The 104,288-nt window shown below is 44.1% G+C and overlaps 3 protein-coding genes across 13 annotated transcripts; 1 reads left to right on the top strand and 2 right to left on the bottom strand.

Annotated features, from left to right (window-relative positions):
• Positions 1-18,639: 18,639 nt before the first annotated feature.
• Positions 18,640-72,957, bottom strand: OFD1 (OFD1 centriole and centriolar satellite protein). Of its 8 annotated transcripts, none has more exons than XM_080794811.1 (23): positions 72,854-72,957; positions 62,933-63,031; positions 59,070-59,270; positions 55,557-55,625; positions 55,442-55,469; positions 45,040-45,147; positions 42,897-43,033; positions 42,411-42,584; positions 40,263-40,369; positions 38,620-38,739; positions 36,724-36,797; positions 35,843-35,934; positions 35,243-35,432; positions 34,149-34,279; positions 33,526-33,637; positions 31,250-31,852; positions 30,625-30,748; positions 26,182-26,282; positions 25,070-25,180; positions 22,154-22,311; positions 19,681-19,827; positions 19,077-19,144; positions 18,640-18,783 (listed from the first exon to the last, which is right to left on the bottom strand). In XM_080794811.1, the coding sequence occupies exons 1-23, from the start codon at positions 72,878-72,880 to the stop codon at positions 18,741-18,743; spliced, it is 3,024 nt and encodes a 1,007-aa protein (XP_080650937.1). In that variant the 5' UTR covers positions 72,881-72,957; the 3' UTR covers positions 18,640-18,740. The 8 variants fall into 8 exon arrangements, 7 of the variants coding, with proteins under 7 accessions (XP_080650937.1, XP_080650941.1, XP_080650940.1 ...); XM_080794815.1 differs by lacking the exon at positions 72,854-72,957 and adding an exon at positions 63,535-63,608; XM_080794814.1 differs by lacking the exon at positions 72,854-72,957 and adding an exon at positions 63,414-63,557.
• On the top strand, positions 63,688-75,844 carry TRAPPC2 (trafficking protein particle complex subunit 2). The gene is made up of 5 exons (XM_080794818.1): positions 63,688-63,781; positions 70,142-70,253; positions 72,866-73,010; positions 73,461-73,546; positions 74,775-75,844. Exons 2-5 carry the CDS (start codon positions 70,161-70,163, stop codon positions 74,871-74,873), a joined length of 423 nt encoding a protein of 140 aa, XP_080650944.1. The 5' UTR covers positions 63,688-63,781; positions 70,142-70,160; the 3' UTR covers positions 74,874-75,844.
• A 3,980-nt stretch (positions 75,845-79,824) lies between these two features.
• RAB9A (RAB9A, member RAS oncogene family) lies at positions 79,825-103,611 on the bottom strand. Of its 4 annotated transcripts, none has more exons than XR_013966281.1 (4): positions 103,446-103,611; positions 84,925-84,955; positions 81,090-81,249; positions 79,825-80,921 (listed from the first exon to the last, which is right to left on the bottom strand). XR_013966281.1 is itself a non-coding variant. In XM_080794809.1 (4 exons), exon 4 carries the CDS (start codon positions 80,889-80,891, stop codon positions 80,286-80,288), a length of 606 nt encoding a protein of 201 aa, XP_080650935.1. In that variant the 5' UTR covers positions 80,892-80,921; positions 84,925-84,955; positions 89,906-89,991; positions 103,446-103,585; the 3' UTR covers positions 79,825-80,285. The 4 variants fall into 4 exon arrangements, 3 of the variants coding, with proteins under 3 accessions (XP_080650935.1, XP_080650934.1, XP_080650936.1); XM_080794809.1 differs by lacking the exon at positions 81,090-81,249 and adding an exon at positions 89,906-89,991 and having other exon boundaries at positions 103,446-103,585; XM_080794808.1 differs by lacking the exon at positions 81,090-81,249.
• Between the last annotated feature and the right edge of the window lie 677 nt (positions 103,612-104,288).

Here is a 104,288-nt window from a genome sequence, read left to right as displayed (position 1 = left end):
AGAAGCTCTCTTCCGTGTAGAACAGTTGTTCCAGAATAGCTTGTTTTGTTTTCCTGTTGCATGACAGACTTAAATTTTTTTTTTCCAGCAGTGGAGGTGCTGTTAGAGTCCAGTGTTCTAGAACAGGCAGTGTCTCAAGCCTAATTTTACTTTTCTAATTCTGGTAGCTATTACCAGGACTTTTTGAAAGTTTTTTGTTTAAGTAGTCTAATATTTTTTATGTAAAGAGCATTAAATTTTGCTATGTATAAATTTTTGTAACCTAACAGTGAATCAATATTTTCTATCAGTGCCAAGGGCTTCCTGTAGTTCTATTCAAGTGTTACAATAAATATTTGTAGATAATAGTCAATACTTGTGTATGCTTATTTTAAAGATCTATTTAGGTGGAAATAGTTGTGGATGTACTAAGAGTAATGCAATAAAGGTATAGCTTCACTCACTTGCCTTTTTACCATACATAAATACTCTTCTTTCTCTGGCTGCAGTACGGTGTCATTTTTCAATAGTATGCATGATCAAGATTTCACATGTGTATGGAAATCATGTTTCTAGGAGGATGCCGCCCCCATCTCTATAGTTGTGTGAAGTATGGAAATTTTCTGACTAGCGTCGGCAAAGAAAAGCAATTACAGGTACGGGATTAACATAAAGCTTAAGTGCAGGGGAAAGTAAAAAACAATGCTGAACCTTCCCAAGGGACCATGTTCCACTGGCTCCTTTATGAACCCAAGGTAGAAAAGATCTAGATCTGGGGAGGGGGAAAAAACAACAAACAAAATGCTCTAGATCTAACAGTTAACTCTCAAAAGCAGCAGAGCTAAGTTTGTTACTTAGGATCTTGTTTCCCTATCCGTTTACTTACCTGTTAGCATGATCGGGCACTGGGATTTTCATCACCTGAAGTTTCTGAGTAAGGACCACCAGCCCTTGTCACTTACTGAGCCATGGCTGTTGCTGAGATGCCACCTCGGGATCCTTGGCAGAAGAACAATCAGGACCCCAATTAGTATGCTCGTTGTCGCACTACTTAAAATCTTCTGCTTTTGTAGCATTTTGTGCAGCTGTTTAAGTTACATAATAGACTGAGTATGTCTAGATGAGATCACATGCAGTCTCTCACTGACAGTAATCTGGCCACAGAGCACAGGAACCTCTAGAGGGCAGAGTAGCAACCATTCATTTCTCTAGCTCTGCCTTGTGAACTTTGACTTTCAAATTGGTAAAGAGATGAAAACAAAGTCACAATTTAAGTCCATTAAAAAAATGACAAGTAAAGATTCCACAGTAAAAAACTTGAGAAAAATCCTTTCAGGGCTTTTTAATGCTGGGATAGTCCTACTATTAGAAGATTTAAAAGAGACGATTCCCTTGTTAGTATCTATTCCTAAAGCACGACCTCTTGCTCTAGCCAGGGCGGGGCGCATCTGCTTTCAGTGTTTGTGCAAAATCTCAAAATGAATATTAGGATGAATAAAACTACACAGAGTTTTGAGGAAACAAAAATACAAACACAGTTAAGTCAGGTTGGGCCAAGAACATCCTTTTTCCAACCTGTGCCCCAGCCTTCCTCGCTGTCTCGATATTGGAACTTGACCCACCTGGGGAAGGTGTGAACAGAGATGCGTTCAGGGGGTCTCGTCTGGGGGGAGCGGGCCGGGGACTTCTCACGTCACACATCACACATCCATAGCCTTCTAGAGGATGCGGCCACCTAAAAAGGTACATAAGCATCTGATCTTTAAATGGGATCTGTCCTGATGTGGAATGTTAAGTACCGCTTAGAATTTAAATTGACTGAAAAACGAAGCTATCAAACTCCAAGCTCTAAAACAATATACTATGAGTTACTTAGACGAGGTCTTTGAAAATACAAGGTGGGGAAGAACTGAGTTATATAAAAACGTGTTAAGAAGTAAGCTGAGGGTTCTGGCCCAAGATGGGGACACAGGAGGCCCCTGAACTCCTCCCCAGAACACAGCAAATGCACCACTACACCCAGATTCATTTTTGATGAAAAAAAAATCCAACTGGCTGAGCTACTCTTCTACACACTGAAATGGGCAGGAAAAGCTGAGCCAAGCCCTCACCATAAACCCCAACCCTGACCCGATGCCGCACAATCAGCCGGAAGCTGCCAACCCCAAGGTTCCCCCCGAACAGATCCGACCCCACATTTAGTGCCTCAAGTTTTAACACAGACATGGGCCCCTAAAATGGTTTTTTTTTTTTTTTTAAAGATTTTATTTATTCGTTTGAGAGAGACAGAGACAGAGCACAAGCAGGGGGAGAGGGGGAGGGAGAAAGAGACTCTGCCGAGCTGGGAGCTAGACATGGGGCTCGATCCTAGGACCTGGAGATCATGACCTGAGCCAAAGGCAGACGCTTAACCCTGTGAGCCCCTGAGGCGTCCTGAAACACCTCTTTTAAGCCAACAGGGCTCGTAGCCATGAGCCCAGGCCCAGAAGACTAACAAGAAAATGGTGCTTAACCAGCCCCAGAGGACTATCTCTTGATCTTTCCCTGAAAAGGTTCTGTTTGCATATATTAAAAACTGTTGTCTCGGAGTCCAGCTTCTACATTTAGCACACATCTAGGGGCTGCCTGCTAAGCCACCAGAGAACAGGGAAGCCAGTGGATGCCTGCTCTGTCCACTCCCCTCTAGCCCACTCCAAAGCGCCTGTATCTCCCCGGAAGGAGCTTATACACGTCGGGCCTCAGTTTTCGTGGCTGCCACCCAACATATCCCTGGAGCACCTGGCTTGACAGCCCATGCTGCTTGCACTCAGGAGTTCAAAGGACCGCAGCAAAAAAAAAAAAAAAGAAAACGCAGTTTTTAATGGGCGCAGGATCAACACTCCCCCAACTCCCCCACCTCCTTGGCCAAGTGCAGAGGAACTCGGCCTAGGGAAGATGGGAAAAACACCCATCTCACAGCTGACCTCAGAAAGAGGCGTAACTTCCATACCTTCCCAGTGGCTGAGAGTCTGGCTTCTCAGACTGCGTGTGTGGGGGCTGTGATCTTCCCTGCAGGGACACTATGCAGTCTTGACAAGCACTCAACTAGCAGCAAACACCAAGAACAAAACAACTGTCTTGGTCCCAAAAATTTAAGAAGCAACCAAGAGCTTGGGCCAGCCCGACTGAGGAGGTTCACCTCCCACCCAGGACCACTGTAGCCTAGGCTAGGTGCCTGGTCACAGGCTAGAAGCCAACACGGCATGAAGGAAAACAAAGAGACAGTGGAGTGTGGTCCCGACAAAAGTCAAACTCCAAAACCAAACCGTAGTGAAATAGAAAGAAGTGACTCACCTAAGAGTGTGAAGTAAGCGCTACAGATGCTCACGGAGGTCAGAGCCACATGAACAAACCGAAAATCTCAACAATGAGAAAATTAAGTACCAAATCATACAGCTGAAGGACACAGGAACGGCTGAAAAATTGGGGAGACAGGTCAACAGCAGACTAGATCAAACAGAAGAAAGGATCAGCAAACTTGGAAAACAGGCCAGTGGAATTCATCCTGTCAGAGAGTCAGGAAGCCGGAAGAGTTCCAGAAAGAATCAATCTACAGAAACGCACACGGACACAGCACAACTGAAGTGGCCAAAGTAAAGAATCTTAAAGCAGGAAGAGAAAACCTTGCAACATACAAAAGACTACCAACAGATCTGTCAGCAAAAACTTGACAGTCTATTCAAATTGGTAAGAAGAAACTGCCAACCAGGAATAATACCACACTCGCAAAGTTGTCCTTCAGAACCGAAGGAGAGAGAGTTTATCAGACAAGAGCTAAAGGAGGTCAGGACCACTACACCAGCTTTACATGTTAAAGGGAGTTCTTCAAGCTGGCTAATGAGCAACAGGAAACCCTATCAAAGTATAAAACTCACTCATAAAGGTAAACATACAGTTAAATCCAGAATACTCTAATGTTTTAACAGTGTTGGGTAAATCACAACTCTAGGGTGAAGATTAAGAGACAAAAGTACTAAAAATTAACTATAATTTGCAAATGAATATCAAAAACAAAAAGTGGAAGCAATGTATAAATGTAGAGCTTCTGTAGACGTTCAAACATAAGTTGTTATGAGCTAAAACTAGACTATTACAGGGGCGCCTGGGTGGCTCAGTCGGTCAAATGTCCAACTATTTTGGCTCATGTCATGATCTCGGGTTGTGGGACTGAACCCCGCATTGGGCTCCACGTTCAGCAGGAAGTCTGCTTGAGATTGTCTCCCTCTTCCTCTGCCCAGCCCCCTGCTCACTCACTCTCTCTCTAAAAAATAAATATATCTTTTTTTTTTTTAAGATTTTATTTATTTATTTGTCAGAGAGAGAGAGGGAGAGCGAGCGAGCGAGCACAGGCAGAGGCAGAGGGAGAAGCAGGCTCCCTGCCAAGCAAGGAGCCCGATGTGGGACTTTATCCCAGGACCCTGGGATCATGACCTGAGCCAAAGGCAGCTGCTTAACCAACTGAGCCACCCAGGCGTCCCTAAAAAATAAATATTATCTTGGAAAAAAAAAAAAAAAAAAGACCGTGTTACATACCTTGTATGTAAGCTCCATGGTGATCACAAAGCAAAAATCTGTAGTACATACACAAAAGATGAAACCCAGCGCCTGGGCAGCTCAGTCAGTTAGGTGTCTGCCTTCAACTCAGGTCATGATCCCAGGGTCCTAGGATTAAGCCCCGTGTCCATTCTGTTCAGTGGGGAGCCTGCTTTTCCCTCTCCCTGCCACTCCCCCTGGTCTACTCTATCAAATAAATAAGTAAATTCTTAAACAAACAAAGATGAGACCCCAAGCATACCACTACTGAAAATCATCAAAATACAAAGGAAGAGAAAGAAACAAAGGAATTGCAAAACTACCGTAAAACAACATGGTGATTGTAATCTTGTACCTATCAATAATTACTTTAAATATAAAAGGACTCAATTCCCCCAATCAAAAGACACAGTGGCTAAATTTGGATTTAAAAAAACAAACAAACCAAGATCCATAAATATGCTGCCTACAAAACACTCACTTTAGGTTTAAGGACACCCCAGGCTGAACATGAAGGGATGGAAGAAGATACTCCATGCAAAGTGCCCAACAAAGTAGGGGCAGATATACATAAATCAGGGAAAGTAGATTTTAAGCCAAAAACTAACAAGAGACAAAAGGAGCTCATCATATAATCATAAAAGGATAAATTCATCAAAAAAATACAGCATTTGTAAATACTGATGCACCCAACATCAGAACACATAAACATATAAAGCAAATATTAACAGACCTCAAGGGAGAATTAGACAGCAATATGATCACAACGGGGGACTTTAAAACCGCATTTCAATGATGGAGATCATCCAGACAGAAAATCAATCAGTAAGGAAACACTGGACTTCAACACCGCATTGGACCAGATGGACTGAACCGACATTTACAGAACATTCCATCTGTTAACCTTAAACATAAAACAGCCAGTTATTTTATCAGTACAATGAGCTTATTTAGGACTAGCAGAGGAACTGCATTTGAGCCACGCAAGCTACAGCAAACCACAGGCAGAGTCTGGAGAACAAAGGAGAAGAATCTTACAGAGAAAAAGGGAGGAAGAACAGAAGTCTCTTAGAGGAACGCCAGAGTTCGGGTGGTGACAGGGTTTCTCACCAGCTAGACAACTGCGGGCAAGGAGAAACCTTCCTCCTGCTGAGCCCATAAAGTGACCCTCTTCCTGCCTGGGAGTCTGAAGTAAGCGGCGATAGAAAGCTCGTGCGTGAGAGCGTCCCCTCCAGGGCGTGCAGACTCCATTCTAAATCAAGTTTCCTTCTATTTTCACATTTCCCCCTTTTGATCAAGATCTTTCTCCAAAAGCCTAACCGATCAAGAGTTGAGTTCTCTGTATTCACGGCTTTTGTCCCTTGGTGCCATGAAGGGCTTCTCCCGGTTGTCACGCCCCACGACAGAGGCAGAACGCCGAGCAGTGACAAGCCATTTCAGGCCCCATTTGAGTAACGAGGAGGTTAGGAGGGAGGACGTCCCGGCTCTTCCCATCCAAAGGCTCTATCTGGCCACAGCTGTACACACGAGATCGGCTCGAAGCACTCAGCCAGCGTCTCCTTGCTGGGTCCATCATTTCCACAAAGGTTTGACAGGCCACAGGCACAAAACCTAAAATCATAGAGTAGAATTAAAAGTAGCAGGACGGGGCGCCTGGGCAGCTCAGTCATTTAAAGCCTCCAACTCTTACTTCGGCTCGGGTCACGAACTCAGGGTTGAGACTGAACCCGGCACCGGGCTCCGGTTCAGCAGAGTCTGCTGGAGAGTCTCTCTCCCGCTCGCTCTGTCTCTCCCCCTGCTCGCACTCACTCTCGAAGGGGACAAAAGGTAGCATGACAGTTCCGAATTGTGTTATGGCTCCGGACTAGGACCCTCGGCCTGAAGGTAGCCGACTGAACAGATCAAGGGACCATGGAAAATCAGGTGGAACTTGCTGCAGCCACTGTGCTCGCTCCCGGACTTTTTACAGTTGGATTCCGACCTGTCCGGAGGCACCTACCCATGTGCCGTGGGGGCGATCCGCGATTGCACAAGCTCCTCCGCGCGTATCAAGTAGCTGTGCAAGGGCCATCCAACTATCCGAAACCACTTCAGCCAGTGAATCAGGTGGTCATCTCCGGACGGCTGCTGCTCCGGCCGTGGAGCAGACCGGCCCTCCCGAGGGCGGCCTGCCTGCAGCAGCCACGCATGCCTCCTGGAAGTTCCCGTTTCGGGTGGCTTGGAGGTTTCACGGGGCGGACTAACAGGGAAGGCTTCTGATTTATTATGGATGTTGACACGGACAGTTAAATATCCCGGTAAGGACTGACCTCCGACTTGCCAGCTATCTAAACGCTCACACCCCCATGGGAAATGCCACCCAGTGTGGACCAAAATGAAACGGGGGAGTACAGAGGGCCCCAGCTGAGGTCTGCTCAGTGATAGATCCATTTGCTGGAATTCCCTGATTGACCACTTTTTTTAAAAAAAATATTTATTTATTTATTTGAAAGACACAGAGAGCATGAGTGGGGGGAGGGAGAAGCAGACTCCCCACTGCGCAGGGAGCCCGACATGGGGCTTGATCCCAGGACCCTGAGATCATGACCTAAGGCAGACACTTTACCAACTGCGCCACCCAGGCACCCCCGACTGACCCTTTCACGGCAGGAATCCGAGGAACCGGCATGACATTCTGAGGGACCACCCCATCCTGAAAGGGTCTTTTCTGAAAGTCTTGCAAACAGCAGGCAGCCATCTGCAGCCCCCTTGCAGGGGAATGGATCGTACTGAGAGAAGGAAAAGAATGTGGGGGGTGCCACCGTCAAATGATTGGCAAAGGTGCAGGTGTTGGGCTGACCTAGTCCAGTTAGGGCTGGAGGAAACATGAAACAAGGAGTGAGAATCCCCGCTGTAAATGGCCTTGTCCGACAGGTAACGCCCACAAATGCGCCGGTATAATCAACAGTGGCATCTGGGACTGAGACAACTGGTGACACAGAAGACCGAGGGATGTCTGACATAATGAACCTGTCAGTTTCTGGACAGATTCGACAGTCACAGAGGTTTCCCTTTTTGGCAACAGACTGGGAAATACGGGTCAGAACGTTGTCATCCCGAACAAGAGAGGAAGAAATTAAATAAGCAGCAGCAAGAAAAAGGCATACAGGCCCGGTCTGCTCACCTTGGGAAAGCGGTCGCCTTTAGCATCTCCGTTGCAGCTTCCGGAACCTTTACTTTCAGGTCACCAGACAGTGTGTGCCCAGTCAGGGTTTGGCACTTGCTTAGATGTGATACCTGGATCCAAGGGCATGTTCCGAGAAGTCTGCCAGCACGAGGGTTGAGTAACAGTCCCTGACAGGGCCTGTCCATGGGGTTGAAGTGTCTTTCTGGAGGTATCTTTCTAATGACAAAAGTCTCTGGCCTGCAGATGATGACAATGCTTTCATCTACCAAGAGCACACTGTGGAAGATTGTCCCACCAAAGTGTTATTATTCCCTATGGCTTTGTTTGGGCTTTTGCAAAAAAAAAAAAAAAAAAAAATCCCTTTTTACCAACTGTGGATCAAAGGAAGCAGGGGGCTAGGTGTACTAGACATCCTGATACAGAAAGAACAGATTCTCACTGAGCTGATGCAAATATATTGTCATGAAAAAGGCGGCTATTTAATATGAGTTCCAGAATTCTGGACAGATCAGGTGAAGATAAAAAGATAAAGGAGCGCCTGGATGACTCAGTCATTAAGCGTCTGCCTTTGGCTCAGGTCATGATCCCAGGGTCCTGGGATTGAGTCCTATATTGGGCTCCCTGCTCAGTGGGAAGCCTGCTTCACCCTCTCCCACTACTCCATGCTTGTGTTCTCTCACTGTCTCTGTCAAATAAATAAATAAAATCTTTTTAAAAAGAAAGAAAGGAAGGAAGGAAGGAAGGAAGGAAGGAAGGAAGGAAGGAAGGAAGGAAGGAAGGGGTGCCTGGGCGGCTCAGTGGGTTAAGCCTCTGCCTTTGGCTCAGGTCATGATCTCAGGGTCCTGGGATCAAGCCCCGTGTCAGGCTCTCTGCTCAGCAGGGAGCCTGCTTGCTTCCTCCTCTCCCTCTCTCTCTCTCTCTCTCTCTCTGCCTGCCTCTCTGCCTACCTGCGATCTCTGTCTGTCAAATAAATAAATAAAATCTTTTAAAAAAGAAAAAAAATGCTTCAATCATTGGTACAAATTATTTTAAGTTACAGACAGCTTAAAATGAGAAGGGGAAGCGGGGAGGGTCTTTTAGATCTAGAAAAGAAAGCATTAAAGCAATCAGTTTTCCTTTAGAGTTTGAGAAATTCTTACCCAGTTCAATGTTATGGTCTTAAAGTAATTGAAAACCTGTATTCTAGAGCACCTGTCCAATTCCTTTGTCATCAATCTCTTTGAAGATAAAACACTTTTGTAGAAATGTGTTGTAAAAGCATCAGATTAAAACAACAACTGTAGGGGGCACCTGGGTGGCTCAGTGGGTTAAAGCCTCTGCCTTCGGCTCAGGTCATGATCCCAGGGTCCTGGGATCGAGCCCCGCGTCGGGCTCTCTGCTCAGCAGGGAGCCTGCTTCCCTTCCTCTCTCTCTCTCTGCCTGCCTCTCGGCCTAGTTGTGATCTCTGCCTGTCAAATAGATACATAAAATCTTTAAATCAATCAATCAATCAATCAATCAATCAATAAAACTGTAAAGGACAAAAGACTTAAAAATGGCCACAACTGAAGATCTGTAAGAGTTCACATACACATACCAAAGAGACCAGTGATGCAACTGACAAGTACATTTGCTTCATTTTGTGACATACATTTATTTTAACTAGTTATTAAAGCTTTTGACAAATTAGTCACTATTAATGCTAGTATTAATGCATTTGACATACTAGTTATTAATGCGTTTGACAAATCAGTTACTATTTTTTAAAAGTTCAATTAATTAACATACAGAGTATTACTAGTTTCAGAGGTAGAGTTCAGTGATTCATCAGTTGTACAGAACACCCAGTGCTCATTCCATCAAGGGTCCTTCTTAATGCCCATCCCCCAGTTACCCCAACCCTCCCCCCTCTCCCCTCCAGTAACCCTGTTTGTTTCCTATGGTTAAGAGTCTCTTATGTTTTTTCTCCCTTCTCTATGTCTTGTTTTATTTTTCCCTCCCTTCCCCTATGATCCTCTGTTTTGCTTCTTAAATTCCGTATGAGTGAAATTGTATAACCGTCTTTCTCTGATTGACTTATTTTGCTTAGCATAATATCCTCTAGTTCCATCCACATTGTTGTAAATGGCAAGATTTCGTTTTTTGATGACTAATATTCCATTCTGTGTGTGTGGGTGTGTGTGTGTGTGTACACACACTCCATATCTTCTTTATCGTGACATACATTTTAAAATAATGATGGATAACACTGTACCAGGACATACCAGAATTTTTAAGTTTCATATAATCCTTGGAACACGCATATTAACACACAACTATACAAACACAAACTAAAGAAGTCTTAGTATTCCCAACTAGACAATGCTTCCCATGTAATTTAACATATCAAATAAGCCTAGTTAGCGTAAGATCGGTTTTTATAAACAGAGAACATTTTGAGATGTTCCAGGGACCCACTAGAAATTCTTATCGTGAGTTTGAGGCCAAAAAAAATTTCATTAAAAATTATAATTTTGAGAAGTTTGTCAAGAATAACAAAAGGTTTGGACACTTGGGTAACAACAGGGCTACAGAAAATTAAAAGATAATACTTAATTATCTACTTACCTAAACTGACAAGAAGATTCCAACTATAAATACAGATCACACAGCTGCAAAAGCTGTAACTTTTTTTGAATAGAGAACACTCAGCTTTTCTAAGTAATCAACGATCTGATCAAGATAAAACAGAGGGTGAGGAATGGGCTAGATGGGTGATGGGTACTAGGGAGGGCACCTATGATGATAAGCACTGGCTGTGAATACATTAAGTGATGAATCATTGAATTCTACTCCTGAAACCATTTTCACATTATATGTTCACTAACTAGAATTTAAATAAAAATTTGGGAAGAAATTGCCAAAAATAATAATAAATAAAAAAGTCAAGTGACTTCCAGAAAGGAAAAAAAGAAAAGAAAAGATAAAACACAGAACCTTTGTTTCCTAGGCAGATTACATTAAAAGCAAAGAAACTTTGTTTACAATTTCTTACTAAGAACAGATCAAGGGCACCTGGGTGGCTCAGTGGGTTAAAGCCTCGGCCTTCAGCTCGAGTCATGATCCCAGGGTCCTGAGATCGAGCCCCTCCATCGGGCTCTGTGTTCAGCAGGGAGCCTGCTTCCTCCTCTCTCTCTGCCTGCCTCTCCGCCTACTTGTGACCTCTCTCTCTCTCTCTCTGTCAAATAAATAAACAAAATAAAATCTTAAAAAAAAAAAAAAAAGAACAGATAGATAACGTACCACAGTTGTTCAGCATGGTGCTAGAAGTCCTAGTCTCAGCAATCAGTCAACAGAAAAAAGTAAAAGGCATCCAAATGGTCAAGAAAGAAGTCAAACTTTCACTCTTCACAGATGACATGATATTCTATGTAGAAAACCCCAAAGACTCCAGAAAAAAAATTGCTAGAACTCATATATGAATTCAGTAAAGTCACAGGATATAAAATCAATGAGCAGAAATCTGTTCCATTTCTATACACCAATAATGAAGTAGCAGAAAGAGAAATCAAGGAATCAATCCCATTTACAATTGTACCAAAAACCATAACATACCTCGGAATAAACCTAACCAAAGAGGTGAAAGACCTGTACACTGAAAACTATAGAACACTTATGAAATAAGTTGAAGATGATACAAAGAGATGAAAAACATTCCATGCTCATGGATTGGAAGAACAAATTTTCTTAACATGTCTATACTACCCCTAGCGATCTACACTTTCAACACAATCCTGATTAAAAGAACACCAGCGTTTTTTACAGACCTACAACAAACAAAGCTAAAATTTGTATGGAACCAGAAAAGATCCTGAATAGCCAACTAATGTTGAAAAAGAAAAGCAAAGTGGGAGGCCTCACAATCCCAGAATTCAAGCTCTATTACAAAGCTGTAATCTTTGAGACAGGATGGTACTGGCACAAATAAACATAGATCCATGGAACAGAACAGAGAGCCCAGAAATGGACCCTCAACTCTACAGTCCACTAATCTTTGACAAAGCAGGAAAGAATGTCCAAAGGAAAAAAGACAGTCTCTTCAACAAATGGTGTTGGGAAAACTGGACAGACACATGCAGAAGAATGAAACTGGACCATTTTCTTACACCACACACAACAGTAAATTCAAAGACCTAAATGGGAGACAGGAAACCATCAAAATCCTAGAGGAGAAAACAAGCAGCAACCTCTTTGACCTTGGCTGCAGCAACTTCTTATTAGACACATCTCTGGAGGCTGGGGAAACAAAAGCAAAACTGATCTATTGGGACCTCATCAAGATAAAAAGCTTCTGCACAGCCAAGGAAACAGTCAACAAAACCCAAAGACAACCAACAGAATGGGAGAAGATATCTGCAAATGACATAATGGATAAAGGGCTAGTATCCAGAATCTATCAAAAACTCACCAAAATCAACACCCCAAAAATAAAAATAATCCAGTTAAAAAAATGGGCAGAAGACATGAACAGACGTTTCTCCAAAAAAGACACACATAAGACTATGACACATGAAAGGATGCTCCACATCACTCGGCATCAGGGAAATGCAAGTCAAAACCGCAATGAGACACCACCTCACGCCCGTCAGAATGGCTAAAATTAACAAGTCAGGAAACAGATGTTGGCGAGGCTGCAAACACTTTTGCACTGCTGGTGGGAATGCAAACTGGTAGCCGCTCTGGAAAACAGTACGGAGTTTCCTCAAAAAGTTAAAAATAGAGCTACCTTATGACTCAGCAATTGTGCCAGGTATTTATCAGATGAATAAAAAATGCTAATTCGAGGGGCACATGCACCCAATGTTTATAACAGCACTGTCAACTATAGCCAAATTATGGAAAGAGCCCAAATGTCTATCAACCAATGAGTGGACAACAAAGATGTGGTATATGGGGGCACCGGGGTGGCTCCGTCGGTTGAGCATCCGACTCTTGGTTTTGGCTCAGGTCATGATCTCCTGGTCATGAGATGGAGCCCTGTGTCGGGCTCCCTGCTGGGTACGGGGCCTACCTAAGAGTCTCTCTCTCTTGCCCTTTGCCGCAATCCTGCTCCTCCACCTTAAAAAATAAATTCTGGTATATATACAATGAAATATTGTAGAAGAATGTAGACGAATGAAATCTGGGACACCTGGATGGCTCAGCTAGTTAAGCAATTGCCTTCTGCTCAGGTCACAATCCGGAGTTCTGGGATCGTGTCCCGCATCAGGCTCCTTGCCTGGTTCTCCCTCTAACCCTCTCCCCACTCACGCTGTTCCTCTCTCTCTCTCAAATAAATAAACAAAATCTTAAAAAAAAAAAAAATGAAATCTTGCCATGTGCAATGACATGGATGGAACTAGAGTGTATTATGCTAAGTGAAATCAGGGAAAGACAAATATATGATTTCACTCATATGTGGCATTTAAGAAACATAACAGATGAATATAGGGGAAAGGAAGGAAAAACAAGATAAAAAAACAAGAGGAGGAGGCAAATCTTAAGAGACCCTTAACTGTAGAGAACAAACTGAGGGTTGCTGGAGGGGAGGTGGGTAGGGGGATGGGCTAAATGGGTGATGGTTATTAAGGAGGGCACTGGTTGGGATGAGCCCTGGGTGTTATACGAAAGTGATGAATCACTATATTCTACTCCTGAAACCAATACTATACTATATGTCAACTATAATTTTAAAAAAAGAGACACCAATAATGTAAGAAATATTTTCCTTTTAATAGTCAAAACCCCATAAATTGTTAACTATGTACCAGGATACTTTTGATTTTTATTTTTTAAAAGATTTATTTGAGAGAGAGAGAGAGAGAGAGAGAGAGAGCAAGTGCGCAAGGGAATGGGCAGAGGGAGAGAATATCCAAGCAGACTCCCACTGAGCATGGAGACCTATACGGGGCTTGATCTCACGAGCCATGAGATTAGCACCAGAGCCAAAATCAAGAGTACAACACTTAGCTGACTGAACCACCACGGAACACCAGGATACTTTTGATTTATTAAAACTCCTTTTTTTTTTTTAAATTTTAAGATTCCATTTATCCATTTGAGAGAGAGAGAGCACAAGCAGGGGGAGTGGCAGGCAGAGGGAGGAGGAGAAGCAGGCTCCCCACAGAGCAGGGAGCCTGACGTGGGACCCGATCCCAGGACCCTGGTTTCATGACCTGAGCCGAAGGCAGATGCTTAACCGACTAAGCCATTCAGGCGCCCCTTAAAACTCATTTTTAAATGAATTCATTTTAATCTTAGCTTGATTACATATAAAATACTTTTCCCAAGATCCCTTTTCCACAAACCTTCTCCAACTTTCCTTGTCCACTTCGGTCTGCCCTTTGCTCTTTTCTTTCCCTTTCCGAAACAGCCAGCTTTCCTTTAGGAGAAAATCATTTTCATTTTCCTCAACAAAATACATGTCCATTCCTCATACCTTCTTTTACCAAAAACACATATCCTACTTTCTTTGCAAGCTTTTCATTTGTAGTTGTTTTCTTTCATGCTTATTGTTTCTAGCAGTTGTATCTTTACAGGTATTTAGAATTCTTAACGCTCAGAATCCTTAATTCCCAGCAAAAACGAAAATGTAAGCAATTACGGACTAGCAAATTTATAAATACATTTTATCATTTTTAGAACCGTGCGTTTTTCTCATAGAACAGCTTCTCAGAGTGGCATAAAGTGTGTTTGCTAATAGACCCAAATACCTTTAGTTTCTCTGTAATAAGAAGCCAAAAATGGATCATCTATGTTCATTACTGTTTTAGTATTTTATCTTGTTTAAAAAATTACCCAGATACCTAAAGAAATTCCATCATTTAACTTAACTCAGCAAAACTCTTCAAATTTAGAGTTACCCAAAAAGATCTGGGGAAGCTATTTTTAACCACACAAGCCATAAAAACATAATTACTACACCTAAAAACTCTTATCTCATTTCATTCATCTAGTCATGTTGTTCCCACATATTTAGGTCACTCACGAAAACTTCATGATAGTAGACAATGCCAGCCACCATCTTAAGCAAATTTTCTTGCTGACAGATTTTGCAATAGAGATAGCATAAATATTGACTAATAAACCCAGGTAGAATAAAAGTTCTATGTCTGCATTATAGTCAATGTTGATAATTCTAAGACATGTTTGTCTTCATTAAATCAACAAATTAGCTTTTATTTACTGGTTATCCGGGAACATGTGAACCCAAGAGACATCTGGGTTAATTTACTTAATTTATATATGCACTTGTTTTTCTTTAAGCCAATTAAATGGAGCTCTCTACAAATTAATTTTGGCAGCACTACCTGTAAATAGAAAAATACAGACATATGGAGACATATATAAACAGACAAACACAGAGTACTTAAGAGCTTTTGTTTAAAAAAAAAATAAAAACAGTGGCACTTGGGTGGCTCAGTTGGTTGGGCTTCTGCCTTTAGCTCAGGTCATGATTCCGGGATCCCCAGATCAAGCCCCCACATCAGGCACCCTGCTCAGTGGGGAGTCTGCTTCTCCCTCTCCTGCTCCCCCTGCTTGTACTCTGTCAAATAAATAAAAATCGTTTTTAAAAAATAAAATAAAAAAACAAAAACCTTAACCTTAACCATGTCTCAAGTACAAAACTCAAAGAACAGCTGCATCCAAGTTAGGTTTCGGGCAGACAGATCAAGGAAAGGTTACCTGCTTATGGCCGATGTTTGCTTTGCCTTCTATTTGCATGCTGTTAAGAATCCTTTTTAGAGATGTTTTTAAAAATCATTTTGTTGTTCAAAAGCTTCTGCATACCAAAGAAGGCATCCCATTGTCTCTGAGAGGGTTGGGATCCTCTCTTTATAAGGGTACCCCTTAAGGTGGATTTATCTAAGTCGAAGTTTCCGAGAATGGCCACTACAATTCCAAATTATCCAAAAGTTTGCCTATTTTTCCACAAAGGCCAAGAGCCTGGTCCAAGGACTAGGGCAAACCCATCTTGCCTTTAGAGTCCCTAAAGTGTCTTACCTTCAAGGGACCCTGTTTTCTAAAAGCTGTTCTGAAACACCGGGGATCGTGGGTTTCCCCCTTCGGAACAGGACGGGTCAATTACCAAGAAGGCGCAGCGAACCAAAAGAGTGCTCACCAGGTCGGGGGAGGGGTGCCTTCATAAAAACCAAACCAGATGCCACATAAAGTCAGACAGCTCAACCAAGGGAGGGAGCTTGAATCTGGGAGGAGATTTACCCAACGGAAAGAAAAAAGACGAGTCAGGGAAGCAGGGAGCACGGAGGGCTCGAGTGGGTACCACACACGGTTCCGAGGCTTGTTATTTCCGCAGGCGTGCATCTCCTTCAGATCCCACTTTTGAGCACCAAGTAACATGAACTTTAAAAATAAAATAGCAAGTTATGTTACCAGTAAAATGAGTTTCTTCAGGAATAGCAGAGGAATGACAATTCCGAACACGCAAGCAAACCATAGGCAGAGTCTGCAGAACAACGGAGAGAAATGTTACTTTATAGAGAAAAAAGAGGAAGTTGGCGGGGGCTGCTTTGAACGAAACTGAGGGTGCTGATGGTTACTTACTGTCTGAACTGTTTCTCATTGGCTAGGCTGTTGCTGGGCTAGAAAATCTTCCTTCCCCTGCTGGAGCAATCGAGTGAACTTTTTCTGGCATAGGAATGAAGTAAGCTGTGACAGAAAATTCATGTGGGGGAGAGCTCCCCTGATAGGGCTTCCCAACACCATTCTAAGTAAGATTTCCCTTTATTAATTTTCACACATCCAACAGGAGCAGACTACACATTCTTCTCAAGCATGCACGGAACATTCTCCAGGATAGATCATACAGTTAGGCCACAAAATAAGTCAAGAAATTTAAGGAGACTGAAATCGTATCAACCACAGTGGTATAAAACTAGAAATCAATTATAAGAATAAAGCTGGAAAATACACAAATACATAGAAATTAAACAACATGTTCTTGACCAACAAATGGGTCAAAGAAAGAGAAATAAAAAAATCTCTTAAGACAAATGAAAAGGGAAATATAACATACCAACCCTTATGGGATGCCACTAATGCTCTTCTAAGAAAAAAGTTGACAGCAGTAAATACCTACACTAAGAAATAAGAAAGAACTCCTGGGTGGCTCAATGGGTTAAGCCTCTGTCTTCGGCTCAGGTCATGATCTCAGGGTCCCGGGATCGAGCCCCGCATCAGGTCTCTGCTCAGCAGGGAGCCTGCTTCCCCCTCTCTGCCTGCCTCTCCGCCTACTTGTGATCTCTGTCTGTCAAATACATAAATAAAATCTTTAGAAAAAAAAAATCTCAAGGAACTACAAAAAGAAAAACTAAGCCCAAAACTAGCAGAAGGAAGGAAATACAAAGATCAGAGCAGAAGTAAATGAACTAGAGACTAAAAAAACAGCAGAAAAGATCAATGGAAGTAACACCTTGGTTTTTTGAAAAGATAAACAAAACCTTTGGCTAGATTAACTAAGGGGGGGAAAAAAGAGGACTCAATTAAAAGTACAAATGATAGAAGACATTACAACTGATACCACACAAGTATTATTATGTGCAATTATATGCCAACAAACCAGACGACCTAGCAGAAATGGATAAATTCCTACAAACCTACAACTTACCAAAACTGAGCCATGAATAGAAAAATCTGAAGAGACCAGGACTTCTGGGTGGCTCAGTCGGTTAAGTGTCTACCTTCAGCTCAGGTTATGATCCTGGGGTCCTGGGACAGAGGCCCAGGTCCAGCTCCCTGCTCGGCAGGGAGACTGACTCTCCCTCTGCCCCATCGCCCCTGCCGCACCCCCCGCAGCTCACACTCATGCTCTCTCTCAGATGAATAAAATCTGTACACACACACACACACACACACACACACACAGAAAAGAAAATCTGAAGAGGCCAATTAGTAGTAAGAAGATCAAATCAGTGATCAAAACTCTCCCCCACAGAAAAGCCTGGACCAGATGGGTTCACTGGTGAATCCTACTAAACACTTCCTAAAGAATCAACTCTAATTCTTCTCAGACTCTTCAAAACAAGACAAAACAAAACAAAACATCAAATTAAAAATCTTCTGTACAACAAAGGGCACCATCAACAAATAAAAAGGCAACCTGTCCACGTGGAAGAAAACTATTTGCAAACTGTGTATCTGATAAAGGGTTAATATCCAAAATATAGAAAGAACTCATATGACTTAATAGCAAAACACAATGCAATTTAAAAAATGGGCAAAGGAACTGAACTTTTTTTAAGATTGTGTTTATTTATTTGCGAGAGAGCATGTGCACAAGCAGGGGGAGGGGTGTATACATCCTGGCTCTGCTACCTGATGGCTGTGAGACCACGATGGAGCTACGAAACTCCTTGTGCCTTGTGTTTCTTCACCTGTAAAATGTGGGTGGTCAGAATACACATGCTTCATATGGATGATATAAGAATTAATACATATAAAGGTTTAAAATTGTACCTGATACACAGAGTGCTCAGTAAATGTTACTTTTTATCATCATCTAAGAAGGGGTTGTGTTCATTTTCAAGAAAAAGATGTGAGAAGTAAAGACCAGAAGTGATACTGTATTATTTCTAACACCTGGGATGGAAAGACCCGTGTCCTTATTTTCAGGGACAGATCAGACGGAGAGTGTTGGGGAAGATGAGACTCCTAGTGGACAGTGGGTAGCCCAACTCTGGAGAGGAAAGGAACGCAGCTGAAACTTCCAAAATATAGGCCTGGAATTTGACCAAGAGTTTTTCAAGTAAATACAACCTATGACAAAAATGGGGGGGAAAAAACCCCCGTTCTAGGGTCATGCAAAGCCTGAAAAGGAAAAATTCTAAAGAGGTGTTACCTGACTAGATGATTTCTGGTTTATACACCATGAAACCAAACAAAATTATGAAAAACAGAATCGTATAGGATTACACATAAAATTTTTATTGAGAATTTTGTCTTGTTACAAAGAATTCATAGGCCATTAGTTATATTATATGGGTAAGATGTTGGACAGCAAACATGGTTACCAAAAGTCATCTGTTTCTTCGTGAGAAAAGCCCGTGAAACTAAATTAGGGAAAGATAAAAACAATTTTAATTTATTAAATTCTTGTCGAGTTTATTCAGGGATCCTTATAATGTTCGCATTCTTTCTCTGTAGGGTTTCCGTCCTCGTTTAAAATTTCTCTCGGAAGCAATTTCACAAATTAAAAAATGAAACAGATTTATCTTTTTGAAGTCCTTAATTTTGATTGTTTCACTAATTTCTCACAGGGAGACTCAAATATCTGAACATTTCCCTTGGCCAACACCGGCAACGTAATGGTTTGTGTAGGAACACCGCACTGAGGAAACCATACCTTTCGTCTTTGTCGCTAGATGGCAGCGTGTCCACTTCTGAGGCTTCTCTGCCAACTTTCTTCGAACTCTGACACAAAGAGGGAAAAAGAATTCTGAAATTACGTATGTATCAATCTTATTCAACACTCTGATTTCTCTCAGGACTAGTCTGAGATATAGATGCAATTCAAAAGTCTAAGAAAGAGGTGACTTTTAGACATGAAATTCAGCAAGCACATCCAAAAAACCTATCTGGTACCCATTCTCAACACCCACGGTGTGACGGAAATAAAACACCAGGGCTTCGGACAGTACTCAGGCATTCATTGTTCACGAATAGACCTTCATTATGGTCTTTCTTGTTCTTAAAATGATAGACATCCTAAACTTTTATAAAATATGACAAATCAAAACCTCGTCAATCTTCACCCAGGCAAAGCGAGGAAATTTTGTCAAGAGTCTCATGTATCAAAAAGACTCAGGGCTCTATCTGAACTGCGGGTTTTCTATGCTTCCACCTTTTGGGCTCCAATGGAGAAGGCAGATCTGGGTCCTACAGTTTTGGAACAAACGAAAGCATCTTGGCAGCCCCCTCCACAGAAGGCCGGTCCACAGCATCAGCACCTTTTCTGCCGTCTCCTGGTCTTGATCCTGCTGAATAATTTTCATGTATTTCTCCAAAGGATTTTCACCACAAACGGACTGGCCTTTCATTTCCTCAACACTGATTTCTTTTTCCATTTCAATCTTCAAGGACTCTTCAATCATCCTCTGTGGAATTACAGGTGCCAACACAGGAAATACACAAACACATTAAAACAACCTATAAGTGTTTAAAAGGGCACAATAATATAATCTTGGTCCTGTAAGTACCACCTGCATGCCAAAGAACTGGTTTTTGTTGAAGTCATTGCTATCAAAGGGGGACAAACAGGTCATCTCAATGAAGGAAGGCATTAATTTGCCTCAAGTGTCCTGTGCTTTACGCCAGATGAACCAGGAGTCCAAGGAACATCCATATGGAAGATAAATTCTGGTAAGACTCAGCAGGTATGTGAAGTGGCCAGAGTAACCCATGTGCCTGGGACCAGAAGCAGGACCAAGAAGGCCAGAAGAGAACCAGAGGAAGGAGGAGAGCAGGGGGGCCCCTGAAAGCCACTGCTGACCAGCAGTCACCTCCGCAGAGTTACCCTAGTTCCAGCTAACTGACATTGGATGTCTTCTTTAAAACCCATTTAAAAAGGGAAGACCTAGAGCAAAGCCAAGCCCACCTTCTTTACGGCTTGTTTCCAGGACCAGATGAGAATGCACGAGAACGAGCTTGCAAAAGCTCCCCGTTGCTGCTGAACTCCTAAGGTCTATGTTACACACAGGCTTTCTCAGTGCTCTTAAGCAAAGAAGACCGGGATGCCTACCGCAGGCTTTTAATACTAAACTTAGTAATAACTAAAATTTGCATGGCACCTCAAAAGACCCAAATAGCCAAAGCCATCTTGAAAAAGAACAAAGCTGGAGGTATCACAACGTCAGATTTCAAGATATACTACCAAAGCTATAGTAATCCAAACAGTATAGTACAGGCACAAAAACAGACACATAGATCACTGGAACAGAATAGAGAGCCCAGAAATACACCCATGCTTATATGGTCGACTGACTACAACAAAGGAGGCAAGAATATACAACAGGCAAAAGACAGTGTCTTCAGTAAGTGATGCTGGGAAAACTGGGCCACTTCCTTAAACAAAAATGAGCTCAAAATGGATGAAAGACCTAAATGTGCAACCCGAAACCACAGAAATCCTACAAGAGAGCACCAGCAGTAACTTCTCTGACATTGGCCTTAGCAACATTTTTCTAGATATGTCTTCTGAGGCAAGGGCAACAAAAGCAAAGGAAACCCCCCCCCCCAAAACAACAGCAACAAAAACCAAACACAAACAAAAACCTACTGGGACCACATCAAGATAAAATGCTTCAGCACAGCGAAGGAAACCATCAACAGAACGAAGAAAAACAAACTGAATGGGAGAAGATATTTGCAAACGACATATGCAATGAGAGGTTAATACCCAAAATATATAAAGAACTTACACAACACCAAAAAACCCAAACGATCCAATTAAAAGCGGGCAGAGGACCTGAATAGACATTTCTCCAAAGACACATCCAGATGGCCAACTGACACATGAAGAGATGCCCAGCATCACTCATCATCAGGGAAATGCAAATCCAAACCACAGTGAGCTCTCACCTCACCTGTCAGAACGGCTAAAGCCAAAGAGACAATCGACAGCAACTGTCGGTGAGGATGTGGAGAAAAGAGGAACCCTTGTGCCCTGCTGGTGGGCACGCAAACGGGTGCAGCCGCTGCGGAAACAGTATGGAGGTTCCTCAAATATTAAAAGCAGAATAACCCTATGATCCAGTAACTCCACTACTGGATATTTACCCAAAGAAAACGGAAACAGTAATCTGAAAAGATACACGCACCCCGATGTCTACGCAGCATAGTCACAACGGCCAAGAGAGGGAAGCAGCCCGAGTGTCCGCGCCTGGGGGAGTGGGTGGAGAGGGGCTGTACACGCGATGAACTAGTGCTCAGCCACAGAAAGGAAAAGGATGGGGTCTTGCCATCTGTGACAACACGACGGACCCAGAGACTATTATGCTGCGTGAAATAAGTCAGACGCAGACAAATACCATATGATTTCACTTATGTGTGGAATCTAGAGAACAAAACAAACGAATAAAGAAACAACAAACGCAAAACACCCAAACTCAAATACAGACAACAAACTGGTGGTTGCCAGGGAGGAGGGGGTAGGGAGTGGGGGAAATAGATAAAGGGGATTAAGAGGTACAAACTTTCAGTCATAAAAAGTATAAGTCACAGTAATCTGGAGTACTCCGTAGGGAACATAGTCAGTAACACTGCAATAATGTATGGTAAAAGAAATCCCAAACCAAACAAAGTTACCTGCCACTCCTGTGACTTCGGGACACATTAAGGACTCATGTCCCGGGGAGCGAAGTACTTACGGGAGGCGCACCAGAGGAAAAGCAGCATAGAGAATTTGTGTGTACTCAGCATTACCCGCTCTTGATCCAGTTTTTCTAGTTCTCTTCGTTCCCTTTCTAAGGCTTCTTGCCGCTCCCTCTGCCTTCTCTCTTCTCTCTGCCTGCGTTCTTTCACATGCTCTTCCCACACTTCTTCTTCTTCCTTCTGTTCTCCCATTTGTTTCTGATCCACGCCTAACGGGACAGAAAAGAAAGCGTACAAGGGTACGTAGTTTCCGGCATCGGATTTTTCAACTATACGCACGACTGCTTTGCAGGGGCCCTTGCCAAGGCCCAGGAAGACTCCGCGTGGTTTCTCATGGACTCCTGGCCTGCTCCATCTTCAAGCCCCCAAACCCACTCCCAGCCCTGCACCTGCCTTTTACTTTGCTAAGATGAAGACCGGTCACCCTTCAGATGAGGACTCTAACTGCCTCCCACGGCCCCCCCAATCGAAGCTTCTTATGCTCTTTGCTCACTTCCGCCCTTCCCAAGGCAAGCTGTGCCTCTGGTTAGGAGCCTGCCCCCAGCTTTAGGACTCAGAGTTAGCCGTCAGCCCCTCTTCTCTTCCCCAGCACTTCCCCAGCTCTTCCCCTCGCTCCCGTGCAGGCATCCCATCTCTCCTGCCGCAGAGAGGACGCCGCCACCACGCTCTACCGCCCCCTCCCCGCCAGAGCCAGCTCACTGCCACCTCCTCCAGGCTGATCCCCGACCCTTCCCACACCTCCTTCTCTAGGCCCGACCTCTCTGTTTCCTCACGCCCTGGCTTCTAACAGGCTTCCTGCCATCAACACTTGGAGATCCCACAGCCCTGGCTCCCTTCCTGGACTCCTCATTCCTGCGGAGGATTCCGTAATCATGCTTAATCACAGAGCATGCCTCCTTCCCCATGCTCTTCCCATGCTCTGTCCACTCGGCCAGCAGGGCTCACAGGCCCCTCCTCCTGCTGCACTGAGGGGCGTTGGCTCCATTTACCAGGGGCTGCCACCACCTAGTTAGTACTCTCCGCGACGCTGGTCTCTTTGCCTGCAGGCAACCCACCTTCACCACGTGAGCGCGCGTCACTTCCTGGATCTGCTCCGCACACTGTCTGCTCTGGGGGAGTCCAAACCCATAGCGGTTCAGGCTGACAATCTGTTTTCTTTCCAGACTTCCTCTATCACCGTAACCTTCACATTCGAGACCTGCCATCCACCGAGCGGCACGCCCACCATCCGCCGAGTACAGCCGCACTGGCCTCGCGCCACGCCCTTGCTTTCACGGCCTCCCTAACCTGAGGTGCTCCCTCCCTCCCCCACAACCTTACCTGCCACGCAAGCCCCCACTTAAATGCCACTTCCTGGGTGGGGTCCTCCTTACTCCTAAAGTCACACCTGGCTCCTCCAGCACCATGTTCACACACACACTTTGTACCTGCCTTGTCACAACCCACAGGCATCGGTCTTCTCTACTTGTATTCCTTCCGGCCAAGGACCGTATTTTCATCGGTTGTTCCCTCAGCTTGCGACACAGGCCCCCATGCCTCACATGCTGAATTCAACTTCAAGTCCACAGATGGCTGTGCTGACCTTCTCCTCCAGCCCCGGCCTCTAACCTCAACCTTCCCCAGCACTGCTAAGCAACGGTAAGCGCACAGGTTCACCATGGGACTTCAAACCTCACAGCCATGCCCTGTCCTAAGTCACTAGCAAAAAGTTAGTTTTACTAATAGGACAGAAGCAACAATACTCTCTCAATCCTGGTCATGAAATTCTAAGAGCGGAGGAGGCACCGACCACTTCCCTAAGCAGCGACGCAGCCTCCTGCCTGCTGGGGGAACGCGGGTTACTCCCCGACGCACCAGACTCTCACACGGAGCAGCAACCCCAGAATGAGAATGCTGTTTGCGAGCTAATTTAAACAGATGAAAAGGGCTGCTTCTTCCCTGGGAGGTGTACTTTGTAGCTGCCCAGGCACAATGAAACCGCCCTGGACCTTAAGAACAAAGAAAAGAAGCGTTCCCACTGGCACAAAGGTATTGAGCCTGGGGCCTTTGCGTCTCCCTGTGCACTCCAGATAAAGAAGTCAAACAACAATGTAAGCGACTTTCTCAATGATTGCAACGGAACCACACTACTTAACAGTCATTTAAAAAGCCATTTACTCTAATCTACGTTGTGTGTCCGAAACGGAACACCGGTCTGCTCAGTTGCTTTCCCTTATTCCATCGCGTTGTTGTTCTTCCCTCCTCACTCAGATCTTGGCCAAATGTCTGCCCATCAGACCCGCTCTCGGGTGCCACGGTCCCTATCGGTTATCTATCCCACCGGAGGTCCTCTATGGCCTGACGACTTCCTGACTCTCCTACTAGAAGCTCCAGGAAGCAGGGGCCTGGGCTGGTATACTGCTGTCTGCCCAGCCATGAGGAAAGTGCCCAGCAGAGAAAAGGCTCAATGAATCTCTAGCATCATTTACTCTGGAATTGGCAAAAATCAACCCTTTCCAAGTCTCATGCCTCCGTCAGCGACTGCTCACATTCCCAGCCGTGTCTCAAACCAAGAAACTGGTTGTAACAGGCTCTGTGGACGTTTTGGGGAGGATGTTCTCCCCGTGTTTGGAAAGGACCAGTAGCCAGTTTTACTCGAGGCATTTCCTTCCAACTCTGAAGCTTCAACACTTCGGTCCAAGGAGAAAAGGACCTGGCTGTTGGCTGAGCCCTGGAGCAAAGCCCCAAGCTCCCCACTACACCTTTCTTCCACGCTGGGGAGGGAGTGGGTCAGCTGGAGGAGGCAAGAGGAAAGACAAACCTCATGGCCAGTTTCCCTGAAACGTCACCAGCTTTTCTGTAGACTGAAATATATCAAGGTTTCGCTTGTCCTACTTTCTTAAGGCATGGAGGAATAGAAAACACAGTAAGATTCAGCACTACTAATTCGTTAATCTACTTTGTTCATTAAAACAGAGGAAAACTTACTCGGGTAGTGACAGGACACAGGTCTGGCTGCCGCGGCGGCATCCGCGTGAGGCATGTCGCCGGCGGGATGGAGGCCATCCGCTTCCAACTGCCTTGCCGCGCTCCCTGCATCTACACGAGGTGCAAACAAGCGTCCCATGAGTCCTCCACAGTGAGGGCAGGAGAAGGGAGCGTAGCGCAGTGTAGGGAGAACTCACAGTGAAGCGCTCGAATTTTGGCCCAGGCAACAGGGCCAGCTCTTTGCCTAGAGAACTCTAGAAGTCTGCATCGGAGCCGCCTGACCATGGTACTCACTTCTCCCAGTGTTGTTCTGCTTTCGAGAATTAGATTCCTTTATAAAATCTCATTGGTTCCCTAATACGAAAATCTACCAAGGGAAAGAATTCACCTGGCTTGCGGATGAATCACTTGAATTCTACTTGAAATCAGTGATTTAACAAACTTAGTCACAAGAATTTTAAAAAGCTTACTAAGCCTTATCATTTAAATGTTCAAAACCTGATACTTGCACACTGGCCATGAGGCTCATGAAGCAAAATGGCAGGTTGCGCAGAAATATAAAGACTGCCAAGCTGGAAAGAACTGCGGGCATGAGCCGCGCTATGGCTCTGTCCCACTTACCCTTCCGCACTGGGCTCCGGGGCATGGCCACAGCCAGGATACCAATTCCAGACTTACAAGCTTATATTATTTTACCTCCATTCTTGAATTTTAAAATTGGGCTTTCTAAATCTTAGGCAGTCAATGGGATCAATAAAAGTAACGGCATACTCATGTTCCATAAAAGGGAAAGAAGAATTCTTGAAAATCACTTATTTTAAATCTGAGGCAATCCCAAACTTGGTAAACTGAGTTAAGGACTCACTTACAGGCTCAGCTCCAACTCTGACATTGTGAGCTACCCTGAAATGCTTAATGGAACTCAGAATGCAGCCCTGAAAATCTTCGTGATGTAAAGATGAGGCAATATATCTGTATTTGTGGTTTTATCACAAAATAAAAATGTCATAATCTGTAACTTCTCTGCTCTTCATGACAATGAGTATGTTTCACCAAAACTAAGCTTTCTCCATTTTGAGCTTATAAAAACCAGTACTCGTATTTGAACTTACATTCGAAAGATGATTCAAATTCCTCATTGTCCTTAAGAGGAAGCTTGGCCGGATTTGAAAATTCACTTTTGTCCTGAAGCTCCATTTGTCTTTGACAAAGACTAGAATGGAAGAATAAAAGTCAAGAGCGTCAAGTTGTAGGAATATAAAATCCAAGAGCACAAGGCGATGAAAACCCTTTGGGACTCAAGAAAATGCTTTCGGAAAGCAGCTGTTCCTGGGCTCTTGGAAAATAAGAGCTGGGCTGCCGGGGGCACCTACCGCGCACCAGGCGTCCCTCTAAGCCTCTGGCTCGGTGACCCCTCAGGCCACCACACGCCACAAGACAGGCATTACCACCATTACCACAGTGCTCCTATGACGAGTTAACTTTCTCAAGAACCAGAAAGCATTTTTGAGAAACCCGAATTCTGCACACCCTCAGCACATGTCAGCTGAAGAGGTTATACTACAAGCCCATGTGCGTCAAAGGGCCCTAACTCAGCTTTCCTCCTGGCTTTATTACGACAAAGAATGGTATAAAACACCATTACAGGCGTTCGGATCGTAACAGGCACATGTGGCAGTTTTCGACTCTGCACAGTGTAACGGAGTCAATACGCTGAAGCCCAGACCGGAGCCCAGAACTCAGGAGCCAGCGGCTCCAGCCATGGGGACCAGGAACAAACAGGGGTCCTCTGTGTGACTCAAATTCCAGACTGGGCAACCCACTGCTGAGCTCAACACGCCCACTGCCTCCTGCTTTACCAATCGCACCCCAGGACCCACTGCCTGGAATTTATTTCAATGATCAATAAACTGGAACCTTATACGATCAGGAACTAGACAAGATGTCCACTCTTGCCACTTTTATTCAACACAGTACTGAAAGTCCTAGCCACAGCCATCGGACAAGAAATACAAGGCATCCATATTGGAAAGAAAGAACCAAACTGTCACCATCTGCAGATGACATGATTCTAAACATAAAAAATCCCAAAGACTCCACCAAACAACTATTAGAATGCATGGATTCAGGGAAGTCGCGGCTAGAAAATTCATACCCGGAAATGGGCTGCATTTCCACAGAATGATAACAAAGTAGCAGAAAAAGAAATTAAGAAATCAATTTCATTTACAATTGCACCAAAAAATAACACCTAGAAATAAACATAACTAAGGAGGGGTGCCTGGGTGGCTCAGTGGGTTAAAGCCTCTGCCTTCGGCTCAGGTCATGATCCCAGAGTCCTGGGATCGAGCCCCACATCAGGCTCTCTGCTCAGCGGGGAGCCTGGTTTCCCCTCTCTCTCTCTCTGCCTGCCTCTCTGCCTACTTGTGATCTCGGTCTGTCAAATAAATAAATAAATAAATCTTAAAAAAAAAAAAAAATGAACTAAGGAGCTGAAAGACCTGTACTCTGAAAGCTGTAAAACACTGATGGAAGAAATTGAAGATGACACAAATGGCAAGATATTCCATGCTCACGGATTGGAAGAAATAATGTTAAAATGTCCCTGCTACCCAAAGCAACTGACAAATTCAGTGCAATCCCTATCAAAATACCAAAGGCATTTTTCACAGCGCTAGAACAAATAGTAATACTAAAATGTGTATAGGACCACAAAAGATCCCCAAACAGCCAAAGTAATCTTGAGGAAAAACAAAGTGGGAGGTAGCACAAGCCCAGATTTCAAGATATACTACAAAGCTGTAATAATCACAACAGTATGGTACTGGCACAAAACCAGACACATAGATCAATGGGAACAGAACAGAGAGCCCAGAAAGAAACCCACACTAATATGGTCAATTAACAACAAAGGAGGTAAGAATACACAATGGGGAAAGGACAGTCTCTCCAACAAATGGTCTTGGGACAACTGGACAGCTACATGCAAAACAATGGAACTAGACCACTTCCTTACCTCCCCCCCCAACAAATCAACTCAAAAGGGTTAAAGACCTAAATGGGAGACCTGAACCCATAGAAATCCTAGAAGAGAGCACAGGCAGTAATGTCTCTGATATCAGCCTTAGCAACATTTTCCTAGACAGGTCTCCTGACACAAGAGAAACAAAACAAAATTAAACTGTTGGGACTACATCAAAATAAACAGCTTTTGGACAGCAAACAGAAAGCATCACAAAACAAAAAAACAACCTACTGAATGGGAGATTTTTGTAAATGATATATCCCATAAAAGGCTAATATCTAAAATATGTAAAGAACTTACACAACTCAACACCAAAAACACAAATAAAATGACAAAAATGGCCAGAGAACCTGAATAGATATTTTCCCAGAGAAGACCCACAGAAAACCAACAGACATGTGGAAAGAGGCTCAACATCACTCATCAGGGAAATGCAAATTAAAGCCACAATGAGGTATCACCTGACACCTGTCAGAATGGCTATAACCAGGGACGCCTGGGTGGCTCAGTGGGTTAAAGCCTCTGCCTTCGGCTCGGGACATGATCCTGGGGTCCTGGGATCGAGCTCTGCATCGGGCTCTCTGCTCGGCAGGAAGCCTGCTTCTCTTCCTCTCTCTCTCTCTGCCTACCTCTCTGCCTACTTGTGATCTCTGTCTGTCAAATAAATAAATAAAATCTTTAAAAAAAAAAAAAAAAAAAAGAATGGCTATAACCAGAAGGACAAGAAGCAGCCGGTGTCGGTGATGATGTGGAGAAGGAACCTTCGTGCACTGCTGGTGGGAATGCAAACTGGTGCAGCCACTGTGGACATTATGAAGGTTCCTCAAAAAATTAGAAACAGGGCGCCTGGGTGGCTCAGTGGGTTAAGCCTCTGCCTTCAGCTCAGGTCATGGTCTCAGGGTCCTAGGATTGAGCCCCGCATCGGTCTCTCTGCTCACAGGGGAACCTGCTTCTCCCTCTCTCTCTGCCTGCCTCTCTGCCTACTTGTGATCTGTCAAATAGATAAATAAAATCTTTAAAAAAAAATTAAAAACAGAAATACCATATGATCCAGTAATTTCACTACTGGGTACTTATGCAAAGAAAAGGAACGCACTAATCTCAAAAGATACGCGCACCCTTATGCTTACAGCAGCATTATTTAAAACAGCCAAGATATGGAAGCCACCCAAGTGTCCACAACTGATGAATGGTGAAGAAAATGTGGTGCATACATAGCTACCTAACGGGGTATTACTCAGCCATAAAAAAGGATGAGATTTTTGCCACTTGCAACAACACGCATAGTTCTGAGTATTATGCTAAGCGACATAAATCAGACTGAGACAGACAAATACCACGTAATTTCACTTACATGTAGAGTCTGAAAAACAAACGAACAAACAGGCCACTGGCTGGCTCAGTCGGTTAAGCACCCAACTCTTGATTTCGGCACAGGCCACGATCCCACAGTTGTGAGACGGAGCCCTATGTTGGGCTCCACGCTCAGCGCAGAGTTTGCCTGAGAGTCTCTCTCCCTCTGCCCCCCCCCACCACTCAAGTGCACTCTCCCTACAATGAATAAATAAAATCTCTTAAAAAATGAATAAACAAAGAAAAAGCAGAATCAGACCTATAAATACAAAACGAACAAAATGATGGTTGCCAGAGGGAAGGGGGTAGGGGGATGAGCAAAATGGGTGAAGGGGACGGGGAGGTACAGGTTTCCACGTATGAAATGAACATGCCATGGGAATAGAAGGCACAGCACAGGGAATACGGTCAAGGGCCAGTGTTGTAACACAGCAGTGTTGTACGGTGACAGGCCGAGCTCCAACTGTGGGGAGCAGAGCGTAACGTGAGCAGTCCACTCACTACGCTCTATACCTGAAATGAATGTAACATTGTCTGTCAACTATGCTCAAGTACAAAAAAAGACTGGAACCTTGTTTGTTTATATTTAAATGCCAAAATATTTTTATATGACTTTTTAGTGATGTGTGAAATTGTTTTTAAGTTTAAACTGAATTTGTTTTCGCAGATTTGGTCCATTTGTTTTATCTCCGTTAACCGGGTCTATTCTTTTTTTTTTTTCTTAAAGATTTTATTTATTTGAGAGAGAATGAGTGAGAGAGAGCATGAGAGAGGAGAAGGTCAGAGGGAGAAGCAGACTCCCCAAGGAGCTGGGAGCCCGATGCGGGACTCGATCCCGGAAGTCCGGGATCATGACCTGAGCTGAAGGCAGTCTCTCAACCAACTGAGCCACCCAGGTGCCCAACCGGGTCTATTCTGAAGTACGAAGCTGTTTACTGATAGCAGAGTGTAGATCCTACGTGCCAAGTTTAGCAAACAAATAGAAATCACTTCTTTACTAAAAAGAATGTTCCTCCCCACCCCCAGCCCAGGTAATTTAGATCATTCCCAAAGATCACACGTCATCTTACAACCTGACTACCGCTTCTATACTGCCACAGGAAAGCCCAGCAAGTCCAGGGTGAGACCCCGAGCAGCTCAGCAGACTCAGCTGAGGCCCAGCGGAAGGTGGTATTACCTGGCCTGCTCTGGAGGGCTGGGCAGCGGGTGGAGGGCAGCGCTGTGCCTGGACTCAGCAGATGAAGGCCGGGGCGTTCTGTCGGGGCAAGGACTGGGGTCAGCCGCATGGGATCGGCCCAGACCTAAGGAGCAGAAGGCTTGACTTTAAGAATTGCAAGGAGAAGACAGCAACATGGTCTCCAAACAGTTCTATTACTCTGACAATGAGTTCTACTATCCTTGTGAATAGCTGTGTATGACGCCTAAGTGATCTCACCAAACTAACGAACAATTCAAGCCCCTAAATGAAACTACAGTAGGAACAATAAAATGTACCCAACTAACCAGCGGTAAAGGGAAAGCCACTGTCGCTCTGCACATGTCTGCACGCCCAGGAAACTGCTAGAAAAGGACACTACCCCACCACTGCCCACAGCAACCCCGCAACTTAAGGGGGATGCCCCTATTAACCAGGAAAGGCAGGTCAAGAGAGAGGACACCAGTGCTGGGGCTCAGACGACCCCAGGCTCGGCTCCTGCTCCTTCCTGCCATCTCGGGCAGGCTGCACTTGGACTCGGGTAAGAGGCCTTCCGAGGACGAGAGCAAACCCAGAGCTTCCCGCAAACCTCCCGGCAGCCGCTCACCTTCCAGATACATTTCACCATTGAGGTTCCTTTTTGCTTTGGGAACGGGAGTGGAGGAGAGGCGTCTGGAGGCGGTGCCCCTGTGTGGCCGCGAAGCCACGCTGCCCGCCCACGCGTCCGAGGTGCTGCTCTTGTCCTCTTCGGGGGTGCCCACAGGAGGCTGCTCAGAGACAACTCTGTCCTCGGCACAAGTGCGTCTTTGGGATGAACTCGAATGGATGCTCTGGAGTGTTCCTAGCAAGTGCAGGGGTGGTGGGCTCTTGGCTGCTAAAGAGCTTTTAGCAGGGAGTTGACTAACTCTTCGATGGTAATCTTGGAAAGCTTTCTCCAAACGTTCGGTCTCTTGCTCTAGCTCTTTCATCCTGGCCTTGGTATTGGCTACAAACTCAAGGTCAGAATCGCGGGAACTGCTCTCTGTGCTTGCATTTGGGTAACTTATGATCCTTGGTATAACCACCATCGGCCTTTCCTGGTCGAGATTTTTAAAGAAATCCCTGCCTACATCCACATCACAAGGCACCGCCGTCTTGCCACTCAGTAGTCTGCTGACGGACTGCTCGATCAGAGACTGCTTGGGCTTGTGGTACACTTCGTTCTCGAGCGCTGCGGGTTACAAGAAGACCACGTGAGAAAGGACGGGAAAAGGCAGAGAAGAGAATTAAAATAGATCAAGATCATGATTTTTCAAAAACGAAAGGCGGTATTAAGGACAAGCTTCCACATTAGTTTCTGAAGCTGCAATCATGACGGTAATTATTAACATTTATCAAAAGATTATATGTACCTTTCATTATGCATGATATTACTTCACAATCCATTACACACAATTGTGAAATCTAAAAAGCTCTGAAAACTGAAAATACATTCCTAATATATTTGCTGGCAAAGCCCAACTGATTTGGTTGAAAAGCTTGACCTGAACCAATATAAACACATTTACAATCTTCACTTATTCTACTTAGCATGAATATTCATCCATTTGATTACGAAGTAATTACTGTGTTTCACTGCAGGATGCTACGCAGAACCCCCAGGGCCATGGCAAAATCCACAAGCCACAGCCCACGGCCTGAGTTTCCAATAAGGGAAGGAGGACATGCAGTCATGACAACGCTGTAGGCTAAGAACGCTCACTGCTCCCATTTTACGGATGGAGGGCAGAGACTACTGAGGCTGGCTCACACGGTGAGCAAGGTGGAGAGCCACTGGCACTGCCCAGGGCAAAACCGGCACTCAGGACCACTACCTCTCCTGCAACGCCTCCTTGAGGACGCCGCCGGACAGAGGCTCGCAATGTGCAACGCGGGGGTTCAAAAGGTTCTACCTTCTTGAAGTATTTTTCCTGATATGAGGTCACCAGAGTTCCAGCTGTGGGCAGTGCGGCGAACAGAATTATGGAGAGACAGTGAAGAGCAGGCAAGAGTAGAAATGAGTAAAGGGAAAACCTGTGTGGGTAGAAGGGAACAAGGGCCTAACCAGGACAGAGTGCGAATGGGATGGAGGGGGTTTCGGAACAAAGAAGCGAGAAAGCGGGCCCACCGGTAACACGGAGGAACCCGCTTTGCGCCTGCAAGCGGCGAAAGAAGGTGCGGAAGCTTCGGCGTCCCCGTTACGAAGTAGGAAGGGGCGGACGTCATGCACAGCAGTGAAACTGGAGTAAGAAAATGACAGCAGCAACCATCCCCTCGGTGTCATGTGTGTCCCAGGCCCCGTACTGCCACCCATCTCGCTTCATTTTCATCCACACGGCCCAGCGCCACTCCTAGCCCTATTACACAGTGAGGACACTGAGGCCCAAGGAAGTTCAAGGGAGTGTGCCCAGGGTCAGAGAACGGACTTCACAACGGGAACCCGAAACAAGGAGCGCTTGTGGACTCCGCTCACAGTGGTGCTTGTTTTTCTGACTGCCCTGCTTCTCGCACACGAGTACACATCTGCCCAGGGACACGTCACACCAGGGAACAGTCAACTGGTCTCTGCGGCAGGGTCACAAACAAAAAAGGAAAGCCTAGGTTCGGGATGAATCTGGGGATCTCTGTGTCACTACCACACCTCTCCTGAGTCACGGGGCATCTGTGAAAGCAAGTCACTATAGCGGAGGACCTGGTTGCTAGTCCTGAAACAGAAGTTTTACTTCTCAGCTGGCACATATTTCTATAACTCTTCCCCTGCTATGAGAATTACTAAAAATTCACTGAGTAATCATCATTACACTTTCACAAACATCAGAAGCTTTACACACACACACACACACACGTGTTAAAAATGTCTTTGACCTGTCTGGGTTTGCTTCAGTTGCAATTTCAAATCGGCAACCTGTATAGTTAACCTCTTTACGGAGTCGTCATAATCAAGTATCTGGGCCTTCAGCTGTGCAGAATGTTCGATCTGAAAAGATTTAGGGAAGGAAAAGAAATGAACATAAGACAAATCACAGTTTATTTCAAAAGGACCAATTCTCTCCTCTGGCTTATTCTTTCTCTTTTTTGCCAATTCTGAGCAGGTTTATACCTATGAAACCACAGAACACACTAACAAGTTTTCTAGTTCCTTCTTTACTCGTCTCACACAGCAGCTACTCCAGGACAGGAGACAGATAGTATTAAGTCGCAGGGTGAGGCTCAAGGGATACTTTGAACAATGGGCACCATCAGGACTTGGAAAACCACGTGTGTAGGGGAGTTTACTTTCCTCTTGATTGTATCACTATTATGAATATAATGTCACAATCACTCAAGAATTTTCTCAGATGAGAAAGAACACTGGGGGAATGATTAGCATATGGGGGAATTTCTTATGTTAAAGTAGATCTGATTTATGCTGGTGTGACACACACCGAGTTTACACACCCACAAAGTGCACCGCCCTGACACCCGGATAAGCCCAGAGCAATACTCACTTCACTCTGCAGCTGTTTCTGCAAAGCCTGCTTGTGGCTTTCGAACTCCTTATGCTCAAATGCGATAGCGTCTTCTGCTTTCTTGAGTTCTTTCTGAAAAACCACCAGCTCAGGAGATGGCTGAGCTATACCTATGAAGGTAAAAAAGCCTGGTCATCACCAACCTGAAGTTTTCTCATTTCCCTTCACAAAAGCAGCTAAAGAGGCTTTAAGATGGTTTTGCCCCTTCTTTGTATGCACACAATTAACATTAGTTTTACTAAATGGTCCAAGAGCAATCCCGAATCACCAATTTCAGAACAGAAGAATTTAATGCACGTAACTGCAGACTCCACCACTCTTCAGAGTCCCGCTCCCAGTACCAGAATTCCTTCAAAGCCTCAACTGAACGTGAATGGCCACCTCCCTCCTCTACTATGCACAGAAGCACAGAAAGAATGCTCTGTGTCAAAGCCTGCCAGCGACAGTCCCTAGGTCCAATGCAACCTGTGCCTCTGTTAGCGGCACTCAGGGTCCAGAAAGAAAGCAGATGGTGTTCCCAGTACGGGCCATCAGAAGACCCTTTAATAAAGAGACACTTACACGGGGCAGCCACAAAGGGTGGTGCAGTTCCCTGAGCTGGGACTGCGGCCATGCGGTCACCAGTCCTCAGGCCTGGAGGGTCGGGAAGGGAGGCACTCCCAGAGCCGGACAGAGCGAGCAGGCACAGGGCGCTGGTGAAGCGTCAGGGATCTCACTTTGCTGAGGCCCAGGGCCAGCCCAGGGCTCCTCCGCAAGGAGGAGATGGAGAAGGGACCACGATCACCTCGACCTCGCTCTTCCCTCCTTCCAAGCGCTTGATCGTGTCCCCACTGGCCGGACACCAGCAGTCTGGAGGGTTCAGCGGGCAAGGGGAGCCGGGGACCCTCTTGTGTCTTAGTGCCACGACTACGCAGCAGCAAGCAAAAACTAACTTCGATTCGAGAATCTTAATGTTATAAAGTCTTCCCAATCGAAGCTTCCCTGACAGGACAAAGCGCTTTCAGAATACCAAGCTAATAACAATTACAAAGCCATGCCAAGTAAAAAAAAAAAAAAAAAAAAAAAAGACCTACGGTTTAGGAGACGCACGTTTTCACTTCTAGTCTCTTCGAGTTGTTGTTTAAGTAATTTATTTTGTGCCTGAAGCTCCAGTTTCCCTTCTTTCAGGAGCGAATAGTCACTCATCTCTTTCACCTTTGCATTCAGCAGATGGTTCTGCTTGGTTACTGCCAAAGACCGGGCTCTGACAGACTCTAACTCAAGCTGCAATTGAAACAGAAAAACTGGTACGTGAACGGTGACTTTACAGGGTTGCCTCCGTGAAAGCTGGCGGGCCGCCCAGAGCTGGGCGTCACGACTGAATTAAGGCCCCTTGACAGAAGCCTCGTTCTCCGCGACGAGACCCCAGCTCCCGCAGTACAAGTCATTTTTTGCCCTAGCGCTGGGGCAGGGGCAAGTTCATCCAGCTGCTACTGGGTACAACCCTGTCCTGCAAAGCTAGTGCTGCTGATCATTACCCCATTTTCCAGATGCAACTAAGGGCTCAACCAAGTCACGGAATAAACAGTCCAAACACATCAAGACGATAAATGAAGATAAATTACGTATGACTAAAATTGAAGTTTCATACATTGTCTTAATGTCTGTTTCAAAACAACAGGCTTAACAATTACCTCAAGCTCTTTGACACGATTTATTGAACGATTAAGTTCTTCCTTTTTTGAATTAATAGCTGTGAGCTCCTCTTGCAAATGTATAGCTTTTTCTGAAAGAAAGAGCCAACCAATTAACATCATCATGTTTTCCTAGTGAATATAAAATCATTTAGTAATTTATGGCCCATAGATCAGCTCTAATGACTACTATTTCATTATCTAAATAAGCAGACGTCAGGGCCAAAAAATAAATAAATAAATAAAAATCAGCAGGCAAGCATGAAATAAGCCCTGTTACGCAATAGGTGATGGGATGTTAGCTGCAGCTGTCAAATATGCAGCAAATGCCCTCCTGCTACCCATATATTAAAATGCAAAATACCTCAAACACTGAAAAATTATCCAACTGTCCTAGTTTCGTGCTAATGTCTACAAGAGTTTAAGAGGTTATCGATCATGTGAAAATATCACGAAACAGAAAAATACACTAGAAGTAAAAGAAATAAGAAACTAGGTCACAGGGACAGGGAAGTCAAAATTTTCCTTAGGAAGAAATGAAGTCTCTTTCATGGTTAAGAGTGGCATTTAAGGGATGTCAATAAGTTGCCGCCACCTTCTTGACAATCACATTTATCAAAATACACTGAAATCAAGTTGGATAAAATCCTGCTGATAAATCACTGACCTTTGTGAATATACAAAAGGTTGAACACTAAGGTTCACAAAAATGTAGTAAGAGTATTTTTTTATTTTGTGAAATTAAGATAACAAAAAACATGTAACTTTTGTAGTAACAAGGATGTGTTAACTCTGTCTTTTTTAGGATACAAAAGAGGCCCAACTAGGAAAGCTAATAGCCTATATCAGTGCTGAAAAATACAGCTTGCCCCCAGAGTCACCTTTATTCTTCCTTTCCTCTTCAATCAGCCTGTTAGCTCTGGTGATATAGTCGTCCTTTAGTTCAAGTTGATACCTGCCAATCAGAAGAACCAAAAATGAGCTCCTGGTCGCTTTCCTGGACAGACTGCCATCAACACATGAGCTTATCTACGGCACCGGGGACCCCAAGGTGACAACAGGTAAAGTAAACCTCAGGCTCTCTCAAGACAAAAGCCAGGGATCTGAACATAGAAGGTCCATAAAACCCGGCTGTGATCCTGTTAATCAGGTCCCAAAACTTAATCACACAAAAATCAAGGGTCCCGATGTTGTTGTGAGGTTACTGAGAGCAATTATTTCTCAGTTGGTCTCGACTGACACGAGGTAGTAAATTAAGGTCAACATACAGTGTTCGTGACACTCTAGATCCCAAATGATAACCAAGTCCGTCACTTGCAATCCAATTCACCTATCCTTTCTCCCCCCTCTAAGATACGCACTTTTGCCCTTCAAGGTGGAGCACAGTATTGAGAGCCAACTGCCAACGGCATTAGACCTGAATTAGAGATACCCAAGGCACAGCTCATGGGGCTTCAGCCACCTCCACCAGCCGTTACCAGCTGACTTTCTGGTTCAGAGGCCAGAGAAAGGAAGGAGAAGCAATCCTGTGATATTCTACCAACTTCAACACCTGCGAAAGTCATCCGAGGACACCCAAAGCCCAACAAGCGATACCAAACAGTTCACTCTATCCATGGCTGGGCAAAGCTAGCAAACTGTGAGGAATAAGGGAAGAAAAATGTGTGTAACAACTAGATTTACTTCAGTGCTCACTGGTATGTTAGAGGAGCAGACATAATACATAGATGAGACTCATCATTTCAAAACTGATACAATGAAAAGGTGCTACTTTTCAACAGAATTCTTTTAAAGAATAACCTCCAGAAACTACAGAGTGGAATACCCATGACAAATTACGGGCAAGGCAATAAGGTGAGGCCAGTGGGGGGCACCTACATCATTCAGTCAGTTAAGCGTCTGCCTGCAGCTTAGGTCGTGAGCTCGCGTCCTGGGATGGAGCCTGACATCGGGCTCCCTGCTCAGCCATGAGTCTGCTTCTCCCTCTCTCTCTAACCCTCCTCCCTGCTTGTACCCTCCCTCTCTCATCCTCTCTCTCTCTCAAAAATTCTAAAGAGGCCAATGACCAAGACATGGCCAGAGGAGCTGAGCGGAGCCATCGCTTCAGTCCACACGCACTTAGTACTAAGAGAGCACTCGGTGCACGCCAGCTGCCCTGCCACACGGGAGGGAAAGCCACCATACGGGCTTAATGTCTTTGCACGAAGACACTATTCACCGGAACACAAAACGCAGGCTACAGGAAAGCCCCGGGGACCACATCTGTCCATCTTCTCCTCTTCTATGCTGTGTTTTACTTCACAGAGCTAACCCTTTTTCTGGATTCAGACTTGGCAGAACCTTGAAGGAATACTGGGCACACGTTCAGTGACAAACGCTGTACCCAGGAAGAAGGCCACGGGCGAAATCGTGGCCTATCCCCATCTTCGTGCCAGCATGAGGTGAGAACGGAAAGCGATCGTACTTCCGACTTTGCAGCTGCTCAGCCGTGAAAACCGAGCAAGTCCTAATGTGCCCTAAAAACTGAAGCAAACCCTAAGCCTCCAGTCAGTGTCAGAGAAGCTACGAGTAAGAATGAGCAGAGGATGCCATTCTCTGTACCTTTTTAAACCCATCTTAAACATTCATGGGAAAGGCATGACTACCAATGAAAACGTGCATTTTTTTAAACACCAAATGTTGGCATAAACTGCCCATCTTATCTATTCCGTCAGTGTTGCTGTGTTTCTAGCAACTTAATGGAACACAGGATTCCTTTAGCAGTGCCAAGCAATTACTTGAGAAGTTCGTTCTTGAGCTTCTGGTCATAGCTCTCCTCAATGTCCTTTATACTCAGCTCCTTCTTCCTAAGTGCGTCAGCTATGCCTTTATTTTTTTCCTCTTCCAGCCTCTGAGCCCTGAAATTAGCAAAAACAGAGAAAGCAAATAAGAAAACCACAATTTCTGAAGTAACAAATTTAAGGGGAAAAAAAATCACCTGTGTTTTAGTTCCTCTGTCTACTTAATGAACTGACTTAGTTCATCAACTAGCAGGTGGAATGAATTATCCAGTGGCTCCTGGCTATGGGGAGGGTGAATGTACTAAGATCAAAGTGGTCTCTTACTACACTCAAAAAGAGGTTCCAGCGAATCGATGGCCATCATCAATTTAGGGATGAAAGAGTGATGTTTTTAGTCACAAAGCTACAACCCAAACTCTAGTGTACTTAAATGCTTATTTTTTCCAGAATATTATTTCTAACTGTGAGACTTAATTGATGAGCCCATAAGAATTATAGGTAGAAGATTCGTTTTTGGCATTTAATAATCCATCAACTGAATGTCGAAGAGTGTCAAAAGAAAGAGGAAACGATAGATGGGTGCTTCAGAACCTCCAAAGCCGGAGAATGGAGTGCTTTTCATGGTGAGACACCCCCCCATCACCCACAAAACCAACTCTGGAGCCAAGAATCAGGTTCACAGGTACTTAGACCAGACCACAGTGAGACCTATGAACACCGCCTGTTGCAAGCAAAGGATAAATCCTTTGTGTTAGAGCTCCCTCTGCTGGCTAATCTGGAAGGCAAAGGTGCATTAAATCCACTTTAGTTTAACACGCTTAGACGGGAGGAGTCGGGGAGGTGGAGGTAAGGAAATGATAATATAATCATGATTATGTAACCAATAATCTGCATACATTTTGTCCCTTTACTTTTCTCTCTCATTATCCATGTGCCACTTCCGTACCGCGAAAAGGAGAGTAAGAAAGGCAGAGAGAAGAAATAAAATGACAGAGCCTATGAGAATGAAAAAACATTAATGAAGATGGAAAGAAACTTAAATAAAATCGGACTCCTGGAGTATCTATGATGTCAAGATCCCAAATGGGAAAGAAAGCTTATTCCACCAACTACAGACTGGTGAGCCTGGTATTAATCCCAGGTAAGATCTGAAGGCTGATATATCCATAAGCACTTAGAAAAGTAACACAACACCAGGAGAGACAGTTTCACCCAGTACCACTCAAGAGTCAGAGCTACCATATTTCCTTTTTTTTTTTTTTTTTTTTTGACAGCAGAGCAGGTAAAGGTGAAGGTCTGGGTGTCTGGGGTTCAGCGGCTATGTGCGCGTGCAACTATGAGAGCTGAATAACGGCCGGTAAATGATAAACATGGGATTTGTCAAAGCATCATTAGCTTCTTCAAATTATGTGTCTGGTCTTACTGTAGCCCGATGATGGTGTCTCATTCTGCTTTCACCCTCATGTCTAATATTTCATAAATGAAACCCTAGTCTTTGTTTCTCTTGTGCCTTTTAAAACCAGGTGTTGTCACTTTTACATCCAAAAACTTGGCAATTAGCATCGGACTATTAAGACACCTATTGAGTTCTTTAAAATCTCATTCATTCTGAATATGCGAAACAAATCCACGTTACTCACAATTCAAAAGCTTCCATTCGTTGCTTCAGCTCCGCTTCTCTGCCTCTTAGCAAATCTATATCTTTTAGTAGAAGCTGCCTCTGAGCATAAATTTCTCTGGTTTCCATCTGTGTAAGAAAGCATTAATTTTCAGTAAGCAAGCTAAAGAAAATAAAACAGATCTGAACTAACATCCTGTTTCCTAAGTTCTGGAGAACAAACTCCAGACATTTAGTGCCACAATTTCCCTTTCAAGAGGTTCCGACTGAAGGTAGGCTTTTGCCTAATTCCTTACCCAAACATGTGCTCCCTCCTTCAATGTCTGTGAAACTCCGTTAGCCTGTATTCCTAGCATCCCTCGTCTATTTATTCTACATACTATCTCTCAGACACTTAAAATTTGGTAAGTGCTTCAGCAAGGAAAGGAATGACCAAATGCGTATTTAGCAATAAAGCTCCAGAAGGCTAGAACGCTCCTGGTTCTGCTGCTGTTGGAGAGTTTCCGTTCCTAAGTCATTCTGACTCCGCAGTAGCAAGCTGAAGGAATGGGCCACCCTTCCATCTGTGTGTTCACCGAGCAAACGGCTTCACAGAATACCTAGCCTATGTCAAACAGCACTCTTGGAGCTGGCCAGAGAAAGACGCAGAGATACAGGTCCCATCTTTCCAAAATGCACGGTTTAGTCACGGAGAGAGAAATAATCAGACGACGCCATGAGAATGTTATAACCGAACTACAGAAAGACTCCGGCCGGAGCGGCAGCCGAATGGGTGAGTAGACCAGGGAAGGTGTCACAAGCAGGTAAAATTCAAGCTGGATTTTGAAGGCCAAGAGCGTTTCATCAGAGACAGAAGGAGAAGGGCACTCGGGTGGTGGAAGAAAGACACAATGCTGTGCGTGAGGAAGGCCCTCCTGTCCAGAGCCCTCAGAGCACCAGTTGACTAAATGAACATTCTGGTCTGGTAACCGACTGGGCTGAACGAGTCAGTCACCTGACTTGAGGATGCCCTTATTTATCTAAACGTAATCCGATCATCTCAAAGACAGCCCTGCCCACATTTATTTTTGGAGGAGCCCAATCACCAGAAACGGTAAACAAAATCACACAGGGGTGCGGTCAGCATGAGCCGACTGGGTGTGACCCCGAAGGCCCGATCAAGAGCTCCCGACAGCAGCTGCAGCCGGACGCAGGAAACAGTGGTCCCAATCCAGGCAGGTCGAAGACCGCCCCTCGAGAAAGGAACTGGATCTTCCTACAAGAATGGACCCATGCCTCCTGCCACGCCACAACCTTTCCACCTCCCGTCCCATCACTTTCCGCGAGAGAAGATCAAACAGCCACCTGGCTGACTTCTGCAGGCCTGCACTCCGCTACTTGGGGACCCCGCGCTTTGACCCAATGGCAGCACACAGCGTGTTGTTGCCAGTCGGCCTGAAACCCTAACCTCTTGACCCACACTTATCCGTCCTCCTGTCGGTAGCCCCAGACCTAGTCCTTGAGGTCTCGGACATTGCCACATGGCCCTCCCTTCTCCCCTGGGTTAGCAGCTTCCCTACTGGCTCCCTTCACCACCCCACTGAACCCCAAAATCGTCAATTAAACAGGCTGCCTTTGTCAAGCCAAGTCACTTCAGCTCTATAAAGCTCCACTCCACAAGGGCCCCTTTCTACCCTCACTGACCTTACAAGGCCTCCCAAGAACTGGAACAGGACAATCGCCCACAAGCGCCCGGTTTGGTCGATATCAGGCGCAGGCTGCCCATCTCAGCTGGGCCCTCAACACAGCGCCAGCCGTCCTGTCTGCTTTGGGGCGTTGCTCTGCCTCTCCCCCCAACACAGCCATTTCGCAACTGCTGATCCTCTTCTGGAAGCTGCCCCCTAACCCTCAAACCTGCCCGAGAGGACGGAGCTTATTCAGTGTGAGTTTCTCACAATCCCCACATGGATGTTCGCACTCACAGTTCTTTCCTTCCAGCAATTTCGGAGGAATGAAGTCTGCATATCGCTTATAGGCCGATCCTTCTACTTGTGCCCTTGAGCCCAATCCCTAGCACTCTCGTAGGGCTCTGTCCTGTCTGACTGACTGCCCCATCCCAGTCTCGGACCTTGAGCCCCTCTACTAAGAGCTGCAGGAAACAGACACCCAGAAAATAATTTGAAAATGTTACCTCTTGGTGCTTTTGAATTCTCTCAAGGGCCATCTTTTCCCGAGAAATGAGGACTTCAGATTTTGCTTGACAAGCTCGCTCCAGTTCGTTCCGGAACTCAGCTAATTCCCTCTCAGCCTTTCTTTTCTCTTCCATTTTAACTTTTGCTATTTCCGTATCTTTAAAATACTTAAACTGCCAATTGATTACAAATAACTGTAAATACCAATAACTATACTAAAGAAATAACTTCTCTCTTGATGGTTAGGGTTAACATGAATGCTGCGCTTAAATACATTAGTTTAACTCATCTTTAGTTTCCTCTCATTCACTGTACCTGTAGCGTTCATTCAAAAAGCACCAAAAAATGACATTAGATAGAATATGTGCAATAGTTTATCACATTCATTGTAAAGATTCCACATTTTCTCCCTTACACCTAAGACTAAGACATTAAAAGACAAGCACCAGTATCACCCTTGCTAAGAGCAACAAGATACAACTTACCTTTTGACACATTTCTTCCCGAAGCTGCTGTTCTATTTCTCTCTTATACGCATTTAACTTTAGTTCTAAAGATTCTAACTTGGGATACCGAGGGTAAGCATCACCAAACTGGTCATCAATGAGCTGAAGCTTTTTCACTATTAAAAAAACAACAACACGGGAAGTTAGGATAGAGAGATGCGGTCAGGTGAGCAAGAGGCTAAAGCTCTGTTCAAAAGCGAAGAGTATACTTAGAGGGAAGTATAGGGATCTCTGCAACTGACTCTGAAACATCAAAAAATTAAGACGGATTAACGGATGGGACAGACAAGGGCTTGAGCAAGTATCACACAAATTTACTGGGAGAATCTAGGTACACGAGTGTTCAGCATCTAACTGTTTCAACCTTTCTGTGTGTTGGAAATTTTTCATCCTCAAATGTCAGGGGCGAAGAAAGCAAAGTGTACAGTATAAGCCAGAAAACACTGGCTTCTCTTTCCAGTCCCTAAGTGCCAAGGCAGAGAGCACTTTCAGTGGACTTTGGTTAAAGGTGTGACTCACACGTTCAGAACACTGACCTCAAAATAAAGATCATGTACTTCGACTCCTCTGCTTTCTAGGAAAGGCAAGTGGCCCCTACAGTTTAAGTGAGTCCTAGAGGGCTAAGCAACTACGTAACGGCCTAACGGGGACTAAGACCAGGCCCACGGACTGTCCCGCAGTCTCCTGCCATCTCCAGTACCCACAGCCCTCAAACCAACTGCAGATCAGCATGAGCCACGCAGCATGCAAACCTCGACCTAGAGGACCACCACCAACACCCACCAAAGAAGATACACAGGGTAAAAGGCTGGCAGAGGTACCAGCAGTGTTCGTCCCTTTAGAGAATTTTAGACATACTTTCCGTTGTCCTTTCTGTATTTTCCAAATGCTCTGTAATTGTTACTGTTCAATAGAGGACGCATGAGCCCACTGAGCAGACAAAATGTGACCATCTGAACTGACATGTGCTCTAAGTGTAAAAGATACACCAGATTTTAAGGACTGAACATAGAAATTTTATCTAAACTAATCTCATTAGTCTTTTTTTAATATTGATTAATATTGATTAATTTTTTAATATTAATAATATTTTGGTCATATTGAGTTAAATAAAATAGGACTATTTTATAATCCTATTTTATAGGACTTTTTTATTTTATAAAATAGTTAAATAAAAAAGGACTGAACTATTTTATAGTCCTATTTTATAGGACTTTTTTATTTTATAAAATAGTTAAATAAAAAAGGACTGAACATAGAAATTTTATCTAAACTAATCTCATTAGTTTTTTTTAATATTAATATTGATTTTTTTTAATATTAATAATATTTTGGTCATATTGAGTTAAATAAAATATATTAAAACAAAGTCACCTGTGGGTTTTTTTGTTTTTTGTTGTGTTTTTTTTTTTTACTATGGCTACCAGGCAATTAAAAATTACACACGTGGCTCATATTATTGGACAGCACTGCTCTAGAATAAGCACATACAATGTTCCCAATGGAATAAAACCTATGCCAAAATAAATTAAAGGCCTCGTTATACAGTGTAACTTTTACAGATTATAGGCTTATCTTCTTATAGGTTAAAAGCACCATTACTCCTTAAGACTCGGGAAGGGCCAAGAAATCGATTAATCACATAATTTCAGAAAACTTGGACTCTAATATCAGTTCTGCCCCAGACTTCCTTCCAAGTTGCTCTTCCCCTGTGGACCCCCATTTCCTCAACTATAAACTGAAGTGATACACCACTAACTTCTCTAGTTTTCTACAGTGCAAGTAGTCTAGGATATTCTCAGGTAGTGGCTATAAAATTAAGTTACAGGGAAGAACCTACCAGTTAAGAGAGGTTGAATGCAACACACAAGGAAGAACATGGGCCTTTGGGGTCCCCTTGAGACGTGGAAGGTGTAGCCTTAGCAGTCACAAGGGGAGGGAGCAGTACTGGAGAGAAGTTCGGGTCCCTTCCCAGAGTGATGCCAGAGGAAACGAGCCCCCCCACCACCTGTGGGTTGCATCCCTCCCGGTCAAGGAACAAGCTCAGAAGACAGTAAATCAAATCATTGTCATTTGAAGAGAAAACAGAACAATTAAAATTCTGAAAGAAGGCTACAGTTACCAAGAGAGTCTTTGCTAGGAAAAGTTGAATTTGTCTGCGTTTCCGTATCACGGCTCACTTTGGACTGATGATATTCTGCCAATTCTCTTAAAAACTGCATGAGAAAACCTAAAAGACACAAAGCGTATAATATCGTTTCACGGCACAATTTCTTTCATTTAACCATTGCTCAGTCACTGTTTATATAATCTTGGTTTTAAAACATTATCCTTGGGGTGCCTGGGTGGCTCAGTGGGTTAAAGCCTCTGCCTTCGGCTCAGGTCATGACCCCGGAGTCCTGGGATCAAACCCTGCATCAGACTCTCTGCTCAGCGGGGAGCCTGCTTCCCCCTCTCTCTCTGCCTACTTGTGATCTCTGTCTGTCAAATAAATAAATAAAATCCTAAAAAAAAAGAAAAATTTTTTAAAAATGAAATAAAACATTATCCTTTTCTCCATTCTATATCTTTTAAGAATAATTTCTAAGGAAAGGCCTTTGCAAACATGGCACAAAACCTAGAAGCAATAAGGATAAATATCAGTCTAGCAATGTAAAAATCAGAAACCTATACAGCATGAAATGAAGTCAAAAGACAAGTGATACACTGGAAAAAAACATTTGCGGTAATAATATGGAAACAGAGGACTAATTTTCATAATATCAATCAGCTCTTAGAACCAGTAAGAACAAACGGAAAAATACAACAAGACATGGACAAAGTTTACACGCAAAAAATGTTTAACTGTCAAACGTGAACAAAATTATAAATAAATGCAAAATATTACAACAGAGAGACTGTATTTTCCCAGTAAGACTGCTAAGATTAAAAACACAGGCACAGGGGTGCCTGGGTGGCTCAGTGGGTTAAAGCCTCTGCCTTTGGTTCAGGTCATGGTCCCAGGGTCCTGAGATCGAGCCCCGTGTTGGGCTCCCTGCTTCCGCCCCTCCACCTGCCCGTGCTCGCTCTCTTTCAAATAAATAAATAAAATCTTTGAAAAAATAAAGATAAAACTATTACCAAAAACAGAGGGAAAGGGAAGATTCCAAATTCATTCTACAAGGCCAGAATTACCGATACCAAAATCAGATAAAGACACTACCAAAACAAAGCAAAAACCAAACAAAAAGCCACAAAAGACTATAGGCCAATATCTCTGATGAAGACAGATGTAAAAATCCTCAACAAAATATTGGCAAATCGAATCCAACATTATAAAAATTATTCACTATGATCAAGTGGGATTTATTCCACAGATACAAGTGTGGTACAAATATCTGCAAATCAATCAAGGTGATATATCACATTAATAATGGAAAAGATAAAAACCATATGCTCATCTCAACTGGTGAAGAAAAAGGATTTAACAAAGTACAACAATTCATGATAAAACACTCTCAACAAAGTAGGTTTATTTTTTTTAATTAAAATAATGGCATTTACAAGAGCACCAAAAATAAAATACCTAGAAATAAACTTAATGAAGGAGCTGAAAGACCTACACTATGAAACTATAAAATACTGATGAAAGAAACTGAAGATGACACAAATGGAAAGGTATTTCATGCTCACGAACCGAAAGAGCCAGTACTGTTAAAAGCTCCATACTAACCAAAACCTACAGATTCAATGCAATGTCTATCAAAATACCAACAGCATTTTTCATAGAATTAGAATAATCCTAAAATTTGTATGGAACCACAAAAGATCCCCAAAGAGCCAAAACAACCTTTAGAAAGAAGAACAAAGCTGGAGGTATCACAATTCCAGACTGCAAGATATACTACAAAGCTGTAGATATCAAAACAGTATGGTACTGACGTAACATCACACACATAGATAATGGAACCCAAAGGAGAGTTCAGAAATAAACCCATGCTTATCTGGTCAATTAAGCGTGAACTCCTACAACAAAGGAGGCAAGAATATATCATGGGGAAAGTAAAGCTCTTCAACAAATGGACAGCTACATGCAAAACAATGAAACTGGACCACTTTCTTACACCACACACAAAAAATGGCTCAAGATGGATTAAAGTCTTAAATGTGAGACCAAAACCATAAAATTCCTAGAAGAAAACACAGGGTGTAATATCTCTGGCATCGGATGTAGAAACATTTTTCTAGACAAGTCTCCTCAGACAAAGGCAACAAAAGCAAAATTAAACCACCGGGACTACATCAAAATAATGAGCTTTTGCACAGCAAAGGAAACCATCAACAAAACAAAAAGGCAACCTACCGAATGGCAGAAAACCCTTGCAAATGATACACCCAAAAAGGGATTAAAGTCCAAAATCTATAAAGGCCTTACACAATTCAACACAACAGAACGATCTGATAAATAAATGGGCAGAGGACCTGAATACACATCTTTCCAAAACCATCCAGATGGCCAACAGACAAATGAAAAGATGCTCACCATCACTCATCATCAGGGAAATGCAAACAAAGCCATAAGGAGCTCTCACCTCACACCTCTCCGAAGGGCTAAAAGCAACAGCACAAGAAACAACAAGTGTTGGCAAGAATGTGGAGAAAAGGGAACCCTAGTGCACTGCTGGTGCAAATGCAAATGGGTGCAGCCACTATGGGAAATAGTATGGAGGTTCCTCAAAAAATTAGAAACAGAATCACCATATGATCCAGTAATTCCAGTACTGGTGTTTTACCCAAAGCATACAAAAGCACTACTTTGAAAAGATCTATGCACCCCTTTGTTTACGGCAGCTTCATTTACAACAAGCAAGATACAGAAACAACTTAAGTGGCTTTCTTTTTTCTTTTCTTTTTTTTTTTTTTTTAAGATTTTATTTATTTACTTGACAGAGAGAGAGATCACAAGTAGGCAGAGAGGCAGGCGAGAGAGAGGGAGAAGCAGGCTCCCTGCTGAGCAGAGAGCCTGATGCAGGGCTTGATCCCAGGACCCTTAGATCAGGACCTGAGCCAGAAGCTTTAACCTACTGAGCCACCCAAGCGCCCCTCAATAGATGAATGGATAAAGAAGATAGGCATACAACAGAATTGTCACTCAGCCATTAAAAAGAATGAAATCTTGCCATTTGCAATAACATGGACGTACAGGGTATAATGCTAAGTGAAATGTCAGAGAAACATCATATGACTTCATTTGCATGTGGAATTTAAGAAATAAGTGGAAAAACAAAGGAAAAAGAGACAGATTCAAATACAGAGAACTAATGGTTGCCAGAGGGGAGGTGGGTGGGGAGATGAGTGAAACAGAAAAAGGGGATTAAGAGTATACTTGTTACAATTAGTACTGAGAAAGATACAGAATTGTTGAATCATCATACTGTATACCTGAAACTGATATACCACTATATTAATAATTGAATTAAAAAATAACAGCATACTCAGGCAATGAAATAATACATAGCAATTAATGTGAACAAACCAATGCTGAAGCAGTCTGAATCAATGTCATAACGCTGAAAGAAAGAAGCCATACTCATGACATATTGCAGGAGTCCATGCATATAAAGTGTAAAAACAGGCATTAATAATCCACGGTGCTAGATATCAGAATAGCAGTGAAGGCTGGGAAATAGGGAAAGCGTAGTGATGCTGGCATTGTTCTATTTCTTGTGCTGGGTACATTTATTTTTTGATGGTTTCACCAAGCTATAACTTCTGCATTTTGTATTATTATACAAATACATTTTTATTGAAAAATGTATGTGTATATATACATATACACATATATACATGTGTGTATATGCGTGCGTATACATATACATACACACACAAAATAGTGTTCACGATTGCATTGTCCATAATGCTGCTGGATTCATCAATTATGGCATTAAATTAAGTGGAGCACATCCATTAAGAACAAACAGGAATACCTTCGTGATCCTGCCACTTCAGTTTCAGACCAGTGCAATACAGTGAGTATCACAATGAATCAAGTCTAATGAATGTTTCCCAGTACATACAGAAGTAATATTCCCACTATACTCAGGTCTGCTAAGTGCGCAACAGCATTCATTATGTCTAAAAAAAGCAACATACTTATCTTAATTTAAAAAATACTGCTAAAAATGCGAGCCATCATTTGAGCTTTCGGCCAGTCACACACAGTCTGGCTGGTGGAGGGTCTTGCCTTGGTGTTGATGGCTGATAACTGATCAGGGTGGTGGTTGCTGGAGGTGGGGTGGCTGTGGCCAACAGCGGGACAGCACTGAAGTCAGCCGCACTGACCCCTCTTTCCATGAGTTCTCTGCAGCACATGATTTACTCAAAATAGACCCGCTTTCAAAACCGGAGTCAATCCTCTCGAAACCTGGCACTACATGTATGTAATAACGTAAACCCTTTGTTGTCATTTCAACAACCTTCATGGCATCTTCGCCAGTAGATTGCGTGTCAGGAAACCACTTCCTCTGCTCATCCGTAAGAAGCAACCCACCTGCTCAAGTCTGACCCTGAGAATGCAGCAATTCCGTCCCATCGTCAGGCTCCGGCTCTAGTCGTCTCGCTATTTTCTACCACATGTGCACTGACTTCCCCCACTGAACTCCGGAACCTCTCAAAGTCATCCATGAGGGTTGAAGTCAACTTCTTCCAAACAGGGGAATGGGGAAATAGACACGCTCGTTCGCTTGGGAGGGAATTTTGTCGGGGTCTGTATATGCTCAAATGCACATGCCCTTTGACCTCAGCATTCCGCTTCCCTAAGTTTACACAGCTGTACTTCCAGAGGCGCACAAACAGTGTGCTGTACACACCGAGTGCTTCCAGTGGCAAAACAATAAACAATAAACTCTCCACCGATAGGGGTTAAATACGTTCTTTAAAATAATTAGTCTGGGGCGCCTAGGTGGCTCAGTGGGTTAAAGCCTCTGCCTTCGGCTCAGGTCGTGATCCCTCGGGCCCCGCATCGGGCTCTCTGCTCGGCAGGGAGCCTGCTTCCCCCTCTCTCTCTGCCTGCCTCTCTGCCTGCCTGGGATCTCTGTCTGTCAAATAAATAAATAAAATCTTAAAAAAAATTAAAATAAAAATAATTAGTCTGAATATACAAAGAAGTGTTAGTGAATAAACAAATTGCCAAACAGGATAATATGATCCCATTTATGATTAGGTGTGTGTTTTAATCACACAGACTTTCACATTCATGAACAAAATTCTGGCAGGATAAACCATTCTACGTATCAGCGGAGAGGGAGATTACAGAACACGGGCAGCAATTTCCACTCTTCTTTCACTTTATACTTTTCTGAATAGTTTGAAACTTTTTTTTTTAAACCATGAGTATACATTTAGAAGTTTTTTGTTCCTTAAAACAGCTGGAAGGACTTGGCTTTTGTATCAGCCAAGTTAAAGGCCTTTTTGTTTTTTCCCTTTTCTGAAGAATTTTTAAAATCTACTGTTTGTCACTTCCTCTAATGTGACCTACACTCCGTCCTTTCACAGCCATTGCTTGCAATTCCTCTTGGGCTCATCCACTGATCTCCGGACCTTTTCCTCCCAGTCCTCCTGTCCTCTCCTCACACCTTCCTGCTACTATTATGCTCAGGGGTGTCTGCTCTGCCTTTATAGAAAAGGTAGGCATACTGCAGAAATGTTCTTCGAGATCCTGCAGTAGACAGTCTCCCGAGGTCTGCTCTTCCCCCTCACTCGTTCTAGGTGAAGAATGGTCACCTTTTCCCAGTTCCGTAGTACTATTTAAGGGCCCCTAATTAGTTCACTTCCCTCACTCCCCTCCCCGACATACACATCCCCTCTAAGAAGGAATTCTCTACTCTCATTTATTCAAGCATTCATTTACATTGGTATGGACCCATGGGTATTTTACACATTGTATTTCAACTCCTCTGTGATCATGTAACATTTTTATATAATCCAGTATTTTATTTTGTTGCTCCATTTGTTCTAGCTTTGGCCTTTGGAAGGTCTTTCACAGTGGATTTTCTTTTTTTTTTTTAATTGAGCCCTTCCTTTCATCTAGCACTGTAAAAGATCCAGGCTCATCTTGTACACTCTCTTCCCCAGTCCTGGAACGAGCCATTGCTCCCAGCAGCCTTGGCTCCTATTATTACAGAATGGTATTGGAATCCAAAGCGTAGTGCTCCAAACGGGGCAGTGGGTGTGCTCGTGGCTACTGGGGTGTCACTGCCTCTAGGCCCTCTCAGCCTCCAGAACAAGGAAATCTAAGTGTTCCACTAACCTGTGTAGACACGTATCTGTAAACACCTCTGTATATCCTCTGCATCTGTATCAAGCTAAACTTGAGCTTCTCCTGAGGGATCCAACAAACCCATTCCCACGCGGATCATTCCAGCCTCTTCCCCTTACCGATCCGTGAAGCTGCACTCTAACGCTGAGAAACTCGGCGCTCACCCTCTACTACCCATCTGGTTAACTGTGCAGTTCCAGCACACATGTACAATGGTTTCCAAACTGTTAACCAGTACCTCCATGAGAAATAACTATCACCCTGAACATGGTGCCTATATACAGTTTCATTTGCTTTTAGCCTCACGGTTTCATTTCCAAAGCTGGTCAAGCTCAGGTTCTTTTTTTTCCCCATCCCCTCCGGTGAGGTTATTAGTTGGTTTGGGCACAGTCTGCAGTCCATCCTGGGATCACCTGACCTCCTAAATTTGCATACATTAAGGTTCACCCTTTGTACTATAAAGTTCTACAGGATTTGACCAATATCTAGAGCTATATATCCTACCATTACAGTATCCTACAAAATACCTTCAGGACCCTAAAAAATCCCCTATGCTTCACCTATTCAACCTCTTATACCCCTTCCCTCCAAATCCCTGGCAACCACCAACCCACTGACCAGCTCTATAGTTTTTTTTTTTTCAACTTTTTAAGACTTTATTTGATAGCCCGAGCACAAGCAGAGGGGAGGGGGAGAGGGAGAGGGAAAAGCAGGCTCCCCACTGAGCAAGGAGCCTGATGCAGGGCTCAATCCCGGACCCTGACATCATGACCTGAGGCAAAACCAAGAGTCAGACGCTTAACCAGCCACACCACCCAGTGCCCCAGCTTTTGTTTTGGCATGGACTGACAATTCATTCCTTTGAGCCAAACAGTATTCCATTGTCTGGATGTACCACAGCTTGTTTACCCATTCACCTACTCAAGGACATTTTGGCTGCTCCCGATTTCTGGCAATTATGATAAAGTTGCTATAAACATTTCTGTCTGGGGATCTATGTGGCCCTAAGTTTTTCAAACAGTTGGGTAAACAACTAGGAGCATCACTGTCGGATGGTATGGCAAGACTAGGTTTAGCTTTGTGAGAAACCACCGATCTCCCCAAATGCCTACAGCATTTGGCAGTGACACTATCAATGAATGGGAGTTCCTGTGGCTCCGCATCCTCACCACCTTGTGTTGTAAGGTCTGGATTTCCGCCGCTCTAACTGGGGCATGGGGAGATCTCTTTGTTGTTTTAATTCACACTGCCCTGGTAACAAGTGCCATTGAACTTTTTGTATGCTTACTTGCCATCTCCAGATCTTCTTTGGTGACTTGTCTGTTCAGATCCTTTACCTATTTTTAAACTGTGTTGTCTCTTTAGGAGTTCTTTGTATATTTTTGATATGTCTTTTAGGAGATGAGGCCTTTGCAAATATTTTCTCCCAGTCCGGGGCTTGTCTTTTCATGCTCCGTGTCTTTCAGAGCAGATATTTTTGATTTTAATAGAGTCTAACTGGTCTACTTTTTTCTTCATATATATGCTTTTAATATTCTATCTCATCACCAAACTGAAGGTCACATACATTTTTTAATGTTTTCTGACATAAGTTTAATAGTTTGATACTTAAAATTAGATCTACTATTTACTTTAATTCTTACATAAGGTAGAAGGTCTGTGTCTAGGTTCGTTTTTGTGTATGAGTGTCCAATTGTTCCAGCACCACGTATGGAAGAGACATCATTCCTCCCTTGAAATACTTTCACCCTTTATCAAAAATCAGTTGACTATACAGTTGACCCTTAACACAGGCTTTACATGGGGATTTTTTTCAATCAATATAGATCAGTACTGCTAATGTATTTTCTCTTTGATTCTTAATGACATGTTTTTCTCTAGCTTACTTTGAGAGTATGGTATACCATATATTTAACACACGAAATATGTGTTGACAGTTTATCAGTAAGGGTTCCAGTCAACAGCAGGCTATTCGTTTTGGGGGAGTCAACAATTCTAGTGGATTTGGGACTGTGCAGCAGCCCCGGTGAGGAGGGGGGGGTCAGAGCCCCTAATCCCTGTGTTGTCCAAGGGTCAACTGTATTTGTGTAGACTGATTGCTGGGCTCACTGTTCTGTCCCGCTGATATACGTAGCTACTGTTTTACCCATCACAGGTAAAGATTTTAAGTTCCAGAAAATAAAGAGCCAATGTTTAAATGTTCTGCCCCATCCAAATTCTCTACACAGCTTTTTTCTCGGCATTATTATCTCTGAGAAGTTGGGGATGGAAAGAATGCATAAGTGTAATCTAGGGGGAAAGTACTACAGCCATTCAACAACCCAGCACCCTCGAAAGACAGAGTAAAATAAAACTATAAACAGGACTCTGCTAGGGCCTAAACAACAGACACAAAATATCTTCCTACGTGTTTTCTATGTTCTCAATTTCTTTTTTTTTTTTTTTAAGATTTTATTTATTTATTTGGCAGACAAAGATCACAAGTAGGCAGAGAGGCAGGCAGAGAGAGGAGGAAGCAGGCTTCCTGCTGAGCAGAGAGCCCGATGCGGGGCTCGATCCCAGGACCCTGGGATCATGACCTGAGCCGAAGGCAGAGGCTTTAACCCACTGAGCCACCCAGGTGCCCCTATGTTCTCAATTTCTTAATTGGAAGCCACGAATTGTTTAAATTATTTCATTTTAACAATAGCTATTTTAGTGTAAGCAAAAAGTTCTACCCAAATTTTGCCATGAGGATGCCTGACATGTCTACTATGCAGTTTTTCTGAATTTCAGAACTTACGCTAGGAGGCTGGGTGAAGCCGGGAAGAGCTTTTAACCACATGTCTTTCCAAACCAAAAGCATTTTGACAGTGTATAAAGGTGAAAAACTATTTTTCAAGAGAATATGAAATACCTGTAATAAGTGGACTATTTCCTAATATCCCTTTAGGCCCCGAGTTTCCTTCTGAAAGGAGAGTTAAGGTCCAGATAAGCGTTATCTCCCTTAGATCTGCGTGCCCTGTGCAACAGGATAAGAACTATTCGTGTGTGGCTATTTAAACTTAAGATTCAATTCTTCAGTTACACTAGCCACATTTCAAATGTTTAACAGCCATACATGGCTAGTGGCGACCATATCAGACAGCAGAGACACAAGTCCCCCCATCACTACAGGAAACTGACATTAGACAGTACCGTCTTGGAATACCGAATATAGGATCACTCGCCATACCAAAGCTCAGTATGGATGACCTACTTTGCAGGCACTCCATAATGTCCCGTGATCTGGTTTACTCGTCCTCTGCTACGTTACTCCCAAGAGACGAGGCAATTAAGTCATACACTAATGGCTGGCAGAAACTAAGTACTCAAATGTTTGCTGAAAGTTAAGTTCTCACTGAATGCCCTACTGGGGATGGTGGCAATACTGGCAACAGACAAAACCCTGGAGCTCACCAACACAAAAGGGCCACTATGTAATATTACAGATTATTTACAACAGACCTAAAGAGTATGCATTTCATCCAAGTTACCAGCTTTATTTCATGCCACAAAGTCTATCGTCAAGTCTAGCTCATGATCTGGCATGTTATGGACTCTATGAAGGTTATTATCAAGCCCAAGAATAAAGCAATTTATCAGGCTCATATAAACGCTTAATAAAAAGTATATATGTAACACTTACACTGACCTGATACTTCATTCTTTAAGCAAATATTACGAATCTAGGAACTTTACTTGAGGGGGAAATCTAGACTAAAGACACCTAGCCTTAAAATCGTTAGTTTGTGTGTGTGGAAATGTTCCCAACAGTGGGTATCTTTACAAAATGCAGCTTTCACATCATTTCTAGGGTTCTATCAACTTCTGTCTATAGTTGTGGGGGTTTTTTAGTATCTAAAGGTAATCAAGAATAGAATTTAGGGAAGTGACTGACATCTGTCAAAATAGATGAATTGTTCTATTTAAAAGGTAAGGTATTGGGGTGCCTGGCTGGCTCAGTCAGTGGGGCGTGTGACTCCTGATCTTAGGGTCATGATTTCAAGCTCCACGTTGGGTGCAGAGATTACTTAAATAAAATCTTTTAAAAATATTAGGTAAGAAGGTAAGTACTGTCACAGCATGGAAACTCAAATTCATATTAAATTCCCTACTCATACCCCTCAATATTATTACTTTCATAGTTTTACAGGAAAAAGTACATGACAAAAATGTTGCTATTTTCTACAAAGATGAAGGCTCCTACCTTTGTTTTCTTTATCAAATCCTGAAACCTGTTAAAAGAAAATATTTTATCTTTATTCAACTGTTCAGTTACAATTAACAGACCAAAGCAGGTTATAAAAACTAAACAATCCTACCAGTGATTTGTAGAGACTGGATTCAGGGTTGATTTTAATGAGTTGTAATAGATCTTCCATAGTAAATACCTTAAGGAAAAGAAAAGTTAGACATATTTTTACATCAGTGTTTAAATGACAAACTAGGACATTTCTGAAGACTAAGAATCATGGTTCAGACCAAATTTAAAAATATTTTGATCATGCTAAAATAAAATTGAAGCACTTTCTTATACTATTGATAACATATTAAAGTCACAAGGATAAAATATTTTTCTTGATCACATAATTAACCTCCAACTATTACACACTGAAGACAATAGGTCTAATATGTCTAAATGGTTAACGCCTTATGGATTACAAACACTCTAACAGGTGATGAGCCAGTGAATACATGTGTGAATTCCAGGGTCCTTCAAATGAAGTTAAGTTTTTAAAGTATTACTGCTTCAAAATATAAATAAAGTTTTACTGTCATTACCAGAATGAATAACTAAAGCATACCTAAAATAGTCTTAAACATTTTGAGTGGCTATTTGTTTTTTTTAAAGATTTTATTTATTTACTTGAGAGAGAACGAGACAGCAAGCAGGGTTAGGGGCAGAGGGATAAGCAGACTCCCCGCTGAGCAGGGAGCCTGATGCTGGGGCCCGATCCTGGGACTCCAGGATCATGACCTGAGCTGAAGGCAGATACCAAATGAGGCACCCAGGCACCCCTTGGGTGGCTGTTCTTAATATATATTTCTACTACAATATTCATAATTTACAAGGTTTACCCTGAGAACATGGATAGGTTTTCAAGTGTTTTTCCTTTATAGAAAATATTCTGCACAACATTTTTTTTTTTTAAGATTTTCTTTATTTATTTGACAGAGATCACAAGTAGGCAGAGAGGCAGGCAGGGGGCGGGGGGGGGGGGGGGAGAAGCAGGCTCCCTGCTGAGCAGAGAGCCCGATGCAGGGCTCGATCCCAGGACCCTGAGATCATGACCCGAGCCAAAGGCAGAAGCTTAACCCACTGAGCCACCCAGGCGCCCCTCTGCACAGCACTTTAGAGTAGAACCTTTAAGTATGTGAACCGGATTAACTACTGCTGTAACAACTGTGTAACTGACTATTACTCATGCAATAAGCAAAATTGTGAAATGTAACTGGAAACTCAGAGGTGCCTGGCTGGCTCAGTCAGTAGAACATAAGACTCTTGATCTTGAGGTCTTGAGTTCAAGCCCCTATTTGGGCTTAGACCTTACTTTAAACAAACAAACAAACAAACAAACAACAAAACTTAAAAGACTGATGGACCAAACAAGAACTCCTAGTGTTGACAAATAAAATTTGGTTGTTAAATAAATACAGCATATTTGAATTTTCATATACTAACATTGTTCTTATTTTCTTAAAACATCTGAACATGAACTTTTAGTCAATTATAGACAAGATAAAGAACAAAACTAAAGAAACAACACCAAGAGTTAAACTATGGACTTTAGGGGCGTCTGGGTGGCTCAGGCAGTTAAGCATCTGCCTTCAGCTCAGGTCATGGTTCTGGAGCCTGGGATCAAGCCCGAGTCAGGCTCTCTGCTCAGCAGGGAGCCTGCTTTTCCCTCTACCCCTCCTCCTGCTCCCTGTTGCTCTCACTCTCAAATAAACCTTTTAAAAAATAAATAAAAATAAACCATAGACATTAGGTAATAAGATATGACAATGTAGATTCTATGGCAAAAATGTATATAATGGGGGCACCTGGGTGGCTCAGTGGGTTAAAGCCTCTGCCTTTGGCTCAGGTCATGATCCCAAGGTCCTGGGATCGAGCCCCACATCGGGCTCTCTGCTCAGCGGGGAGCCTGCTTCCTCCTCTCTGCCTGCCTCTCTGCCTACTTGTGATCTCTGTCAAATAAATAAATAAAATCTTTTTAAAAAAATGTATATAATGGGGGCACCTGGGTGGCTCAGTTGGTTAAGCATCTGCCTCTTGATTTCAGCTCAGGTCATGATCCCAGGGTCAGGAGATCGAGTCCTGTTGAGAGCTCCACAATGGGCATGGAGCCTGTTTAAGATTCTCTCTTTTCCTCTTTGTGCTCCTCCCTACCTCCCTCTTTATTTTTTGTAAAGATTTTATTTATTTATTTGAGAGAGAGAGAACACAAGCAGACAGAGGGAGATGCAGGCTCTCCACTGAGCAGGAAGCCTGATGCGAGGCTCAATCCCAGGACCCTGGGATCATGACCTGAGCCAAAGGCAGATGCTTAACCCACTGAGTCACCCAGGCGTCCTTCCCACTTCCCTCTTTAAAAAAAAAAAAAAAAATCAAGTATATAATAAAGAATGTTGCTAGCAGGGGAGGCTGTGCATGTGGGGGAGCAGGGAGCATATAGGATATCTTCCTTTCTGCTCAACTTTGCTCTGAATCTCAACCGCTTTAAAAAATTAAGTCTACTAAAAGAAATAGGCAAAGTCAGCTGTATCAGCCTTTAAAATAATCAAGTGTTGGGGCGCCTGGCTGGCTCAGTGGGTTAAACCCTCGGCCTTCGGCTCGGGTCATGATCCCAGGGTCCTGGGATCGATCCCTGCATTGGGCTCTCTGCTCAGTGGGGAGCCTGCTTCCCTTCCTCTCTCTCTGCCTGCCTCTCTGCCTACTTGTGATCTCTGTCAAATAAATAAATAAATCTTTAAAAAAATAAAGTAAAATAATCAAGTGTGACTAGATTTCTCGACCATCACTGTTAAACATTAAGCAACTAGAAAATTGGTAAAAATAGGTGTTTTAGTATTTGAGAATTCCATAGATTTTTATTTATTTTTTAAAAGATTTTATTTATTTGACAGAGATCACGAGTAGGCAGAGAGGCAGGCAGAGGGGGAAGCAGGATCCCTGCTGAGCAGAGAGACTGATGTGGGGCTCGATCCCAGGACCCTGAGATCATGACCTGAGCCAAAGGCATAAGCTTAACCCACTGAACCACCCAGGCGCCCCAAGAATTCCATAGATTTTTAAAAACTATTTTATCCCTCATTTCCCTTGTATAATTCTAAGGAACAGAAATATCTGAAGAGACTTTAACATAGTAAGAACAACACGTTTTAGAGATCTAGATTTATGGTCCCACATTGATATTTACAAATCATGTGACCTTGAGCAAAGTACCTCGCCTCTCCAGAGGCTGGCTCCTCATCTGTAATACAGGTAACACCCGCACTGTGACTAGTACAGTAACAATCTTACAACAGGTTCAACATCAGTGATGACTATGAGTCTTAGTAGATGACACCGAATGGGAGCTCAATTCTAGCTCCCAAACAGTCATTCTACACATCGCAATTTTACCAGACTGATCGAGATTCCAAGGAATTGGTAACAATCAACTTTAGTACTTCCACTTTGTTACGTGACCGAATGTATGATGTGAATTCAAAGATGACTGAGAAATGGACCTCACTCGCTAAGGAATACGTCGCTAGGGTGCGGCACTTCCTGTTATCCCAGGAAAAAACCTGTTAATAGAAAACTCAAAAACAGAAAAGGAAAACTTTACCTTTTCTTTGGCCAAACCACTTTCCGGAAAGAAAACAGAGTGTGAATACTCGTAGCCACATCTTTGTAAGTGATCTGCTACTAGACAGTTAGAAGCGTCCACTAAGAGGGCACTCCCTTCCACTGAGATGGACCGGGGCTGCCGTTCTCCACTCAACACAGGGTGCATCAATTCATGAATTAGCTGGTTGCGGAGCTGTGTCTAGCTCAAAAAAACAAAACAAAAACATGAAAAAAGGGAAAAAATTTCAGCAGGATTATTTCACTGGAGATACACAGATCTGTACATGAATTAGCACCCTTATTTCCAGAATGGTTCTGGACCCATGACCAAAAGCCAGGAACCATTCCCTAGATAACCCTGTGACACAAGTAGCCCACTGAGTTCTGGAAAAAACTCATTTTCACCAACTTCCAAGTTAACTTGTGGTTCACCAGAACGCGTGCGTACTCTAACTTCACTTCCCCAGGAGCCCATTTCAGCAGCTTTTCACCAAGGTATCAAATGCAGGAGACAATTCTGCACCTTCTCACCTCTCTGTGGGCTACTAAAGGATATGAAAATACTGGGCATGTTGATCAGAACAAAACTGGGTTTCCAAAAGGGAAATCACATATGCAAGAGAGAAATTGGTATACCCCAAAACATATTAAGATATACTTCTGCATACAGTATTTACGTCTCAAGACACTGAAGTATAATCGTTTTTCTACAGACAGAGAGAGGGGGACGCAGGCTCCCCGTTGAGCAGAGAGCCCGACATGGGGCTCAATCCCAGGATCCTGGGATCATGACCTGAGCCGAAGGCAGAGGCTTTAACCCACTGAGCCACCCAGGCGCCCCAAAGATTTTATTTAGTTATTTGACACAGAGAGAGAGATCCCAAGTAGGCAAAGAGGCAGGCAGAGAGAGAAGGGGAAGCAGGTTGCCTGCTGAGCAGAGAGCCCGATGTGGGACTCGACCCCACGACCCTGATATCATGACCTGAGCTGAAGGCAGAGGCTTACCCACTGAGGCACCCAGGCGCCCCCTCAATGAATTTTAAAAATTAAAACTCACTCAGGCCACCATCACTGAACTGAGAAAACACAAATTAGCTCAGACTTAGTAAGTAAAAATCTGTCTTGCCACTGGTAAAGCTGGGATAACAGAACTGAACAGCCAGCTACACAAAGGAAATAGTATTTCTCTAGAAGATACACATTAGTAAAGTGAACAAAGGTAACATAATCCTGATACCAAACCCAAACAGGGAAAGCTTAAAAAGGATAAGGATACATTAGTATCATTTGTGACTACAAATAAAACACTCTCAAATCTAATTCAGAAGCACAGTAAAAGAAAGTATGCCATGGCCAGGAATCCAAGAATCATTCCACATTAGAAAGCATATTAATGCATTATACACTACAATTAATTCCAAGTGGATTACAGAGTTAACTGAAAAAAATAAATAAAACCTTTTTAAAAAATAAAGAGTATTTGTTCTTTTAGAGAACTGAGAATAATCAGCAAAAAAAAAAAATAGATTTGACCATATTAAAAATGTACATCACTATTTAGAACCAAATTAGAACTGAATATCAAGATAAAAGTATGGCTGCAAAATTGGAAAAGAAATTAAGTTCCCATTAAAAGAAACCTTATACATTAATAAAACACCACTGGGGCAGGGGGAACAGGCAAAGAACATAAATTGCCAATCCACAGAAAACATACCAATGGCCAGAAAACATGTGCTACCTCATTAATAATCAATGGAATGTTAAAGATTTTCCAATGTTAAAAAAAATGTCATGAGGGGCGCCTGGGTGGCTCAGTGGGTTAAAGCCTCTGCCTTCGGCTCAGGTCATGATCCCAGGGTCCTGGGATCGAGCCCCACATCGGGCTCTCTGCTCCATGGAGAGCCTGCTTTCTCCTCTCTCTCTCTGCCTGCCTCTCTGCCTACTTGTGATCTCTGTCAAATAAATAAATAAAATCTTAAAAAAAAAAAAAGTCATGATAATATCACTGGAGAGATAAGCACTGTTAAATTGCTGGTGTAGTATATACTATTAACAATCTTTCTAGAACAAGACCCATATACTGAGAGCCTTAAAGCTCTGCCCTTGGGTGGCTCAGTCAGTTAAGCATCTGACTTCAGCTTGAGTCATGATCTCAGGTCCCTGGGATGGAACCCAATAGGGCTCTGAGCTTAGCCGGGAATCTGCTTCTCCCACTCCCTCTGCCCCTCCCCCCTGCTCTGGCACCCGCCCACTCTCTCTCTCTCTCTCAAATAAAATCTTTAAGAAAAAAAAGCTCAGGGGGCACCTGGATGGCTCAGATGGTTGAGCATCTGCCTTCGGCTCAGGCCATCATCCCAGGGTCCTGCTTCTCCCTCTCCCTCTACTGCTCCCCCTGCTTGTGCTCTCTTGCTCTGTCAAATAAATAAAATCTTCAAACAAAGAAACAAACAAAACTCGGGCTTTTGGTTCAGTAATGTCACTTAACCTAGACTAGGCAAAAAGTGAGAGATTCAATGAAGGAATGTGCCAGCCTGGGTATAATGTAAATCTTCAACAGGGAACTGCTACATAAATCACCCATACATTCAAAGACAAGCCTGGTGCCACTGAAAATGAGGATTTCAAGGAACTCTGAAGGACAGAGGAAAACGTTCACCATATAATATCAGATTAAAAGGAGAGGTGTCTGGCTGGCTCAGTCAATGGAGCATGGGACTCTCGGTCTCCAGGTTGTGGGTTCGAGCTCTGCATTGGGGAATGGAGACTACTTTAAAAAAAAGGGGTTGGGGGCGCCTGGGTGGCTCAGTGGGTTAAAGCCTCTGCCTTCCACTCAGGTCACGATCCCAGGGTCCTGGGATCAAGCCCTGAGTTGGGCTCTCTGCTCAGCGGGGAACCTGCTTCCTCCTCTCTCTCTCTGCCTACTCTGTCAAATAAATAAAATCTTTAAAAAAAAAAAAAAAAAGAAACATGCCAATTAGTAGCTGTATTAGCGAAGATGTTTCTCCATGTTTTTCTATATTTTTCAGATTAATCTCAAGATTTAAGTTACCAAAACAATGGGAGAGAAAAAACTTTTTTTAAAAGCTCCCTTTTTCCTCAACACTTTCTTTTAAAGAGAGGGAGAGGGGCAGGGCAGAGGGATGGGGAAAGACAGAATCTTAAGTAGGCCCCATCCCCAGCACAGAGCTGGTTATGGGCTGAGCCCACAACCCTGATCATGACCGGAGCCAAAACTGAGAGCTGGAGGCTCAACTGACTGAGCCAACCACGTGCCCCCTTAATTTGACATTTCAAATACAAAATATACTTTTGAAATGTATATAGTAATAAAACATTTGAGCTAATCCTACTCTTTGCTGTTCATATGTGTACTAGTATCTGCTGCCCAAATATTTATACATTTCAATGTATTTTAAGCAAGAAATTTCGCATTCCCCAAATTATTCTCCGGTAAATCGTTCACCTACTGTTTTCCATATGGTGTCTATTTCCTTCATTCAAAAGCGAGTACGATTACAAAACCACTTATTAATTCAGGACTTGCAAACCAGATTTATAAACCAAGTCCAACTTTACTAAAATGTGTTCAGTTTACAAAGCTACCCACTACCACCTTAATATCAGTCCAATAAACCTATGATTTGAACATGCTCTTTTAAGACCACTCAAACTCTAAACCATTTTTAAGACTTCCGTATTCCGTTACAAAGAGTTACAGAGGTACATAAAATTGTAACTTAGCAATACAAAGTATAGCTTACTCTTTTAAAAGCCAAGACTTGAATGTATTTAAATCTGGACTGCGTGTTACAGGTTAACTTGTAAAAGTTGTGTAAAAGATATAGCTAAAACGGATACCTTGAGCGTGTCCAGTACACCCCGATCCTTAAACGTCTGGTATAGCTTCTTTCGCAGTTCATCTTGACTCAACACGTCAGATTCGGGGCGCATAGTGAACTGGAAGAAAAAAAATGGTTACGGGTTACCTGGAGGGCAGATGGACCATGAATTTTTGAAAACAGACCAGTGGCCTCCCGGGAAACCCTAAGAGGCTGAGCAGCGGAAAAGAAGCTACAGCGAAAACAAACAATAGGTTACGTTTCCACCGGTCCCCGGGGAGGAGCCAGCGTATCTACCCGAGCCGTTAGCTGCCAGCTTCCCCTGCCCCCGACTTCCCCCCCGGGCCCGTCCTGCCTTGGCCCGAGTTAACACCCCGCCCGAGCTGCGGGCTCAGGAGGAGTCCCGGCGTTCAGGGCTCGGTCTCTGCCTGGGGCCAGTCGGGAAGAACAGGGGAGCTGAACACTTTGTCTCTCGCTCTAAACTAGGAACTCCAACCGACTCGCACTTCCGTTCTCACTGGTTCTGACGGGTGGGCGGGGTCGTGGTCCACACGCGACTTTCCCACGCGGCTGGAGGGCGAGGACCGGTAGTGAGGCAACAGGAGAAAACCAAGTACCAACCGGAATTCGCTGGGCTCCGCGTTGAGCCCGCCCTCCCCCGAGGCCCGCCAAACGGAACCGCCCTTGTCGGGAGTACTACGGCGCACGCGCTGGGTTACGCGGCCCTCTGGCCGGAAGCTCCTCCCACCTCCCGCGAGATCACAACCGCGGACTCTCGCGAGGATTGCTCGGGGAGTTCTGACAGAGGCTGCCAAGCGCGGGTCTGCTGAGGGAACTGACTGTTTCCTTTGGCGGCATCTCCCCGCAGGTAGGAGATGGGGTGAGTAGGGGGCGGGAGGTCCAGGGGACGTTCGAGGCCCCGCGCGACGCGGGTTTTGGCCCAGTGTCTCCAGCCCGCCCGGCGACAACCGGATCGGACCTGGCCAGTCCCCGTTCGGTCACATCCCAGGCCACTGGGCCGACGCACATCGCGTTTTAGCCCGCAAGTGTCGATCAGCTCGGGGCCTTTGCTTCATGTTGCCTTTCGCTGGGACATTCAGCTAATTCAGGGTTCTTAAAACGGCCGTACTGTTGTCATTTGGAGCTGGAAAATTTGTGGGCCCTGTCCGGTGAGGGGCGGGGACTAGTCCTCTCACAGGCAGCCTGATAGCTTGTAACAAAGTGCTTGGTAACATCGTCTCGAGTAAGTTTCCAGGTAACCTCAAAGGAGCAGCCCTAAGCTTGTCCTCTGGGCAGTTTGGGATAAATCTGTCACCCAGGGTTTAAAGACTTGGTACACACGTAGGTACTGCCCTTCGATCACAGCCATCTTTCCTGCTACAGATCTTCCTTGTCCCAGTCGTTATCCCCACCAGGTCCTGGCAGTCACTACTGACTAATTAGAACTGGCTCACCAGCGATAACCCATTTGCCATCCCTCATATCCCTTTTCCTTTGGCCCACATACATTATATTTGAAGGTAAGATCCTGCTGTAATCTCACTCCCAACCCCCGGAAAGGCCTTCCCATTTAAACATTCTCTGTTCCTTCAGTAGCTCCTTTCCAGAGCATTCCTTACAACACACAGTTCAGAGTTATTGATCCTTTTAAAATGAGATTCCCAGAAGTGCGTGTGTTCCCTGGAGGGAGGTGTAATTAGTTAAAAGGACATGATCTTAGTGCAGCCTCAAATTGGCATTAGCTTTTTGGGTTACTGTATCAGACTACTGTCCCTTACTGAGCTTGCATTAAATGTAGACTTTTGGGTCCTTGTAGATGAACTGCTCTTAACCTAGGTTTCTCTCCTATTGTACAGTTTGGGGTCCCCCCCCCCGCCGGTTTTTAACTTTTTTTTTTTTTTGCGTTCTCTTAAATTCTATCTTGTTCATTTCACTTAAATTCTCTTAACCTGGAGGGATTGTTGAACCTTTAGTGTTGCCTTCCAGTTTATTAGCTGCCCAAGCGTGTTATCCTTCAATGTGATAAACTGTCCCTCACTTAAGCATTCAAAATGTTGAGCTGAACTAGGTTAATGTCACACGGTGGTTCCCTAGGGACCCCATGCTGTCATCCGACTTGTACAACTTTTAAGTTCTTTGGGCACTGACATTCAAGTCTGGTAGGAGTGGTCCCTCACTCAACAAATAAAACGAGTGCTGCCTGCACCCCCCCATCCCCTTGTAGCTCTGACAGTACCACGGACTTCTCAGAGCCACATGTCTCCAGTTTGTTCTCAGGTAGATACCAGGTTACTTCATACAATGATTTGCCATCTCCTGGATTTCTCTTCTAAAACAAAGTCTAGCCATTCAACTTTCTGTCAAACAGTTGTATAAAGCAGCAAAACAAAGGGGGGGGGGAATGATTGTTGTATAAAACAGAAAGTCTAAGTTTGGCAGGGCTTGTTCTCATATAACCAGTACTTTGACTAACCACTTGATTTTTGTCTGGGGATTCACATTAATGAAGTTAATGTAAATTAAAAGCTCCTAGCCTGTGTTCTGACCGGAGACAGGTATTTCATACGTGTTTCTCTTGGTGTTTTAATCTATTCCAAAAGTACTCAGTTACAGAAGATAAGCCTTTGTTTCCGAAAACAAAGATTGGTAAGTAACACCTATCTGAGGTGGTTTGACGGTTTTGTTCCTGAGATTTCCCATGTCCCCGATGAGTATACAGCCACTTTTGTTAGTCAAAGATATAAGATTTGCTAAGACTTGAAGATCTGTATTTACTGAGAGGTTATTTTTTTTTTTTTAATATACCTGTCTTGAGGTTCCTAGCCCGCCTAACTTTTTGTCACACTTACTATTAGAAAATCGTGCTCTTTGAGGGAGTGCCTGGGTGGCTCAGTGGGTTAAGCCTCTGCCTTCGGCTCAGGTCATGATCTCAGGGTCTTGGGATCAAGCCCTGCATCAGGGTCTCTGCTCAGCAGGGAGCCTGCTCCCCCCCCCCCAACCCCCCCCGCCTGCTTCTCTGGCTACTTGTGATCGCTCTCTCTGTCAAATAACTAACTAAAAAGGAAAAAAAAAAAAAAGGAAAATCATGCTCTTTGAGAAAACTGAAGTTCAGCAGATCTGCATCCTATGTACCAGGTGACCTTTCTCCCCTTCTTCCTGATTGTAGTCTAAGAAGGCTTTTGTTTTTAACTTATTTCACACATTTCCATTCATTTTGCGCTTCACAGCCCTTCTCATGCCCGCCTCACAGATACGTGATTATTTTTTTGCGTTCATTGCTAGTTAGTGCCCTGTATCTTACATCATGTACACGCCCTCTTCCAGTTCAAGGTAGTCCAGAGCTTCTGGATCACATTGATTTTAGTTGTCGCTCCCTCTCAAACAGCTCAGATCACCTACCCATCAGGGACAGCTGCTGTTTTCATCCCAGGTGAGAGTCCTTGAGTCAACAACTCCCATCAGTGGTTATGGGAGTTTCTTCACAAGTGTGGAAACTTCAACTTCTCACAAAGGTGCTGTTAATCATTTGATCACAGACCTCCCCAGTCAGGCCTCTGAGACTGTGAAGGCCTCAGCACTAGAACCTTCAGAAGGTTCTTTCCTGTGTTGAGGCCAGTTAATCCCAGCATGCCTCTCATTCCTGTGTTCCGGCTTCACCCGACACTGCCCCAGCTACTGCCCCCCTCCTCTCGGTGCCATTCCCCAAGGGTGGCGCGCTTACTCTGTACTGGGCCCTGTGGTAAGCATTAGGGAGGCATGCTGGGCAAGAAAACCACTTAGATTACCCTCAGGTTTCCCCGGGTAGCTTCCCCCTGATGCACCACTGTCTCCCGCTTCCTTCCCCTCCCTCCGACCTTCTACAGTGCTTTGAAACTCTTGTCCTGGGGTAAGCGAACTCCTTTTTCTCCTCAGTCTCCCTACAGAATGCACCTACTTTCTGTGAGCACTTCTAATACGTCCCTTTCCCCTCGTTCCGGCAGCTTTCTCTGCTCTGACGCGTGTGCTGCCTACTGCTGTTAACAAAGTTGAGTGGCTTAAACAGCACAAATGTATTACCTTACGTGTGTGTGGCACAGACGTCCGCCGCGGGTCTCACGGGGCTGTGTTCCCTTCCGGAGGGTGTCGGGAAGAATTGGTTTCTTTGTGCTTTCCAACTTCCAGAAGCCGCACGCCTTCTGGCCCTTTCTTCCCTCTTCAACGCTGGCAACGTTGCATCTCCGCGACCCCCCTTACCCCCCCTGCCATTGCGCTTCCTTCTGACCTTTTGGGCCTCTCCCTTCTACTTTTAAAGACCTTTGTGATTATCCTGGGCCCACCTGGCTAGTCTGGGCTCCTCTCCCTGTCCTGAGGTCAGCTGGCGAACCACCTCAGTTCCACCAGCAGCTTTAATTCCCCTCGGCTGGGAAACGAACATTCACAGGTTTTCCGGGTCGGGATGTGGTCAGGGTGGGGCGTGCGGTTCTGGCACCACCACATGCTCAGAATGGACGTGTTCATTTCATCCCTCTTTTTTTCCTTATTTCCTTTCCTGGTGAATAGACTCATCTTGATTCTCTGCTTGCTCACCTCAGTCAGGCATTTGGAAACATCCTTGATTCTTCCCTCTTCCTCAGTTCCCCAGTTTAATCCATTGCCAAGTTCTGTGTAGCCATCTCCTCCCCACCTGGACACTTCGTCTTCTTAGGAGAGGCGTGAAGGGCCCCTACTTTAGGTGATGGGGAAGTGGAGCAGACACACACTGTTTGAGCTCACACAGACACCGGCAGCTGCTTCACTTGTACTAAGTAACACTTTGTGGATGGAGGAAAGCGGTAGCTTCTTTTGTATCACAGACTGGAGTACTAAGTAACACTTGCTTCCTTGGATGGAGGGAAAGTAGACTTGGCAGAACTTAAAACATTTCAAATCATTGTTACAGAGCCAATACAGAGGCCACCGTCCAATACAGTAGCGACTGACTGCATGTGGCTTTTTAACTAAACAAAGTGAAAAACTCAGTTCTGTGGACACAATAGCCACCGGTGGCTACCACACTGGACAGTGCCGATACAGAACATTTCCCTCCCCGTGGAAAATTGAGTGTATCAGACAGCACAGAATTCTAAAGTGTGTCTAATCTTTGCCTACCACCTTGGCATAATAAACCTCAAATACTAAGTGATGTAGACATTCCCTTCCAAGACAATGTGGTTGTAGTCTCCCAAGATTTCCATTTCTTCCACTTCACCCCCCAGTTCTGCCTGTAGAGTCGAACAGTCGCATTACTCGTTCAGCTGCTATGAAATCAAATTACTGGCAGTTCAAGTTCTGTCCTGCTGTAGAGTCTATGACCTGATCTTTATGTGGCGTTTCCTCGGTTCCCTTTCTGTTTATTGTCACCCTGTACTGACACTATGCAGGCATGGGAATGAGGGTTTTTCTTCCTTAGATGTGTATTGTTTTCTGCTGCTGCTTAAATGTTTGTGTGGAAGAAATGAAGCCCTTCCCTTGGCAAACTCCAGCTGCAAACTCCTATTCCAATTAATGACATCATTGTCGACTTTGTTCAGATTGAAAGTTCTCATCCCTTTGCCCCTTGACAGTTTCTTTCAATCTCGAGAATTGCTGCTAATTCTGCTAGCTTTGCAGAGCTTTCACTTCATTCCTGCCTGTCTTGTTATCCAGTTTCACTATTGGGGCCTTTTCCCCCCCATCTTTCCCCTAAGACACTTGCTGTAAAGGATCAGATGGTCTCCGTTGCAGCTGCTCAATCTGTCATTTTGTTGTCGGGCAAAGGCCGCCTTCAGCAACAATAAAAGAATGGACAAGGCCAGATTTGGCCTGCAGGTTGGAGTGTCCCAACACCAGCCCTGAGTGACATTCTAAATTCCCTTTACCTCATCATGCCACAAGAACGTCTTATTTGCCTCTTCTTCCAGTCATGGGCCTTCCAATTCCAGAGTTCAAAGTGCCAGTTGTGCCTTGATTTCCTTAACAACAAAGGTTGTATTCATTAGGAAAACATTTCAGGTTTTCTCATGTTCAGTGTGATTCAGCAGAAGTCCCAGTGAGGCTTGATGAGCCCTGGGCGCTGACACACCTCACTGTACCTGCCCCGAGACGGTGTACTCTCAGTTAGCCAGGTGGCTGCCCCATGTGGAGGCCTTAAGGGTCAGCACGTCTCCGCATGCGTATGCTCCTCTGTGCCGTTCTAGAGAGCCAGATATCGTGCCTAGTGCTTCACATGCATTACGTTGTATAATCCTCAAGGTCACTGTAAGGGATCTCTGATGGCTGCCTCTGTCTCACCGGGGAGGAAACTGGCATTGGGAGTTTAAGGACTGTGCCTGTGGTCATGTTTCCAGTAAGTGGCATAGGTAGACCCGAACCTAGCTTTGTCTGATTCCAAAGACCCTGTGCTAGAAGTACATAAATACACACATAAATCCGTCCACCCATCTGTCTGTTCATCCAGATTTTGATGGTGCTAAAAGCCACAGAATCCCTGATTTCCCCCGCAACCAACCCCACCCCCCAACACTTTCTCTTCATTTCCTTAGCAAACCTATAAATACCAGTTCTAAGATTTCTTAACACCTCAAGTGTCTTTGTTTTTGGATTATGGTTTCTTTCATCTTTTCTAGAATACAAAATTGTATCTTCCTTTCTTTTTTTTTTCTCTTTTAGTAATCCCTATATCCAATATGCGCCTTGAACTCACAACCCCCGACATCGAGAGTCACACACACACCACCGACTGAGCCAGCCGGGCGTCCCATGTCTTCTCTTCTTACGAATGCTGTCTGAGGAGGCATATCATAGGCTCTCGCATTTGCAGAGACTTAGACTGATAGCATACATTGTTCAGATAGAAAGAAGACAAAATCAGCACCCTTTATCGATTTCTCCCAGTGTTAGTGCTAATAATGCTAAATGGTCCCGTCCAAGTTTGTTCCAGCTTGCTCTGAATGTTCTTTTTGGGTCATGAGAATGTTGTTTTTACGATTTTGTACTAGAAGTCTTCCAGTTTCCCTGTGAAAATAAGGTACTGGATTCTATAGGACATATCACAGACCTAATTTGTATAGTCCCAAAGCCATTTGTCTATGGCGATATACTGGAAAACGTGACAAGCTTTGTGGTCTCCTCTTCTACAATGTCAGGTTTAAGTAAAAAATTGAATTCTAGACTTAACAATTTTTCATTTTCAGTATGGAGTACTGAAAACATGTTATTTTCATTTAACTAGGAGCTATATATTGAAGACAATGTCTGGAAGCTTCTACTTTGTAATTGTGGGCCACCATGATAATCCGGTTTTTGAAATGGAATTTTTGCCAGCTGGAAAAGCGGAATCCAAAGTGCGTATGGAACCTTAAAAAATTCTGTAAGAATTGTTATGTTGTTGTAATGATAATGGTGTGGCGCGATTTGACAGCTGGGAGAGACCCGGACAGATGAGGTAACTGGAATCCGCCACAATTAAATGAGGCTTGCCCTGCAGTCCCACAGGTTGAAAGAGGCCGGCCAGGGAACAGTCTCTGAGTGGTTGACTCATCCTTTGATTGACCACACACTTGGCACATACTAACTAGCAGGATGCTCTGGGTCTCTTCTCTTATATGTAGTTCACTGGGTCACCTGTTCTGAAAAGCTGCTCCCTGAACACATAGGAACATAGTCCACCTGTTGTGGGACCGGAAGAACAGTTGTTACTGACTGGAAATGCCATGAGAGCCCATTCTGTCCAGGGGAATTACACTTGTCAGGACCCTCGGAGTAGGGCCATCTACACCTGGGAGGGCTAAAAGAGACCCTTGCCTCCATGCCCCGCTGGCCCTGAGACTCCAGCAGTTTCCAGTGCCCTTCTGCCCCCGCTGCTAGCTGGGTGGAGCCCGCATGCCATTCTCCCCAGTGACACCACCCAACTTCCTTGTTGCCAGTAATGGTTCCAGAAAAACAAGCTTGGTTCAAGAACATGCCATTCAGAGTAAACATGTAGAATCTTGAGATGAGGATACCTGGGGCCCTTCCATCTTTCTGCACTGCTCCATATTGCTCATGAAAAGTTGGGCTGTGTTTCTCCCAACTCCAAAATAAGCTTTCGTGTCCCTTAAGAATTGATCTTTGAAATTAACTAACACATCCAGTGTGTGATGCTTTCAACTATTTAAATCTCGCCACAAAAGAAAGATAGAAATGTGGTGAAGGTATTCTCTGTCAGGCGGCTGTTGCTACATTATGGTCCCACGTTCCTGTGAGCGCGGTGCTTATTAGAACTTGCCACTGAGGCATCTCTGTAGCAGCGGCTGCTGTGTGGTACAGGCCTACTTACATAGTTTCTGTGGACTTGTGGGAGGCAAAGCTGTGCCTGTAGAAACACTCTGTGGCATGACTTGCCCTTAGTTCCTTCTCCTGCTACCACTCACCTTAAAGCATTTCTGCATTTCTCTTCTAATTGATGATCCCGTGGAAAACACTGCTGTAGGCCAGACACAAGACACATCGATTTCTCTAGGGATGAAATTAGCTTCGTCATGGTGATGTGAGTGGAGTAAACATGCCTGAACTGTGCAGGGGATTCCAGGCAACTGGCAGCCTTCCTCCAGCCCCGTCCCAGGAACAGCCTCCGCAGCAGGGAGGTCGTATTACGTTGCCTTTCCCAGGGCTGTCATAACAGAGCACCACAAACCGGGCGGCTTCGAGTCAAAGCAGCTCATTGTCTCACGGCCTGGAGGCCAGAAGTCCAAGCACAATGCGTCTAGGCAGAGCCAGGCCCCCGGGAAGCTGCCAGGGGAAGATGTGTTCCAGGCCTCTCTGTTAGCTTCGGGTAGTTCCTTGGCTTGTGGCCACAGAACGCCAGTCTTCACGTGGCATTCTTGCTGTGTGTCCGTCCCTACATGCCCCTCTTTCATAACTACGCCAGTGATGCTGGATCAGGGCCATCCCACTCTAGCGCGAACAACAGCTGCAGAGTGACCCTCTCTCCAAAGAAGGCCACGTTCGGAGGTACTGGGTGGGGTGGTGGGTGCTTAGGACTTCAACAGAAGAATTCAGCTCAACCCGTTAATGGAATCTTCCTGAAAAGTTTACTTTGAAATAAAGAATTCCACAGGGATAAGACTCCCAGGTTGTGAATTCCCTCTCCACACTCTGGGGGCCAGTCCCACCTCCAGTTAAGCCCACGAAAAGGACACTCGGCTCTGACAGGACTGTCTCCTGATGTTGAGACCGGTGACTACTCACAGCTGGGGCTGAGCATGGCCTCCTGCCACTCCCAGGTCCCCCTGTCACCGAAGCTCCATTCACCAGAAAGAGGCCAACGCCAGGCCTGTTAAGAGTGCCACCTCCTCAGCTGTCTCCGCTCACCAAGCGTCACTGTGTCCCAAGGCCTTCCCTGCCCTTTTCCCCTGCTGACCCTGAGACCCATGCCGATGTCACTTCTATGTAGCTCTCCAGCCTACCACCACCTGTCCGCTAGCCAGAGCCACTTACATATTTTTTCATAAATACGTTATTATTTATTATTAATTATTTAATAAATTATTTGTTATTCATAAATATGTATTTATTTTTCAAAAAAGAAATTTTTTCCTCTAAAAAGATATGAGGGTGTTTAAAGCAGAATCTCTATTTTTAACCTACTGTACTTCACACACTTAAATAATTACCAAATTTCATAACTTCCTTCTTGCAAAATTAAAAAAATAATCTATATTGTTTCTTGAACACCAACATTTCATTTATTAATTGGCTGTTTCTATTTGTTGAGTCTTAGATAGCAAATAGAAAAGAATATGATGTGAAAACACTTAAGATCTTTCCTAAGTCCCATGACAGTAATAAATGAAGTAGAAGCAGAAGATGCCCCCCACCCCCAAGAAGACTATGTATAGAATTTCCAGAATGAAATGTTGGTGTTCTCGATGCTGTCTGGAAATGTTAATCTGGTGCTACTCACGTTGTCATCTAGGACGATCATCGTCATCTGAACCAGTTCATAGCTCACGCTGCTCTTGACCTCGTAGACGAGAATATGTGGCTGTCCAACAACATGTACTTGAAAACTGTGGACAAGTTCAATGAGTGGTTTGTTTCGGCATTTGTTACTGCAGGTCATATCCTTATCTTTTACAAAAAGATCTCTAACTAAAGGTTGGGTAACGGACTAGAACAACATGGGACATAGATGCCAGACTGTGAGTCTGTGGACCTCAAGTGTCAGGTAAAAACTGCCATTTATGGGGCTACTGTTAATTGGGGGGGGAGGAAGCATTTGTTTAATATTTTTGTTTAACAGATAATTTTGTTTAACAGATACTTTTAGAACCAAGTCTCAAAGCTATGGTTAAGCTGAACCATTAGGTTGATTTTACTTCATTCTGTAGTGACTTTCTAACTTAGAAAGATTGTGTCCTCTGATAAAAGTTACCTAACTTCAAACGCAGTTTACATATTTGGCTTTTCCATCACAAAATACAATGCATGTGACTCATTTGAAGGATATTGTATCACCTGACAACTTTTCGTTTTTCATTTCTATTAAGATTATACCTTAATTCTTTCACATATGAGATTTATTATGCTCCATGACATAAGGCAAGAAGATGGAATAAAGAATTTCTTCACTGATGTCTATGATTTATACATAAAGGTATGGTATGCTCCCTAACTTTTTAAATTTGATTGTAAAAAGGGATTCCGACAGGAAACTGGCCTGTGGCGGTAACTCCCTTGGACTGTGGTTTTCATTCTCAGACTAGTACCCCCCCAGTCAGAATGACCCCGGAAGCTCCCTCACAGGCAAGTCTTCACCACCAGGCTAACATGTATTTAGGACAGAACTCATGGTAGTTGTTTTTAAACTGGTTTCAGTTTCCCCCCTTTGGCACATATAGTTGATTTTATTAGGGAACCCTAAAAAGAGAAGGAAGCAGGCTACAAAAAGGAAATTGCTTCATAATTTTAATCTAAAGTGTTCTCCATCTACTTTACAAGTAAGTTACACAGCAATGATTATGGATCACAAACTGTCAGGAAGTTTACCAAATAGTCCCTCAAGGGTAATGGTGCCACTCACATTTCTTGATATTTAGAAAAAATAAAATCGTAGTAGGATGTCTGTGGTTAAACTGCAGGGCTAACAGTCTGCTCCTATTAATTTTAAATGGTCTGTATTTAGACAAGATTTTTTGCATATCAGCACAGTTAATATTCCTGGTCAGATTTAGCAAATGAAAATATTTATCTCTTAAAAAGATAAGACAACATCAAGTAGATTAAGGTATAAAAACTATTTAACGCCTTTGCCTAATTAGTGATTCCATTTGACAGTTTTCTCACATGTATTATGATACACTCATTACACTATTTAAGAACCTGATCATTTAGCCTGTGTTAAAGGAGTGTATTCAAAACCTGATTGTTAAAAATTACTATATAAGGGTAATTTAATATAGCAGCAATGTGGTATAACTTTTTTTTTAAACTATGAGCATATGGTGGATTTTTAGTTTTATGCAGCCAAAGGGCCTTATAGATAAACCCATACATTTATAATTAATGTGAGTAGATTAGTATTTCACACAGAGGGTGAATCCTGAAAGTTCTTTAGCTTACAGAGGGAACGCTGATCATACCACCATTAGTTTTGCCACAGGCACTTCTCAAAACTGAAACACTAAGACAAAAATCTCCTCAAGGGGGCATTACTATTTAACAACAGAACATTTTTGTTGAAACTTACAAATTGGTCTTCAGACTTTTGTTTTAGATGTCTTTGATGATTTAATTTAGAACTTTAAAATAATTTCCTTCTAGAGATCTAGGATTTGTCAGCCTTTCTACATTGACAAGCTTACTAATACCTTCTTCTTTCCTAGTTTGCAATGAATCCATTTTATGAACCCAATTCTCCTATTCGATCAAGCGCATTTGACAGAAAAGTTCAGTTTCTTGGGAAGAAACACCTTTTAAGTTGAATGCGGAAAAATCTGGAAATAAACAATACCACTACAATGGGGTATTCTCAGGAATGTGTATGTTGTAAGTAACTTGACTAAATAGCCTGGAAGTTTTACTTGTAGTCTAAATTTATCTAAACCTAATGAAATTCCTTGTATTATTTCAAAACAGTACATTCAGTTTCTTAATGATTATCAATAGATTATCAATATTTGCTTGTGAACAGTGTTATTTATAAACTCTTTATAACCTTGAAAATATCTTTATTCTAAAACTTAAAGATGAGCCTTTGACTTTACTCATTCAGACAGCTTGATCTTGATGTCACAATTCAGAACTAAATGTCATTGTCAAGATTTTGGTAGACAGATTTAAAAGTTTCTAGGGTAGGGAATGAAGCTGATAGCGTGTGCATGGGCTTCTATACATCTCTACTGTTATAAAACCACACGGGCAGTATACACAGCACTCCACAAGAAGCCGAAGCAAGCAGCTTTTGCGGTGCCAAACACCACAGGCCTGTCAGTGATTCTGCTATAAATCAAGAATCCATGTTTGTAAACTGGGAGGCTGGGACCAAAGTGACAGGTTATGTTCTTATATTGTCTTTCCCTCCGACAGTAAACTAAAGTAAGCAAACTTGTTGACAGTTATAATAGTAAAAAGTTGTAATTCTGGAATTGTAAACAAAGAAAAGTTTATATTACATTAACATTTGCATTCTTAGCTTTTTTAGGCTGTACACCAAGGGGGTGGGGAGTGGTCTGTAACCAGTGGGATCTTACTGTAAACTAGTAAATGTCCATTTAAAAACAAGTACTATAACCAGATATTTTGTGTGCTAATTGTGAGCACTTAATTTTTTCCATCCTGAGTAACTTGAGCAAGTAGTTCTAAGTTTGGTCTCATACCCTTGTGTGAAGTTGCTACCATAGTTTTTTACCCTATCTATTTATTTGATTTCTTTAATAAAGATGTTTGTCCAAGATTATGGAAGTTCGGTCAAATTTTGAAAGTGTTGCCTACGCTGCTACCGCTACTGTTTTAGTCCTGTTCCCCCTGGTGAGAGTCTACAAGCTATTACCTTAACCCATTTTCTAGAACTCAGATGCCCTCAAACTAGGTACCAGAGCTTTGGGAACGGGAAGATACCCTGCTAGAAACCGAGGAGTGGTTTGAGCCGTGCTCACTGCAGAGACCCCGGTGTGTACTTACCGCATCCCGCCGGCTCCGCCCTCGTGAACAGACCGCGGGGAGAGCAGCGGGAGGTTCTGGGCGCCCTGCAAACCCTGAGCCCTTCCTCTAGGCTCGTGAGGGAAGCGGGAACAAGGACCGCAGGCCCCGCGTGAGTACGTCACTGCAGTCCAGCACCGAGCTGTGTGTGTGTGGAGTGTGAAGCCAGCCCGCCGCCACGCGTGGGGGCGGATGGGACGCCAGACGTGAGCTGCACTGGGGCACATGTGGGGGACGGTGTGGGGGAAAGCTGCCCCGGGCACACGGACGGGACGGTGTAAGGGGACGGGTGTGAGGGGACGAACCAGGGGCTGCTACTTAAGAAAGCGGAGAAGCCAGCAAAGCTTAGATCTGGTCGTACGGGACGTCACACAGGTTCAGGAACACAAGAGCGACGGGATGACATCACGAGCACCCCGGGCATGAGGCCCGCTGGGCACACGTGTGTCAGCACCACGTCAGGGCTCTGTTCGCACGCCCAGAGGGACCCAAAGACGACGCACAGCTCTGATCCTGTCCTCTTCCATTTCCCAGATGCTTCACCAGTGCCCACTTTTTCCTCGTACGTAGAGGGGGACGGATTTCTGCTCTGCCCGCACTATACCTGTGTTCTTTCACGGTTCACTCACATCAGCCCTTTCTGGTTGCCAGTCCACAGTGGTGGCTTTGCACAATCCACAGTGCGCGGGTCCACTTTTCCGTCTCAATGGCCCCAAGCCACGGGTGTCCACGGCGTCATGACATGCAAGGGAAAGCTTACACACGTTTCTACAGAAACGTAAAACTCAAGGCTTTCTCTTAAGGGACATCTAGGACATTTTCACTTCCACTAGGGAATTTTTCCCAAGGTGACAGACATTCCCCCGCTGATGCGACTGTATTTTTCCATCTTGCACACTGTGCGCTGTTATTTGCCACGCGGGCTGCAAACGTACAACTGTCCGTTCTCCAAGTTCAGTCGTCCGCCTTTTCCATAGCACTGAGCTGTCTCAAAGGCTTTACGGGAGTAGAGCACAGAAGCACACGCTGTCCCAGAGCTGGTCTGATGCCGTGTGACGAGCACGGGCACTGCAACACTGGGGCCTTCCCTCGCCACACTGGGGGGCGCGCTGGCTTCCTGGGGGCTCTGCAGCTCCTTCCACCAATCCCACCACCTCCAGCGCGACTGCTTTCTTCCCCAGCTCCTGTTTTCTCGGTATTTCTCATCTTTCTTTAGGTAACACCCGCCAATCAAAAGACTTTTTTGTTCCTAAAAGACTTCTCGCTTCCTAAAAACAAGAGAGTCAGATCTGCAGCTACCTCTCCCGGCTTGGTGAAGAGCTTTCCCCCTCAGTTCGTTGTAGTGTCTCTGAAGGCCGCAGCTCCTGGCAGTTCTGTGCCTCCTCGGTGGTCCCATTTCAGTCCTGTGCTCGTGAGCCAGCCCCGCTCACTGGATCCCTCTGAGTCACGGTGTTCAACTGCATTTCTCTCCTTGCTCGCCAGCCTGTCTTTACACACGTGAAGATCTGTTCCCTTGGCCACGTCTTGCTTCCCAGCTCTAGAACTTCTTGAATATTTGGCTGAAAAAAAAGTTACTGAAAAGCTACTTGGACGTTTTTTGTTTTTCTTTTAAGATTTTGTCAGAAAGAGCACAAAGCAGGGGTAACAGCAGGCAGAGAGGGAGAAACAGGCTTCCCGCTGGGCAGGGAGCCTGATGTGGGACTCCAACCTAGGACCCCGGGATCATGACCTGAGCCAAAGGCAGACACTCAACTGATGGAGCCACCCAGGTGTCCCTGCTTCTAAATTTTTTTAAAAACCCCAAAGTATTAGTTAAATCTATGTAAGAATCAAAACTACACATTATGTAAATACCTACACACACACATACATAATATGGGCTGAATTGTGTCCCCCCAAAATACATATGTTAATAGCCCTAGCCCCCAGTCCCTCAGAATGTGACTCTATTTGGAGATAGGGCCTTTAAAGAGGTGATTAAGTCAAAACAAGCCCACTAATCCAATCTGATTGGTGTCCTTTTGAGAGGAGGAAATTTGGACACAGAGACATGGTGGCATGGGTGGCCACGGGTGGGGGGGAATGCTGCACACAGAGTAAACGTCATCTGCAGGCCAGAGAGAGAGAGAGAGACCTTAGGACAAACTAAACCTACCAACACCTTGATCTTGGACATACAGCCCCCAGAACTGTGAGAAAAATTCCCACTCTTTAAGCCACCCAGTCTGCATTTTGTTATGGTAGCCCTAGCAAACTAATACAATATGCTTCCCTTACATACTAAATATCTAGCTTGATACCCAAGAAACAGACACACGCTACCTCCACGGACAGGAACTGGGTGACTAGGGTACAGATATCTGTCTCTTATGTTTTTTTTTAAGATTTTATTTATTTGACAGAGATCACAAGCAGGCAGAGAGGCAGGCAGAGAGGGGGGAAGCAGGCTCCCTGCCGAGCAGAGAGCCTGATGCGGGGCTCGATCCCAGGACCCTGGGATCATGACCTGAGCTGAAGGCAGAGGCTTTAACCCACTGAGCCACCCAGGCACCCTCTTAAGTCTTATGATTTTGAAACGTGACTCATCTATTCAAAAAACGAACAGAAAATTTACTCCTGGGGCGCCTGGATGGCTCAGTCATTAAACATCTGCCTTCGGCTCAGGTCACGATCCCAGGGTCCTGGGATCCAGTCCCACATCAGGCTCCCTGCTCAGCCGGAGGCCTGCTTCTCCCTCTCCCACTCCCCCTGCTTATGCTCCCTCTCTGTCTGTCAAATAAATTTTTAAAATCTTAAAAAAAAAAATTTACTCCTAATACCCACTGTTGAATAAGGTGTGGGAAATTGGTACTTTCAGATACTGCTGCTGGATGTCTGTCACTAGAGAACAGTTTGAATAAATTGGTAAACATCCGTACAGCTGATGAGGTAGGTACACTGTAATGAAGTATGTTCACATAGATTAAGAGGAAACAGCAAGTCATAAAACAATGGGGACACTTTAGACTGGGGAGGTGGGAGGCGGGAAGCAAATCCCCTAGAGAAAAAGAAAGAATATATAATATAATACACACCAATTTATTAATGGAATCCTATTTCGGTTTTTTTGATGGAGGATTACAGTTTTGGGAGCGGGGATTGATTAGAAATACTAAAAACAACAACTGCCTCTAACCTGAGAACATGAAGAGATTTAACTTCCCCATAATTCAAAATGTCAAAATGTTTTGCATAGAGCCAAACTGTTCTGTTAGGAGACGAGACTGTCAAAAGCTTAGCTTACCGAATGATACTGCTCTTCTTTTCCAGTGGCTCCCCAGGAGCAGGACATGCTAACCCTGACCCGGCACGTGCTGACAACCCTCAGCGGGTCGGTCTGCCTCTGCAGGATGGGACAGGCACAAATGCAGGGCATATGAACTTTACCCGCAAAAAGACTACAAATCGCTTTATCAAAATCTCCTTGAGTGGAACTCACTCAACAGTGTTCAATGACAGGGAAGGCATTACATATGTGACCTAACAAAGATGTAGTTTATCCTCACACGAAGTACAATCCTTCGTATTTTCTCCAAGAGTGATAAAGTTGGCTTCTGTTTTGGGGGTGGGGGGCCCACATGTGGCACACGAACGATTACTAGTGAGAGCAATTCTGATACGGAGAATGAAAATGTGAACACTTAAATAATTTTAAAGAGAATGAAGAAGTAATCAAATAACTACAATGCAAATGCATTAGGTTTTAATCTTTATTATTTAACATTATTGCTTTCGGGAATTTTTTTCCCTCAACCAGGAACTGAATGCTAATTACATAAAAATATACACATATAAAAAGTAGTTCTCCATTTTCCCAGGAAAAAAAACAAACAGTAACTTCCAGAATATTCAAGTGTTTTAATTATAATTAAAGTACTGATCATCTCATTTATTAGCTCTGTAACGTACATATTTAAATTAAACGTTAACAGACAACCATTACAATTTATAAATGTACGGTGCCACTATTGAGTAAATTGATTCTTCCATGAGTGGATGTGTCCCTTCTCCCACCCACTAACAAAACAGCAATATGGTTAGTTTAATTTTATGAGTACATGATCCACTGCTGCAAATGCTAATTCTCGTCTCCACCCTGTGTTTTTCCGTGTGTGTGTGTGAGTTGGTTAGATCACACAGGCAACCTCTCTAAACGGTCAACAGCAAGACGAGCTAGGCTTGGGCTTTCGGTGCAGACTGACCGTGTCTGTCTGGATCAGGTGATCTGACCTATCCTCAGTAGCAAGCACTCTTCGAACCGCTTCCTCAAAGGCCGCTGCGACATTTGTGGCATCTTTTGCGCTTGTTTCAAAGTAAGGATAGTCGCCGTTGTCCCTGCACCAGGCTTGGGCTTCTTCTGTGGACACTTGACGTTCACTTATGTCGATCTTGTTGCCTAAAATCACAAAAGGAAAGCTTTCGGGCTCCTTCACATCTGCGTAATATATGAACTCTTTCTTCCAGTTACTCAAGTTCTGGAAGCTCTGGGAATCATCGACACTGAAAGTGAGCAGGCAACAGTCAGAACCTCTGTAAAATGGCGTCCTCAGGCTTCTGAATCGCTCTTGACCGGCTGTGTCCCAAATCTGCATAGTAACAAAATGTCCGTCCACCTCCAAATCTTTATTTAAAAATTCCACACCTATTGTATGGAAGAGCTGGGTATCAAACTTATTGGTCACATATCTGTTCATCAGAGAGCTCTTCCCAACTCCACCATCTCCAAGGAGAATTACTTTAAAAAGCGAAGATTTTCCTGCCATTATTAATCTCAAAGTTTTGACTTTAGAACCCTGTAAAATAAAAAGGTACCATTACATTCCTTTCGACCTGTACATTTCTCTACATGATTCTGTGAATATCAGTGCATAAGGGAAATAAAACGCCGAGTCCCCCTTCCTTTCTGTACAGAAAATACCTAACAGCGAGAGCTGTCACAGCCTGAGCACTCCACCACATACCAGGTACAGCCCTACTGCTGCTCCCGAAGACAGCCGGTGAGGGCTCACTCTTCCCCTCCTCAGGTCACAGCTGACGGAGGCAGACACTCAAGGCCAAGTCTCACCCCAAAGACCTTGCTCTCAACCATCACTCTCTGCTCACAGTAAGCCCCGCCGCCACCTGTTAGAGATGCAGGAGGAGACCAAAGCAGGCAGGTATTTGTAACAACTTCAAACAGCCCCTTGGTGACACAGTGACAGTTTTACTGATGGCTTTCATCTTGTGCCAAGGGTATTCTCTATGACCTCCCTTTCTCTCTTGCAACGCAATCACCATAGGCACTGGTAACCAGGAAACCAGAGACAGAAGCTGACTGATCTGGCTGTGAACAAAAATAAGCCAATGACTGAGTGAATGGACTCCATTCTCTTCCTTAGGAACACTATTTGGACTTGGCTAAAATGAACGTCAGCAGCAATGGAATTTTTTAGCAGAGTATCATAATCTAGCACATTCTGCCCACAAGATTCATTTGGGCAGCTGCAACTCTTAATAAATTCGAACTGTCACTTGTGTGTTTCCAGAGGGAATGAGATAAACCTTAAAAATGGTACTCTAGAGGCGCCTGGGTGGCTCAGTCGGTTAACCGTCTGCCTTCGGCTCAGGTCATGATCTCAGGGTCCTGGGATCGAGCCCCACATCAGGCTCCACACTCAGTGGGGAACCGGCTTCTCCCCCCGCTTCTGCCACTACCCCCAGCTTGTGCTGTCAAATAACTAAATAAAACCTTAAAAAAAAAAATGCAGTCCTCTATGTACTCTTTTGGGGAAGCCATGGGGCAGGATTAAACATTTCCCTATACCACAGGCACCAGCCTATGTGGGGTAGAATTTCAGATGCCCATTTACAGATGGCTACTTTTTTTGTTTTTTGTTTTTTTTTAAGATTTTATTTATTTGACAGACGGAGATCACAAGTAGGCAGAGAAGCAGGCAGAGAGAGGAGGAAGCAGGCTCCCCACTGAGCAGAGAGCCCGATGCAGGGCTCGATCCCAGGACCCTGGGATCACAACCCCAGCTAAAAAGAGAGGCTTAACCCACTGAGCCACACAGGTGCCCGTTTTTTTGTTTTTTAAAGATTTTATTTATTTATTTACCAGAGAGCTTGAGAGAAGATGGGGCAGAGAGCATGAGAGCACAAGCAGGGCAGCAGCAGCGGGAGAAAGCAGGCTCCTTGCTGAGCAGGGAGCCCGATGTAGGACTCATCCCAGGACCCTGGGATCCCGACCCAAGGCAAAGGCACTTAACCAACTGAGCCACCCGGGCACCCCCCCAGATGGCTACTTTTAAGCGCCAACAGGAGCACTGTTCCTATTTAAGGCTTCTGTTTTTATTCTTTATTATGGAAAATTTCAAACATACACAAAATTCCTGAATAATGAGAATAATACAATGAAACCCCCCATGGATCCCCAACCTAGTTTCACCAATGATCAGCTTATGGCAAATCCTATTTCTTCCATAACTCCCCATTCTCCCCAGTTATTCTGAATCAAATTATATCATTTGATCTGTAAATATTTCACTATTACATGGCTTTTATATACATTAAAATTTGTAAAAGGAGACAACCTTTGGAGTAGCACCAATAGATTTTCTGTAATGATGGAAATGTCCTCCATCTGCACTGTCCAATATGGCAGCCACTAACTACATGTGACTACTGAGCATCTGACATGTTAAATTTTATTTAAGTGTAACTAATCTGAATAGCCACATTTAAAGAGGCAACAGCTGTAGTGGCCAGCACAGTTCTAGAGCAAAAATGGTAATTAACTTTAACATGAAAGTGGATATATTATGAATCCCTCAATGGGAAGGTAATGAGACATGAAAAATAACTGTTACACTGACTAGGATGGATTTGGAAATTCACCGCAGTAAACGTTATCTGGCTATATCCTGGTTATATCCAAATGTGACCCAGTATAATGGAATTAAATACTCCCTGTAATGTATAAGAATTCTGCATTTCCGACAAACCATAAAAGACTCAATCTCAAGAAACAGACTGAGGGTTGCTGGGGGGAGGGGGGACAGGAGAGGGTGGTGGGGAAATGGACATTGGGGAGGGTATGTGCTATGAGGAGTGCTGTGAAATGTGTAAACCTGGCGATTCACAGACCTGTACCCCTGGGGATAAAAATACATTATATGTTTATTAAAATAAAAAAATTTAAAAAAAAAGAATTCTGCATTTCCAACTACATGATACACTATTCTGGTAAAACCTGTAGAACCTGCCTGTAACTCTTATTGGCACTTTTAAATTACTACTACTGTAATTACTACTATAATTGATACAATTTAAATTGGCCAACAAAACTGTGAGGCAATCAAAGTACTTACCTCTTGGAGACTTTTCTGACTTCACGGGATTGCTCTGCTCAATGCCCAAACTAAATTCATGTCAGAGAGGAAACTGAAACAATCCCAAACCCCTTCATCTCTTGACATAGGTAACAACTTGATAAATCTGTTCCTTTAACTTTGCTATCTTGCTTAAACAATTTCACTTCATACAAAAAAGAGTAACAAACCAAAAATGTACACCAGCTATTATGACATGGGGAAAAAAGCACTGGTTTAAGGCCTCATCCTTAACGCTCTTCACTGGTTCTCCAGAGATTTAGATCTAAGTCCAACTTCTAAGACAAGACACCTTAGCCCTGCTCCCCATTTCTGACTTCAGTCATTTGGAAATGCAGTGTCAGAGGGAACTGCAAGTCAGTTCTACTTGCTCAGCTCTCACGCTCTCCCTGGCCTTGGCCCTGGCACATGCTGCTTCCTCTGCTGGTGATCCTACCCCACCTCACCTAACAACGAACTGCTGAGCCCTCGGACCTATTCAGCATGGTCATCACCAACGCCAGGAACCTTCCCCAACAGCCCCCATCCCACAGTTGTTCCTTTCACAACACAAAAGTTCCATTATGTGTTCCAAGGATGTAAGAGATGTGCGTGAGTCTAGTGTATCATTAATTCCAATATTTGAGTAAGCTCTAACTACCTGACCAGACACAAAGTTTTACTGCACAGCACTGAATTGTTAGGATCTTCACACCAAATTACAAACCAGATTATGCAATCTAGTAACCTCCACCCAGGTGACTGGCTGCATATATCTACCAAATTAAGTCTCAAGACATTCCTTGAGATTTTTCATTTATAATTTTAACAGGATACTTTGACACAGTTCTTTTCTTTTTTCGTAATAATGTGGGACCTCCTAGTTGGTGCCATTGTGCTAATTAAACAAATCTGGGGTACTCTAGATCCATGCACCAGGAAGTGGGATATGATTTTTCACAATTCCCATCTATAATGTGGGGCCTCACAGATACCCTATTTGCAAGGATGCTGGCATTTGCTCAAACAATATATATACAAACCATTCTCTGTAGAGTTGTATATAAACATACATGGTGATACAGATAATTATATAAACCATCTTATTTTCCACTGAATCCAACAAAAGCTAGCTTCAGGCAATCTATACATTAACATAACCATAACCGGCTTAGAGACATTAAATATACTCCCTTTTTCTTTTCTAAAAATAGTAAAAATCCTTTTAAACTTCAGTATAAGATGAATGAATAAAGGTATCCCGTTATTTTCCAAAGGTTATCTTAAAATATAATGTGAAGTCTTTTATACTCCACAGTTCGGAATGACAGCCCAGGGGCAATAATGAAAATCTTCACCACGGTTAAAACATGACTTTAACAATTCAGCTAAATTTGATAAAGATTTCTGAATAAGAAAAGCATATTACATAAGTCATAAATGTTACCTTAATTGTTCAGTTCAAGCAGCATCATTATCTGCAAAGAAAAAATTAGAAAGCTCACCTTAGCAATGCACTTTTAATTTGTTTTACAATTTTAAGAGTTAAAAACAAAAATTAAAATGGAATAAATGACTTGTATCAGCACCCAGATTCTTAATTTAAAAGGAAAACCAGAAAAAATAAATAAAAATAAAAGGAAAACCACACCTGAAAACTGTCCATGACCTTTCTCAGCCCCCCAAAATATCCTAGAATCAAATACTACACACTTTTTTAAAGCTTTTTATTTATTTATTTGTCAGAGAGAGAAAAAGTGTGTGTGTGCAGCCATACAAGCAAGGGAAGCAACTGAGCCCCCCAGATGCCCCCAAATACTACACGTTAATCATTATTTTTCAAGAAGGTTTTTGCCTGCCTACCCTTCTAAGTTTCACACTCAGACAAACGTAAAAAATTTTTTAGGATAAAATGTAAAATATAGGGGTGCCTGGGGGGCTCAGTCAGTTAAGCGTTTGCCTTTGGCTCAGGTCATGATCTCAGGCCCTGGGATTGAGCCCTGTGTTGGGTTCCCTGCTCAGGGGGGAGCCTGCCTCTTCCTTTCCCTCTGCTACCTGTGCTCTCAAATAACAAAAATTTTTTAGAAATGTAAAATGTCAGTCTTCAACATCTGCCCAAGTTTTGAGTGGCTTAGAATCATCCTATTCCAAAGAATTAAATAAAGCTAACACAAACAAGAAAAAGTCAGAGTCACGAGAGGGAGGGGCACCAATGCAACAAAGGAAAAGCCGGGCTGAAGCTACGGTGACACCGTGCAGGGAAGCTGCTGGGCAGCGACGGCAGAGGTGAAACCTTTCCTGTGACAGAACAGCAAGCCACTATCAGAAAGGAGGAGGGTTCTTGGTGCTGAAGGCCAAGAGCACACACCCCTGGGCAAGCTACCTGACATCCTACCTCCTAGGGCTGTTGGGAAGATTCACTAGGTCATGGACAATAGGTAAAAAGCGTTTCACCACAAAGCCAAGTTCACTGCAGGGGTGCAGAAGTTTCTGTGGAATGAATACATGAACTCTTTACTGGTGGTTTCAAGGAAAAGTTTCTTTCATGACCATTTCTTAAGTCAAATTTCAGTAAGGGTCCTGGGCAGAACAGAGAAGAGGATTATGCAGGCAGACGAGAAGAAGCCAAAGGATCCTCGCCATGGAGATGGAATCAACGGGAAGGTTTCTGAGTGACAGATTATGCCGGAAGCTGGGCTAAAGCACTAGCCTCTCTTAGTCTAAACCAAAGGTTTTACCCCCAACACAGACCTTTTTTAAGCATAAGGGCATTTCTGTGAAACTTACATACAGCAGCCCTGAACTTATAAATTCAATCAACGAATAAATGAGACTCTTCAGAATTTTGACATTTGGCTTTAAAGATGAAACCGCAACAGTAACAATGGCCCTAACAGTGACACTGACTAAGCCCTGTAAGCCCTTACTCTGCTTCACTGTATCCACTCCTCTCAAGTGTCTCCCTATCCTCACACTACAGATGAGGACCCTGACTCGAGGCCACTACCGTGCCCGAGGTCATAGAGCTAGGAAAAGATGGAGAGAGCGAGATCGCAAGGTGGCTGACTATTCCACAGCCTGCCATGTAACCTACCAGACTCAGTTGTCTTTGCATTTATTTCTGAGGGTTTTCCTGTTGGCTGCTGCAGGCAGAAGGAAAATCAGTAGCTGTGATGCTAAGAGTTTCAACTGCTGGCTTTATTTCAAGAACCACACAAGATGAGTTAACCTGACAGAACCAGTAGTGTTCAATCCACTGACAGGTACTATAAATAAAGCACATCTAACTGTGCCTAAGGTTGTTTTGTTTTTAAGATTTTATTTATTTATTTGAGACAGAGAGAGAGGGAGGGAGAAGTAGACTCCCCGCCGAGTGCAGAGCCCAACACAGGGTTCCAACCCAGCACCCTGGATCATGACCTAAACCGAAGGCAGGCACTTAACCAACTGAGCTACCCAAGTGCCCCAAGTCCTAAAGTTTTAACAGAATTTCAATAGTTTAAAAAATTTTTAAAGAAGATTTTATTTAGGGGTGCCTGGGTGGCTCAGTGGGTTAAAGCCCCTGCCTTCGGCTCAGGTCATGATCCCAGGGTCCAGGGATCGAGCCCTGCATCGGCTCTCTGTTCAGCAGGGAGCCTGCTTCCCCCTCTCTCTCTGTCTGCCTCTCCGCCTACTTGTGATCTCTCTCTGTGAAATAAATAAATAAATCTTAAAAAAAAAAAAGATTTTTTTTTTTTTAACAGAGAGAGAGAAAGGGGGGGCAGCACACACGCACAAGCAAGGAGGAACAGAGGGAGAGGGGCAGTAGACTCGATGCTGACTGTGGAGACTGGCGTGGGGCTCTATCTCACAACCCTGAGATCATCACCTGAACCGATATGGAGAGTTGGATGCTTAACTGACTGAACCACCCAGGTGCCCCACACATGGTTTAAATGCAGTGTGAATCAAATGTTGGCAGAACTCTGAAGCATCTCCCCAGAAGCCTGGAGTTCCACAGAGTGGGTAGAAAGCAGTGTTTAAACAAGTGCTTAGTGAAGCCTCCTTTGTGCCAGAGACGGGATGTAGCCACACCCACCCAGCCCCGGCGGGTGCAGCGAGCAGTTGGGAAAGTGACAATCTGCACACAACCCACGTGTGCTACACCTACGGCAAGACCTACCAACGAAAGGCACTTGATAGAGAGTGCAACTACGCACACCGAACCAGAAACCAAACCACCTGAATAGTGCAGGGGATTCTGCCCAGCGTCTCCTTCGGTGAGTGAAAGAGGCAGCGTGCACACCTGCGGCGCTCAGCCAGACCCAGGCCCCACATGTGAGCATTTCGCGTGTGAATCCAGACATCGGGGGCACTTAATTTTCATACACTGCGGCCCTGTAACTCGGCCAGCTACTTCACCTGCTGCTCAGTTAAAAAGGTGGTAATTTCCACGGCCAGGGGAAACCGGGCTGTGTTCAAGTGTGTCCGTGAGAAACTACACACCAGTTCCCAGAGCGGGCTCGTCCAAAGCTACGTCTCAAGGATCATTTTGCTGTCCATGGAGAGCAGCCTCACCGAGGTCTGATTCCACTGTAGGGGGATCTGACCCCGGCTAACTGGGTCCGATCACAGGCTGAGCTCAGAAGCGGGAAGCTCAGCAATACGGGGAGGAGAAAACCCCGAGAGAAGCAGAGGCAGAGGGAGCCAAAGCCAGGAAGCGGCAGAGGCAGCCTGGCAGAGGAAGAGCGCAGCGCAGGCCTGAGCACCGGGGCCCGGAGAGGGAGGAGAGCGCTAGCCGCACGGGCCGGAACACGCAGAGCCTGAGAGCGGGAAGGATTTCGGCCCACACCCCCCGCGATGATGAGAGCCCTGGAACAGCTTCCGCGGCGGGCAACGTGCTCAGACGCCGAGTCCGGAAAGGTAAGTGGCTGAAGTGTGGGAAAGAGGAAGGCCTCAGGAAGAGCTTCAACGGATGCCCTTAGGGTTCCTTTCAACCACCAATGGCATCAGCGGGCTTTGCGACTGAAAATGGTGGCTTTTCCGCCTTGTAGGGGATCCTGCAGTAAAATGTTCCCTCTGTGGCTTATACCTCACCTCCCTCTGATCCTCTGCTCTTGCTACCCTTCTAACTCCTGCTCACCCCTACAGATGCAGCCAGACCTCATGTCCCACTGAAGTCCCTTCTCCCACATGCCTAATGCACCCTGAACATGCCTCTAGGTGCAGAGGTAGTGACAGCGAAGTTGGCATGCCTACTATGTCTAATAAAAATGAAACATGCTCAGGGCACCTCGCTGACTCAGTCTGTGGAGCATGCAACTCTTGATCTTGGGGTTGTGAGTTTGAGCCCCATGCTGGGTGTGGAGATTACTTAGAAAAACAAAAACAAAAAAAAAATTTTTTTTTTTTTTAAAGAAACATGCTCTCTAAAAAGATTTCTTTCGTGGAAACATTATACCATTAAAAAATGCCCATACTTTTCCCCAACTTATCAATTTTCTAAACTATAGCAAAAAACTACATCCCCATACTATTCTAAAATCATCTCAAAAAGAAAAAAAGAAAGGAAAGAAATTTTGCAAAAATGTAAACTGTAGGGCAAATGCAAATGCGCTGAATGCCTAAATGGAGATGTTTTACACTCCCTGAGGAAACATGGAAAGGTGGGACTGTAGAAATATTCTGTTGCTGAGTGTTGAAACAGCACACAGACCACGATCACACCACATAAAACCTTACAGGTTTATATTAAAGTCTGCAAGAGGGACACCTGGATGGCTCAGTCAGTTGAGAGTTGGACTCTCGCTTTTCGGCTCAGGTCATGATATCAGGGTTGTGAGACTGAAACCCATGTCAGGCTCCAAGCTCAGTGGGGAGTCTGCTTGAGATCCTCTCTCCCTCTCCCTCTGCCCCTCCCACTCGTGCACTGCCTCTCTCAAATAAATAAATAAATAAAATCTTTTAAAAAAAGATTTTACCAATCTACTTATTTGAGAGAGAGCAAGAGAGAGATAGCACATAAGCCCAGGACCCTGAGATCACAACCTGAACCAAAGACAGACACTTACCCAACTGAGCCACCTAAGTGCCCCTAAATAAATAAATTTTTTTTTTTTTAAGATTTTATTTATTTGAGAGAGAGAGCTTAAGCATGGGGAGGGGCAGAGGGAGAAGCAGGCTCCCTGCCAAGCAGGGAGCCCAACGCAGGGCCTGATCCCAGGACCCAGCGACCATGACCTGAGCTGAAAGCAGTCACCCAACCCACTAAGCCACCCAAGCACCCTAAATAAATCAATCTTAAAAACAAAAAACAAGTAACCCAATTTAAAAATGGACATAAATGGTCAAGATCATTAGCCAGAAGGGAAATGTAAATCAAAACTACAATGAGATAGCACTTCATACCTCTAGGATGGCTAGAATCAAAAACGACAATAAACAAGTACCGATGAAGATGCGGAGAAACTGGAACCCTCACACACAGCCAGTGAAAATGTAAAATGGTGCGATGACAGTGGAAAATAGCCCGGTTCTGCAAAAAGTTAAACATAAACTTTCCATATGACCCAGCAATTCCTCTCTTAGGTATATTCCTAAGCGAAATGAAAACATCCTCCACACAAAAACTTGTACATGAATGTTCACAGCAGCATTATTCATACTAGCCAAAAAAGTGGAAACCACCCAAATGTCCATCAACTGAGTCGTTAATAATATTACATGTGGCCTCCCATTTATACGTAATGTTCAGAATAGGCAAACCCATAGGTAGATAGATTTGTGGTTACCAGGAAATGGATGGGGAAAGGTAAATGGGGAGTGATTGCGAATGGGTACAGGGATTCTTTTGGGGGGGGGCAATGAAAACATTCTGGAATTAGATAGTGGGTGATGGTTGCACAACTTTGTGAATATACTAAAAACCACTGAACTGTATACATTAACAGGGTGAATCTTATGGTATGTGAGTTATAGCTAAAGAATGCAGGTGTATATTTATAGACACACACACTCACACAAATATGTATATGGTCTAAGAACTGTCAATAAGACCCTAATATTAGATTTATGTAAAGCTACAAATGACCTCCTTGTTGCTTCAGCAATGTCCTTTTGAAGAAATAAACCTGTTACACACACAACAGATACCTCAGGATGACAATCCATGGGTTGGCACCAACACATGCTGTATACAGCACACACTGGTCTGTATGAGGAAACGGATAAGTAGGTCACTCTTAGGAAAGAAAATGAACTATGCTTTCAGCAGATATCTCAAAACTGAAGACAAAAAGCACTGTATGTCAACCCTCCCCTTTTTACAACACTATTTTTCCAACTTTTCTATTGCGTACTTTAATCTTAACTATCGCTAGTTTATTAGCAGTACCCTTTTCTCTGGTTTTCCCCAATCCCTTGCTGGTTTCCAAAGTCATTATACTACAGCAAACCAAGAGGGAGTCAGATCCAAGCAGAGAAAATAGAAATCTCTAACAGGAATGTCTGTAGGGATTAAAGGCAGACATTTTTTATTGTTTACAGATCCAACTGCCTCCACTCTTAACAGATAACTAACCCCATTTATTTCATTATTTTCATTATATAAAGGTTTTGGGCATGGCAATCAAAGGGCCATCCAACCTCAGTTACAAACCTGTCCCAACTGTATCACTACAACTCCTAGTCCCACACCTGTCATAGGAATTTACAGCCCCATCTTTGTTCCAGCCCTTACCTTGGACTGGGAGTTCCCTCCCAACTCCCAGCTGTTCAAAGGCCTAGTTCAGATCACCTCATCCAGGAAGCTTGCCACGGCCACCCCCAGAAACTTAATCTTCCAATTTTCTTTGCTCTCATCATCACTTCCATCCGGTTACAGCTCTCACTCACTTGTCATTGTCAGTTGTGTATGTGCTCTTTCCTAATTACAATGTCAACTCCCTAGGAGGGACACAACACACCTAATTCTATCCATTTGTCCTTTTTTGGTTCTGCAACATCTTGTACAAAACTTTACATACAGTGAGGTATCAAATAAACGGAAAATTGAGAACAAAGAGTAAATAACTTCCCCCTTTGTTCTCGTTATTCTATTCTTATTTTTCTATTTGTACTTTCCACGCTTACAATTTATTCAATTAGTTCTTCCCCCATTCTATTTTTGAAGTCTATTAAAATGTGTGGGAAGGGACAAAAAAATTGATTTTTTTCTTGCAAGTCCAATGAAAACACCACATTAAAATAAGTACTACTGGCGCCAACAGGGAGCTGGTGAACATTAAAAACAACATTCCTCTAATAAGCTGCTGAAGGGAGAGCAGGCTGGGTTTGTAAACTGCTCTTCTCAAAATTTCAGACTTGAAACATATACTCTGTAACCCATTGACTAGTTCTTACGTCCAAACACTTAAATTGAATTTATCACTCTTGGTTTAAATTAAGGAACAAATTTTTTCCCTCAAAATCACACATCCCTTTGGCATTTACCCTGAATGTCCCAGTTTAGAAACATACCACTTATCCTGAGGCTCAAAGAAACTAACCAAGGAAACAAAAGCATGGATAATCTCTGAATTATTTCTATTTTCGCTTAGAGCTGGATTCATTCCTTGAATCTTAGTTATCAGTATGTCTCACTTAACAACCTAATTAGTTCTACTCTGTTTCCAGTCTTCTTGGTTGTCTTGCTGAAATGCATGAGCAAGAAGCAAGTCAAGGAAGGCACTAACTCTAACGGGTGCTTCATCTCCACAGCAAGAGGTACACACACACACACACACACGCACACACACACACACACACACACGGTGAAGACTTAAATAAATCATCTAGTTGATCACTGAACATTACTCCAGAGAGAGAGAGAGCAAGAGAAGGGAAAAACTGTAAATCAAACTACACTATCACAATGCCAGAGTAAAACACCTATTTAAAGAACTCATTTCAACACCCTATTTAAAGAACTCATTTCAATAAATACTTTTTAAAAGATTTTATTTATTTATTTGAGAGAAAGCGAGCAAGCACGAGTTGGGGGGAGTAGTGGGGGAGCGAGGAGGGGGAAAATGTCTCAAGCTGACTCTGTGCTGAGTGTGGAGCCCGATGTGGGGCTCGATCTCACGACTCTGACACCATGACCTGAGCCAAAACCAAATTTAACTGACTGAGCCACTCAGCGGACCCACAAAGCACTCTTTTTTGAAGATAAGTCACCTAATTAAACTTCTAAGACATATATACTCACAATTTTGCTTAAAACAAGGTACCTCTATAGTTAGGTATACAAACTAATCATTAACAGTGATGGAGAGAGTGGAGGGAAAAGAGAGCTTGCGGAACTAAGTCTTCTTAAACCATTCTGAAAATACAGAGCACCACGATCAGAAAGAACTGTCTGCAGTGATGGAAATACTCTATTCCTGCACTATCTAGTACGGTAGTCACGAAGCACACATGGTTTTGAGCACTTGAAATGTGACTGCTCTGAGAAACTAAATTTTTAATTTTATTTAACTTTAATTAATTGAAATTTAAGTTACTACATGAGTATTGGACAGTGTGGGTATAGAGTGTGCTTAACTGCAGAGTCCATGAAGGAGCTGCAGAGAGAAAACACACCTCCTAGAATGACACGGGAACTAGAATGTATAGATGGAAGTGTGTGCTTGGGCTTTTCTCTGGTAAGAGTACACAAAGGGTTTCAAAATCTGGCAAATTTAAAAAAAAGGGGGGGGGGCGCCTGGGTGGCTCAGTGGGTTGGGCCTCTGCCTTCAGCTCGGGTCGTGATCTCAGTGTCCTGGGATCGAGCCCCGCATCTGAGCTCTCTGGTCGGCGGGGAGCCTGCTTCCCTCTCTCTCTCTGCCCCCCTCTCTGCCTACTTGTAATCTCTCTCTCTGTGTCAAATAAATAAAATCTTAAAAAAAAAAGTACAAAGGGTTTCATCTGATCTGGGATCAGATGATAAAAGGATCTGGATGATAAACACATGTCCACATCATTGTGTGTGTATACGTGTATAAATTTTTTTTAAAGATTTTATTTATTTATTTATTTGTCAGAGAGAGAGTACACACAAGCAGGCAGAGAGGCAGGCAGAGGCAGCGAGAGAAGCAGGCTCCCTGCTGAGCAAGGAGCCCGATGTGGGACTCGATCCCAGGACCCCGGGACCATGACCTGAGCCAAAGGCAGCAGCTTAACCAACTGAGCCACCCAGGCGTCCCATATAAATTTTTTTTTTTTTAAGGTAAATTCTACCCCCAACATGGGGCTCAAACTCACAACCCCTGAGATCAAGAGTTGCCTGCTCTACCTGAATGAGCCAGCGAGGCGTCCCTTCGTCATTTGTATATGATGCGTGATCCATTTGTGTAAGTAACTCATAACCCATTCCAGACTTTCATCTTTATTTGGCATAACTATTTCTCCATTGTCTCCCTCACCTGTGAGACTTACATATTACATTTTGACCATGAACCGTGACAGCTCAGTGAACAGACTTACTCATTGGAAACCGCTAATCTTGGAACTGAGGATAATGTTTTGCTCTCTGTTCTGTTCAATGGGGTCCTTTTTTTTTTTTTTAAATGAGATCCTTAAAAGAACATCCATAGGGGTGCCTGGATGGCTCAGCGGGTTAAAGCCTCTGCCTTCGGCTTGGGTCATGATCCCAGGGTACTGGGATCGAGCCCCACATCGGGCTCTCTGCTCAGCAGGGAGACTGCTTCCTCCTCTCTCTCTGCCTGCTTCTCTGCCTACTTGTGAACTCTGTCTATCAAATAAATAAATAAAATCTTTAGGGGAAAAAAAAAAGAACACCCATAAATCTATAATAAGACATTTACCTGTGAAAGACACTTAAACTGCCTGAAAATAAAGAAGAGGGTTTTGTTTTTTTTTTTTAGTTTAAGGTTGTTTAAGATACTTCAGCTAGTTTAAGGTTGCACTGTGAGGGACACAATTCAAAGACAAAAAAATGGATAAAGGTCACAAGATAGGAATACTGGAAATTCTGCTAGGTTTCAGGAAGAAGACTGCATTGTGAAAGAAATGAATTTAAATATGCATGTTAGAAAAACACATTAAAGTAGCAAAACACAAATTAAATATGATCTACAGTGACCTGCTGTAATTTAAGGGAACATTGATTCTTACTCGTCAGATAAGAAACCAGGTGTCTTTAATTTGGAGCAGAAAAGGGTAAGGGCTGGAGAACTTCCATAAAAACCCAGGGAATAGTACACAAACACGACCAATAAGACATGAAGCCACAGCAAAGTAGAACTTCTTGGCTGTTAAGAAATTAAGTAAGAGGAATGGGGATTTCCCAAGATGTATTTCAAGAGGACAGCTGTATGTCTAGCATACAGGACTCAACTGGATGAGAGGAGCCCATTCTGCAGGGAAGTGGTTACCAGGTCAAAATGAGAAGACACAGAAGAGAACTGCAGCTGTCTTACAGGAAAATACACTTCATCCCACTTCTCCATCAAAGATGCCCCAGTGTGTCCCAACCAAGGTACTGAAGCTGGCTTTGCTTACAAAAAGCTTCCCAAGCCCAAACTTACTCTGCCATCACTACTCATTTCACCTCTATGCCTGATCAGCCCTCTACTCCACTCACTGCACACAGGCTCCCAACTTCTCCATCCCCGAGTGTCGGCAGAAGCCACCAGAGAGCTCCTAAAGAAAGGCCAATCCAGGGGCTTCCCCCAGTCCTCGTCTAAATGCCCTAACGGACCAACAGCCCTAAAGCAAAGAAGGAGAAAAGTGCTTCTCTTAGGACTTCACTGTGTACGCTTCCAGAAAACACCTCCACCACTGACCACCTAGGACAGTTAGTTCTCTTAGATATAGCCGTTTGTCTGGATGTACAGGACATAAAAACTCAAAGGGTACTCAAGACATTTTTCTTTTTTTTTTCTTTTTTTTAAAGATTTTATTTATTTATTTGACAGACAGAGATCACAAGTAGGCAGAGAGGCCGGCAGAGAGAGAGGGGGAAGCAGGCTCCCTGCTGAGCAGAGAGCCTGATGCGGGGCTCAATCCCAGGATCCTGGGATCATGACCCAAGCTGAAGGCAGAGGCTTTAACCCAATGAGCCACCCAGGCACCCCGACATTTTTCTTAAATAAGGGAATGGAGGCCCAACTGGGAAAGGATCTTATGAAGTATCACACCTCTAGCTGGAGGCATAGGTGGGATCTTCCAGTGTGAGCCAGGACTCGGCCACCATTACTATCTCTGTTAGGTCTAATAGCCTCGCAATGACCTTGAAAATGCTTTCTATTTAATGGTCCATAAAACTCCCCTTAGCTGGGCGCCTGCGTGGCTCCCTCAGTTAAGTGTCTGCCTTCCCCTCACATCATGATCCCAAGGTCCTGGGGTAAAGCCCCACATGGCAAGGGCTCCCTGCTCAGCAGGGGGTCTGCTTCTCCCTCTCCCTCTGCCTGCTGCTCCCCATGCTTGTGTGTGCACATGTGTGCGCTCGCTCTCTCTCTGTCAAATAAATAAATAAAATCTTAAAACAAAAACAAAAACTTCCTCTTAGCTTTCTGCAACTTAGATAACTCCCTCTTCTAACAAGCTCTTAAAGTAGGTATATTGCAAGGTTGAAGTCCTTACCTCTTCCCAAACCACATCTTCCTGGGTATAAAACCCAGTGATTCATAAAGTTGACCTCCATCCTCCCCCGCCTTGGGAAAAGAATTCCAACCCCTTTCATAATGTTCATGTGATACCCCGATGCCAGTTCAAATTCAACATATGTAAAGCCAAGCTGATTATTTTCCCCATTTCCAAATTCTCTTCTATTCATTTCGTTCACCCACACAAGAATGTGTCCACTTCCCTCCCTACCTATTGCCATTGTCTCCTTTGCTCAAATAACAAATGTTATGACCACAATAATAACATTAGCCACCACTGTTTACTGAGTATCTACTAGGTACCTGGCATACAGCAAATCACCTGCAAGTTGGGACACTATCACCCTATGTTCTATATATCACAAAGATTAAGTAACTTCCCTGATCTAATTAAACAGAACAGGCTGACCATGTGTTACCTTCACTCCCACCACATGACAAAAAAATTCTAAAAAATATATAAACCCAAAAAGGGTAAGAAGAGGGAAAAACTATAGATGACAGACAGCAATGAAATTGAGATGGAAAGCAAATGTTCTAGTAACGACAAGCGGAAGAGACAAGGAATGCTAACTCGGGGAGAAGCAGCTAACAGTGAGAAAGCTGATTCCCAGGCAACACCCGAAGAGGCATATGGACACTTCTGGAAATTTCTTCAGACAGGCTGGCCAGGCTGAAAGCACAATGGTTTCTCTTGAAAGGCCACAGACCCCATGACCACCCCATCTGCACCTAGAGGCCCCTTTCTCCACTGGCAAATCTACTCCCTAAAGAAGTATATACAGCGGAAAATGGAGATGAAACCCTACAGACAACATGGGAGGCCGGGCGGGCTCTTCTAAATTTCTGAGGGAGCCACAGAGGTGGCAGACGTCCATAAGACACTGCAAGCTGGTGCTCCAGGGAGCTCAGGGTTTCAACATGCAACTGTACCACATTCCTTTCCATGACATCGTTATCTTTGCACAGCTGGTTTTCCAGGGCTGGTGTGGTAAAAATCAAGTACTATGCAAATATTAGTGTGGAACAGGATCCGAGGGTAGCAGCTGTTTGCTCCAAAACAACTATGAAATTTTATTTAGGATTACTAGAACTCAGGGCACCTGGGTGCTCAGTCTGTTAAGCGTCTGCCTTGGGCTCTGGTCATGATCTTGGGGTCCTAGGATGGAGCCCATTGGGCTCCCTGCTTAGTGGGGACTCTGCTTCTCTCTCTCTCTCACAAATAAATAAATAAAATCTTAAAAAAAAAAAAATACTGGAACTCATTCCAGAGAATGTTCTGCATTCATCAATGTATGGTCCTCAAGCACTTCTTCTGTTGTTCTGTTCTGACTTCCAACTAAACCATGTATGTATTTTCAGGTATGTTTATCTAATCACTGCTGATTAAATACACAAATGAGAAATTGCACAGACCAGAGCAGATGCCTAGCCTAGTGAGTTCTAACTTTTTTGAACCTGTTAAATCATTTAAACACTCCCCTAAGGGAACCTGGGTGGCTCAGTCGGTCAAGTGTCTGTCTTCAGCCCAGGTCAGGATACCAGGGTCCTGGGATCAAGTCCCAAGTGGGGCTCCTTGCTCAGCGAGGAGTCTGCTTCTCTTCCCTCTGCCTCCTCTCCCCCCTGCTCATGCTCACTCTCCCTCTCTCAAAAAACAAAAAACAAAAAAAAAAAAACATAACTAAATAAAAACTCCTCTAAGTGTTCTACATAGCAAGTCCAGAAGAGAAATCTGTAAGGCTTTTTTCAGGCTTCTCTAACACGGACACTGCAACCACTCGTATGAAAACTGCCTTGGCCTCTGTACCCAAAAACCTAGCCCAATTCACAAGAATTTGGAATTAAAATAGTTCCGTTTACAGTGAACTAACTGTGCAGTGTGTTAGTTGACACTGCTCTGCTAGCCTTCACACTTAGATAATGAATGTGGCCACGGAAGGAGTATATCAAGTTGCTCCATACTCTTTCTCGGTCCCCTATCAAACAATAGCATAGATTTGGAAGGCCCTGGACAGAAGTGGTCTGGGTCCAGACTCCCCACCACGAAGTGAGCTGGCTTCAGTGAGGGCAGGAGGTAAAGCCTCGACCCTCTGCTTCATTTCTGTATTTCCTTCAAACTACGTACCTGTCTTTCCCCACCCCATGTTGATCTAGCTGTCAGCTTACCTGTATTCATTTACTTCTAGCTGTCCTCTGTGTTCGCGATAAGCAGCAATATTCTAAACCCTGTATCCACCCTGGTCAAAAAATTAACAAAAAATAATGGAAGAATACAGAATGTGGAAATAGCCAGAGCTCCACTTTCACAACATGCACAGTATCAAGATTCACTCCGGAAAACAGGGATTTCCTCTCCAAGGTATCTAACAAGCCCAGGCACCCCCAGGCTCCCTGGCAAGCACAGGCCTGGGACGACCTCCAGCCTTACCTCTCCAAGGCAAGGAGAGGCCCCGCCTCCTCCCCCTGCTTACACACCGGGGCCCCGGGCCTCCTCCCTCAGGTATCCAGAACCGGCCTCTGCATCACAGCCTTCCCAACTCCATGAGGCATTTTATGAGTTCATCGCCCCCCCCATCCTTAATAAATGTTCTCTGTTGATGACCTACTTAGTCACAAGCCCTATTTTCTCGTCCTTGGTTTTGACTAAGAAATTTATTACCTCGCTAGCTTTCAAGTGAGACGCGTTTCTCAAACACACAAGCACACTTCTATTTGGCTCACTTCTTCCTGCTGCTTAACCAGCATGTTGCCTGGAGCAGAACTACCCGGAAGCCGGTAACGTGATGTCTCTATCTGGTGTCATATAATCTCACAGAGATCGTCAAGTGCAACCATCTCATTTCACAAAGAAAGAAACGTGGTGACCTAACTTGGCCGAGCAGCAAGCCATCCAGGGACGCAGTAAGCCTCCTCTGAGGCCGGAGCAGGTTCTTCTGCACCAATTCCCCTTGACCCTTCCCAGAATGAAATCCCCCCAATCAGGAAAGAACACAGATATCCCTCTGCCAGATCCCATTCGACAGCAGTCATTTTTAGGTATACAATTCAGCATCCCCTCCACCCCACAGGAGAGAACTCCTGATAAGAGACAGAGAAATCTATAATTAACAGAGAACATGCTGTCCATTAGCAGGAATCCAAAGCAAAGCTACCCACAAAGCATGCCATCTTGGCTTCATGAATAACACTTTCACAGTGATGCCTAAAGAGACAGCCAAACCTTTGGACTCCTCCTCTGAATCACTTACCCCCAAAGTTCCCCTAACAGTTACACTGACCACCACAATGGAGTAATACCTATACTGAAGGGCCTAATCTTAGACAGGTATGGCGAAATGGCTGGAAAACAACAGAAAAAAAAATGATGCAAAGGTCATTTTTCAAAAGAATTTCATCATTTAGGGGCGCCTGGGTGGCTCAGTGCGTTAAAGCCTCTGCCTTCGGCTCAGGTCATGATCCCAGGGTCCTGGGATCGAGCCCCGCATCGGGCTCTCTGCCCCACAGGGAGTCTGCTTCCTCCCCTCTCTCTGCCTCTCTGCCTACTTGTGATCTCTGTCAAATAAAGAAATAAAATCTTAAAAAAAAAAAAAATTCCATCATTTATTTCTTGATTTCCATGATAAAACACATGTGTAACTACTGCCTACTAAGGCTAAATGTAAGGAAGAATTTTATGCTCAACAAGAATGGCTTCTTGATTTGATTCTTGTAAATATTCAGATGTGGTCAACCTAAAAAGCTATCAGAAACAGATCAGGGGCGCCTGAGGGGCTCAGTCGGTTAAGCGTCTACCTTTGGCTCAGGTCATGATCCTGAGGTCCTGGGAGCGAGCCCCACATTGGGCTCCTTCCTCAGCAGGGAGTCTGCTTCTCCCTCTCCCTGCCGCTCTGCCTACTTGTGATCTCCCTCTCTCTCTCCCTCTCTCAAATAAGTAAATAAATAAAATCTTAAAAAAGAGAGAAAAAAGAAATACATCAACTGTTTCCCCATTTCACCTAAGTCACAGTAAATGGCCTACAGGTACCTGTGAGTTGGTGTACAGCTGTTCTGTTTCTTAATGACACCTAGCCTCTGACCTTGAGTAGCCCAGGCCATAAATTTTGTTCTCGGACAGAGTCAGGATCTGCTCTTATGATTATGATTACACTGTAAGCTTCACAGAGTTGGTGACTCCCTATTATCTTTCATATCACCAGCACCTTCCTATCAGTGCCTAACAGACTGCCGGTGTTTATTGACAACTGGAATAATTCAGAAACCAAACCCCTAAGTCTATTTCAATAGCTCTGAAATGGCTCTCAAGTTCTTTTTGACACTTTTGCCTTAAAAAAAGAAAAAAAACGATTCTGGAGGCGCCTGTGTGGCTCAGCTGAGCACCCAACTCTTGGTTTCAGCTCAGGTCATGATCTCACGACTGTGGGATCAAGCCTGGTGGTGGGCTCTGTGCTCAGCGCAGTCTGCTGGGGATTCTCTCTCCCCCTTCCTCTGCCCCTCCCCTGCCCCTTCCTCTCCCCTCCCCTAAAATGAAAGAATAAAACCTCTAAAAAAAAAAAAAAAAAAGATTCTGGGGGCACCTGGGTGGCTCAGTCAGCTGGTCCGACTCTTGATTTCGGCCCAGGTCATGACCTCAGGGTCCTGGGACAGAGCCCTGCATGGATCTCCCCTACTCAGTGGGGAGTCTGCTCGAGGATTTTCTCTCCCTCTCCTTCTGCCCCTTCCTCCGCCCACATACATGCACTCTCTAAAATCAATCAATCAATCTTTAAAAAGAAAAGATTCTGTTATCAGAAATGATCTGCTCCCTCCTTAGTCTTTCAAACGAATGAATATGTCTCTTGGTCAAGGGAAATTCTTCAAGTTCTTAAATTTTCCCCACTGCTCTTTCTTAAAATGATTAGGAGGTATCCTAAAAAGGAAAAATGACATTGCAGTTGAAGAACTACAGAAGCCCTGAAACGTGTTAGCCCCGGAGTTACACAGACTGCTGTAGAGCAGGGTTTCTCAATCCTGGCATTAGGGACACTTTGGGCCAGACCACTCTGCATTGTGGAGGGCTGTGCTGTGTGCTCTAGGATGCTCGGCAGCATCTACAGCCTCTACCCACTAGATGCCAGCCAGCAGCACTCCCTCTCAGGTGAGAACCAAAATCACTCGCAGGCATTGTCAAATGTCTCCAGGGTGAGAACTACAGCTCTAAACTCACAAAAGGGGGTGCCTGTGGGGCTAAGCGTCTGCCTTTGGCTCAGGTCATAATCTCGGGGTCCTGGGATCGAGCCCCGCATCACTGCTCAGTGGGGAGTCTGCTTCTCCCTCTCCATGATCTCTCTCGCTCTCACTTTCTCAAATAAATACATTAAAAAATCTTTTAAAAAAAGAAAGAAAGAATGAAAACAAAACAAAACTCACAAATTGCCTTGAATCCTGGCTCTGCCCTCTTCCCTACTTGTGTTACCTGGGAAACAGACCTAACCTTCCTATGCCCCCAGCAAATTCCTCACGAGTAAAATGGAGCTAATATCAGAAAACAACAGTGAGAATTAAGTGAAATGGTGTACGAACAGGAATTATATGCACTATAACATCCAGTGCCAGAGTGACCGCCCAAGAAATGGTGAGAAACGAGGGGAGGCTAAAAATTAACTTCTAGAACCAAAGGAACTTGGCTTCAGACCTCCAGAGTACTGTAGTCTACATGGAAAGAGTGGTGGGGATAGAAAGAAATGAAACACACGAGAGAATGGAAAACAGGAAGACACTAACGTATTTCCCCAACCTTCAAGAGAGCCGAGGCCAATGATGTTCTTAGTTTTCGTTGGTCTACCCTAACCTCACAAATGATAAACCAAAAATAACCCCAAATCAGAAACTCTCCAAAATAAGTCATCAAACCAGAAGCTTCATAGTATAAGCAAGAGGAATTTACTACGATGCCTACGCAAAAATACTAAAAGCATCCGGATCACACCACTGTCTTATATTTGGGGATCTAAATAAGATACTGAGAGTTACGGACAAGTAGCGATGGTAATTTCGACATGAGCTCCTGAAAGAGAAACTAAGCACAGCCATCCTGTTTTAGTATATGTGCTGCCGAAGCGAGCACAAGCACAGCCTTCCTAAATGGCTGGAAAAAAACTGAACAATTCTGGGTTTCCTTCATCTCTACAGTTTGGGTCCGCAGTAGTTTTTGAGACTACAGGCAATTTAGGGATTTTTTTTTCCAGTACGATGGTATCAGGAACAGAAAAACATGTAAAGATTTTTTCTTTAATTTTAAAAAAGAAATCAAATTCTACCGATTTTTATCGGGTTGCTGAAATCTTGTGAAAAGACTGCGATCACATGACATTTTGGAAACTAGCAGAAAAGTCATTCCTCAAAAGAACCGTGGTCACGGGATGTATCATCACTTAAAAAGAAAAACAACGACAAAAAGACAACTAATACCTCCACAACTATTTGGTCGGCACTTTAAATTCTCATCTTGCCTCTTGACAAACGAAGTTGGAAGAAAGGAACACGATTCTGAAACCTTAGCCAGAGTCTCAATCAGATAACGCCGCAAACGGCCGCCAGCCCCTCGCATGGGCTTTACATTCCAAACTCCTTAACTGAGTGGCCATTAACACGTTTAGCAAATGTTCACCCAGGCAGCATGTCAGAGGTCGCCCAAAACAAACCGCGCGAGCGCCTTTGCTTCCTCTGTGTTAATCATTCGGGGGTACGGTGTGGTTTGGTTGGGCTGGGGTGCGTGGATGCGTGTGTGTCCTGGACCAGCTCGGGGAAAGGCTGGTGTATCTGTGTGTCCCCGGGGGGCTGGGTGTATTTGTGTGTGTGTGTGTGTGTGTGTGTGTGTGTGTGTGTGTGTGTTTTCCGGGGGGGTTGTGTGTGCACCTCTCCCACGCCACCCCACCCCCCACCGCGAGAACGTGCGTACGTGTCGCTCTCCCCGGGCGTCTGGGTCCGTGTGCGTCCCGTGTTAATGGATCTCTCTTCTCCCGGGTGCTTGCGTGTGTCCCCGTGTGTCTTCCAGATGTCTGGGCGTCTCTCCATGTGTCCCCGCGTGTTTGGGTGTGTGTCCCTCTCCTCGGGTTGTGTGGGTGTGGGAACTCGTCTTTTCTCCTGCGTCAGTCAGTAGGAGACAGGAGGCAACAAGCCGTCCCCCGTCCCGAGACGGACGATCGCCCCGCGAGCGCGCGCAGCCCCCGCCCCAGCTGCCCGAGGGCCAGGCCGCACTCGGAGCCCACGCGCCCCCCCGGACCCTGACGCTCGCGCGCCCAACGCTGGCGCGCCCTGCTCCGGCCCCCCGCCCGGCCCCGAGGGGCGTCCGCGCTCCACTCACTTCGTGGCCACACAGAGGACGCCCGGGGAGCTCCCGACTGGCCCGTCCGGGTGCAACGAGGAGAGAAGGTCGGGGGTAGGCGGCCAGGAGACCGTAGCGCTGCCCGGGTGCAACTCCAGCTGCTCACGTCCAGCACCAAGGGAACAACATGGCGGCGGGCCGGGGCGGGGCCCGAGGAGGCGGAGCCTGGGTGGTGGGGTCCGGGGAGGCGGGGCCTCGAGGCCGCGGTACGGCCCGCCCTCACTTTCTCTCGCCGACTGCTTGTCTTCGCGCTAAATCATGGATTTTCCTGGGGTCGGCGACTCCTCGTGTCCTCAAATGCGTCCTGGCGAGAGAGAGCACGAAATAATAGTTCTCTTTACAAGTTTACGTAAAGTGGAAATAAACAGATCGCAACAGCACAATCACAGGTTTTTGTGATCACCATAAGAAAACGAATATGGAAACGGAGAAGAAAAACGGAAGCAGCTGTGACATCGTGGAATAACAGGAATTTCTATAAAAAGTAAATGTAAAACTTTTCCGTAATCTTGTTAAAATACCGCCTCTGTTACCTCTAAATATAAAGCAGTAGTGGAGAAAGACTGTATTGGAAAAGCTCTTTTTATATATGGAGTCCCTCACTTTATATATGGAGTTGAGGGCATGGTTTTTATGATACAAGTCTCTGGAGGGACTTTTACTGACCTCTCAGTAAGTATACTTTGTGGGATATATTTCGTTTATTTGTATTGCAAGAGAAGGACGTCACTTTTATGATTTGCTGGGCCCACAAGCATTAAATAACCTCTGGCTCTTTAGGGAGTCATTTTCAGCTAAAGAATCTAATGTAGTCTTTTCATT

The sequence above is a fragment of the Martes martes genome (genome assembly GCF_963455335.1).
Source record: "Martes martes genome assembly, chromosome: X".
Taxonomy (NCBI): Eukaryota; Metazoa; Chordata; class Mammalia; order Carnivora; family Mustelidae; genus Martes; species Martes martes.
The sequence above is the reverse complement of the archived record's forward strand: the minus strand, read 5'-3'. Positions and strand labels throughout refer to the sequence as shown.

Bases quoted from the DNA above. Each gene is read 5' to 3' on its own strand.
- TRAPPC2 (XM_080794818.1), top strand. From the start codon at position 70,161: ATGTCTGGAAGCTTCTACTTTGTAATTGTGGGCCACCATGATAATCCG. The intron at 70,254-72,865 runs GTGCGTATGGAA...GTTGTCATCTAG, and splicing joins CTGGAAAAGCGGAATCCAAA to GACGATCATCGTCATCTGAA. The intron at 73,547-74,774 runs GTATGGTATGCT...CTTCTTTCCTAG, and splicing joins TCTATGATTTATACATAAAG to TTTGCAATGAATCCATTTTA.
- OFD1 (XM_080794811.1), bottom strand. From the start codon at position 72,880: ATGACGATGATCGTCCTAGATGACAAC. The intron at 34,280-35,242 runs GTAGGTCTTTTT...TTACCTTCATAG, and splicing joins AAACGTGCGTCTCCTAAACC to GTATAGCTCAGCCATCTCCT. The intron at 19,145-19,680 runs GTGCTGATGCTG...TCTTTGTGTCAG, and splicing joins ACCAGGAGACGGCAGAAAAG to AGTTCGAAGAAAGTTGGCAG.
- RAB9A (XM_080794808.1), bottom strand. From the start codon at position 80,891: ATGGCAGGAAAATCTTCGCTTTTTAAAGTAATTCTCCTTGGAGATGGT.